The sequence below is a fragment of the Lagopus muta genome, chromosome 1 (genome assembly GCF_023343835.1).
Source record: "Lagopus muta isolate bLagMut1 chromosome 1, bLagMut1 primary, whole genome shotgun sequence".
Classification (NCBI taxonomy): domain Eukaryota; kingdom Metazoa; phylum Chordata; class Aves; order Galliformes; family Phasianidae; genus Lagopus; species Lagopus muta.
In genome coordinates this window covers 141,417,084-141,561,262 of record NC_064433.1, presented here as the reverse complement: position 1 = coordinate 141,561,262, position 144,179 = coordinate 141,417,084, and the positions used below count along the sequence as shown (strand labels likewise).

The window sequence follows — 144,179 nt, the reverse complement described above, 5'->3', positions numbered from 1 at the left end:
TCGACCCGGAGCATCGCCCCTCAGCTCCGCTCCGCGCTGCGCTCACGGCCCTGCAGGAGCCGCTTCTCCCCCCCCCCCCCGGCTGCCCTGCCCCGGCCGCCCCAGGGGGAAGCTGCCTCCCCCCACCCCCCTAGGCTCGCTGCAGCGCCAAAGGGAAGAGGAGCCCGCGGGAGCTGAGCGCTGCGGCCGATCCCCAGCACCCAGCGGGGCATTTCGGCCTCTTTGGTATTCTGAGAGGTGGCCGCTCGCTGCTGCAGAGCCGGGAGAGAACAGGAGAACTTGGGGAGGTGGGGGGGCCAATAAATCCGCCGAGACGCCCACCACAGCTCCGCAGCGGCACCGAGCTGGGCAAAGCGAGAGCCGGGGGCGGAGAGGGGTGCGGGCTACCAGGGCTGCCGCTTGTTGGTGTTGGGGTGTCAGAGAGCCAACGAAAGCCTATGATCTACTACACTGCAGTGCCGGCGTCAGGAGCCTCCTGCTCGGGAGCTGCCGCTGCAGGGCAGCCGGCACACACCCGCACCACGCACACACACGCAGCATCCCTCACCTCCCCCCGCCCGCAGGTGCTTGCGGACATCCCGCTGGCCTGGGGGAGCAGGCAGGCGCCAGGGGGACCGGGGCCCGGGGGAGGCGGGTGGGAGGGCCGTATTTCCCTGAAAAGCCGCCGGCTCCCCCGCCCGCCGCATCCCGGCCGCCCCGAGCGGGAGGGAAAGATGCAACAGCAGCAGCGTGACCCACCGGGCCAAGCGGCCCGGGGCAGCCGCATTTGCATTTCTTATGTAATGCACCGCAAGTTTCCCCAGTCGGAGCCAGCCCGGAGCGAAGCTCATGATGCCGGTTGCAGGCGGCCATGGGGCCGGGAGCAGAGCGGAGGGGTCAGCCCGGCAGCGGGTGACGGAGGGGGGGGGCACAGCGCCTCAGTCTCTGTCCAGGCAGCGGCCCAAGGAAAGTGACCCTTTCCTCAACGCCCCACTCTGGCCCGAGGTCCCAGGGGGGATTGCTAAGTTGGGGGGGCCTGACTTCAGAGAGCTGTGGGAGGTGGGTGAGTGCGGAGTGGGGAACGCGCTGTAAATCGAGCACAAAGTGAGGTACATGGCCGGCTGGCAGCAGCATGCACGAGGCCGGGCCCCCTCCCAGACGGCAGCCCCGGGGATGGGCTCTGGGGACAGTGGGCAAAATGCACCGGCTGCCCCTCTGATATAAAAGTTTCGTCCTCAGAAATAGACCACTAAACTAGGAGATGCAGCCCGGCCTGGGGTCGCCTTTGGTCATAGATATCAATACATTTTCTCCGTGGTGACAGTGGCTGAAGCTAATCTGTACCACTTCTTGCTTATTCATACACATACATGCATGTCCGTGCCGGCCTCACTCTATCCCCCCTTCTCGGTAGGATTGCAGATCTAGCTCGGCGAGCAACAGACAGGGCAGCATAAAGGAAAACAACGCGGTGCAATGCATTGCTTACCAGTTTGGTTCTTGTTTTTCTTAAGACTCTTGCCACAAAGACACTGCAGCATATGCGATCCTTTGCTGAAAATGTTCCAAAGAAACCACATTGATTTGGGCGAAAAGCAATCCAGCAGCTTATACACCCTGAGAAAGAAGAGATCCTTGCGGTTGCATAATAATAAATTGAGACCAGTTCTCCTGAAGAGGGGCACCAGTTTTATCATAGAAAAGGCGGTTATATTCCGATCTTCTCACAGTTTTTGTTGGTTTTTATTTTGTTGGTTTTTGTTGGTTTTTTTTTTTTTGTTGTTGTTGTTGTTGGTTGTTCTTTTTTTTTTTTTTCTTCACGTGGTATATTTCTTTCAGACTTTTCAATGGATGCTTTTTTTTTTTTTTCAGCCGGGCTCAATGGTTATTCCCCTTAGATCAACATTGGATTATAACCAAAAGCGTGAAGAGACACACGCACAAAAAAAAAAAAAAAAAAAAAAAAAAGAAAAAAAAAAAAAAGAGAGAGAGAGGGAGAGAAGAACAAAAAGAAAAAAACAAAAATCCCTCTTTCAGCGCGAAGCCAAACGAAAAGTAAGGTAGCGAAATCCCGGCCGAGGCCAAAACCTCATCGGAGACACCGGCAGAACGCGGCAGAAGGATCCCCAAAGAGACAACCATAGCCTGGCACTTGACTGCTAGGAGGATGGGTGGATCTGCAGAACAAAAGCCACGGCAGGATCCATCCTACTGAACGACTGCCATTGTGCAGCCCCGCGGCGGGAGAGCGCACCACCGCACCCGGCGAAGCCCGGCTCGAGGCGGAGAGACCGGCTGCCGGCCGCGGGGCGGACCCCGCCCGCAGCCCCCGCCGCTGCCCTGCAGTCCCCGCCGCCCCGCGACGCCTCCCGCCCTCGCCCGTGCGGGCCGCTCGCCTCCGGCCCCGGCTGCCGCTGCGCCCCGCTCCGCCGCGCAGGAGGCAACAATCCCCCGCTCCGCGTCGCCCGCCCGCCCGCCCGCCGCAGCCTCGGCGCCCAGTCGCCGGCGGGCGCCGGGGGAGGAGGAGCCGCGCTGCCCCGCCGGCCCGGCTCGCCGTCACGTACCCACGTGCGGCAATGCTCGGAGCGGATCGGCACCGCTCGGCTCGGCCGGCCCCGCAGGGAGAGCGGGCGGCTGCGGATCGCCACCCCCCCCTCCTGCAGCTCCCCCCTTTCCCCTCCCCCCCCCCACCCCCGAGGATCCCGACCCTTGGAGTCTCACCCTCCCCCAAAACAGACTTCTGTCCGTAAAGTGGTCTCAGTGGTAGAAACGGCCAACGCAGCCGTGGGCCACATAAATCAATCCCCAAACGGTGTTTCTGGATGCTGTCCCTGCTGGTGTCATGCTTGTACAGAGTTCTGGTCAGGCTTGAGTTTGCTCCAGTGGGGGCAAAAGCTGAAGAGCAGCCCTGCAGAAGGGGATCTGGGCATTCCAGCTGATGGCAGGATGAATCCCAGCCAGCAAGTATGCACTGGCAACCAAAAGGGCCAACCCTGCCCTGGGGTACATCAAGCCCAGCACTGCTACCGAGAAGGGAAGAGGTTGTCCTGGTCTGCTTTGTGCTGTGTGACCTCACCTCCTGCATTGGGCACAGATTTGGAGCCACGGTATGAGAGGGACCTATAGCATCCAAAGGAGGGTTGTGATGATGGTGGAGGATCTGGAGAGCACAGTGTGTTGGGAGCAGATGAAGTCCCTTGATCTGCTCAGCGCAGAGCAGAGGAGCTGAGGGGAGGCCTGATGGCGGCTCCAGCTCCTCACAGGAAGCGGAGGGGCAGCTCTGAGCTCTGCTCCCTGAGACAGACAGGGCCTGAGGGAACAGCATGGAGCTGTCAGGGGAGGGGAGCTGGGGGTTAGGGAAAGGGTCTGCATCACAGAGCGGTGGCTGTGAAACCCTCCCCAGAGCTGTGGTCACAGCCTCATGTGCCAGAGTTCATGGAGTGTTTAGACACTGCTCTCAGACCTTGGGTTTGGATTTCAAGTGGTGGTGTGTGAAGCCAGCAGTAGGACGCAATGATCCTTGTGGGTTCCTTCCAACTCCGGATATTCTATGACTCTATGACCCTATGATTCTGTGGTATTTGCATGGTGGAATCCTGGGCCACGACTGGGATTCCCAAGCACTGCAGCGCAAAAATAACCCCACAGAGTCCCCATTCCTGTGCAGGGCCACTTGCTGCAGTCCTAAACTTGGAGCTCCACCCTTGCACCAGGGCAGCACCTTCTGGGCTCACTGCACAGGCTCAGCCCTGCAGCAAGGCGATGGTACCCACGCATGGCAGCTGTGGCACGGGAAAAGATGGAAGCTGATGCACATGTTCTCCCTCTCTGTGTGCTCTGCTGGACTGTGTGAGTACTGGAAGGTGCTGGAAGTGATGGGGCATAGATCATAAAGAAATGAGGGAAAAGATGATGAAGTAGAAGTAGAAAGGTGCTGCTGGGGAAAAAAATAAAAATAAAATAAAAAAAAGAAGGTGCAAGGAAAAATGGGTGAAAGAAATGGGACAGTGAACAGTTCTCTCTCCTTTCCTGCCCTTCTCCTATTGCTGAAGTTGCCCTTATCCACCATGGATAGAAGATGATTCACATCTGGATCATCTTTACCTCTCTAGGCAAAGGTCCAGTTGTTGACAATTTTTTCCCAAATTCAAAAATAGAAGTATTAGGAGACTATTTCCACCTATGACATTTTTAACTACATTTGTTTTCATTCAGCTATTATCAAAGTTTGGTGTTTTCTCCTGAAGCACCTGCATGATAGGATAGAGCCCACCCTCACCAGGTTTGCTCATGATACAAAGCTGTGAGGAGTGGCTGACACTGCAGAAGGCTGTGCTGCCATTCAACAGGACCTGGGAAGATTGGAGAGTTGGGCAGAGATGAAGTTCAACAAGGGCAAGTGTAGAGTTCCTACACCTGGGACTACACCTGGGGAGGAATAACTGCACACATCAGTACAGGTTAGGGGCTGACCTGCTGAAGAGGAGCTTTGCATAGAAGGGCTTGATTGCCCTGATGAGCAACAGGTTGGCCATTATAGCCAGCATTGTGCCCTGGTGTCCAAGAAGGCCAATGGGATCCTGAGGTACATTAAAAAGGGAGTGGTCAGGAGCAGGTCAAGGGAGTTGATCCTCCCCCTCTTCTCTGCTCTGGTGAGGCCACATTTGTAGTACTGAGTCCAGTTCTGGGCTTCTCTGTTCAAAAAAAGTCAGAGATCTCCTGTAAAGAGTCCAGCAAAGGACGACAAAGATGATTACAGGCCTGAAGCATCTTCCTTATGAGAAAAGGCAGAGAGACCCAGGGCAGTTCAGCTTTGAGAAGACTGAGAGGGGATGTGATCAATGTTTATAAATATCCAAAGTGCAAGAGGCAATTGGATGAGGCCATATTCTTTTCAGTGGGGTGTAGTTACAGGACAAGGAGCAATTTTCATAATCCCTCTGGATACCTACGTGTGCAACCTGCTGTAGGGTACCTGCTTTAGCAGAGGTGTTGAGCTCAATGATCTCTTGAAGTCTCTTCCAACCCCTGTAATTCTGTGATTTTGTGAAACTGTCATTTCTCCAGGAAGCATAAGACTTAAGTATGTAAAGATACAGGGGCTTCTGTATGTGTTTTTCCTCCCCCATGAAGGTATCTGGTCACCAATGTTTGGAAATTCTGATTGTTGACATCAACGAAAGTGATGGGAGATGAAATTTTCCAGTAGTTATAATTTTAGTGAGATTCTGGATTCATGCATACTGCTTGATTGCCAAATCTCTATCTATGTAATACTTAAACATCATTATGCTGTTTTATGGAGATGAAGAATAGTGAACAGAAATAGAGATTTATATTGCAAGAAGTGGCCCATGGAGTTTGCAAACACCATAAACCAAGCGTCCCTCCCTGTGTGCCAGTGTTGCACAGGCTGCTGGGAAGTCGAGCTGGCTTGGCCACCTTGCAGCCAGCTGGCTGGGAGTGTGCAGCAGCCCTGGTGCTTTTCATGGGAGCTCATATGTCACTGCCCCCCTACAAACATAAAATTGATCTAGAGCCTTCTCAAAATATCAGAGATCCCCGTCTATCTTTCAATGACCACAAGAGCCAGTGTTATGTAGCTGGGAACAGTCTGTGATCTGCAGAAAACAATAAGTCATTGACAAGCCTTCCACCCCAGTAATTGCTTTATAACCCTCCTTCAGGCCAGAATGTAACTCCTATTTCTAAATGAAAGTAGAACTTCTCCTTAGCATCTCACTATCATTCAGATGTCAGCAGCTGTGACTCCAGAGCCGAAGGGGTCTGGTTCTAGAGATGATATGTTATTTAAGGTTTACTGTAGTTATAGCAGAAGCAGAAACTCTGTGTCTCTCCCGAGGAAAACATCCTTCATCTTGTGTGCCTGGTAATTTAGTACCTGCAGGGAGGACCCTAAAACACAACAAGCCTGAAGTGGAATGCCTGAGCAGGACAGAAAATTTGTTCTGATTTCCTCTTTATGCAAAGTGAAAGTCACAGAAAGATCAGCCTCTTGAAAGAACAGTTGACCTAATATGAGAAAAAAAAAGAGGGAGTCTTTTGTTCTCAGGTGAAATATGTGAAATATTCTTAAAAACTCTAAAACATGCTCAGACCTATTTCACCTAAGCATAAATTATCCTTTTCAACACTTTAATTAATTTATAAATGGCCTATCATTAACTGACACTGAACCGGGTGTAAGCATTTCATCACAGCAGGGAGATTCATGAGCAAAAATAAATTTAATACTTTACTGTGTACTATGCACAAGTGATCCAATAATAATGATAATGATGATTATGATGTTAAAATAATAATAATAATAATAATAATAATAATAATAATAATAATAATAATAATAATAATAAAGGAGCAAGAAAAGAGATGGAAACATCGAAGTATTCCCTCTGGGATTCTTATCTGCCTTAAGGACCATAAAATAACAGACTTTGCACGAAAAGAGATCTATGCATAAAAGATGGTTGGACCTGAGGAAGAAAATATAATTTATGTAGTCCTTTCAAATCAAAAGAAGAGAAAATTAACTTGGGATATGTGCTCAGATCTTTTTCCAAAGATTTCACATTTCCTCCTAGGGGAAAGGGAGAAAGCAGGAATGAAGTATTCTGGTCACTCAGGCTATAATAGGGTAACATCTAACTGATATAAATTGTTGCAGATTGAAGAGAGACAAAAAACGTGACAAAATGAAAGACATCCTGCTTTTACACATACAATCAAGAGTCTCCATCTTCTGGATAAGAGAAAAGTTCTTACCTAGGGATTCCACAGTAACAGCGATGGAGGAACTAAATGCCAGGTAACCCATCTTCACGGTGTGGTGGCTTTGGAGAGCTCAGTTTTATGCAAGGGAAATTAAGTGAAGTCTTGTTTCTGAAGCCTTTTTGAGAAGAGAGACAGTTTTTCCAAGGTGCCAAAGCACACCTACCATATATGATGTGCTTATATATTAGTAAGACTTGAAAATGGAATAATCGCCTCAATCCAAAGTCAGTGTGTGTGTATGTTAATTCCAACAATGTTAGTCAAAATTAGCTTTTTGCACATCGGCTGTAAACTTTCTTCAGAACTGCAGATCCTGCATCATTTTCACATAGTTTAGAAAATACTGTGACAGAAGTGATCATTTAGGGAATTTGAGCCTGTAGAATAAAGTATCTAGGTATTTGCCTGTGAGCTAGATATCTGTAGACTGTTGGAGTCCATGGACATCTAGAACTTGATTTGGCTGCTGAAACTTAGACATCTAGAGCCATCTGAGACTTCCTAGAATATCTAGCAACACTGGGTATGGTAGTTATGATGCTGGATCTATTGCAGGTTGGTGTCCTTTGGGAGTTGCAGGTTGAGGCCACACAGTATAACTTAAAGCACCTCAAATGCATGGTGATGGTTATCCATGCTTAGCCAACTGCACAGAATTCCTAAATCTCTGTTGATCATAACGGAGCTTAGATACTCAACTCACAGATTCATACATATACAAGTACTTCATTTGAGGTGTCTTACCCACAAACTGTCTCCCAAACTAAGTGTTTAGAACTCTGGGCTGTTATCATCCTTGAAAACAGCTGATTCTTAAAATCTTATCCATATTTGCCATTCCTATGCTGGCAGTAGTGTCTAGAGGAGTAAATGAGGCTGAACTCTTCATCATACTTCCTGGTAGGTTTTCACCCTATTCGATGAAAAAATAATAGAAAGAAGTGTTCAAGTATTAAGAGCAACAGCACCTTATTTTGAAATTGTCACTTTGCTCCTAGTAGTAAAGGGAAGAGGGAGGGATTGTCATTCTCTGACAATTCAGCATATGGACACATACACTGAGAGAACAAGGAAATAAGCTTGAACATCTGATGATCTTACAAATTAGTACATATTCATTCACCATTTATAGTCCAGTGCCAAATTCTACGAGATTATAAGGGTGATAAAGGAGGGGAGGCAATGGAGATCATATTGACGTAATTAGATTTTAGTCAAATCGATTGTTGCTTATGTACAAAATGAGGTTAGCAAATATCACAATTTACCTTTCTCTGTTCCAAGGTGCTGAAAGAATAGCAGAGTGTTCCTGAGCCAGCTCATGTGATTAGTGTCCTCAACTAGTGCTGTGCTGGTGTCTTGTAGTGGTGGTGCCTGGTTGAGTTGCGTGAGTAAGGGTGAACATATGTTGAGTTCCTGGGATTGTTTTAGGTTGCTTAGTTAAGAGGATATTTTCATGTACATGAGTGATGTCCTTCATCATCTGTTTCAGTCCTACCAGCCTGGTGCCTCACAATACAATTTAATGTGTGGGAAGGAAGGAACTGACTGAATGTGAGAAAAAGAACCTTTGTATCTACTGCTCAGGAGGGGCCAAACAAGTCCTGATGTTCAGAAGGAGTAATAGTGGGAGAAATCATGCTGACTTCATACAGCATAGTAAGATTTCATGAGAGAGTAGCTGGGTTGTGAGCACAGTCCAGACTGTGTGCTACATAAAATGGTCTGATGCTCAGAAAACAGAAAAACAGATCGGAAACCCTGATCTGTTACCTTGTTTTGGACTGGAATTACAATTAACTGCTTTACAGGTAGGTGCCATGATTGCTTTACTGACCAATTTGTTGTTATTACTCTACTAATGCCAAAGAGTTTTAGTCATAGATCAAGACCTTGGCATACTGGGTCCTGTAAAACTCAATCAAAGACCATGCCTGAACTAAATCTGGATTTTCAAGAAGCAGTAAAAGATCTAGCTTGGAAAAAACTGCCTGGTTGGTGTGATTCAGCTGTTTTCACACATTGTACACCATTTAATTCATTCTTCCACCTGCAAAAGATGTGAGAAATGTTCATGAAAGAACAGAAAGGCTTCTACATGCCTTAACTGTGAACAGTTTCCCAATCAAAAGTGAGGTCCAGTGAACATAAACATGCACTTGTCCATCAGGACGTGAATCACCTCAGCCTCCTCCAAGAGAGAAGCTAAATTTCGATGCCTGGCAGTGCACAGAGCCCAGCAAATGGAAAGACATACATACAATGCAGAAGGATCTTGTGTAGGTTTGCATGCAGGATTTGTCTTCAGAAAGCCTATTAAATCTCCCTCCATCAGGCTCATAGCAGGAGTGCCCAAGCAGGCTATTCTGGCTGTACTTTCCTCTGTCTAACCTGCAGCAATCAGATGTCAGCCACTGCCTTACAGGCAATTGGCAGGGGTTAGAGAGTAGTGACAGGTGAGAGATTACAGATGGAGCTTTTGTGCCTGCAGCCGCCACCAGTGCTGGCTTCAGCCACCTTCAGCACAAACCACTGCTCTGCTCAGCTGAACTTTGGAGAGTTGCTCTGTGTTGAATGAGCAGCTGTCAAGCACTCCAGCTATGACCGGTCACTGGGCAACATCCCTTACTGAACTGCAAAGATAAAACTGTAGTGCTTTGCTCTGTGGATGTACAAGTCAGTTATTGCAGAGACCATAATCCATAGCAAATCTGAGATCATTGACATGCAAACAAAATACAACCATGGATACTTGAGCAGAAGGCTCTTGTATTCATTTTTAAACAGACATGGTCCCAGCACTGCTTTCAAATACAGACTGTACCTCTTTTATTTCCCCTCAGTAACAGAAGTTTCATGAACTGTGGTAGCATGTACCATAGGACAAAGGGTAGTAATTTCAGAAATACAAAACCATTGAAGAAGCAAGGCCATTACAGCTAAGATAAAACAAAAACACTTGAGAAGTATCTTAAGGACTTGAGGACAACAGCACTGATGGAGCAATTAACTCTGAATCTAAGTAAATATGGAAGGTTTTAGGACAGAGGAAACATTTTAAAAAGCTTAGTTTAAGTTGTTTAGGTGATGTAATGGTTTGATGGCTGTAGTTGCTTGATTTAATTTCAGATATATGTAACAGCTATGAAGACAGACTAGTGAAACTTTTATAGTTCTAAAAGGGCAAAACATTTGTGTTACAGCTCTGTGGCTAAATTAAAAATGGTGTCAGTGAAGGACAGGAAAACGCTCCAGTGTTTCAATGGAACGAAATAATTCAGCTTTGGTGAAGATTCTGAAAAGCTTTTTTGCTTATGTCTCTGCTTACATCTATTGTACTTGAAAATGTGGAGATATCAAACTATTAGCTAAAGAAGATACTATAGTGCTTTGTCACTGGTCTGAGTAATAGGAATAATGAAGTATCTGAAAGATCTTTGGAATAGAAAACCAGCAAACACTGATGAAAGCATAAATAAAACATGATACCTTATACTTCGTGCTACGATCCTACAAGGAAGGAAGCATAAAATATATGTTGATCTAAATGAGAGTGTAATTGATACAGAAAGCAGAGACTCCATTCCTGACAAGATAAAGAGAAGTACGGTGGTGACAAGACTGAACACATGTTTGCAGATTGTTTATATTTGTCTTGGTGCCATTTAGCAGAGTACCCAAAGGCAGCAGCTGCACCAATTAAAGCGGTGGGCATGAAAGATGGTGCAGTGGGCTGCCAAGCTACTTAAACAGCAGTGAAATGTGCAGCACAGAGAGCACTAGGACAGATCACCAAAGAGCAGCAGAAATCTGCTTGCCATCAAAACAGAGCAGGGGAATTTGCAGACTAGTATCTACTGGACACAGTGGACTGAAGTGTTCTGATCTGGAGAATTTTCATATTAATACACATTCTCTGAAACAAAGTCGCCAACCACAGGAGGAAATCAGAGTCTTCTAAGGAAGAGAATCCAAATCATTGAAAATATGAATCAATTATGTCTTTTTTTCCCTTAGAATAAATTATTTTTCAGACTTATTTTCACAGTAAGTTCATTCAACTCAGCAAGCTATCATAAGACAAACAGTATACTCTTCAAATAGGTACCTAAGAAATAGGTGATAGACATAAAAATTATCTCACGTATTTGGTTACTTGACAAAGGAATTGGTCTCACTAAATCGTTCTGCCACAATCAGTGACGGGAAATCCAGTTTGTCCTACCTGAGTATCCTCTTTATCTCTTCACTGACTATGCAGAGGACAGAATCCAGTCTACAAAACTAGCCAGTGGCTGAAGATGTTAATGCAGAGAAGAGACTCTTAAGCCTAAAGAGAGTGGCTTATCTAACCACTAGATCCTATCACTTGATCATTGGATGTTGTCATTGTATTTAGGTCTAGTATAACAACACATACATGGGTAGAGCCATGTCCACCTATTTGAAGGTCCTTGAGCCCTTCGTTAAGTTCAAACTTTCTATTTTCTTACATACTAAGTAAGCTTTCTTACATACTAAGTCTTTTCTTACTTACTAAGTTCACAAATATGTCAAGCTCAGAATAGAGTTGGGGCAGATTTCCAGTTCTTCCTTTTCTTTTCTGGTGCACTGCAGAGATATGTAGAGCTTCCCAAGATAGGTACAAATGAGAAGCATGTTTAAGTAGCCTGATGGAGAACCATGCTAGTGTGAGAGTATTTCTCACTGTGAACCTGAAAGGGTCATGGTCACCACAGCACTGTCATAGTTATCGTCATAGTCATAGAATGGCTGAGTTGAAAAGGACCACAGCCAGAAAGCAAAAATGTCTATGTGCAAAATAAAACATGGGGCTAAGCATAAATGGAAAAGGAACTAAGGAGTCTTCTCCCTTGTTTCTCAGGTCATAAAAAAGACTGATCCTTTCAGCAGCAGAGCACATGTAGAATGGAAGACCTGGTGAAGATCCCTCTTTCGGGAAAGGGAGAAGTACGAACTGTGAATGCTGTGTAAAAATTGTCACTGTAAAGAAAAAAAGGATTTCTTTTTGTCCTTCTTCCAGTACAGTCTCTAACATTGTCCTTCCTGGAAACAGCATAATGAATAATAAGAAATTTCAATGAATGTCTTTTCACGAGCTTTAGAACAAAAGTCAAAAGAACTAACCACTGGACTGCTTGCTGGAAGAAGTTACTGACACTGTTCATTGCCATTCTTTTCGTGTCAGAAGTTCATGAGTCAAGCATTAAAAATATTTAAGCATTTCCAACTGGAAGTAATACTTTGAGGACTTGACCCAATATCTTTATGATAAGATCAATGACTGAAGCTTTACTCTGCTGAATACTATATACTGCGTGCAAGTCAGATGCTATAGGAGAACAGCCTGTGAGTAGCCCAGGTAAATAAGACAAAATGCAGTTAAAGGAATTAAAGAGCTTAGTAAGCAGAGATAGTGCCAAGAGCTGTTTGGTTTTGTATGCGTATGTGGTTTTTTTTTCATTGAGAGCTCTCTGCGTGCCAGATTTCATTATCCTTAATCATTTTCACAGTAGCAGTGATCAAGAAGAACAAATATATTTCTCTTCTTTTCTTATTTTCCTTTTTTTTTTTTTTTTTTAACCCAGAGTATAAATGTTGCCTTACCCAAGAAAGACCCCTTTCCAATCTATCCTGGAAACCTTGGTGTGCAACAATGTTGCACCACTGAGTCACAAGTGAGGTTTGGAAATCAGTCCTTCCAGGTGACCCATTTTTGCTTTTTGCTCTTTTCTAAATAAAGAAAAATCTTTTCTTGGTAGATTCTGCACCAGGAAAACTGTCCACTCTTTAGCTCTAAAGCAGTTCTTTCTACGTCAGTTATAATAAATAAGTTTTCTGTATGTTCTGGTCCTGAGATCTTATTAGTAGGTGAGTGTTGCAGAAGACATCTGTAACAAGACTTTAATACCTTACATTTAGGAGTGTAGTTCATTTACAAGAGATGTATAAAGTGACTACTTAAGACTGAATGCAAATTTTCATGCTTGATGATAATCCTAGTGAGGGGATTTCAGCTTCCATTTTAAAAGACTAGATGTAAGATGTCTGTATGTATCTATACATAGTCTATATGTGAGACAGGTTTTTCTGTCCCCACTAGTCAATGGAGATTTCCTCAGCATGGTCAAAGGACTCTACAGAAGAGTAGACTCTAGTCTTTCTGCTCACCTTAAAACATGCAATTTTCCATCAAGTGAGATGAAAACTGCTCTTGGCTCCAGTAGCTCTACTGCACTGTTCCCCATGATAGAGATTACATCTAAGATCTGCAAGCTCTGAATCTAATATTTTACTACATATGTGTGATATGCCAGTAAACAGAATGTGAGAACTAGCTCACTTACTGTCAAAAATTACCATACTGGCATTAAAGTGAATAAAATAGTAGGCAGGTCAAACATCTATTGATGAAAAATGCCCAATGTGTAGACACACTGCTTTCTGCACACGCAAGCTACATTGGTTAACTTTCTGCTATGAAAAATAACGACATAAACAGCTTAATCTTCTGCAGTGCTGAGAATTCATACATTCTGGAGACAAGAAAAGCTGGAACAGTACATCACATGTGAAAACTAGGACATTTATTCAGCTTGTTGTGCAACAAATTTCATTTAAATACCCAGCTTGAGAATTTTGGCCAGAGTTTCTTCAGTAAGAAAAGAAATCAATACCTTAGCTAGAATCATAGAATCATAGCTAGTGAAAAGCTCTACTATTATTAACCTATGTCCCTCCAGCTAAAATCTTTGCTTTTATTTATTTTTTTTGTTTGTTTGTTTGTTTGTTTGTTTTTCTCTTCTAGGTTCTGATGGGGTTCTGCTGATTGATATCACTGGTGGCCTCTGGTATATCTGGTATTGCCAGATCTTTTCTCAATACTGTCATTTCTGAATCTAGATATTTGTACAACACATAAGTTATGTCCTTCTTTGCCTTTTCTTTATGCTCTCATTTACAAAAAGAGTTGAAAATTATTGAATAAGTCAAGACCTCTGATTTATCAGTATGTATCTTTACTCATGTGTAGAGTACATGGCTACAGAGCAATGGTAAGTGTGGCTTTTCCAAAGGTGTTTGTTGCCCTCACTTACACTAAAGCCCTATTACTTGTCATGGTGGAAGGTTTTAATCTGGAAGAGATCTATAGTTTCACTCACTCTAGTATCTTGTACATAACGAGAAGGAAGTAGCAAGACATCTACTAATAAGAATTATGCCTCAAATCCTTTTTTGGAAATGCTTTCAGAAAAACAAAGATTCAAAGTGGATGTTTATTGTTATACCACTAAAATATTAGTAACTCCAGTGAAGGCAGCAAAGATAGAACAATTGAATTCTTGCCTTGGGATTAAAGTTGCTAAATTCTACACATAACTTCTTTCTTTGGGTCTTTTGCTTCATGTCAGTGTCTAGGTGATGATTGTGCTGAAACAACTGTAGAATACCTCTCTTAATTGTTTGGGTTCTTTTCTATTTTATTTTTTTCTTGTTCATTTCCAAAATGAAAAATATTCATTGTAAGCTTTTCACAATTTTCTCATACTTGTTCTCCACCCGAAGAGTAATTTCAGATCTGATCTGGGTTAACACTCCAGCTCTACAGCTGGATGAGAATGTTGAATTACGAGTAGCCACTTGTACTGCCCAGAGTCTGTGCAGAGATCAACAAGCATATTTTGGTTAAAAGCTTTACTTTGTACTTGGAGTATGGGCCTTACAAGTAACAATTTTGTATTTAATAAATTAAAATGCATAGTGATGTACTTTTATGCTACAGATGAACGAGAGCATGTTGTAAATAATAAATTACAAGAGAGGCTGACAATATATCCACTGCACATCTTAGATCTTTCATTTATATTACAGTAAATGACTACTCTGTGGCTGGTGTTACAGAAGTGTAGAACAAAATACAGAGAGGTGTATTACAATAAGAAAGCCTTTGGAAAACAAAGCCCAGGTTTGTTTCCCATTTGCACCCCTAATGATCTGGAGTAATTGTCAGATTACTGGAGTTGTTAACCATTGTTAGAAATACAAATAAGAGCAATATATAGTTTAGAATAACAGCATAGTCATCCTGTTCAGAGACATTTGAGCCATTCTCATGGTATTTTTTAAATAAATAAGTAAATAAGAATTCTCAAGGGCGGTGATCAGTTTGCTTTCATTAAAGGGAGAAAGTAATAAAGCATTAAAAAAAATCAGATGTTACATGAGATGCAGAAATTCTGCCAACAGTTCTTCAGCTAAGGCTCATTTTTACACAAATGATGGGAAGTCAAGGTTTGCAGAAGTCATTAAAGAGTGAACAGATTAGTGACTATATTAATTAATCCTGCTTCCAATATGTATTAGGTTTCAGTACAGTTCTAATGAGTGTCCAACTCAAGTGGCAGCTGGCAAGGAAGAAATTAGTGGAAAACAAGGCTAAGAAGAAAACAGTTACATCCCTCAAGAAATAACATAGAGTCCAGTATATTTTGAATATATTATGAATTCTATCCTAGGGCTGCCTGAAGGAAAGGAGGGAAGGGAACACTTTTTTATCTTCAGCCTTCTGCAGTAACAGTAGGGAAGCATTTGCTTAGAAAGTGCCCATAGGAAGTAAGAGACTTGTAGATATCTAGATTGTCTGAGGCTTGTCTGTCTAATGTTTTGGACTTACCTAGAGAAAGGTAAGTAGACAGCACAGGCTGATTCAATAGTTTTTGATTCTGGTATATGCTTTCCTCTTTTCAATTCGTTCAGACTCTCATGGGATTTCAAGAGCAATGCAGAGAGCTCTGCTTATATAGGAAAATAGTATTAGAACTGATAGAACTGAGGAGGAAAAACACACAAGCCCCTGCTGCAGCATGCCATGCCAGCAAGGAGTCCCTGGAGCTGGCACAGACATGTTGCTGTCTCTGAATGTACCTGCTTCTGAATGTCCAGGTTTTGGAATATGGGTCTACTGCCTGTTCCTTGTTAAAACGTATTTTCCAAACAATGTGAAGCAAGAACAAGAAATATGGTTTGATAACTTGAATGCTTAGTTTATCTCTGGTCTGAATACAGAAAAATACTCTCTTATGTCTCAGTTTCAGCTGGAAGAGACAGAAAGCTAAAAGACATAAGCCAACAGGAAGCATCTGTGAACCTCCAACTAAAGCAGGTAGCAAAAAGTGATTTCTTAATAACTTTTGTGACTATTTAGGCACCAAATCTAAGTCTTTGTTGTGTTATTGAGGTTATTTCACAGTTAGCTGCTACAAGGTACTGTAAAACTGTAAGGCTTTTGGGCTTTTCTGTAGTAAGCCCATTTAGCAGGCATCAGCTGCCAACTAGGGCTGAAATACAGAAAGATGAAAACCAGAACAGAACTTGAAGTTCCTCCCTCACACCACCACATCACACTCAGACCTGAATGCACTGCTTTTTGTCATTGTCCATCAATAGGAATAGAAGATAATGTTCCACACATTATTAAAAAAGGACACTGTCAAGCCAGCTTTAATAAATTAAATCAAAATCTAATAAAGCTACTTTCCCAAAAGGGCACCTGCCTCTGAGATCATCTCCTCTATATTCTTATTATTTAAACTAATTTCATCTAATTTAATTTTTTTATTACTTCTCCATTGTCTGCTGCTATGTGAGACCATTTCTTCCCCCTATACACATGTGGAAGTTCCCCTTCGGAAGGAAGAATGAGATCTCAGGGACACTTAATGCACAGCATGACTCTGCTTTAGGTACCCATGTGCATCTGCCTATGTCTGTTCTCTGTTTCTCCTTGTCCTTAGTTTCAAGCAGAGTGAAGCAAATTGGGAAAAACTATTAAATATGATGCTGCAATTCTTAACTGTCCTATCTTAGTTGCTGCATGAAATTAGGGTGCTTAGATACCTTATGAAGAGGGTTTGAAACCCATGAGGCAGAGAGAAGACTGTAGTATTTGTACAGAAGTTTCGCTCAGCCTGGAGAAGAGAAGGCTTCAGGGAGATATCAGGGCAGCCTTTCAGTACTTATCGAGGCCTAAAGAAAAGATAGGGAGGGACTCTTCATAAGGGAGTGCAGTGACAGAACAAAGGGTAATTATTAAAATTGAAAGAGGGTAGACTTAGATTAGATACTGTAAATAAATTCTTTATTATGGAGGTAACCAAGCTCTGGAACAGGCTGCCCAGAATACCAGTGGATGCACAACACCTGGAAGCGTTCAAAGCCAGATTGGATGGGGCCATGGTCAACATGATCTAGTGGAAGCTGCCTCTGCCCACAGTCATTAAGGTGTCTTCCAACCATACCATTCTATGTTTCTGTGTTTCAGTGTATTTAAGTATAGGGTATTTCCGTTTGACGCTCATCTCACAATGCTGGATTTGGTTGTTTGACTTCAGGCAACTTTCTGCTCAACATGCTAATTATTTGGATCCTGTTCAGAGATATGCCTCATTTACCTTCATCTTTACATCTAAGGTCATTTCTGGATGTGTACTTAGGATCCTCCTCCTCTATTCCCATTGATGTTGTTAAGTCCCTGAGTGCCCAGGGCAGTCACACCTACCTGAAGAATTCAATGTTTTTATTATATTGTTTTCTTGTTTTTTGTTTGCTTGTTTGTTTGTTTGTTTGTTTTAATCAGAGCTGCCCTAAGTAAACATTAAAAAGCCTCTTCTCAAATGAAGTAAGTGGTTTATTTTGCTCATTTTCCATGGCAGCTCAGCAGTTATTATCTGTTCCCTATAAATATTTTGGATAGGTAGAAAAAGAAAACTCCTAACATCCATTAGAGAAATGACTTCTCCACATTGACATCAGACCTTCTGCTCCTGCTTCTTTCTCAGACTTTCACAATGCTTCTGAGACAAGATGCAGCTTCTTGGATGAATAGTCGTTCCTCTAGCATCTGCAGAGATTCAAATCAGAAAGACAGTACAGCTCATCAACTGCTGTGTGTGTGGACTTACACATTTTCTGAACACTTTGAGAGCATTTACAGATTAACTACTCTTAGTAAATACCATTTTCCTACTGTCATCTAGCTGAGCTCTGCAACTTTCTTCACAGTCCAGATGCTTTAAATTTAAGCAGCCATATTTGCAAGGGCTAGGCTTTCGTCCCAGAAGAAACATGAGTATTGAATTCTCATTTCTCACCTCTTAGACTAGAGCATGACTCCAACCAAAGGGATACTCATTTCACATGCAAAGAAATTCATTGGAAATCATTTCCCTTCAGCTGAACAGTTCTGGGAACTGTCATATTTTCCAAATGTGGAATTTCAGAGAATACAGGCGGTACTGTGCAGAAAGCTGGCCAGTGCCACATGTGTGATAGAAGTACTTGCTTCCAGATGTAACCTGCATCAAAGATAGTTGACTGCACTGCAGTTTGTATGAGCTTTGACTATTTCCAGATTGACAACACTAGGACCTTCATCAGCCACCATGTTAATTCAGAGTAGTGTAGAGCCATCTAATTATATATGACTGCTTACACACTTTGTGCTATTTGTTAGCAGGGGGTGCAGATATAACCACACAGGAATAAGGTGTGCTCTGCATTTTGGGCTACTGATAGTTTACAAGATAGTTAAACATCCAGAAACATCTACAGAGGTCAATAAAACCAAAAGACAATTTGTTGCTGATGGTGCTTAGCCTGTCCTCCAGCCAATCACAGCATGGTTATAAAGCGACAGATGTGAAATAAAACCACTGAGGAAAAATAAAAATTAGAATCCCATGAAACCAGTTGTACATGATGATCACTTATCTGAACATGGCTGTATTTTAACATATGGCCCATAAAAACGTTACTCAGTCTATTTTAAAAGATAAAAGAATGACCTTTTTAATTGCTGATAAAATTGGCTTGCTCCCCAGGCAATCCAATTTGGAGGAAGCTACATAGAAATTCACTATTCTGTGACAAAATTAAATAATACATAGATTATATTTTCAGGAAATACCACAGATTAAAAATGAAACTTTGAAATATGGCGTGATTTCCAATTATAATTTTTTTATTAATGGTGAGAACTAAAAATCAAAGTTATCACCACTGTAAACATTAATCCAACCGATTTAAATTATATAAAAATTTATCCAATTTTAATAATAGAGTGACAGTCTGGGTTTGATGAACTAATAATACAAAGATTTATCTACGGACAGAAACACATTATGCACAGGGTACATAATTTTTCATATTCATAAAAGATCCATTTCTCTTCCTATGAAAAGACTGTAAGATTTGATATATAGAAGTATCATAACATGCCCCAGTGTGGCTGGTGTAAACCCATCATGGTAACTATATCAGACATGCTGATTCATATCTTTATCTTATTTTAACCCTATTAGTTTTCAAATAGTCATTTGTAGAGCATGACACAGGGTCCAGTGCTGCCTTTTTAAAGCATTTTTTTCCTTATATTAAGTGCTATGAAAGCATTTTCTTGTGAAGAAGTCATAGCTCATTTTACATTTCTCTTAACAGCATTTACTTAACAACTTCACCACTTTGGAGTTACAGTTGGGACTGACTCATAAGATATTTATATAAAAGACTATTTTATCTTGTAGTTAAATTCCCATATACAGACAAACTCTAACCGTAGATAGAAGAAGACAAGATCAGCACTAAGCAATGTGGATTTATACTTCAGATTGCTGAAGTAAGCCTCAATTTTATAAAAAGCCTCTAAGGTGATCTTACTATTTACTTGCTTCCTAATAGACTAACCTGAGCTTATTTCTGGGCAGAAAGTGCCTGCAAACCTGTAGAAATGAAGACTGTTGCTTTTACAGTCCATTTGCTACCCTACTCTATGCCAAACATGCAGTAGTTACACAGTTGTATTGATTTGTTCTTGCCATGGTGTGCTCAAGATGGTACCGCATTTATTTCTTAACCAAGATGACTGAAAAGTGATGGTTCTTCTTCAGATTATGTTCTCTGTTGAATTTTAATTCATTTTTTTTTTTCCTGATTATCAAAATAAGAGCACTCTCCTCCCCATATCTACAATACAGTACTACTAGGGGGGTAAAAAAAATAATAATAAAAGAGATAAGAATAATTAAGGACTCATACCACAAACTACCAGTAAAGAAATTCCAACAAATAAAAGGTTGAGAACAAAATGTTATGGTTTTGAAAAAGGAGAAGATGCTTTATACAGAAATAACATGCTGAAAAGTGTGAAAACTTCCTTAGCCTTGTCAAATTGACTGTCAGATTGGGGGAGACCCAGACTACAGCCAATATTTAGTAGAATGCATTTTATTGCCGAAATTGTTATGGTTAATGGAGAGAGACTGTTATAATTAGTTGCAGGTAATTATCCATCAAATACCATGGTTACACACTTACACACAGCCACTGGTAGTTTACAGTAACTCCTCCATGTATGTGCATGTCCATAAGTTCCTATGGAGCCTGTTCGCACAAACCCAACAAACTCACACCGAGCAGCTTTTGTGAACTACTTATTTATTTGGTTATTTATTTATTAATAAATACAAAAGGAGAAGGAAGACAAGAAAGAGCCTTCTAAAGTCTTAAAATGATAGTTGTATGCTTCTTTCTTATAGAAAGGTTTTTGTTCTGGGTCTTTGCTTCATCATCTTATTTCTAGAGTTACTGTGGTAAATGTTGCTTATAAAAGCTGTAAACCAATATGGTAGATAAGGGCTTACATTCCAAATCAGTTAGCAAGACCTGGAGAAAGCCAACTGATAAACGTGAAGATAGCAAATCACTACAAAGTGGTGTTCAGAAGTTCCCTGAGGGACTCTAGGGAGTTACATTAAAGCTTTCAATATATGACATGTATTACACTCTCCTCCACCCTGGTGTCATAACCAATTCATATATATTGACAGCTTTTTGACATGGCTGAGTGGAGAATTGCAGCTTTTCAGCTGTCTCTTGCAACTTAAAAAGGAAGCAGTCTCGATAGAATTTGAATTATTTCCAGGGGGGAAAAAAAAAAGAAGAGGGAAAGTATATCAAAATGACAGAATTCACATTAAAAAAAAAAAAAAAAAAAACCAACAAACAAGACCTTGATTACAGTTCTAATGCAGGAATCCCCTTGTCCTTTTTTCATCTGATGGTCAAGCCTCTTCATCTCAGAAAAAATGTTGGGAATTTTCTCCCTTAGTACACCAGAACCAGTTTGCCAGGAGATTTTCCTGGAAAAGATGGAGACAAGCTTCCCCATGCTTATGAGGACTCACAACCAAGGCAGTTCCAATCTGTAGCAAGCATTCTCATCACTATGTTAATATCTACATGATGGGAAATTGGGACAGCACGGTTATCATTTTGTTTTTTAAAAAGAGCTGGTCATGCTTTATTAGGTCTGTATCTTCAAAGCAGACTACATGGAATGGGTTCTGAATACATGAAATCATCTAGTATTTCATAAAGTCTCTATGCAGTTAATGAAGAAAGATAAGCTTTAGTGAAGCTGCATCTTTCTTTCAGTATCTTCACTTACCTCTCTCCATTAACTTTAAAGGAAATATAGGTACTTTCTTTTCCCTGCCATGTCCAAATGTTTAAAATTTCAGCTGATTCTGGCACTTTAGTTATACACTCTGGATTCCACTTGCACAGACTCCTCTTCCACTGGATGTATTATAAAATTAACCTTGTAACTTAAAACTCCCAGTGTACAACAATTTAACGTCACATCACATGTGTTATTATATGTTTGACAGTACGTGTTTGGTTCTTCAGGATACAAGGAAATGATGAACAGACTTACAAAGAATCAGGGGAGCAATTTAATTTGATTGACTATTCCTCACATTTCCTTTGGTCTGTCTGTTAAGAACAAAGTGAATGTAAAACACCCTCTGCCAGACTTTGGGTCTTTTTTAAAACTCGTTCTCAAAGAATTGTAAGTCTCTGTGATGTGGCAATATTTCATTCTGTGTTTATAGCCTGCCTAGCTCATAGGAGTCTGAGAAAAAGTGGAGTTTTGAGATTTCGATGTGATTGTATATGGACCTTTTTATCTCAAAATATCTTTTTCTCACTGATGACAAAGTCTATTCCAAGATTATTTTAATGAGAGCTTGGAACCAGATTTTGAAGGTGTCACCAAATCCAAGTGGTGGAAAAAGGGATAAGAAGGAATGCCCCAAGGACAAGGTGTGGATCATTCAGGTACAGCAGGTACTGAGAGAGGGGAATCTAAGGTCTGGGGAGGAGTGGTAAAGCAGATCCTTTTACAGATTATTTTTTGGTACAGATGTATTAAAGGCTGTCATTTCTCTTCCTTGTGTGAGACTGTCCCACTGTTTGCTTTCACCTTCTATATTTATCTTTACTTCATTAATGTATTTCTGGCTTCTGGAAGCAACTTATCTTGGAGCTATGAGCTCGGACTCCATTAGCTGCTGGGCTCTTCTTGCTTTTGCCCAATAAGTTGTGGCACCCTTCTGCTGGAGCCTTACCCTTCATCCCATGGGTAGAGGCATCAGGTCCCAGCTCTGGAGGATGATATAGGTCATGTCCCATGTATTGCCTTCCAGTTGTTGCAGAGGTTGCATATGGCTTGGTGCACCATCTCCCTGCTACTGGCTGAGAGATCCAAAGGCTGCCCTATGGGGACAAAGGGAGGCAACAGTGCAGGCAAAGGTGAGCTGCCCATCCTCACAGGGAGAGCACACACATCCCAGCAGATAATGTGTCGGGCTGGAGCTAAGAAGGTTCCAAAAGACTCTCAGTAAGCCAACAGCTTTGTGGTAACAAATGACACCTGACAGATGGATTTGATACTATATTCATGAGAAAGATCATTAAGAGAAGTGGTGATTTCATCTTTTTGTGGAGTATGTCATCATCAGAGGTCAAAGCTGACTTTTAAATTACTTAGACTGACTTCTCATGTACTGAAGGCATGTAAGTGTCACCCACACATTCCTGTACTGAACACAATGACTTTAATTAGACTTAAATCCTTAGGCAGCTAAACCCTTTTGTAACACAGAGAGAACATAGAAGGGTGAGGCATCAGTCAACAGTGAAGGAAATCTACTACAACAGAAATGATCTATTCCTCTTTTATTAAACTGTGAAAAAATCATCATGAGTCCTTCCAGAAGAAGGAGTTATTTTCCATCCCAGAACTATTTTGTTAATCATCACAGATTTATTATTCAATTGAACTTCGAATAATTGTCAGTCTTCAGCCAACAGGCACGATTCAACCGGTGGACCTCAGAGTAACAGTTTATCTGTTGTCCAGAACCCAGATCCATTTAAAGTCTAAAGCTTTTGATTAAGATAGGAAAAAAAAAACAGTTTACTCTGATTATTTAGATAAGCAGTTGGTAGCAGCCTTGAAGGAGCTGAGAGATTTGGGAATAGATTACAATCATTTACTGCAGAGCTGCTGGCTCTGTAGAACTGTTCAGGAAAGATTATCGATCCTTCCTTTCCCTAGGAATGTATGGTTGAAAGTAAAAAGAAGAGCATTGTTTGGAGTCGCAAGATCTGAAGCAAGAAGGAGCACAACCATCTAGGCTTACTTATGCACCTGCCTATGCAACCTTCAAGCTTTCAGAAGGTGGATAAATCCTATCTTTAGGAAAGCAACTAACGTCACCTTCCAATTATAGTGACTGCACCTCCCTCCAAAATCAGTACTAATTTATCATCCTCCCTGCTCAAAAACTGCATCTGATGTCAAGGTGATTTTGTCTGACTTCTCCTCATTGGATCTGGTTATCTTATGTTATATAAGACCGAACTAGAAAACACTTGCATTGTTACTTTCTTCCCTAGAAGCCGGAACTACACATTTAAGATCTTTTTTCCTCCATATGTATGAGTAGCTATGCAAGATTTTATCTCAGCCTCCTCTTCATAAGCTGAATAGGGACAGATTCTCATTTTGAAGAGCTATTTTTAGGTATTTGATTTTATGTCACTTCCTCTTGAACTGATGATAACAGAACAGCTATGGTATCCCAGCATATCAGAGTAGTACAGCATATTACTGTAAAACAGTAGCACAGCTATTGCAAAAGTAGAGTTCTTGCACTGATGAGTTGCTCCTAAGTGAAAAAGTAATGTGTTCTTCTTCCATTTTGATATTCCCTCTTTATTCCTTGATCAAGGGTGATGCTGATACCTCTGAGGACAGTAAAACATTGAAAGCTGACAGCAAGATGCTAAAGATGGTTGTTCAGTATAAAAAAAAGAAAAAACTTGGTTCTGGTTTCTGGAAAACCAGAATTCTGGTTAATTAATTCTGGAAAGACATTTCTGGTGGAAAAAAAAAAAAAAAAGAAAAATAAAAGAAGAAAAAGGAGAGTACTCCTCTTTTTCCTTTTTTTTTTTTTCTTTCTTTTTTTTTTATGTAAGTAGAAATGGCAAGGAGAAAAACAGAAAAGAAGTATTCTGACCTCAGTGAGGATCAAATCCAAAAGGGATAATGACGTTTAATATGTGCCACATTTCATAGCAAACACTTGTTCAAGAGTAGTTCAAAAAACTCATTTTAAAGCTATACAGATGCACCTACATACAGAATCACAGAATCAGAGAATCACAGAATCATAGATGTTAGAAGGGACCTCTGCAGATCATTGAGTCCAACCTCCCTGTTATAGCAGATTCCCTATAGTAGGTTACACAGGTAAGTGTTCAAGTGTGTTTTTAATATCTCCAGAGAAGAAAGCTCCATACTCTCTGGACAACCTGTTCCAGTGCTCTGTTACCATCACAGTAACAAACAGAATCATAGAATCATAGAATCATAGAATCACAGGATCATAGAATCATAGAATCATAGAATGGTTTGGGTTGGAAGGGATCTTTAAGATCGTCTAGTTCCAACTCCTCTGCTGTAGGCAGGGACACCTCCCACTAGATCAGGTTGCTTCAAGTCCCATCCACACTGGCCTCATGGAACTTTCTGCATTCAATTTTGTGCCTTTTGACCCTTGTCCAGTTGCTGGGCAAAATCAAAAATAGCTGGCTCCACCCACAGGACTTCTGGGCACTAGACATTTATAAGCACTGATAAGATCCCCACTCTCAGCCTTCTCTTCTCTAGGCTGAACAGTCCCAAAAGAACATGTTTAATTCACTGATTAAGGAGACAAATTGAAATTTAGATGCAAGAGTCAAAAAACTTCCTGTACATCCAAAATATATTGTTTCAAAATGGTTTGAAAGCCATTCAAAGAAAAAGATTTATATTTCTAGAAATATTTCTTAGAAGAATTTTTGAATGTATAGTCTTATAATATCACATTATATCAGAATGGAAAAGAGCAAAAGATTTTGAAATGTAAGCCATGAGCAAAGCAAACCTATTCTGATCAATCAATGTAAAATTGATTTATCTTTGGTGAAAACACAGAAAACAACTGGACATTAATAGAGAAAAGAAAAAACATACATTGTCAAAGAGAACTGTTTATGATATTTATTTCAGATCATACTTAACCTAATTTCTCATGACCTAATGGATGTCTCGATCAGGTGTGAAGAATATGTCTCTTTCAATCAGGTAAGAGAAATAATTATTTCAAGGTTTAGAACTTGTATTATACCATTAGTAAAACAGACACACAAATAGTTTACAGCCATTTCATAGTGTTGTACAATAAGTTGGCCTAAGTAGATTATGAAAATTGTGCATTTATGCTTCCAAATTGAATAATTGATTATTCACTGAAGAGAAAGTTTTCATAAGATAGAAATGCTAGTTAAATACACACTTTTCCACCATCTCCCTATGGAAGTTAGGTCCAAAACAGATTTTTCCACACTTAAGTGTTCTCCTTGAAGACACATAAGCTCCTCAGGATTTTTTATTTCCACTAATGTATTTAGTCTTGAAGGATGGATCCCTACCTCCCTACCATGAAGCTCTCAGGATACGAACAAAGCATTTTGATTGAATTTGATCTCTAAAACAAATAGAAGCAGGTTGTTGCTACTGCCTACTTTTGGACATATTTTAAGTGTATTCTGGCTTTCTTCGAAGAGGTATAGGCAGAAATCCAGGGAACAGAGTAACCCAAGTAATGTACAATGTGGAGAAGACATCCAGCTATGGATGCTGAGGGACTAAACAGCATTCAGAGCTGGTTATACCTAAGCTGGACTTACAGGACACTTGAGATTGCACAGGAATACAGTTCTTTGACTTTGATGTTCTGAGCTTGTTGAGCTGCTACCTTTTGACATTTTTCAGTCCATTCAGAAAATTATTCTTCATTCTTTTTGATTTGCCTGTCATGGAAACACTTGATACTGTGAACTTCCTGATGTTATAGCCACTCACACAAATTTAGTTTCTCATTATTTTCTAAAAAGCTAAAGACTGAGGGAGGTTAGGGCCATATCATTAAATAAATTTATTCTTACAAGTGCTTGTTGCACTATTCAGCCCCACATTTTTCCATATACAAGTTTTGTGCCTTTCTGCTTCAGAGAATCTGAGTCTGTTTTTCTTCATGGTCAGTTAGATGCATCGGGAAAAGAGATATCACAGCAGACTTCATTTCAGCCATGGAGACAATCTGCTGTGATATCAGCAAATCTGACGAGCCCGACCCTGAAGGTTACCTCTCTCCCAGCAGACCCTGGAGAAGGTCAGTGTGCTATCTTTGGTCTTCAGCTAGTGCCAGGGAGACAAGCAGCACTTGCAGTTTACTGATCTGGTATTCTGCACAGGAAAAGATAGGTCAGAAATTCCACATTTTTGCCTGTGCTCTATTCTAATCTCGCAGGAGAATGCCATTCTCTTCCTTTTTGTCCTTTCCCCACTTTTATGCAGGGGCTTCTCTGTCACTCTGCAGGTTTTAACACGACAGGAACTTTTATAAAACTGACTGAAAATAAGCATTTCCAGTCTTTTCTGAGCAGCAAATATTATATTTTTCACCTTTTTTGGAAATTGCAAGGTCATGTAGGATCACCTTTCATGTTTAATTGCCTTAAAGGAGTATTTCAGTGCAACAGCTCCTTTAAAATACATTGAACTCATTCTGTATACACAGAAAGTTAATAATTCCTTCAGTTTAAACCTGCCTTCTTTATGGTCTTCCCCAGGTCTTCTTTCTTTTGAAGAAATGTGCATGCCTGTGGAGGAATCTGTCCTGACTGCTCCAGCCTCTTGCTCTTCCTTTCAGAGCAGGCTCTCAACCCATCACTTTATGTCTCTATTCAAATTTTTTTTTGTTTGAAGCAGCTTTCTAGATTCTTTCTGAAATCTGAGCTTCTGGTACACATTGCTGTGCCATATAGATATCAGGAAACATGCAGAGTAATGATCCTAAGGTGCTCTGGTTTGGCCCATGATGATTGATCATCTCTTAGGTAATGCATTTCCCTGAAGAACTTTGTATTTACAGTCCCTGAAGGTGAAATTCATGAGCCATTTGTTCGTTTGCTGCCAGTCCAGAAGAATGTTTTAAGAATCAACAAGCTTCGGAAAATAGGAGTTCATTTGGGGAGGTTTTAGGTCTGTCTAGCCTTTCACCCTTTTCCAAGGAGTGAGTGACAACTCATGTTGATCAAATGAGGTAATGGTTCTGTTATAAAAGCTCTCATGTGATTAAGGGGATTTCTTTTGCAGGATGCTGGGTTTGAGCTGACAAACACTGGTAGGTGCAGAGAATCGTCAGGTACTTCAGCATCAGGGTTGTGCTTGAGCCCTTCCATTCTTAACTTCTCAGACAGCCAGTTCAACAAGCAACAGCAGGATGTAAAACAAGTTGCACCAAAATTGTGAATATTTTTATAGTATTTATTATGTATTCTGTATTTAAACTGTTTGAATTGGAAAAAAAAAAAAAACCCAAACCAAACTGAATAAGACAAGCTTAAACAAAACACAATGAACAAGTTATAAATGGCTTAAATGAAACCACACTGATGTGAGACTAATAGCATTTATGAACAACAGGAAATCACATTTTCTAATGAAAGAATTGCTTCTTACTGCTTCACAGTTTTTACCTTTTCACTGTGTGTGTGCATATTTGGGAGTAAGATCATCTCTGTTACTCACAGGAGGCTCAAATCATGCTCTTCCATTAATTTAACAGGAATCACCAGCTTCAGAAGATGGATGATGGAGAGGACAAGGCAAACCAGAAAGACACAATTTAGATTTTTGTTTTATTTTACTTAATAAAACTACATTTTCTGCTTCACAGAGCCTCTTTCTCCAGGGAAGGAGGGGGAAAAAGTAACTGATTCACAATTTTCAAGTGTGATTACATTCTGTCTCTAGTGGAATTAACACAGTGAGTTGGATCTTCTAGTCACCATGACTAATAATTCTTTTCTATAGCATTCTTATATTCAGTATTCATTCTCTTGCCTTTTGTTTATTCTTTGAAAAATAAACTAAGTTCAAAAACGTTTGAGCTGCTTGATATTGATGCTGGGTCTGACTTTAGGTTTTGATATTTATCATTTTGTTCAGTGAGATGGATCATTTTAAAGACAGCTAATAAATCACTTTGTCAGTTAAAAAGTGAACCACTAGGGTAAGACTGGAAATGGTAAAACTAGTTTAAAAAATATCTTAACCATATTCTGTGACTTTCTGCAGAGAGGAGTTTCAGTCAGTCTCCTTCAATTCATTCCAGCTTGTCCTCTGAAACTTTTCATGCAGCTTCAGGGTGTAGCATGAAATATATGTGCACGTGCCAAGCTGGAAGATAGATGTGGCTCTTTGTTCTCCCTGGCTCCTCGGGATAAATGCAGTACAGTGTAATGAAACAGCCTTCAGGACTTACCATTCACCTCTACAGGCTTATGTAAAAAGACATATATATCTGGAAATACCAGAACCAATGTGGCATTCCTAACAATAGACCAACACCAACAATTAATGAATGAAACTTCTAGTGAGGTAATTAAATGTCCACTCCACTTGAACGTTTATCTAAATGACAGAAAGCTTGAGGCATTGTGTTAAAGGATTTGTGCAGAACAAGGAGTCAGAGTGTCACTAGGATGGACACATGGAGCTCACATGGGCATGAGGGATGGCACCAGGGAGTAGGCATGCACCAAATCCAAGCACAGCCACATTCTTGTAGGGTCAGCTCTGAGAATTTCTGTATTAGCAAAGCCAAGTCTGAACTGAATCTTTGCTTAGCATTTAAATACAGACTCCAGTCCCCAGCCCAGATGTGAATTTGAATGCTATTGTTTGATTTCTGCTGACAATATAATTACAGTGATATGACTCTATAGCATGAAAGCATTCAAAGCTTCCTGTAAAAGACCCCTTCTGAGGGGAAAAGATTCAGTATGAATTCAGTATTATTAGTTAAATTTCCTTATATGACCCTCAGAACTGCAAATATAACAGATGCAAATATTTCAGGAGTCGAGAAGGTGTTTTGTGACTGCTGTTAACATTGGTAACTACATTTTGCAGTGGTGCCAGTTTATTCAACAACTATGGTATTGGACAGTAGCTGTCTTTTGTATATGATGGCAGATAGGAAGGTGCAGCAAATTCAGAATTTTTTTTTTTGTACATTAGTGACTTTTTTGTACCATGTGATTGCAGTATATTTATGTTGTCATCTTCAATAATTTTACCCGAAGCCGGATGACCAACATTTTGTAACTGCTGAAAAAGCAACTCCACGTTACTGGAATTTGTCATTGGGCTGCTTTGACAATTGCAGGATGTCCAACACATGCAGGACAAAGATAGGCCAAAATTAGAACTGGAGTTCTTCTTAGGCATAGCGTTCTTTCAGTTGTGCTGTCATCGCTATTCAGCACTTGCCTGTTGTATTTTGCTGCCTTCTTAAAGAAAAAATATGTGTTTAAAACTTAATGGTCTGATGGATTGCAGAGACAAGATGAGGAACCTGCATTTTACCAATGCACTGATGATCCATGCATTGGAGCAGAGTAAAACTTTCTTATTTCTGCTATTTCGAGCAGCTGTTTCTGTCATTGAACAGAAGTGGGCCAGACAGACTTCTTGAAGTGTGGGGCCTAAAGATACCCTGGCAGAGCCATCTGTGTGCTTCATATCTTTAGGAAAGTACTGGAGAAGCCTGCAGACACTCATAGCCCAATTCTCATTTACGGCAAGACCTTCTCACACTGACCTACCTGCCAATACTGGGGCTTCAGAGCACAACAAAGGTACAGGGGCACTTATTATTATTTATACTCTGTCAAATATCTCAAAAATTGAATTTCCAGATCTTTGCCCTGATGGGCCAATGAGGCCAAAAGTATTCACCTCGCTTGCCTGACTAACCTCATCATCTCTACAGTTTCATCCCATAAGTAAATGGGAAAAGATTGATTTTAAATTTCATTGAACTCAGTTTAAAGGACTCTGTAGAGGATGAAAAGTTTAGGACTCTGATACTACAAATATTCTCTTGCTTTGGATATTTTATTTAATTTCTTGCCCTGCATTCCTTATCCTCCATACCAGCTTCTTAGAGTTTTGCCACACTGATCTCTCACAGAAAGCATGGCATCTGTGCCAGAAGATTATTTTTGAAGATACTGAGAGCAAGCGTAGCTCTCACGTCCTCACGCAATGAACCTTGAAGCCTTAAGTATAGGTCGTTTGGTCCTTTGGAAATGAAAGCAATGAGCATTCTTGTTCTGTTACATAAGTGAATGTACTTATTCTCTGGAGTTTATTCTCCAGTTTGGTCCCAGTGTGTTTCATTGATTTCTTATGTCATTACAACACAAGCTCTTCTAAGCACAAACCACTATTCTTTTGTGCTTACGTAAACAGATGTTGCAAGTAACAACTTGCTACAGGGTTCCCAGTGCAATGGGTCCCAGATCCATACTAGGGCTACTTACATGTGCTGCTGCTGCACAACAGATAATAACAGTATTAAAATCAGTTACAAGAACATATGATTAGTGATGCATTTTACTTTGTTTAAGTAGCAGTGGGCTGCATAACCTTTTTTTCTATTGAAAACAATCATGACTTCAGCATAAATGTAGGCTGATTTCATGTGCAGGTAATACAAGAAGAAATTCACTCCTGGGTCCTGATCATCCAGCAAACCCTTTGAATTTTTTTTCCCCATGACTTGGCTTGTTTGTGAGGATGTGAATGATCTGAATACTTATTTTCAAGGAATAGTTCCTTTCAATGTTTACAGGTGATGTGGAAATATACTAATACATTATGCAAGCACAAAGGTATGTTTTCAAGAGCATTATATAGCCTTGATTCAATTGCTTCAGTTCATTCCATTTTGCTTGAAAGGTATATTCTCCAGAATGCTTCCCCCAACCAAAGAAATAAGTATAAAAACACTTCAATTTAACAATAGTTATTCCATTTACTTCCAGAAAAGAGCAGTGGCGTTTGTAGTGTTTATGCTCTGCTGTTAAGAGCCAAGAAACCTTTTTCTTAATTACATTTTTTTTTTCAGACAATGCCTTCATGTCACATTTCCTAAGGCAGATAATGCCATGTTGCAACATGTCAGTCCCTGGCACACCAGCCACACTCCTCATTATCCCCGGTTGTGGGATGGAATACAACAAGGCTGGTGTAAGTGGATGTCAAGAAGCACAATGTAGGTTTTTACAGATGAGTCTTTGACATGAAGTGCTTTTCTGCAAAATGTAGTAAGCTGAAGGAGTACCTTCTTTTAATTCTCCAGTGTCTAAAGGCAACAAACTGAAAGTATGTACAAAAGCATTAGGAAATCCAGACCTTGCCAACTTGATCCTTTTAAAAATCTTTTAAATATAGATAATTGCCTAGTTAAAATTGCAAGCAGAAATGTTTCATTATAATGGTTCTTAGATGATGAGAGTCTCTTTCTGTTCCTCACCACTCAGAATCCAGGACATTCATCTGTGAGAGTCAAGATCTCTCTTTTTCTCTGTAAGCCATCAAAGTCACCAACACATCTTAATTGTTGATATCGGGAAGTTCAACCCTTAATTCAGAAGGCTGGCTTTGTTAGGCCTCTGAAACAAACATGCTGTTAAAATGTTAAATTGGACAGACTTGCATCCAGTTCTCCCTGTTATTGCTTGAGTTGGTAGCATACTGAGCTTATTAATGATCAGTTTATTTTAAGTGTGGAAATAGCAGGTGAGAAAAATAAATTTAAACCCTAAACGTGATTTTTACGATATAAGAATAGAATCTAATGATTTCAGAAACTAATCAAGATACCTGCGTCAGTCATTTACAAAAGAACTTCCTGCAATCTGAATAAAAGCAGGAATTAATTTTGTAACCAGAACTCTTTTTAAACACTCAGACATCATGTAGCCATGAGGGGCAGCGGACAGTGTGGCAGGGGGACTGAACTGTAATAAATGAAAATAGTTTATTCATTGAAAAAAAAAGAAAAGCGATCAACTTTCCTAGGAAATAAATAAATAAGTAAATCAGGCCACCTCCATTTCATGTTCTATTCATCAGCCCTTCATCACCTCTGGCATTCTCGTGCATATTTCTATGGCGTTGTCTCCAAACTTGAGATGCATTGTAATATCTTGATGACATGTATGGTGTTCCCAATCCTGTAAGTAGCACTCGTTCACTCAAGGTGATAAAGCTTGGAGGGAGACGGGTTTTCTATTTGTGACAACAAACCCGAGAAGAAGGATCACTCAGAGCAGAGGGACTGTGAAAGTATTTTGTGTGCGAGCCTCGAGAAAATCAAGCAGTTTCAGCTTGAATGGGCCTAAACTTTTAAAGCTGTTTCACTGAAGCCTGAAGTACACAAATGGAAGCAAAATTTAAAACGCTTTCGCTTTCTGGTATTTTTCATAGCTATTACATGAATTATTTAAATCTGCTAGATAAAATGGAGGAGAGTGCAGAGGGTTCACTTGCTCTTTGGTGCTCTCCATTGAAGGAAGCTGTCCTAAAGCACAAGTGCAGACTTCCCGCAGACGCATGACAGACAGACGAGAGCAAAGCTCAGTAAATGCTACAGTTACGTGCCTATTTGCACGCTGTTTTCTCCTGCAACCAACATTTTCTCTGCTTGAAGCCTGCTGCTTCTTGTAAAGCCAGTATCTGTGAAGCCATCGGCACTAAGCACAGGGATGCTCTTGCAAAACACTGTGATGGCTGCAGTGACACCTTCCCCTTTCCTGGCATGGGAGAGGGAGATTTGCTCTGTGCTCTGCTTCTCCCAGACACTGCTGTAGGCTCTTTCCCTATGCATGCAGTGTGGCGTCAGGCCCTTGGGGATTGCAAAGCATTGTATCAGTAAAAGAGCATTGTGGGCACACAGTATGAATCTGTTTGTCTTCCCTAACATTTACTGGCATGACTCATGACTGGATTTCTCCGTGCCATTAATGGGATAATTGAAATACTTTTCCTGTGGTCAATTTAACATGCTTCATAACCAACACTAAGGTGACAGGAATAGCAATTACGCTCCCACATACTTTCTGTGATTTTTAATCTCCAAAGGCGGGATGGAATGAATGCTTGTTTTCTAAAGGCATGGCAGTGCACAGGTGTGCACCATCATGCTGCACTCTCTAAAGGGCATAGTGAGTTGGGAGGGAGTACACGTACGTTTGTTGCTGGAGATAAGATGGAAGATGTTGTGGTGGTTTCATACTGATGGGGGGTTGGGGGGATGGTCTTAAACTCAGACAGGAAATTTAGGTTAGATATTAGGAGGAAGTTTTTCACACAGAGGGTGGTGACACACTGAAACAGGTTGCCCAAGGAGGCTGTGGGTGCTCCATCCCTGAAGGCATTCAAGGCCAGGCTGGATGTGGCTATGGGCAGCCTGGTCTGGTGGTTGGCAAACATGCACATAACAGGGAGGTTAAAACTAGATGATCTTTGAGGTCCTTTTCAACCCAGGCCATTCTGTGATTCTATACCACTCTCTGACTCCCTCTCCTCCACACAAGGGGACAAAACACAATGAAATCGGGATCATGAGTTGAAATAAGAACAGGGAGGTCACTCTCCAATTGCCATCATGAACAAAACAGACTTAATATTAAGGAGATGAAACTAATTTATTGCCTATTGATAATGGACTACAGCAGTGAGAAACTAAAAGAAAACCACAAACATCTCTCCTCCACCAACCCCGTTCTACCTCCCCAGCCCCTCAAGAAACACAGGGGAATAGAGAACGGGCTGCTGTGATCCGTCCATAATACCTTCTGGTGTTCCTCCATGATTACTCTCGCGTTGGCTTTCCACAGGCTGCAGCTCTCCAAGCACTGCTCCAACATGGCTCTGTACAACGGGGCCACTCTTCAGAAATGCACTGCTCTGCACGGGTCCCCATGCGCAGCAAAGCCGCCACCTCCTGGCCCTCCTGCTCCACCGAGGGCTGCTCCAGCCCAGACTGCTCCTGCAGGGTATCCATGGGCTGTGTCTTCTGTCCAGCCCGATCCACTGCTGCCCCATGGGCTCCTCCATGGCTACATGGGGAGATCTGCTCCATGTGGTAACTGTGGGCTGCAGGGGGACAGTCTGCTCTTCTGTGGGCCTCTCCTGAACTGCAGGGAGCTGCTGCTCTGTGTCTGGAGCATCTCCTGCCCTCCTTCTGCACTGACCTGGATGGTTGCAAAGCTGTTCTCTCATATTTTTCACTCCTCTCTCCCAGCTGCTGTTGAGCAGCAATTTTTCGCTTCCTTTAGTCGGCTCTCCATGCACACTCAGCTCTGGCAGCAGTGTGTCCCTTTGGAGCAGTTGGAGCTGGCTTTGCTCTGACCCGGGGCAGTGCTGGGCTTTGATCACAGAGGCCAGCCCCACTGTCAAAAACCTGCCATGTAAATCCGATACATTGAGCTGATAGATAAATGAGGAGTATAGTCAGGTTAAGTGATAGATAGTCAAGGAAATCACTTAGTTTGGTGCAGAAAAGAGATGAGGAAGTGTTTTGAAACATATCCTGTAAAGAAATGAGAGGCCAAAGCTATCCTGCTTTCTTCTTTTTCATTCCATGGAAGCACTTGCTGGCTGCAGAGGAGCATCTCACATGAGGGCAAGCAGCAGCCCCCACTCCAGAAATGACCAGATCTCCAGTGCTTCACAAGGCACAGAAGTGTTCATTGCCTTTGTCAGAGGTCTCAGATGCCAAATCTGTGGTGGTTGTCACGCTCTTTGAGGTCATTCAGCCTCCTAACACAGGCAGTGCTTCTGATAATTGAGCTGTTGCTTTATATCTCTGTTAAGAGAGAAGCAAAGGGCAAAGAGCAGGAGTGCTTGTGCTAAGGGCAAAACTTACAATTACAATGGAATGTGAGGAACAAGGTATAAGATCTAGCTTTTGGGCATGCAGGACCATCAGCTCATCAGGAAAACAAAAAGGATAAGAGGAGTGAAAAGAGAAAGTGCAAGCAACAGCAGCCATGGTTTACACTGCTACTTTAAACAGGAATTGCATGTTTCTAACTTATTTAAAGGACTGCTCAAAAATTGGGCTTTCAGGGCTTTGAAAATGCCCACCAAAAACAGTGTACACAGGGGTTTTCTAGGTAAAGGGGGTCACTCTCAGGGATATTATGGTGGCTTCCTGGTTAAATATTAAAATAAGGACAGAGGATTTTTTTATTTTATTTTGTAAAGTGAATATTAAAACCCTTTGAAATAGCTCACTGGGAAGTATCTTTTTACAGTTAGATGGAGTGATTACATCACTTAAAAAATCAAACACTGTTCCCTTTTAAAAGGTTCTTTGCATTTACCAAGCTGATGAATAGCCTAATTAAATTCAAAGGAGTTAAAAAAAAACAAGTTCAGAAACTGAAGCATGTTGAAGTGCTATTTTGGGGAACACAAAATATGACTATGTCAAAACCCTGTTTGGTGAAGCAGCATGTGATGAAAACTGTCTTACTCAATCGAGGCTGCTCCCTTTCTCTTTCTCATTAAGCTTTTGAATGAAGAGAAGCAGAGCTGTTTTTTTTCAGAACCAGAACTCCTATTTCACTCCCCCCCTTTTCCATTTCCAGTAGTGATGTAAAACAGGAGGAAATTATAAATGCAGTAGAATAAATTACTGTTCTTTATTTTGGTTCTCTGTGCTGTTATGGATGCAAAATCATTTTAATGGCTGATTTTGCTGTCCATGCAGAGCAGAATTCTGTTTGCAAGTCACTGTACAGTGCATAAAGATGGTTGTTACTTCAGTATAAATTGGGTATGAGAAAAAGAAAAAAAAACTTCTCTCTTGAAATGACAGATTTAAGTAATATTACTGCATTGTTACTTTTAAAATATTTTCATTTTTGTATCTGTAAGTATATAGCAAATTTTGATGTACTTACCTATTTATATTTATTTATTGCTTATAACAATGCATGATTTATATCTCTTTAATATCATCTTTCTTTTTAAACTGTAAGAGAGTAGATTTAGACTAGATATTAGGAAGAAATTATTTACCGTGAGGGTGGTGAGACACTGGAACCTGTTGCCCAGAGTGGCATGCCCCCTCCCTGGATGCATTCAAGGCCAGGCTGGATGGGGCTGTGAGCAACCTGGTCCAGAGGGAGGTGTCCCTGCCTATAGCAGGGGATTGGAACTAGATGATCTTAAAGGTTCCTTCAAATCCAAACCATTCTATGATTCTGTGATTCTATGATTCTTCATTATACTTGAGTCCAGCGAAACAGTTGATGGGTGTTTCAGACACATTCAATCATTCTAAACTTCTAGCGAAAACTTCTCAATCTTTTTTAGGTTTCAATTACAGCAGCAGGGATTAGTATTGTCTTAAAGACAGTCCTTGTATCCCTTGTATAAGAAGTTACCTCATCTGGCATTTGGATGCTGAAGAAACAAACACAAATGGATCAACTGTTTGTCTGTCCTCCAAGTGATTGCTGTAGGGACCAGATGTAGTCAAAATGTTAAACAGAAGGAGCAAGTTTTGTCTAATGGAAGGAAAGAGATAAAAGAACATAGGAGGACATCAACTTACTGAGATTTTTAAATACTTTGCACAGAGAAATGCAGGCCAACATTTTTTCAGACTGTCAGATTTTGGGGGATATCGAGGATTACCCTTTGCCTTCCTGTGAACCTACAGGAATCTGATTCAAAATTTAAGCACTGCAGACTGCTGCAATCACTAGCTATTCTACAGGTAATGAAAGCAAAGTCATAACAAATGGAAGAGTGTGTATGAGATATTGCCCTGGTTTTCTAGTTGTAGATCAATGAAATTTAGAAGAATAAATGGAAAAATTATAAGTAATAATGCAACTGCCATCAGCTCTTTCTGTTGTTTGGATTTCTTTTTGCTAGCACATGCTGGAGTTTGACATGACTTTCTCTTGCTTCCAATGCATTAATGCATCTTTTCTGTAAGAATAGTATCAGTGGTGGGTTTACACTGGCTTCTACTGACTACGGACAATGAAGCCTTCTGCAGGAGATAAGCTTTTAAGTAGCTTCATAAAATTTCTACTTGCCTCTTTTTTTTACATTATGCAGAGGTTATCAGACAGCCAGAGTTCAGTCACTCTGAGGTGCAGTTCGTTGTTCAGGAGTACACAGGTGCCAGAAGAATTTCTTGTAAAATGACAGAGCCTGATTTTAGTATGAGAATGGTCCACCATGTACAGAGTTCGTAACAACCAAATGCTGTAGTTTCTGCAAAATGTTTCACAGTGAAAAGACAAAGCCTATAGAAAACATAATAGATGGCATCCTCAACTTCTTTTTTTTCTTAATTCATGTTTCTGTAAAAATATTAGTCTCTTGATCATTTTATTAAGAGAACAGCTGGGACAGCCAGGAGCCATTGGTGAGAGAGGAGAAGTACCACGACCTATGTGGTACACCAATCGAACATCAGTGTGCTATTCACACTATCTGGACTGTATCCCTGTATCCACAGGGCACAGTGCAATGCTAGCTCAAGCTATGGAAAAGAATGTTATGCGTTTTGATGCATTGGCATCACACAGTCCTGTGAACAGTAAAAAAATGTGCAGCTGTGCTTTCTATTGTGGTAAAGGAATTTTAAAACAGGTTTCAAGATTGCAATAAAAAAAATCTTCAATTTTGTTTTTTTTTTTTTTTATATATTTGCAAGTCAATTCTCAGTCAACATAAATGTATTAGCCACAAATTTTCAAATGGAATGTATAGAGCTGTAATCAGATATTCAATTCACAAATGTTATCATGTTTCTCTACTGGACTTTTATAAGCCCTAACTTAGCTGATAGGAATACCCCTTGCTTTACAATCACACTTTATTCATGTCATCACTCCTAGTCAATTGAGAACAACTGTTTTCAAGGATGAAGCATAGAAAAAACAAAATTTTATCAAAAAATCTCTGATGAATGCTTGAGAACGCACTAAGAACTGAATCATCACCAGTGAACAAGATGCAGGCATTAGTTTCACAAAATAAATGTCTATATATAAATACTAATAAAACTTTCCCACTAGGTTTATGGTTTTGTTGCTTGCATTTTTTATGGTTTAATAAAGAATATTAAAAATTAAAATGTCTTGTTATTCATATAAATTAACTATATTGTATATGAGGGCTGCTCCAAAAGAAAGAAAATAATATTTTATTATGTTGACCCATGAAATCAGAAGTGGATGTTGGTATTATGGCAGTAGAGGTTGAGCCTTCCCACCAATATTCAGCTTTGCTGGCAGCAAGAGACGGCAGCAGAAGCTCATTCTGACAAAGTGATGTCTGACATGGAAGTGCATATGAAGCAAAGGTGTGTCACTGAATTTCTCTACGTGGAAAACATTGCATCAGCTGACATTCACTGATCCTTGCTGAACATTTATGGAGACCGAATAGTGGATGTGATCACAGTGAGGTGGTGGGTGGTGCACTTCAGCAGTGGCAACAGTGCCAGTGGTTCCATCACTGTCCAACTGTGTGAAATGTCAGTCTCCATCTTGTTTGTCAGCTTGAACAAGCCTAGCTCCCTCAGCCTGTCTTCATAACAGAGGTGCTCCAGCCCTCTGATTGTCTCTATGCTCCTCCTCTGGGCACACTCTAACAGCTCCACCTCTTTCTGCCGGAGGCCCCAAGGGAACAATCATCTCCTTTGCTCTACTGGATCAAACTTTATTGTCTCTATTTCAATCTGAGCATATATGGTCATTTTCCACATCATTGTTCAAATCTGTGCAGCTCCTTATGGCATCTGGACCCCACCTGTAAACTCCAAGCTTCTGCTTTAAAGCATGGGAGCAATTAGTGCTCTTCACAAAAAAAAAAAAAAAAAAAGAAAGAAGAAAGAAAAAAGAAAAGAAAAAGTTTCTTTCACAGCAGAAAGGTTTTCATTTTTACCTGAAATCTTGAAAGAAATTACAAATTCTCAGCCTAGGAAAAATGTAGCCCAGAACTTTGGTTTATCTATGGCAACATTTTAAATAGCTGAAAACAGAGACTTCTAATGGAATGTGTCAGGCAAATTGAGCTGTAGGAGGGACTGTAAGCTGTGCCTACAACGTTTTATACTCATCTCCTATTGGAGATAGCACTGTATAAAAATCTTAAAACATGATTAGTATGAGCACTGCACCCTTCCTAATAGTTTTCCTTATTTGAGCCTGATAATTGTCCATTACATCACCACTACTGAAATGAATTATATCCCTTCTTCACAGGTTTGCTGTATTTGCAGGTAAGTTTTACATCAAGTAGCAGTTCTTTTTAGTGATGGTCTAGGAGCATAGAATGATAGAATCACTGAATCACAGTATGGTTTGAGTTGGAAGGGACGTCAAAGATCACTTAGTTCTAAACTCCTTGCTATGTGCATGATGGCCACCCACTAAATGAGATTGCTCAGGATCCCATCCAATCTGGCCTTGAGCAATTCCAGGTATGGGACACCCACCAATTCTCTGAGCAACATATTCCAGCACCTCATCACCCTCTGAGTGAAATAATTTCATTATAATATCTAATATAAATCTTCCCTCTTTTAGTTTTAAACCATTCCCCTTGTCCTTTCATTATCTACCTGTATTAAAAGTTGATATCCTGCCTGTTAATAAGCTCCCTTCAAGTACTGGGAGGCCACAAAGTGGTCTTCCCAGAGCCTTCTCTTCTCCAGGCTGAACAAACCCAACTCCCTCAGCCTTTCTTCATAGGAGAGTTGCTCCAGCCCTCTGATCATCTTCATGGCCTTCCTCTGGGCCATGCTCTGCTCCAACAGCTCAGTGGGTCACCTTCACTGGTGCAGGTTTTGGTGAGTATGAAAAGCCAAAAGTTTGGACACACATTTTCTAAAGTAAAAAACTTGATACCCTATACTACTTCTTGAGTGATAACTTCTGCTACTTGTTTTTCAGTAATGTTTTAGAAAATTTGATATCTACAACATCTAGGTTTTAAGCATCTGAAGTTGCATGAAATAAATCCCACGTAATTTGAGCTGTTCACTATTACCCCACTATTAGATAAATGAGAGAGAAGCACGAGCAACTCACAAAGTTTTCTTCGCTTTCTTATGTAGTTAGTATTTAAATTTTTATTGTCATTCCAAGAACAGTGAGGATAGTATCCCAAGGCCAAATACAAAATAGGCAAAATCAAACCTAAACAAACAAAGAAACAGAAGTGTAATTGTTCAGTCACATCTCTCAACTCTGTGTACTGAGTCCGAAAGCTACACTGTCATCCCGTGCCAAAACCATTAGGAGGAAGAAGGATCTCTGAGCCATCTTTAATCATAATCTGGTCAACTTTTAATTTAAAACAGTCATTAAGAATTAAAATTTGAATTTGCAATTTCCCTCTAATTCACTCCAAGAATCTCTCATTTTTATCTCTCTCTGGAAGACTGATCAAAATTAGAACCTTCAATGCTCTGAAGTATCTGGAGTATCACATCTCACCATCTCAACATGGTGTACACGGATTCTTTTGAAGCCATTGGCTTCTGCTTCTGCTGGAGAAACCCTTCACTTGCATTCTTCAAGAAGTAACAGTCTGATAAATGAAAAAAAGTCCTTCTTTCCTGTCATCTCTTCCAATTTCTTCAAGCCAGATGGAGTGTTCTCTTTCTGCTTCTCCCACCTTTGATTTTCTTCCACCTTAAATACTGAGCTATTTACTGTGTAGCCAGAAGTCATTGCATGTCTTTCTCTTCTCATCCTATTTTGTATCTCACGCTGCTGTAAATAGTTCCTGGCTGTCACCAAAACTCTTCTTCAGAGCTTTTCCAAGCTTATGGTGGGTGACTGACTCAAGTTATGTCAGTTGCTTGACTGTCCCCAGAGATACCAGCAATACCATGTTCACAGGAAACCCAGAGGTACCAATTCATTCTTTTCCAAAATAGACATAAAGGACAAATAAAAATGCCAAGGACTTCATCCAGCCAATGCTTGGGAAAGCTGGAAGCAGCAGCAAAAACACTGGCAACTTTGTGCTCATACCCTTAAGTAAGACAGCATTTTATTGATAATTCTTGCTTAGCGTTCAGAGGGTTTTCATTTGAAGCACACAGGCTCAAGTCTGTTTATTTCTGAATTGATATGTAGATAAAGCTAAAATTCTACAGAATTTGGTAGCACTTGTTTGGAAGAATTGATGTTAGAGATGAGCTGTTTCATCAAGTCTTCCATATTTAGTAACTGACATCTTCTACTATATTTATCTCATGTTCTGAAGAGCAGATAGCTAATTATGCAACAAATTGAGCTTTTTCCGGTTTCACTGCAATGAGCAGGGCCTTCAGCAACTTGATTACAACTGTAAACTGTTAATAATTATTGTAATAAGGGCTGTTATTATTAATCTAATCTTAAACTTCTAGATTTTTAAAGCTTTTTACGAAATAATGAGGACTGTAACACCACTGTGAGTTAATTAAGACCTGCCATCAGTTGTTTAAGAGTAGGTGTTTTGTTGCTTTTTTTTTAAACCAAGGACGAAAGACCTGATCTGAAAAAGAATGTAGATGATATCGAGTCAGGTTTCAGTTTGAGCATTAGGACTATTGATTACATTTAATTCTTTAAGCTCATAGGACTTCTGTATTTTGATACTGTGACTGCAAGCTTATGTTAAGGTACTGTTGGCCACACTTTTCCAGATTTTCTTGCTATTTTTAATGAAGTCACAATTCAACTGAATGTTAATGAACTTATACATCTTTATTGCACAACATTTGTTAAGCATGTGATGAAAAAGAGGAAGGATGGAAGAAATTTCATGCAACAGAAAACTATTTAGTTTTTTTTTAATTTTTTTTTTTAAATGGTTGCAGGTGAACCAATCAAATATCAGACAAAACGAATTTTTTTAAAAAATGATATTTTTTCCCATTACTTATTTTCACATCTGAGGAAATTTCCCCAAACATCTAAACTTTTCTCTCCCCGTGTTTACCTTAAAAATTAAATCCTCACTCTCCAGTCAGAGTCATTTCTGAAGAGTCATCGCTGTGCTTTATGTAAATCAGGAAAGATACTGTACAAGAAGCAGTCATCTTAGACTGATTTCTCCCGGAGTGCTAATTAGCAGTGCTATGCTTAAAAAATTCTGCTTGTTCTTCTATTTGTAACCAGTTTTCCAATAATTTAATACATTGGTTAACTGGCTACTAGTAGCCAGCAATTTGGTTAATACTACTGTTTGTATATATAGCTGTAGTTAAATTGACAAAGTAATATGATAAGTCAATAGTGAAATGTGCAGGTCTTTCTAATTTCATGAAGGAATGAGGGAAGTAGTTGAACTTCAATTATTACTCCTTTAAGCACCATTATTCCATTATTTTGTTTCAAGCTACCCCTCCAAAAAAATATCAATTATTTCCAAACTAAGGATTGGTAAAAAGAATTCTCCATTTTCCATATGATCCTGTCCTACCTTAGCTTAACAACTTAGGGTCGCCTGTTAGACAATAAGGAAGCAAAAGCATTGTCCATCACATGAATGATACAGCACTGCATAACACCCACTGCTTTAGCCTTCCAGTCTCAACTCAGGATCAAAGGAAAAGAAGTTTCATTCTCTTTTCTTTCACTCTGGTTCTACCTTTTTGTAGATGGAGATGGGTTTTGTTGTGGTTTGGTTTGGTTTCATTTATTCTTTTTTTTTTTTTTTTTTTTCCTAATAGCAACTCTTGGGATTTGGAGAGCACTGGAATAGTTTGATTAGATGATCTTTGAGGTCCTTTTCAATCCAGGCCATAATTTAATATGATTGAATTACTGACTACTGAGTGTTACGAATTTTGTGTGTACACTACTTGTGGTGGACTGCTCAGTTACCAGTTAGTGATAACATTACATATATATGATGGCTCTATATAAATTAGTGAGAAAACCATAGAGTATCATATGGATCTCTGTGGTGAATCATTGTCTCAAAGGCTTGCTGAAATTAAAATTCAGCTTTGCATAATCATGTGATATATAAGCACCAGCTTATGCTTTACTTATTTCTGGATTACTATTATTAGTCAATTTATAGTTTGTTAGGAATATCCCTAAAACAAATGTTAATCAACACAGATTTCCATGGTTTAGTATCTTGTCTCTCATCCTTACATTTTTCAGGCTGCAAGCCTGTTATGAAAAGCACTATATTGCTTTTAATCTTTTATTCTATTTTAACCTAGAGCAACCCACTGCCTTTTGTTCACGTATGTGGCAAAATATCACTATGGTAATAATTCTGCTATTCTTTTTCTCAGTTGTCTTAATGGTATGCTAACAATTGTTGGAAGTTATAGACTGTGTCAGTGTACTGTGTCAGTATTTCCCACAACTGGAGCATACTGCCCACAGTGATTTTCATCATTAATTCAATTTCTTATATGAATTTACACATAAATTTTATTTGTTCTCTTCAGCTTTCATAAAATGAAGTAGATTTGTGGTTTTGCATTCTTTACATGTAATTTTCCTTAAGACACTCTGTGAAAATCACTATGTAAGCACAATTTGTGCTGCATGGTGTTATTAAGCATTCTCTTTTATGCTGTACAGAGAAAGAACAGTATAATTCATTTTGTTGTAGCTTCCCAAACAAATACATTTTTTGCTAAAATATTTTTGATTAAAAATTGATGTATCACATAGATACTTCCAAGTGATGTTATAGCAAGCACAAGTAGAATAGGCAGGAGAATTTTTAAGACATGTTCATCTCATATACTTTCTTCAAGTTAGAAACTAAGAGGTTTCTACTAGTAAAACACAATTTCAAAGATAGTATGTGTAATTTTCTATGCTGGCATCCCAATGGAGGTCAAGATTTTAGACTCAGATAATCAATAGCAAGACACATCCTCTATAGCTGAGATATGTGAAAAAATCTCCTTTCTTTCACTTTGAATTTTAATATGGATCACATTATAGAACATCATGGTAAGTAAGCAGTCGTGCCTGAAATACTCTCCTGGTGAGAAGGCAATGTGAGAACTGCTATTTAAAATAAAAAATCCCATTTTTACATCAGACCAGGAGGTAATTATGCACTGCTAATTTGCAGCTCATCATAACAGTGGTGAATAGTGAATGACTGTGCCTTGAAAACATGTTCCACTGAGTTTCTAAACTTATTTTAACCAAACTGTACATTCACAGTAATCACCTCTGGTGCATTACAAATCCAACAGGGTGTTTTTTATTATGTCACTGTGCTTTATGATGTACAAAATTTTGATTTGTCTGGGCAGTGATTTTTACAGAAGTTCATAGAATCATAGAAACCTTAGAGTTGGAAGGGACCTTTAAAGATCAGCTAGTGCAACTCCCCTGCAATGAACAGGGACATCCATGGGTAGATAAGGTTGTTCATAGCCTGGTCCATCTTGGCCTTGTATGTCTCCAGGGACAGGACTTCTACCATGTCTCTGAGCAACCTGTTCCAGTGCTTCATCACCCTCACTGTAAAAGACTTTTTCCTTATATCCAACCTAAATATACCCTCTTTAAGTTTGAAACCATTTCCCCCTGTGCTATCACAGCAGATCCTGCTAAAAAGCCATCTGCATAGCTTGGTGTCATCTGCAAACTTCCTGAGGGTGCACTGTCAGTGTAATTGATGAAGGGTATTAAAGAGTATTGGTGCCAGCACTGATCACTGCAGGACACCACACATCAGTGATCTCCATCCAGACATGGAGCCACTGACCATCATTCTGTGGACTTGATCCTGCAGCCAGTTATTTGTCCATAGAGCAGTTTGTCCATCAGATCCATATCTTTCCAATTTGGAGAGAAGAATGTGTGGGGTATTTTGTCACAGGCCTTAATGAAGTCCAGATAAATTGCATCAGTGGCTCTTCCCTTGTCATTTCTCTTGTCTATTGGTGCAGTAGATAAAATTGGTTTAAAAAAAGAAAAAAAGAAAAAAGAAAAAAGCAATTCAAATAAATACTGTGTATTGCCTTCTTTAATAAACATTAAATTTGAGGCCAAATACTACTGAAACTGAAATATTTCCAGATACCAATATACATCTGAGTTTCATTGGAAGTAGTAAGGATCAAGGCAAACGCAAATGACCAAAAAGTAGGCAAGAGCAATTTAGAACCAGATTTAAGTTTATATTACCTGAAATTGTCTTTAACACAACTGAAATACCAAGTTAAAGCTGTTTCTTGATTTACTATCATAGCCAGAGCATTACAAAAATTTGAGATTCTCTCCTAAATTCTGCTATAGTCAAATTTTGATTTGATTCTGAAGGAATCATCACCCTTCTCAGTCACTGGGGTACAATATAATCTCTTCTGCACGTGTCTCTGTCTCTTTCCATCAGGTTCTCCCTGGCTCACTGTTCCTTTCAATGTCCTGTCTCCTGCTCTTCAGTCTTTCCATTCCTCAGTCAACATATTGCTGGCATATATTTTTATTTTTCCTATTTTTATGGAATTCAACTTACTGAGTAATCTCTTTCATTTCATATTCTCTGTAAATACTTGCTTCATATTCTCTGTAAATACTATGATAACTTGTGTAAATACACTTTTAGCTTCCTAAACCTCTGCCTAAATATCTTTTTTTTTTTTGTTCCTGGATGGGATCCAGGCTAACTAACTTAGAAAACAGACTTGTACCTCAATTTTCTGTTCTTAGTTCATCAGTCCTTGCAAATTGAATGACTCTCCTGTATAGCTAATGGAGTGAAGATTGTGCTTTTGAGTACCTTCAGAAAGAGGTATTATCAGCCTAAATTTTAAGTGCAAGTTAAAAGGCTAAATTAGGCACGCTGTGTCCTGTGACACTCTGGAAGCAGAGATGGAACCACTCTTAAGGCCTGTACTTACTCAGCTTTAGACTACTAAAATTGAATTTTCTTTCCTTCTATCCTTCTTTTATGTTATTGTCATTGACATTTCAGATGTACTTTCAGTAATTCAAATTTCCAGCTGCATAATTCTCTGACTCTTCTTAAACTTCTCTTGGGAAGCTTTACTTTTCTAATACATCCTTCTAAAGTCAACTTTTCCTTTACATCTACAGTGGCAAAGTATATCTTTTTTTTTTTTTTAACAAAGTTACAGAATCCTACTTTTCTTCCAGCTGCTCTTATGGAACATTTCTTTCCTACATTTCTTCAGCTTGTAACATTCATTCATTTCTGCTGTAAATTACAAGGGACATGATTTTCAAGATCTTCAGTTTGTTCTCTATTCCTTGCAATATCACAGAACCACACAATCATAGGTGTTGGAAAGACGTCTAGAGATCATCTACTCCAACCCAGTGCTAAAACATGTTTCCTAGAGTAGGATGCAAAGGATAGCATCCAGTTTGATTCTGAGTATCTCCAGAGAAGGAGACTCCACCACCCCTCTGGGTAGCCTGATCCAGTGCTGTCACCTTAAAGTTTTTCTTTACGTTCATATGGAACTTCCTACATTCCAGGTTGTGCCTATTGCTTTGTGTTCTGTCATTGGGTATCCCTGAAAAGAGCTTGGCCTCACCCACTTAATTCCTACCCATTACATATTTATAAGCATTGACAAGATACCCTCTAGTCTTCTCCAAGCTGAACAGCTCCAGGTCTCTCAGCCTTTTCTCATATGGGAGATGCTTCAGGCCCTTCATCATCTGTGTGCCTCTTCACTGGAGTCTTTCCAGTAGTTCCCTGTCTTTTTCAAACTGGGGAGCCCAAAGCTGGACACAGTTGATGCAGCCTCACCAGAACAGAGTAGAAGGGAACGAGAATTTTCCTTTATCTGCAGGCCACCCTCTTTTTAATACATCTCGGGATGCCATTGGCCTTCTTGGCCACATGGGTGCACTGCTGACTCATGCTCAACCTGTTGTCCACCAGGACATCCTGGTCTTCTCTGTAGAGCTCCTCCTTAGGGAGCAGATCAGTCCCTAACCTGTTCTGATGCATTTGGTTATTCCTCCCCAGGTGTAGAACTCTACAATTGCTTTTGTTGAACTTCATCACTACCTGTCCAAGTCTCACTGAATGGCAGCACAGCCCTCTTGCGTGTCAGCCATTCCTGATAGTTTAGTATCATCAGCAAAATTCTTAATATAAAGGATTAAATCTGGTCTCTTCTGTTGAGAGAACACATGCTAAGTTGTTGCATAACTGTGGTACTTCTCATATGAGTGCCCATTTGCCCTCACACTCTGTTTCTGTTATTCTCTGTCCATTTTTCTACTTTTCTCTCTTTCATTTTTATCTGTATTTTGAGGATTTCACATATCTTAGCTTAAAATGCCAGAGGTGAAGGCAATGCATGATGGCAGGTTCCTTCTCTCAGCTGGCATGGCAGGACCGTTTTTCTCTCTGAGTTGACTACAGAAGGATACAAAGAGCAAGCCTCCATTAAGCAAATCATCCAATATGTTTTTTTCCAAAATTTCCTCCCTGCTCTGTGATTTTCCTGTGGGCCATTAAGGAGCATTTCTCGTACAATTCTCTCCTATCCTAACCTATAACTCTGCTTTTAGCCTTCCAAGATGTTCTCAGTCACTGCCCAGTAGATAGAAGCAACGTCTTCATATTGGATTGCTTTTGAGAGCAGAAGAATTTATCCTTTTTAAATTTGAAGTCTGTTAGTAATAAGGCAGTTGTACAAGATGTTCTTATGTGCAGAGAGTGCTATTTGAGATTGTATTTTTTGTTGTAGATTTAATGTTGTAGCTTAAGCAAGCAAGTAAGATTTATTTTTGAAATCAAGCAATTAATGTCAGGAGAAGGTTATTAAACTTCCTTGGTTTTATGTTTAAGTTACATTGAGATAATATTTTAGTTAAAATATTTGCCTTAAACTTGAATGACAGAGAAAGTATTACTGAGAGCTTCTGCACCACAAGAGCTGCAGAGAATGAAACAATTTTTACAAAATATGTTTTTTGTCTCGCTCACTTGAAAAGTGAATTAGTAACATACCTGTCCATGACCTTCTCTTGTTGTCCTAACTGTATATCAAGTTCCCTGGGGAGAGTCTCACAGGACAGAAGAGACATATTAATTCTAGAATGTTTCAGTTCTAGTGGACTTCCACTGCACATGAAGTAGTGTAAGATCATCAGGAATTTTCCCCCATAAATCCATTGCACTTGTGTGCATCTGCTCCCATGTCTCACTGACTAAAAATTCTCACTTCGCAGAATCTAGTATAATATTGACACAAAAAAGCAATAAAATACTTTACCTGTGTCTTCAAAGCAATCATCACTCTTTCTTCACAGACAGGTATTATTAGCTCAATATGGAGCAAATGGTCAATCCTGTGTTTTTCTTCAGGGTTACAGATGTCAAAAAAGGACAAGAAGTCTTTCTTGTATGATCCTTGTGGTTTGTTCCATGCCCATGACAGACCTTTCGTCATCCCCCCCCCCCAAAAAAAAAAGACCCATAAAGTTTTCATTGTCTGACTTCATATGATGGATTACTTAAAGTGAAAAATTATTCAGAGATAACACCTCACATCAATCTGGTGCAATCTCACATGAAGATAAATGCTTGAAAGGCTCTCAGCTCAGACTTGTAGCAAGGACTGAGGAATTAAAAAAAAAAAAAAAAAAAAAAAAAAAAAAAAAAAGCAGACATGGATGAACGTGGAAAGATTAGAATGGAAGTGTAAAATAAGAATTACCACATTCTGATAGAGAAAACAATGCCTCACTTGAGTCATATCAGTGGTTCTTACAGCCTGGGAATGAATGGAAAATAGTCATGACTATCTGACTATCTGAGGACTGATTTAGAGTAAACCTAAGAGCTAGACAGTCAGATCTCTGGCAAAGAGACTAACAGGACTGACATAAAACAGCTATCTTAAGATCTCCTCAGCACTGGAAGTTTCCTTTACAAGGATAGCTTCAGATAGAAACTTCCACTGGGTTTACTGCATCCCCAGCCAAACCTAGTGTCAAAGGTTTTGGCCCACAAAACAGAGCCTATAGTTTATAGTGTCTCACATTGTTTCTTCTGCTGCTTCTGCTCACGTGAGACATTTTAGTGGTAGAAACTGCACAGCTAGTAAATTTGGCTCTGTTTTCAGCAGTATTTCCACACTGACTTTGGGTGATGCTTAGAATATCTTTCCGAGACAATGTAAATAAAGGTGAGAATACAGTATGTGTTAGGAGCCAGGCAAGTGTGCCCCAGTAAGATGTCTGGCACTCAACAGTCATAGGTAGTCCCCTCTCCAAACACCTCCCTGCGCACAAAAATCTCTAAGGGACAACTACTCTGTTTGTGCCTAAAAGGAAAAGGAATTTGGCATAGGCTCTCAGAGATGGCTCCAACATGACTCTACAGTTCCTGTAAAGGTTTCGCTTAACTGTGAGCAACAGGTCTTTGAAGACATCCTAGAAGAGGAGAGGGAAAACCTTTGGTACTCAATAAATAGGTGCCCTGTTTTGTTGTGTCACTCTGCCATGGGATTCCTCTGATCCCACATGAAGCACCTGAATTCCACAGAATATTCTTTACATGAAGAGACTGTCAGTCTGACGCTCTCCTAAGGACTTTGAGTATGCAGGGCTTAAGATGTGGGGAAGCTGGGCTGTTGTATTAGAGGAGTCTCTGCTCTCTGGCAGAGATCTGGATGCAACGGGGACTGCCAAGTATTTAGAGGTTAGGAGGAGGGAGTCTTGTAATATCAAATGGCGACTGTCCAAGCACAGAGGTGCGGGGACAACCTGTGGACTTTGTAAGCATCATGATATGAAGTTGTTCAGAATGCCTGAGCACGTCCCAGAGACCAGATACACAAATGTACAAAAGCAGACACTCCCCACAAAATATCCTCAAGGCCAAAACAGGCTGCACATGTTTTCATGTGCTGAGGTTGCTCTTGGAAATTCTCTTGCAAGACATCGTGTATGTAGCCCTTACAGTAAAAGTAATACTTATATACTTACACATATATACTTATATATACTTACACATCCATACACAGTTGGTATTTCACCTTTAAATAAAAGTCTTTCTTCCCTGAAGTTAAATCTGGTAGCTTCAAAGTTATTTTAAATTTTGATGCAATAGGTATCTGAATTTTTTTTCCGTACTTACAGATCAGTTCCTCTGAAAAGATGCTCCATATTCTCTCCAAGGGATGTGTCTTTGTCTAGAGTCAAGCAACAAAATTACACTAAGCAATTTTGATTCCTGTCATGCAAGGTTGTTTTTGAAGTCAACGTGCAATCAGTTACTCCTCTCCATTTGCAGTACTTAGAGTTGAAGGAGCTTCAACCTTGTATTTTACAATTAAAAAAAGTGAAAACCCAACATTTCTACCCAAATTTTGTTTCAAAACAAGGAAATTTTATGCTATCTAAACTGATAGGAGATTCAGCTGTAGTCAAAACCTGAAACCAACAGAAAAGTTTGTTATATTTGGATTTTATGATACAGTAGAGTGCACAGGATTTTGATGGACAGTTTTTCAGGGAGACAGTCTTGCCATCCCTGTATCATGAAAAGTATGTTAGCAGTAGAGTACAATAAGTGGTATATGTTCAGAATTTTTGATGACACCTAAAAACAGATGCTATAAAGACAGTTTCAGTTTTTCTCAGTATTCTGGGTTTATCAGGTAAACTTGTTCAAAGTATCTAAATGATTTTATCTAAAAAACTTATTCTTTTTTCCTTAAATGATATATTTTCTTAGTTTTTCTAATTTTTAGGTCAATCACTCTTTGACTTTGCAGTGTTCTGTGTGGTATAAGTCTCTTTGTTACTCCTTTCTGGACTGCTTATATTTCAGTCACAACTAATAATATAGCTGAGCTATAATGAGCTTAGAATACAGCACAGTATTCACTTCAGGGACCTACTACTATTCATACAAAGTTGTTTGGGGTTTTTTTTTAGTACATATTTTCGAGTCTTCTCTTATAGACTAGCCCTTGTAGCTTTGTACAGCCAAGCTAAGCTCTTCCCACCAGATGACAAATTGGCAGACCTCTCTATTCATCACCAAAGCAGCAGCACCATTCTAATACATAGGTTCTGTAGTTGAATGTAATTAAGATATGCATTATTGATGTGCCTCTGCAAGAAAAAGGTAGCAAAAATGTATCTTTGTCATCAGGATCAATGAGAGTATGATGGCCCCCGTGGATATTGGTTTTACGCAACAACTTACAAGAGGATTTTTGTTTTACATAACTATCTTAGGTAGATATTTCCTCCACTCCTTCATCATGTTTCCGTACCAAGATTTTTGCATCCACTTTTTTCATTAGTTTCCCTCCATGTAATATGATAGTAACTCCATTTTCCTTTCATGCATCACCTGAGTCTGTTCTTTGTTTCTTTAAACTTAGCTCTTCTCATTGTTTTTTTCCTTTTCCTTCTGTCCATCTTTCCCCCATGAGCCCTCAATCTCTATTTCCCTGAATTCCTCTTTTCCCATCTGCTACAACTTGGTCACTTCCAAAATTTCTTCACTAGGAAATTTCTGGAAATTTAGGTCATTCTGTGTCTTATGACTCCTCTTCACTGAACACTGAGCACTGTCTTTCCTTTCTTGAGCTCTTCAGGACTTCCAGGAAGAGTCTGCTAGGCTCAAGGCTCATTGCAATGAATGATCCATTCTGTGAGAAATAAATGTTATGGTGCCAATGAAGAACTGAGGTGTAGAAACTACATTCTGTCCATGCAAGTTCATGGCAGAACATGGAGATAGCTGGCAATTTAACATCTTTATCACCAAACCACCTGACCCCTGTAGCTGATAACACTGAGTCATGGTATCAGTCACAGAGGAGTACAGATGATTCAGAGGTTTGTTAATGTACTTCACATTACATTAATATATTACGCAGCTATACTAATTAGGCTCTGAGATAGAGCCAGAAGATTCAGGAATCTTCTTGTTCCCTTTTGTTTACTTGTAATTGCAGTTCTACATTACAGCCGTTTTCAGTGCAATGGGATTTACTTCTAGTTACTATAGTGTGCTACATTACCTTTTGGTGTTACTCTCTGGTGACATTTTTAAGTGATTCATGCACATTTCTACATATCAGCTTATTTGTAAATGGAAGATCTAAAGGAAACATACGTCTATAATGGGAACCTTGTGGAAGACATATGGAGAGTCAGTGACTTGGATCAGGCCAGGTCTGCTACATTGGATCTGGTACTTAGATCTAAAGAAGCTCGTATAGTACTAATATAATCTTGAGGCCCATGTAGTTCTTCCTACACCTCTTGGTTGCAGAAGAAGCTCAGGCAGCTCTCTGTCAAAGAAGAGCATACAGACAGCTCCCATCTCTGTTGGTGACCAGGATGCCTCCGTGGCCATGCTTTCCTCTCAAAGTGCAGCTAGAAGTTCTCATATCAACACCCTTGAGGAGCAGAGTTCTTTTCTTGTAAGCACACTGTGCAAGAGTTCAAATGACCAATAAGTTATTTTAAAAGGTATCCGAAGAGTGAAAAACAAATGGAAAAAAGATGAGAATGAAGCAGCTTGTAGAAACTGAATTCAGAAGTTCATTCTGAACTATGGATTTTTTTGCCTGTGGTCACTGAATAGAACTGTTTATAAAAACAGACTGTTTTCATTCATATAGCTTTGTAATAGTACACATTAGCACAAGGGGGGAAATAAAGTTCATGGTGTACTTAGTATTATCATAATATTCAGAGTTTGGAAATCCAGCATACGAGGACTTTTGATTCCTACGTAAAAAGAAATTGTGGGGCATATATACTTAGAATAATGCTTAGATTTCCCAGTCAGATGATGATATGATTAAATCATGGGAGTATAAATTAGGAAACTCATCCAGGTGACTTTCATGAGAAAATTTAAAATTCAATTTAAAAATTTCCCTTCCCTTCCCTTCCCTTCCCTTCCCTTCCCTTCCCTTCCCTTCCCTTCCCTTCCCTTCCCTTCCCTTATCATTCCATAAAATCAGTTAGGCCATATCCTATCTGTAGCAACAAATGGAAAAAAGAAAGCATTTATGCAGCACAGAATGGCGTGTCCACAACAAGATGCCATGCCATCTCAGTTAATATCTGTAGATTCACCTGAAACACGATATTTTGTATCCCTTCTCTTTTCTGTGTCGGCTTTCTGAGGGTAAAAAGGAATTTATGTGATTGCTCTGCCTACCTGCCCACACATCTAGGTATCTGTCCTGCCCATCAGCAAACATTGAACCCACTGGCTATTTTCCTCAAAATCTGAAAAAATAAAAGAAGTCTATGAAAGACAATTATGTGATAAATCATATGAAAATTGGCGGTTCAAGAATGGGACTTTAATGTTTCCACCAAGAAAAGGGCTAGTAGAATTCAGCTGTAATATGTTCAGATCTGTAACAGCCTGGGAGCCAGGCAGCACGTATGTAGGAAATAAATACTGCCTCTTGTGAATAAATATCATGGGCTCAAGCATACTAGGGAAAAACAAAAGAGAGGAGAAAGGATATAGCAAATCAGTTGTATTATTGCTTACAGACAACATGTTTCAGAACATGTTGCCTCCATACTAAAGAAAAGTAGTACAAAAGGCCTACAATTTTCATGTCAGTCTCCTCACATTACTTATTCTGGAGGAAAGGAAGAACGCTCTCTCCAGTATCACAAAAAACTTTGTACATAAGATTTCCTTGGAGTGCCTCCATTGTACCAGCAGAAGACTTAACCAAAAGAACTGAAGTGTTTATGAATTTTTTAATCTAGCTAAACCACAGTAGTTTAATTACATATAAAAAAGGCTTGCATAACCTCTGTAAGGCGTTGAATATTTCATCACAGCCTACAGATGCTAGAGTGCTCCATTAGTTAAAAAAGCCCAAGAGGATGTGTGGAAGTGCTGTGTGAGACTGTTTCTCTCTATGATCAGGAATTCATATGCACATATGCATGTATATGTGTATACATAAGGGAAGAGAGAAAAAAGCTACAGGGAGAAGTAGGTTGTATCTTACTAGAAGGAAGCTGGTACTTCGAGAAAGATACAGTCATCTTTCATTATAAAATCCTATTTTAATAATACAATAATTTTGACTTGAAGCATTGTTTTGGCCTGAATCTTGCCTTTAATTTCCTTTACAGAGAAAAAAAATGCTTATATAAAGTCTGAATAGTATTCACAAATTCCTATCTGAGTATCAGGATGTTAAACAATACTCTGCTTGTTATAACTGGCATTTGCCTAAGATGTCTTTGTTTCTATGCAATTAGCTTGCTGCTCTGTGTTCTAACTCCTTGTGGCTATTTGAAGAAAACAAGATTTAATTTAGCAAGGTATTTGTTGTTAATTTGTGAGATAATTTGGTCTCCACTGATGTAAAGAGAATTTATTCATTCAGTCATTTATTTTGCTACTGGCTTCAGCAGAAGCACGCTGTATAACGTATGAATTCTCTTAAATGTGGCTCAGAGATGATATATGCTATGTTCCCTGTAGTTCAGCCTATACATGCTGAAAAGCAGGGACTGGGCATGAGTTCAGAGCTCATATTTGGTTTATTTTGAAGAGGACAAGCTTTCTCAAGTCTTGAGAGAAATGCCAGTAAAATCTAAAGCATTTGTTGGCATTACTCTAAGACATTCTTAAGATAAAATAGATTTTGGAATGTGTTGTGAGCCACTAAATCATAATGCTAGCTACCCAGGCTCTTGTGCTATGTGCTCTAACAGCCCTTAATCAAAGTGTGAGTGGCAATGAGCTGTCCAGCTAAGCTCAGGTAGGAAAAACATTTGTTTTTAGAAAACACTGAAAACTACAGCTAATATGTTTGATTCAGAATCATAGAATCACCGAGGTTGGAAAAGACCTCCAAGATGATCTAGTCCGATCATCCACCTATCACCAATATTTCCCTCTAAACCATGTCCCTCAGAACAACATGTAAATATCTCTTGAACACTCACAGAGACAGTGACTCCACTACCTCTTTTGGCAGGCCTTTACAGTGCCTAACTACTCTTTCAGAGAGGAAATTTTTCCTAATATTCAGCCTGAATCTTCCTTAGCACAACTTGAGGCCATTTCCTCTAGTTCTATCAATAATTATGTGAAAGAAGAGGCTGACCCCCACCCCACCTTTCAGGTCATTGTAGATAGAAATAAGGTCTCCTCTGAGCCTCCTCTTCTCCAGAATAAATGATCCCAGTTCCCTCAGCCATTCCTGAAAAGACTTGTGCTTCAGACCCCTCACCAGCTTTGTTGCCCTTTTCTGAATCCACTCCAGAGCCTCGATGTCTTTCTCGTAGTGAGGGGCCCAAGACTGAACAAAGTACTCAAGGTGCAGCATCACCACTGCTGAGTGCAGACGAATGATCACTTCCCTACTCCTGCTGGTAATAACAGCATTTCTGATACAAGTCAGAATGACATTGTTCTTGGCCACCTGGGCACACTGCTGGCTCATGTTCAGCCAAGCTCTGACCAACACCCCCAGGTCTGTTTCTTCAACACAGTCTCCCAGGCACTCTGCCCCAGTCCTGCAGGATTGCCTGAGGTTGTTATGGTCAAAGTGCAGGACCCAGCACCCATTCTTGTTGAATTTCATCCCATTGGCCTCAGCCCAGCTATCCAGCCTGTCCAGATCACTATAAGGCCTCCTACCTCCAGGCAGATTGACATTTCCTCCCAACTTGGTGTCATCTGCAAACTTACTGTGAGTTCACTCAGTGCTCTCATCCAGGTCATCGATAAAGATACTGAGGAGGACAGGTCCCACCAACGACCCCTGGAGGACACCACTTGTTATCCATCTGTTCTTGCCCATAACAATAACATTTTCTAGATGGATCCATTAATAGTATGTAAGTGCTTAATCATTTAAAGCTGTTCCAAGTGTAAGATTTGGCTTTCCTCATGTCGCATACCTGGAGTGACAGTTTGCTGACATAGACTACAACTGTTTTACTGATGTCCAGGAGCATAGGAATAATGCTAAGGCCTGCTCTTTTAGCTTGCCCCAAACATCCTCAAAACCTCATGTCTAGAATCTTGGTCATGTACTGGGTCAAATTTAGACACCAGACATACTCACAACCAAAAGGACATGAGATTGTGCTTAAGCATAGCATAGACTTCATGTTGTCATTTAGTATGAACTCAGGTTTATACTTCATTTGGCAATTTTAAACAACTTTTTAATGAACAATAGCTTGAGACTCAATCACAGACAAGCTTTGGAGGGAACCACGGGAAATGCCACCTATGCAACAAAAATTCTCTTTTTCCTGCTGCTGACAGGGGTCAGGAGTTTTAGGTCCCAGGGCTTCTGATCAGCACCTGCCATATTATCCCACTGAACATCTCAGCAACCACCATATCCCAATTGGCTTCAAGAGTTCATCTCTTATGCTAATCTGTAGTTTCACAGGCAGTTGCTCTAGCTAAACTATGTAGCTGAATAGTTTAAACTATCTAGCTCTAGCTAACTTATCACTGCCAGAAAGGAGAGAGTTCACTTCTATGTTCTGCTCTCTTCCCATATTATTAATATTATTATTAATAATAATAATGAAATATGTATATATTTATATATATTTTAAAAAAAAACCAACCATATAATTCAGTAATATGGCTAACTTTGTGCTGGATTAGCAAGCTGAATTTGTTTCCAAAAGCTCAGTAGGAGGAGCATACAGGAGTAGGGAGAAGGGAGTAAGGCAGACAGAAAAGGGAGAAAGACCTCACAGGGCAGTGGAGGATTTTAAAAACATCCACCCCATCCTGTGAAAACTAAGTTGCGAATGTAAAGAGATGAGTTACTTCTATCTTAGCAGTTTTAAAAAGGATCTCACTAACTTCAATCCAAGCAAATTTAACTAACAACTCAGTGTATTCATTTAAAAAACTAAGTGCAAGGAGATAATAAATTTATTGAGATTGCCCAAGGCAAAGCGCATCAGAGATTTAGGATTGCTTTGTCAGTGCTGCATCCTATCCATCCACACCCTAAAATCCATTTTTCAGAAAAGGATGTTTTTAAATTTCCTTATCCTTTTTGCCTTTGAAAAAAAAGAAAAAAGGAAAAAAAAAAAAAGAAAAAAGAGGAGAGGAGAGGAGAGGAGAGGAGAGGAGAGGAGAGGAGAGGAGAGGGGAAGGGGAAGGGGAAGGGGAAGGGGAAGGGGAAGGGGAAGGGGAAGGGGAAGGGGAAGGGAAGGGGAAGGGGAAGGGGAAGGGGAAGGGGAAGGGGAAGGGGAAGGGGAAGGGGAAGGGGAAGGGGAAGGGGAAGGGAAGGGAAGGGAAGGGAAGGGAAGGGAAGGGAAGGGAAGGGAAGGGAAGGGAAGGGAAGGGAAGGGAAGGGAAGGGAAGGGAAGGGAAGGGAAGGGAAGGGAAGGGAAGGGAAGGGAAGGGAAGGGAAGGGAAGCTTTATTTTTTCTGGTTATCATCAGCAATGTATAATTTCACTTAATGAATCGTTCCCATGGCTTCTTTAAGCAGCTTTTCTAAAGATATCTTATCTGCTTTGCTCACTGTCTTCTTCCCCCCAATCGTTTTCTTTAACGCTGTATAATCAGACAAAATACTATCAGTCAAATTACAGCACAGATGACACTCCATCAGCCAGAAGGAGGAAGAGGAATTACAGAGGCTGGTCTAGATATATGCTGATCTCTAATTAGCTGACATTTTGTGAAATCCTGAGGAGAATTTTGGAAGGTGGGGTTAGAGAGTGAAAGAAGGTAGGGTGCTAATAGATATTGGTAATTTTTTTTTCCAAAAGTCTCTGGGGAAAGCAGCTGATGCCCCTATCTTTGAGTATTTTGGAAACTGTGATGAGTAGAGCACTTTTCTATCTCTATGTATTTCTCATCTCTACTTTCTATGATGCTGCCAGGAAATACTTCAAAGTTAATTAGAGAATATTTGTAAAGTGCGTTGAATATACAAGCGCTGTGTAAGTACCAAGGTATTATTAACTGTGATTCAGCTGAATTTGGGAACAGCTAATGGATCCAGCAGCACTGAGCAGGCAGTGGTGCTAGGCTGGCTTAGACGAGATGAGAGTTGTGAAGGAAGAAAAGGACTTCAAAGATTAATTGCAAATTCACCTAGACATGTGCAGCATCATGAGAAGTTGACCACACTAGATGGGCTCAATCAGCAGTCACTGGGATGGCTCAGAGGTATAATTCTCTGCTATTTACACATTCTTTAACATTAATCTCTACAGCACATTTGTAGCTACTAGCTCCTAGCTGGTACTATTCCAGTCGCTGTATTTCCTACAGTGGCCGAATAAGCTGGGCTTCCTCATATATGATCATTTTTGTGTTGACTCCGATACGATGCACAGAGCATCTCATGAATTCCAAACCCAGAGGGAACCTCTCTGCCCCTGCTTAGATATGCCGAGCTTTTCAGTTGGATCTAATCTCTCATCTACCTAAGCACGCGAGACTGGCAGTGGTGAGAACTCCATGAAACTTTTGGTGGATTTTTTTTTAAGTTTCCATCACTCTACAGACTTATGCAAATAAAGCTCAGCAGTGGGCCACAGCTCACCGAAGGAAAGAATCCAGAAGACTTGTAAGTATGTATATTGCCAGAATTAGTGTTCCACAGTTGTTCTGCTAAACTAGGTTAGGTAATTTTGAAGAAGCAGAACTTGAGGCCAGGGAAGAAGTACTTTCTTACAGCAGTCTGCTTAGCTGTAAATGTTTGGAAATTTCTCTCTTTCCAATGAACTTGCTTCCTTTGAAATCCTTCCAGCCTAGCTGATTTTGATTGGAGGCCTGGTGATCTGCAAGTTCTGAAAAACAGTTGATTTCTGTCATTTCTTGGAGTCATGGAGACACAGGTAAGCCCTATAAGTTACCCTTATTCTTAAGAGAGCCATGAAGATTCTCATGGGATGGATTCTTTGCTCACTTAGACTCTATTATGGAAATTGTGGTTGTTAGCAACTCCAGCATGTGTAACTGCATACTGTGAGCACAAAGGTTTTATGATCTGACTGGCTAAATACACTCAAAAACAGGCTGTTTATGCTTAATGAACATAAAACAACTAACTTTATGTACCTAGTATGAGTACCTACAAATCTCTTTTAGCGCTCATCTTGTTGCTATTTTCCAGCCTTTTTTTTTTTTTTTTTTTTTTTTTTTTTTTTTTTTTTTTGTCCTCTGCTATCACTCTGTAACTTTGAGTAAAATCAAGGAAGAAGGGATAATAGGGCTGATCAAACAAGAAAAGAAACTTCCCTTGAATTCATTAGACACGGTTTTATTTTAAATAAACTATGAGATAAGGTAAAGGTGATGGGCAGGTCTCTGAGTACTTTTAACATCAGGACAACAGTTACTGATTTGTATGTGAAGATACCTAGGCTCTTGTGAGTGATGAGTACTGCCAACATTTTCAAAATGTAAATCTTAATATTTAAAAAAATAATAATTTTAATATTTAAAGCCAAGAAACTGAATTTTACACAGGCTAGATGGAATGGAAAGGAATCGTATGTGACATGTCAGGGTTAAGAAATGTGCACTTGTAACTACTAATTCATTTTACATCTTTTCTCAGAGAAAAGACAAGCAGTATGCACTTACAGGTTGCTGGCAGACTACACTTGATGAAGCAGTGCCCTTCCTGCATGGAGCAAGCTGGACAGGTGCCATGTGCCTGTGCATCATCCTCAAGCCATGAGGCAGTGGGCTGCCATCTGAGCGTAGTTCTAGCAGAAGGTGATGGTACCCGATCTCTGTAACGCAGCTGGCTGGTGCCTTACACTTCAACTGACAGCCTGGGTTTCAGTACTCCACATGATGATCTCTGGATATTTTAAACACCCAGTAGTGCTTAAAAAATTCAATCAAGCCTTTAAATATTGTTCACAGATGGAAACTTGCCCTGGGTGGAGAATCACTTCATTTCTGGTAGGGCTTCAATGGGCCTGGTCTGAAGGACTGAGAAATACTACGGGAAGTGCTGAGATTATAGATATTTCTCCTGCTAGAAGAAAAGGAGAAAGTCTTGACCTGGTAACAGAGCAGACTTCGCTGCACACAATGCTGGGAGATCAATCCTCAGTGTGACTCTTGAAAAAGCAGTATTAAGTGAGCTCATAAAATAAAGAAATTACTGATGTTACCACTGCAAAGATAACAATGGGTTTTCTTTTTGCCCACATTTCTGAACAGCAGAGGACACTGGAACTGTATGATGTGGAAAGGAGTGACCACTGCCTCCTCTGGATGGGGCTGTTCTGATGTAACAACCTCCTGCTCCTACCAATAGGTTATTTAACCCCATGATAGTCAGGGTTTCATTTTCAGGCGTCTTATAAAAGCACCAGCATAACAGCAGCTGAAGCTGTTGGCTGGAACCCTGGCAGATCAAAATGCACCACCTGGGCATATGGAATGAGGGGTATCTCATTCATAGGCAATGAACCTATACAATCTGCATTAGTTCTTTAGGAGTTATTTAAAAATAGCATTTTTTAATAAATTAGTAATTATTTCTGCTATATTATATCTCACTTCCCAAATAAATTCATATTTTACAATTTTGATGTGTTTATGATTTTTTTCTTGGGAGCTCTCGGTACTCATATAAATAATAAGCTCTCCAACTATCCAACTATCTCCAACTAACATCTCCAACCTGCAGACTTTGTACATTTAATACATATATTAACATACGTACATAACAGCACATATTTAATTAATAGCATTATGCAGCAAAAGAAGGTGATGACAGTGCCTTCTACTGAGATACAAGCACTATGGAGCAAGAGAAGATGATAAAGAAGAAAAATTAGCTCCCCACTTACAACAAGCTACAGCTCAAGAGGAGTGCAATCTCTACCCAGAGAGATGATGTTCCCACAGCTGATAATCCTTAAATGAGAATGAGGAGAGGCTGGTGCTCAACACTGGTTCAGGTGACCTGGCAATTCCACTGCAAGTATATTTAATAATTATCACTTGACCGAGAACTGTAAGGTCTCTGTGAACCTATACATTTTCAGTAGTCATAAAATCTCATGAAAAGGGTCCTGCAGCTTAATTATACTGTACAGTAGGCTTTATACTGAAAGATAGAGAGGGGAACTGAATCCCATTCACCTTCAGCACACACCCACTTATAGACTTCTTCATTATCCCCCTCATTTCTCTCTTTTCTAGCCTACTTCACTTCCAGGTCCCATTTTACTGAGAAATCCATGAACTTGCTAATGCTCCAGGCCCTTCACCATTTTTGTGGCCCTCCGCTGGACTCTTTCCAAAGAACTCACTTGCAACTTCTTCCATTAAAAAAAAAAAAAAAAAAAAAAGCTGAAAACTTGTTTCTGTGCTGTGTTTCCTATTTCAAACCATTACATGAGCACAAAACACCAGCATCCCCCGGCAGCAGAAGTGGCCAACAACACCCGGGGGTGCATCGACAGGAGCACAGCCAGGACATCAGGGGCAGTGGTTATCCTCTTCTCAGTGCTCACTAGACCACATGTAGGTACTGTGGCCAGTGTTGCCCCCCCTCCAATACAGGAAAGACATTGATAAATTGAAACAGGTTCAGGGCTGGAGCAGTTGCCCTAGAGAAGAGGCCAGAGCAGTGTGTTTTGATCAGTGTGGAGTGAGACAGATAAGGGGGCACCTCACAGATGCTTTGCTGTCAGTGGGGATGTCATCAAGGAGATAGGAGTCTGGCTGTCCAAAGTGGTGTATGGTGGGAGGATAGGACAGTAGGCATGCGTTTATTCTTGTCTGAACTTTTGTCTTTCCTGTCATCCAAACCAGTTTAAAACCTGCAGATTGTCTATGTATGGCTATGCTCATGCTTCATGGCCTCTTTGTGCTCACAGATAAGAACTTTGTTTTTGAGGATTCAGAAGTCTTAGAGTACCATTCTGGACTCATTTTTTCACTTCAAAATGACTTGTGATTCTACTCTGTGATTCTACTTTCTTCATATTCCTCATGAATTCAAGAACAAGGATAAGTACTGGGCTTTGAACCCAGGGGACATTTAGAGTCACTTTACTAAAGAGAACATACAAGTGTTAGGTATTCCATTTATATTATACTGAAAAAAAAAATCAACATAGTTATTGAATAATGTAATAGCAATTCTGGAATTTTTGGTAATGTTGAGGGTTGGAGTACCTTCCCTACAGGAATGGGCTGAGAAACTTGGAACTTTTCAGCCTTTTCAGGAAAAGAGAAGGCTACAGGCGGAACTTACAGCAGCCTTCCAGTACCTGAAGAGGCCTAGAGAAAGGATGGGGAAGGATTTTTTATAAGGGCATGTAGTGACAGGATGAGGGGAAATTTAAACTGGAAGAGGGTAGATTTAGACTAGATATTAGGGATAAATTCTTTACTGTGAGGGTGGTGAGACACTGGAATGTGTTGCTCAGAGACAGTGTGTATGCTCCCATGCTGGAGGCGTTCAAGGCTAGGCTGGATGAAGCTTTAAGCAACCTGGTCTAGTGGCAGGTGTCCCTGCCTATAGCAGGGGGGTTGGAGATAGTTGACCTTGGTGGTCCCATCCAACCCAAACCACTCTATGATTCTATGAAGTCAGTGAATGAAAAGGCTAATATCCCACTGTAAAATATTTTGAGTGTTAAAGAGCATCTAGCAGAACTTCAGTCCAAAGATCTACTAATCTATTTCTACTACCGATTTATTTTTGTATAGAAAAAATATTTTTTCACTCTAATACAGTGTTCTAATTGTTAAACTTCAGAATGATTAAATAATGTATTTTCATTGCTCAGAAACTTATAAGGTGTAATTTTTAAAGTAAATAGTGAACATTTGATTTTTAAAATTATAGACAATGTTAGAAAGCTATAGTTACAACACATAATGTTTCCGAAGAACTAGAATTCACAGCAATAAATTCAGCTGTGTTTACATAGAGCAACAGTCACATCTAGTGGCCAGAAAGTTAATCATTTATATATATTTTGCATGGCTAATCTGAAAGATTTTGAATATTGAGGTTTAGCTATTTTTTCCTATTTGAGTCCTATGACCCTTGATAAGATTGGAAATGCATGTCAGATATGTCAAATATGCATATATTTCTGTGTGAAAATATATACTTCAAAATTCCAAGTTATATTACAACTACAAAAAACTACAATAGCAAGAGAGAGAATAAGCATTCAGAAAAGATTTAAAGAAGTTCATACGGGCCAAGAAAACTTCTGGTGTTTTCTTGGGAACAATGGGTGATGACATTTATGAACCCTGCCAAATGTGACATGTAAGAAGATAACATATGCAGAAATATAAAAGTTTTGTGTGTTTTATGCCCTTGAAAGCAGAAGCACGGTCCTGAGGCTTGCTGTGTATGATTGACACATGATACATTTCCTCTTGTCTAGCCAGGAAAAGTCACCCTTCAAACTCTTCAAGCCAAATAGAAATCTGTCTGGGAAAAGAAGAAACTTTTCCCTAGATCAGACAGGCTGCTAGGCTACCAATCCAAAGGACTTTTTCAAGAGGTGACTTAAGCAGAAGAGGACAAACAACAGAGTCTTACAGACAGGCAAGGAACACGTTGACGTGACTGCTAATAGGAGTCTCCCATCCCAGAAAGTAAGTCCAGCCATGCAGAGGATGGAGTGTCGCATCACACGCTCTTTCACCAACCTGAATGCAGCTCACTTGGTACACAATACAGAAAAATCCTGCATGGTCAAGTCTCCTTAACAAGTAAGTCCCTGGACAGTTTTGCCAGGAAGGTCATTCAACCTTCACAGCAGCATGAACTTCATTCCTTTGGAACACATCATACTCCTTGGGGATCATTTATCCAGATTCCTTTTCCCTTAAGAAGAACTGATCGTTATCACCAAGAGTGAAGTACATGTATATTACTTAAGTACTTGAGAGAGGATTTAGATAATTGATCTGGACTACATTTTGCTACCCAAATTTTGTTACTAGTCCTGTAGTGTGTAGTTGAGTACAAAACAGCTATACCACACTGGAAATAAGCTTCTCCAGCATCTGGAAATAAAACAAAATGAACAAAGGGCAATCAAACTCTTTCCACTGTTCCTATGAGCTCTGTCTCTCTCTCCAAGTTTCAGGATATTATGTTTTCTAGCACATGAAATAAATCTTCAGAGAAGCAGGTCATTCCTGGGCTAGGCTTACTTTCCAGGTCAAAAGCATGGATTGAAGTTCTGAGTTGCAGTTCCTATTAATAAGATCAGTGTAATAGTAAAATTAGATATGCCAATGCATATTCTTAGCATTCAAGCCACATTTTGAAAGCTTGTGTTAAACTTCACCACACTTTATTGACATTAGTTGCAGCAATGCACAGAAAATGAAAACAGTGTAATTTTTAGAGGATGCCCACATTTTTTTCACCTTGCCGTACAACCATGGGTACTTTTCTACTTCTTAGTTATTCTGTTGGTTTATAACATTAAGCCTTGGTTTCAGACGCTGTATTTTTCAGTTAAACTTTCAGGTTTTGTCCTTTAAGGCAAGAGCTATAAAGCAGTGGGTAAAGCTGTTTTGCTGGTTTTGGCTAGGATAGATTTAATTTTCTTTCAAGAGGACCTGTATGGTGCTATGTTTTGGGTTTTTGATGTTAACAGTGGTGACAGCCCACGGATGTTTTCAGTTGTGTAAGAGCAGTGCTTGTACTGGACCAAAGACTTTCCTATTTCTCATGCTGCCCTGTGAGTGAGGAGCTGGAGGTCCACAAGAATCTAGGAGGGGATGCAGCCAGGACAGCTGGTCCAGATGACCAAGGGATATTCCATAACATACAGCATCATACTGAGTAAGAAAACTGGAAAGATGTTCCAAGTGATGGTATTTGTCTTCCCAAGAAACCATTACACATGGTGAGCCCTCCTTTCCTGGAAGAGACTGCCTGATGATTGGAAGTACCAAGTGAATTGTTTGTCCTGCTTTGCTTGAGCACACAGCCTTTGCCTTACCTATTAACCTGTCTTTATCTTAGCCCACAAGTTCTCTCATCTTTATCTTTCCAATTCCCTTGCCCATCACCTGGAGGGAGTGAGCAAGCAGCTGTGTGTAGTAAAGCTGCCTACTGAGGTTAAACCACAACAGCTTTCCTTTCAACCACTGGGGCCAATAGACAAGCAAACACTGAACTGTTTCAATTTCCAGATATTCTCTATTACATCATTAACATGAATATTTAGTTCTGAATGTTTGCTGCCCTCAAGAGGAGAATTTTAACATACATTTAATTTGTGACATTACACCCATTAGAAGTAATGACTTAGGGGTGTGGTTTTTATATTCTGCAAAACACAACCACATCCCACCACTGCATCTCTGGCAGAATATGTCTTTTTTTTAGAATCTGAAACATAGAGCTTTGAAGTTATTCATATTTAAATCAGATAAAAAGAAAATCCTTGGGTAGGTAGCTGAAATGCCACCATCACCACTGTAAACTTTCAAGTGGGGCCTAAACAAATATTTGGAAGATAGGTCTATGCAGGCTTACCTCATACACAAGCCTCATCAGTTTCAGGAAATAGCCTGATCTGAAAATAGTGAAAGGATAGGAGGCTATTCACAAATAATGCTAACATTTGCCCAGGTCTTCCCTAGGTGTAACCTGCCTTCCATGGGAGATAGGATACAGAATCAGATAGACCCATTGGCCCTCTGTTCTAAAATAAATTTTTCAGGCATTAAGTTACCCAGGGAACACCTCCAAGAAACCCATCATTCTCACTATCTTCTGGAAGTAGTTTTGCAGCTCTTCCAAAAGATATTTCCTGGAAGCAGTCAAAACACCTTCCTGGAGATTCTTGCTAGCTTGTTCTTCTAACAGTATTCTACTACCGGTTTCTAGATTTCTTTGAAATTGATATTTCAAAGGCATCTTTGCCCTTCTGAGAAAGTAGAAGAGTAATAAAAAACGAAATTAGAGAGCAATTTAAGGAAAAAAAAAAAAAAAAAAAAAAAAGCACTAACAAATAAAAGTTAATTTAAAGATGAGCTCATCTGTAGATGTATTTTAGGCACATCAAACACAGGGCCCACATGTACCTGACCCAGCTCATCCTCAGGCTGAACCCTGTCTCACATCATCGTGGCAGCAGCTCTGCTCAACTGAGTGGCCTGGGCCAGCCATGAGTACCCACTGATCGCTCACAACAGTCAAACCATCAATGTGCTGTTAGCATTGCCTGAGCTGAAACCATGACACAGAAAGTGTGCAGTGCAATGCCAGTTCAAGTTATGGCAAATAATTGTATGCATTTTGATACATTGGCTGAACACCGTCCTATGAACAGTGAAAAAACCACAGTCTTGCTCTCTGTTTTGATAAAGATCTTTCAAGATTTCTGCAAAATTCATCAATTTTAAAATATATTTGAGAACCAATACATTTGAGAACTGTTTGTTCCTACTGTTTCCAAAGATGAAGTACAGAAAGAGTAAAATTTCATCAAAAATCTCTGACAAACACCTTGAGAACTCACTAATAATTACAATCTCTTCAATCAACCCAGACTGATGCATTCATCAGTTTCACAAGAATGTAATGTATCCCACTCATATCCCACAGTGCACAAGAATGTCATGTATCCCACATGAAAAAAAACCTCTTTTTTTCATGTTTTTTCATGTTTACAAGAAAATTAAAAGAAATAAGTTTTGTTATTTGTATTCACTAACAATACTATATATTTTATGAGGGCTGCTCCGAAAGTAATGCCTCCTGTTTTATTATGTTGGCCCTTTACATGATGGCAAACATGGTGGTATGGCAGTAGAGATTGAACCTTTTCACCAATATCCTGTTTTTGCTGTCATGACACATATGGCAGCAGAGAGACAGTCTGACAGAATGGTGTGTGACATTGAAATGCATATGAAGAAAAGATGTGTCATCGAATTTCTCTATGTGGAAATACCGGCACCCGTTGATATTCATTGACATTTGCATAACATTTATGGACACCAAACAGTGGATGTGAGCACACTGACGTGGTACATGGTGTGTTTTAGCAGTGGCAACAGTGGGCCACCTCCACTGGTGCAGATTTTGATGAGGATGGCATGCAGGCTCTTGTTTATTATTGGTGAAAATGCATAGCTAAAGGTGGTGACAATGTTGAAAAAGAGTATTTTGTAGCTAGGTTTTGCTCTATGAAGCAGTGTGGTTGTGCTCTTTGTATCTGTTTTCAGGGAGATAAATAGGAGGCATTACTTTCCGAGTGACATTTGTGTATGTGGCCTAAGACAATTCCTGTTCAGTTAATGTGGCCCAGGCAGAGCAAAAGTTGGACATTTATGAGCTGTCTTTAAGTATAACTTGTAAAACCATAAGCGAGCTTTCTATATCACCAGCAAGGTCTTGTAATATATCCAAAATTGTCAAAAATGCAATTTTAGTTACTCCAGCAAGTATCCTGATATGTTTTCTTCCTATTTGTAGTGAAGTATGGATTTTTAATTTGGATATCAAATGATCACGTAACATGACCTAGACAAATCCTTCTTGGGGAATAATTCTTTCAGTTGCAGTGCCACTGCAGCCTGGAGAGGAGAAGGGTCCAGCATACTTCATTGTGGCCTTTCAAGGGAGACTTACAGGAAGGATGGGGAGGGACCTCCTTATCTGGGATTGTGAAAACAGAACAAAGAGTCCAGTTTTAAACAAAAAAAGAGTAGGTTTAGATTAGATGTTAAGATAATTTTTTATTATTCAGGAAGTAATGAGGAGCTGGAACAGGCTGCCCAGAGAAGCTGTGGATTCCCCACCCCGGTGTGCTCTGAGGCTGGGTTGGACGGGGGTCCTGGGCAGCCTGATCTAGTGGGTGACAACCCTGCCTTTGGCAGAGGGTTGGAACTGGGTGGTCTTTAAGGTTCCTTCCAACCCATTCTATGATTCAGACAACGTGGATGTTGCAAAATTTAGCTAGCTCAGTAAGGTGGTTTCTTTCCATCCGGTTAGTCCTGGAGTTGTAATGAGAATAGACTATATAATTTACAATACATATGCTGCAAGGATGCTTCGTTGATGCCACATTGCAAAAACTCAACTTCACCTCCACTGAAAATGTACCAGCTGTGTGCATTTGTGTATAAAGCACTGAAGATTAAACAAACAATAGCATAGAAGTCACAGGTTATGTTGTTAATTTGTTACTTATTGGAAAACAGAAAAGAGTACATTACATCATACAGGACCCTGTAGTTTTCTCCTATGCTTCCTTTTCTCCATAATGTGCCATGACTATCCTCCTTGAAGACAGTGAAATCCCCACTCAGGGCTACTAATATGCTCAGTTAATTTCCCTATATTTTTTATGAATGCAAGATGTAAAGTGTTTCTACATGCTGCCACTAGTTTGTGTTAGGTTTGTAGTTTCTTCCATTTCAAAATTAAGGTAAACTTCCACAAAATATTTCTGCCACCACACATGACAAAACAAAAACCAAAGGTTTAATTGGGAGATACGGACACTAGTGTCTAAAAGGTAAGAGCTGCTCCTGTTTGAAGAAATTTATCACAAAAGACCCTGAATTTCCTTATAGCTCTTACCTTGATGCAGTATTTTTTCTCTTTCTTTCAGGACATCCTGTTACTGTATGCAAACTCCTCAGTCCAGCCTCCTGGAACCCAATAGCTGCTCCCCAATTCCTATTTGTGAAAGCGAAAGAAAGATAAGTTGGTGACCAGATTTGTCACTTATAGAGAAGAAAGCTAGAACTTTAGAGTTCAGACCATATATCTATTTAAGTTCAAGATCATCTATGATAAGAAGCATTGTCTACAGGAAAGTTTGCATATATTCTTTGTTGGCTTACTGCATACTTTCTGACTAAGAAAACACAGTCTCAAATACTTTGTATATTTACTTCTAAACAAATGAATCATTTCTAAAATAGAAGCTCCTGTGTTTCACCGTAAGGAATTCAAATATATCTCTTATATGCATACAGATACGTGATACATTTTTGAGCTTCAAAAGCTTTAGTGTTTAAGCAGCTTGTAAGGATGTATGCTTTACATTCCAGCACAAATAAGCTTGAATCGCTGTACTTAAGTCCATAATATTGCAACTTGCACAAGAGTATTTACCTTCATAAATTTGAAATGAAACAAAGCTGTAATGTCTTACAAAATCCAACCAATTAAAAGCATAAGAGCACCCAAATGGCTTTCATATAAAACAATAAGCTCTGCTGCAGCGCTGAACTCCTTTGGCAATCACCCTGTTAATACAGTATTCCTGTGATTGCATAAATGTAATGTAACAAAAATTAGTGTGAAATCACATGGATGAAAGGGGTACTTACATTAAACAAAACTAATTTTGATCATTACATTAATTACCTCAGAGGTTACACCCACACATTCACTTGCAGCAACATGTGTGCCATAGTGGTCTTGCCAAGTTCATGTACAAATGACACAGGGAACAAGGGACATCAGCTGTCAACTCTTAGCAAAACCTCTTGGATTCTTCTTGCTGACAGTGGGTTTTGGATGTCATTTTATACACTTCATGAGAGTTACAGTGGTATCAAATTTTGCCTGAGAATCTTGCTTACTTCCTTCTCCATAAATTTTAGGAAATGTTGCTACCTATGGTTGGTTTCCTCGTGTGACTATCTTTGTGACTACCTACAACTTTGCTGTAACCTTGCTGTCATCCTCATCTTACAAGTTTGAGTTTTCTTCTGAAGAGTCATCATGCTGTGGCCACATCAGAACTTTGGCTGTCTGGTCCTAGACCATTCCTTGCTATTTACACCTTTGCCTGCTGTTAGTCATGGGCTTCGTTATCAATATATACAGTTCTTCATCTTTTGGTTAGCTTTGCTGTTTCTGTTTGCTTTTTGGTTGGTTGGTTGGTTGATTTTTTTACATACATAAATTTCCATTTAAATATGTTCTACTATTTTTTATATTTCTGCAAGAAATTTCTGCATCCTATGCAAGATGAAGTATGATAAAAAGTTCTGTTTCAAGGTTCAGAGAAACATGAAAAATGAATCTGAGCACTTAGCTCTAGAAATAGCAAGTACATATTTTTTATCCAACAATTTCTTTGTTCAACTGCACAGCAAACTTAAAGAAAACCCTAAAGCTCTCAGTCACATCTGACTTACACTGATGAAGGCATGGTTGTCTCTGCTTCATTTATGTTCTTAAACAGAATGTGTTACCTTGGCTTTGGATGCTTTCCAGCTAGAAAACTGATCATGGAGGCCACATTTGCCAGATACTCATTATTCTGTTTAACACCATTGCAAACTTCAGCCATAAGTTAAACTAATAGTTCTCTCTGATTACTTGTAATGCTTGCATTGTTTCTCACTAAATGCATTTCTAATTTTCTTAGGGAACATACATTTCAAGAAATTGCTTTGTGATTGGAATACAATCTCCAATGACTTGAATAATTCCTAGGAAGGAATGCTACCAATAGTGTCAACTGCCAGCTGTGCTTGGCAGTGGCCCTCAAGGCTCTTATGGCTGGAGGTGTGCCAAAGCCCAATACTCTCTGAATAATTCTTCAAGATGTTCCACATGAGGAGGTCTTCATTTTTAACAGCACATTTCCTTATTTGTAGATATTTGATGTTACAGAGGATTTGAATTTAGCATGGTGGCACAGCACTTTACTGAAATCACAAGTGCAACATAGCTTTTACAATATGCTGTTGAATCACAACACAAACATAATTCCCATTTCTGGTCTCTATATGGTCATCATTACAACACTGGGTGTCCCTACTATGGGGGAGGAATATGGGGGTTGAAACGAGATCAAGCCTGTTGCTCTCTTCAATTTTTATTTATTGGTTGTCCACCTTTTTATATCTTAGATTTTTCTGAGCTGACAACACCCTTCTCCACCCATGCTGCTTCTCTCCACTAATTATCTCAAGGAAGGCTATTTACACAATCCCAAAACCCACTGGTACACTTGGATATCTGAAATAAAGGTCTTTCTCAACACTCTTTGAGCTGAGACAAGTTAAGCTTGTTAAGCTTTCTTTACGACAACAGGTGGTTGTTTCTTATATTTGTCTTTGAGCTCATCACCCATGCACATCTCCTCTGAGCTTTCTTCCTACTCTGCACTGGTGAAACCTCCCTTGCAGTACTGCATCCAGACCTGGTGTCCTCAGTACAGAAGTGTAATAAACCTGTTAAAGCGCATCCAGAGTAGGGTCACAAAAATGATAAAGGATGGAACACCTCTCCTGTGAGAACAGGCTGAAAGAGTTGAATTCTTTGAGTAGCCAGAGAATGCTGAAATGTGTCAGATGCACCATCACTGGAGACATTCAAGGTCAGTCTGGATCAGGTTCTGAGCAACCTGATTCCTGTTCATCACAGGGGAGTTGGACTAGGTGACCTTTAAAGGTCCCTTCCAACTCAAATGATTCTATGATTCTACGACAGAAGGTCAGCATACCATTAAGTTTCTGTCTCTATTCTCAAGGAAATAAAATCAACTATGACTTTAATTTTGCACCAGAAGGCACTTCAGGTTACTGCTAGATGTTTGAGGTTGAAAAGGTACTGAACACCAGACTCAGCTTTTTGATCAGGTCAGTGTCTTGCCAGATGAACTTTATCTTCTTATCAGTTCTTTGAATATGCAGGTGGGAAACTGCTCCTTGTGGAGGACCTTCATTGATTTGCACTCACATGAGAGTAACAAGAGCCAGTGCCAACTGAAGACAATAAAAAGGAAAATGACCAGACTCAGGTACATCTTGCTGTCCACCTCTTACCATCTATCCCCACTATAACTTAAAGAACTAAATACCAAAGCTAACCCACCCTCATTAAGTTGAAATGAGAAGGGACATTTACTCAACACTTTGGTAATTAATAGATTCACTCGAAATACCAAAGTCCTTCCACTGCCTAATATGATTTGATCAAAACGTTTGCCCTCAGTCTAACTAGTATACTCACTCCTCCTTTAAACATGTTGTAACTGAGGCAAGGTTGAAAGTAGATGAGTGGGTGAAATCTGCAATTAGAGAACAAGGTAATTGCTTGCAAGAGGCCTTGTACTAACTCCAATTGATACTTTGCATAGAATAATTCATCATTAATTAGAGAAAGAATGAAAATCCCAGTACTCTATCCATGTCAATGCTTGCACTAGTAAGATACTAGGTCATGTTGTCTCTTGTTCACTTTGGGATGCTTCCATACAAAATAGAAAAGCCTCCTGCCGCAGCTGGAGTTTTCTAGTTTGCAGAAAGATTCAAGCTTAGACAGAAATGAAACTTGAATCCAAGCATCCAACTTTTGGGTTAAATTTTAGGAAGAGGTGGTGAGTATCCTCAACATCCTTGTCTGAAGAATGTTAGGGTTGCATGTGAAATCAAAGGGGATTTGTTGTTTGTCCTGGCAGGCCTACACAAGCAAGGTAGAGAATGGCTCTGTACTGCTGAGATTGAAGCAGCTTCGCTAATTCTCAGACCTAGAATACCATCAGCACTGTTTGGGGTACCTTTAATGTTAATCTCAGAATCCCAGTGTCCCACCACAGCAGTGAATCTATAAAGAGTGACATTGGTGGCACGTTTTGGCTGAAGCACATGGCACACTGTACTCAGTCATGTTCTGAGATATATCTATCACACATATCATCATCATGTCCTGGAAGCCACTCTGCAGCTGGAAAACACGCACGAAGAAGTTTGCCATTCTCAGAACTGAAGCTGGATGGAGCACCACCTGCCTACGGAAATCTAGTTACCTGTAAAAGTTTAGATATTGCAAGATCTAGAATTTATTTCACAATAGAAGAGTAATACTTAGGGAAAATTAGAAGCTACAGATTCACTGATTTCAAAGGCCAAGTTGCAAATCATGTGCAACTTTGAAAACCAGGGTCCCAGGATGTGACAGCTGTTGCATCCTCCTTCCTTCTGGCTCAGTCCCCAGATTCCCATACAAACAGCTGAAATGGCTCCTAATATGGAGATGAGAGCCTACTTAATACAGCAAATCCAGATGAACTGCTGCATAAACTTAGATCCCAAGGGAAGTTAAATTATTATTTTAATGACCAAACCATACCATATCAAGAAGTTTTGTGAAAAACTCTTCTTTTGTATTTTTAATATGGCAGTCTTTACTTTTGTGAAATAGCAACATTATTACTCATAACAAAACAAAGCTCTATTTATTACATAGAATTCAGAAACTTAGACACAATAATGTGAATCAGTGCTGAGAGTGGATATTACCATTAAAAAACAAATATATTCCAGAATTAGTGGAACAAGCTGCATAACCAAAGTAAACATAAGAAACTTGAGAAGCTTAGGATTAAACATAAAATTAAAAAAAAAAAAATCTCAGATGTTCAGATCTGCAAAGATTCAGTAAGAAGCACAGACTTAACCTTAACTCTATGTCATCACACACAGTAATTATATTAAAATAGTGTTATGAGTTTTAAAGACCGTAAATTAAATTAAATTCTCTTTCTTCTCTTTGTTATTGTTTTAATCTGTTAAAAGATGTTTGGCACACCTTCCTCAGAGCCTGATTTTTCCTGCAGAACCCGTTCTGCTGTTTGGCAGTATGCATCACTGAGCTATAGGGTACAGCTAAGGGATCTGCTCATTAGACTGTTTGCCTCTGGAACCCAGGAAACAGAACAGCTAGCAGCAAGTGTGCCTCCAACCTGCAACATACAGCTTGTGTGTTGAATGGGATATAAAACATTCAGAGAATTTGACGCTGTTCATTGTCTCAAAATATACTGGGAATAGGATGCACTAGGCTTCTGTCAATTTCAAGGTGCTGCCAGAAATACAAGCATCTTCTATTGAGATGTACTGGCAACAGTATACAGAAGAAAACTAACCTCACACGGGCAGCGAGTTGGATATTACTTATAAATAATACATCAGTGAATAAAGACATTGTCATTCTCCCTCCTGAAGTAAGATCAGGCCATTTTCTATGTAATCCTAAAAGGCACCAAACATGTCTATCAGATACCAGCAGTATTCTAAGGAAATCAAGCACAGGATACCAAAATGTGAAATTTTAATTGATGAGAAAAACCCAAACAGGGAAGAGAGCAGACTGAGTCACACAGTGAGCACCACATATGGCACAGCTTTGGCTCTTTCCTTTCCTTCCCTTTCCCTTCCTTTCTTTAAACACACAATACGCATTTGTAAAGCAGCGCTTTTCAGGTTCATTTTGGCATTTTATACGCATAAGAATCCTGCAGTACTCTGCAGGTGTCTAAGAGCGCAAATGTAGTCAGTGGTACAAAACGAGCGGCACAAACAACAAGAAGGCCATTTCTGCTAGGGCTCTTCAAGCAGGATGGCTTTTCTCTGTTACATACGTGTGGTTTCTGACACACTGGTAAACATCCACTTTGTTTACAACCGGCATAACCGGGCACAGCTCCACGCTGCATTACAGCCACGTCCCTCGGGAGGCGCTGAGGGGCAGAGTGGCCCCAGCCTCCATTAAGGTTCCGATCCAGCAGCGTTACGCCGTGTTTACACTGCGCGCCCACCCCACCCCACGTCTTCCCTCTTCCACGGCCTATGGCCCCGAAGTATTTCTGCCTGTCACTTTAAGACCGCGGCCCCGACACGTGGGAAAGGCCGACTTTCCGATTGGCTATGTCTCCCTGAGCCCTCCAGCTCTCGCTCTCCGATTGGCTGCTTCAGCCCGGTCCCGCCCCCGCCGTGTGCCTCCAGGGGATGCTTCCCCTCACCGGCCAGTGCGCAAGCGCATGCGCCGTGCCCCATCCCTGGCGCCCGTTGACTCGCGGCCCCGTCTGCCCTCCCGCCATGGCGGCCTCCGCTGAGGAGCCCTTCCCTTTCCACGGTCTCCTGCCCAAGAAGGAGACCGGAGCCGCTGCCTTTCTCTCCCGCTTCCCCGATTTCGACGGGCGGGGGGTACTGTTGGCCGTGTTGGACACCGGCGTGGACCCGGGCGCACCGGGCATGCAGGTAACGGCCAGAGGCCCTGAGTCACCGCACTTGGGCGCCGGGGAGCTGCGCGGCCAGAGGGTGGGCACCGGACCGGGCAGCAATCCGACAGGCCGGGGGCGCTGAGGGGACATCTGAGGTTGGCTGCTGCCGGCCCGGTCCCGACGTTCCCTGCAGGACTACAGCCCGCGTGGCTTTGTCTGCACCTCCTGTTACACAATGGCTGCTTCTGCGAGATCTACGCTTATTAAATCTGTGCGGGTGATTTAAATGTCGGCCTATCTCAGCGGTTCCTTGTTGGTTTTCAATTCGTCTGTTAGCACTTCTTTATCGTGTGGCTCGTGTATTACTTGTATCACTTGCAGTTTCCTGTCAGCATGTTTACCATCAGATGTAGCAGCCTTGAGTAGGGATTTAGGGGAAGATGCACTCAGCTTGTTGGGGTACTGTGTCCTGTATGTTAAATAAGCACTGTGCATTTCTACCCTTTGCATGGCACAGGTTTTACTCTTGGATAACCCAGTTCAGGGAGCTCACCTTGGGGAACGTCGGGCTAACAACTTGCCAGTGATTCCTTACACTGTTCAAGCAAGTAAAGGGATAATTGAAGAGCACAAATAGGCTGGGAGGTGGCACTGGCAGCTGTCACTTCACTTGAGTTAAGCTGGAATGAACCTAGCCAAAAAGCAAAATAATACCATCCCAGTACTTAAAAGGGACTTATAAATAAGATGAAGACTGACTTTTTACGTGGTCTGATCGTGATTGGACAAGGGGGAATGGTTTTAAGTTAAAAGAGGGGAGATTTGAGTTAGATGTTGGAAGGGAATTTTTCACTTAGAGAGTGATGAGGTGCTGGCACAGCTGCCCAGAGAGGCTTTGGTGCCCCATCCCTGGAGGCACACATGACAGGTTGGATGGGCTGTGGGCAGCCCGAGCTGATGGGTGGCAGCCCTGCCCATGGCACAGGTTGGGACTGAATGAGGTTTAAGGTTCCTTCCAGCCCAAGCCATTCTATAAAAAGGCAGTTATGTAGACAAGAATATAAAGGGGACGTGCATAGTTCTGAAGTTTTCCATGTGGAAGCAAAAAACTTAAATTTCTAGATGCTGTAAACAGGAAGTGGTGAACCAAAAAGATGGGCAGTAGGGTGGGCTTTGCTTTGGTGTAAATTTCAAGCAAATTGATATGCTTGGGACTAAGACAAAGAGAATTCAAAATCCAGATGAGCCTGAGATGCTCTGTTTTCATTGTATTGAAGATGAAATTTCAAGTGCAGGAAATTATAAAAGATGCGTGGGCCGCACACAAAATGAAGCATAGCTTTGTAAATACTGCTTCAGAAAGAGGATGTCCTCACTCTTCAGTGAAGTGGGCAATTTATGTTTTGCCTCTCCAGATTAAGACTGTCTTGCAGATAAACAGCATAGTGCACAGGAAGAGTAGCTGTACTGTGACAGGCAATTTCCAGTCTTGAGATTCCAGCCTCCCTGCTACTTTCTTTACTCCTGCTTTTTCTTGCTGTCAGACTTACTTTCAGTTCTCAGCTGGCACAAATTGAATCTCTTGTTTAAAGTGAAGAGAGCAGTCTATGCTGGAAGGCTGATAAACATTACAGCTTTTAGTTGAAGTTAGTGTCAGTACTGTTTGAAGGCCAAAGTGAGCCTGCCCTGTTTTGAGTGTAGTGGGGATCTTGGTCAAATCAAAGAAGTTTGTGTTTTGTTGCTCCCCGGTGTCTCATTTTTTGGGGGGTGGATTTACTTTGTTATTTTATGCCTTGATTTTTGAACACTGATACCATAAATGTATGACATGCAATCATTTGCTGGGGGGCAGATAACAATGAAGTACCTTCGTGTTTATATTCTTACGTGAACATTTGTTGCTATAAAGACAGTAGTTACTGGGCTTAAGAGAACTTAAGCCAGTAACTTTTTTCTGTCAGTTTGCTTTCTTTTCTGGATAAAGCATTTGTCTTGTACAAATTTTCCTTTCTTTTCTGAACCTTTTACAGCCAGTGCTCTCTGGGGAACTCTTTTTGCCTAGCCTTCCATTGCTTTATGCTCCACCTGGTGCTCCCAACTCAGTTCAGTTTGTCTGCTTCTTTCATGCTGGGTTCTTCCCTTCTCAGCCCTCTTGGTATAGTCTGTCAAGCTTTCTAGCTGTCATTTGCAAAATCCTGATGAACTTTTGAGAGGGCCCATAAATTTAATGGGGTGTTGTGGCTGTGTATTATATATTGTCTTTTTTCATCCCTACACTGTCATTTCTGCGTTGCTGCGAAGTAAAGTTGTATGATCTCACAAAAATACACTCAAATACACCTGTCTTTGCCCTTTAATTAGCATTGTCACAGACAGCGGTGCTTCTCCGCTACTACTGTATGTATCAACTGCCATGGTTATGCAGATACATTCAGCATTTCAAAAATAACCTACTTTGTGTTTTGCAAAGTCAGAGTTAGCATGAAAGCACGCTTTTGAAACTTCAGTGGATATGTATAAACAATAATATAATTCTTCTGTAAACTAGTTTTTCAAGCAACTATAAGAAAAAAAAAAAAGAATTATGTTTTTTTGTAAATCATATCATCACAACATTTAGGTGTTGTACTAAGGGACATGGTTTAGTGGGGAAATACTGATGGTAGGTGTATGGTTGGACTGTGTGATCTTGGAGGTCTTTTGCAACCTCAGTGATTCTGTAATAAGGAAAAACTTCTCCAAAAGAGTGTTGAGGCCCTGGCACAGGCTGCTCAGGAAGATGGTGGAGTCACCATCCCTGGAGGTGTTCACAGAATGTGTAGATGTACAAAGGGGCATGGGCATGGTGGGCAGTACTGGTAGGACTAGATGATCTTGAAAGTCCTTTCCAACCTTAATAATTCTGTAAGATACTTTTCATTGCATAGAAATTCTCTACTTTTGAATTTTAATGCAGATGCCCTCCTGTCTGTAATAAATGAATTAGTTTGGGACCTTCTGATCAAACAAGGAAATTAACCAAGGTCACTTGGTTTTGTTTTTCTCAGAATTGCAGGACTTGAGAAGGGAAAGACAAGCTGAAATCTGAGTTTGACTGTAGCATTACTACTGGTGGGCAGTAGTCCAAACAGTCAGCAGCAGAAGCCATATCAGTTACTTGCACTGAATGGCGGACTCTGACTGGATCTCTGCCACTAAGAATTGAACCTTGGACCTTTGCAAGTGAAATGCTGAGTTTCTTTTGTCTGACCGTGGGACTCTGAATTGTTGGTTCTAATTGTACATACAAACTCACGTGTGAGTGTAGACCTACTATTCAGCTGAAAGGCAAAGAGCTGTGTAGTGCAGGAGTTGCACGCAGCCTTTCTGGACTGGCTGGGGAACAACTTTCAAAACTACGCAAGCTCACCATAGCATAAATTGGTGTTTGGGCCACCTGTTGCTGTGCAATTTGCTTCCAACAGGTCACCTTGGATTATTTTTTCCTTCTTGTTTCTCGTGCTTTGATCAGTGAATAACTTAGATTACCACGTGCTTCCAACTGAAGTGTCTGACTTGGATAGTCCCAGTTTTGGCTTTCACTTGCTTTATGATTGGTGCAACTATTAATTTCTTTGTCAGTGGATAATGGCATCAGAAAGAACTATGAGCACAAGAAAATTGTATAGTGTGAATGCTTTGGCGCTCTGTTTCTCAAGTAAGTTTTTACTGCTGCCGAAATGTTTCAGCAGGTGTATTACCAGGTTAAAATCATAGACTCATTTGAGTTCAAAGAGACCTTTAAAGGTCATCCCATCTAATTCCATTGCAGTGAACAGGGACATCCAGCCTGAACTTGAATGTCTCTAGGGGCAGGATATTCACCACCTCTCTGGATAACCTGTACCAGTGTCTCACCACCCTTATTGTAAACAGGCTTGTTCCTTATATACAATCTAAATCTGTCATCTTTTGTTTGAAGCCATTTCTCCTTGTCCTGTCACAACAGACACTGCTAAAGGGTCTGTCTCCTTCTTTCTTATATAGCCCTCATTTAGATATTGGAAGGTTATTCTCAGGTCTCCTACAGCAGCCTTCTTTTGTCCAGACTGAACAGCCCCCAAGTCTTTCAGCCCATTCTCATAGGGCAGATGTTCCATCCCTTAGGTCAGTTTTGTTGCCCTCTTCTGGACGTGCTCTAACAGGTCCATGACTCTCCTGTACTGAGGACTACACATCTGTACACAGTACTCCAGATGAGGTCTCAGCAGCACAGAGTAGAGGGGCAGGATCACCTCCCTCGACCTACTGATCACACCACAACACTGTTGACTTTCTGGGCTGTGAGTGTGCATTGCTTGCTCATGTCTGGCTTACTGTTCCCCATTACCTCCAAGCCCTTTTCAGCAGGGCTGTGCTCTGTTCTTTCATTCCTCAACTTGTGTTGATAGCGGGAGTTTCCCTAACACAGGTGCAAGACCTTCTACCTGGGTTTGTTGAACCTCGTGAGGTTCTCTGGGGCCCACTGCTCAAGCCTGTCTAGGTCCTTCTGGATGGCATTCCATCTCTTAAGAATGTCAGCTGAACCCTACAGTGTGTGGTATCATCTGCAGACTTACCAAGGGTGCACTCACCCCACTGTTGATGTCATTGATGAAGATATCAAAGAGTATCAGTCCCAGTACTGACCACTGGAGGACTGTTGCACCAGTTTTCGTAACACTTTTCCATAGACAGATTAACAGTGTTGGTTTATGGAATGGGTTCTCTTACTTAGTTAGCCTCTTCAAAAGCAGTGTTTATTACATTCTGGAATATAGGAATCAATGTCCTGCTTATACTTACTATTTTTTTTTTTTTTTAAACTTAACTGTTTAAATGTGTTTTTACCAGGGGACTGGAGGATGGCTCCTAGCACTTAAGGTTTATTAAAACATGACACAGAATCCCTGTAACAGAAAAATAATTCGTGATGGTAATTTGTGTTCCTGTTAGATTTGTGCTTACTTAAGACTCAAGCTTGTAACTGCATGTAGTTCAGCACCTTTCATCTTTCTAGGTTTGTGTTATCGTTACTGCAAAATGAGGCTGGAACAGTGGGAGGGAAAAAAGAAAAAAAAGAGTGAAGGCAATGTTGCCAGTCATTGAAATAGAAACGTTTGATTTTGCAAATAGTAGTTCTGTGAAACTGGGAAAGACTTATGAGCCAGGAAGATAGTTGTGTTGTTCTTGGTTCACTGAAAGCTAAACTGATTTCAAGGTATTTTTCTGTCATCCTGTTAAAGCTTAACAAAGTTACTAGATTCTTTTTTTTCTTTTTCTTTTTTTTTTTTTTTTTTTTTTTAATTAACGAAAATGAAAAATGGCTAAAGGCTATTCAACTGCACTTTAATTTTCTTCTCTGCTGATGTTTTCAGATTACAACTGATGGGAAGCCCAAGATAATTGATATAATTGATACAACTGGCAGTGGTGATGTAACTACATGTACTGTTGTGGAAGCTAAAGACGGAGAAATCATCGGTCTCTCTGGAAGAACTTTAAAGGTAAGAATTTGTGTGGTACTACAGGAAGAACCTTCAGCAGCTACCAGCTCTCTTTTCCTGTTGTTATTAAGAGTAATGAATTTACTGTACTGAGGGTTTAAATTACGGTAAGATAAGCGGCTAAACATTCAGATACTTGTCCTTATCATCCTATTAACTCTTCATAGTAGGACGTTTTGTCCTCACTGATAGTACTGTTATTTCCTTAGACCTCTCCCAAAAACCACAGCTTACTGGGGCTGTGTTTTAAAGATAAAGATACTGAAAAGTGTTCATCTACAGTGTCACATGAATTCCTACTGATTTCTAGTATTTTCAAGACTGCTAACTTCCTTGCTCAGTGTTGAATTTTTTGTTTGTTTGTTACCATTAACTAACCTATTCTTGAATATACTTTTCTGTAGATTCCAGCAAACTGGGTAAATCCTACTGGCAAGTATCATATTGGGATAAAAAATGGCTATGACATATATCCTAAAGCTCTCAAGGAGAGGATTCAGGTGAGAAATCACATTTTTGCTTCTGGTGTGTGTTGATATTTCACTATTTTAATGAAGAGGTTTTTCTAGAAAACTATGGTATGTGCTTTAGTAACACATGTAGGCTGCTAGCCGTAGGCTGATTTTTTGCTTAATTTTGACACAATCCATTTCTTCTATGAATTTTCAGAGTCACAGCAGATCATAGAATGGCCTGGGTTGAAAAGGATCACAGTGATCATGTAGTTTCAACCCCCCTGCCATGTGCCAAACCAGGCTGCCCAGAGCCACATCCAGCCTGGCCTTGAATGCCTCCAGGGATGGGGCATTCACAGCCTCCTTGGGCAGCCTGTTCCAGTGCGTCACCACCCTCTGTTGAAAAAATTCCTCCTAATATCTAGCCTAACTATTCCCTGTCTCAGTTTAAGACCATTCCCTCTTGTCCTATCACTATCCACCCTGTTAAACAGCCATTACAATGGTCAAATGGTCCTCCTTACACAGGTTCCTTGAGTCAAAAAGTCTAATATTACTAGTATCTGTTTACTTTTCCAGTGTGCCATTTGTTTATTTGTAGTATTGTATTTAGTTTCTTAGCCATTGTGTCTGAAACCATAACTTGCAAATGAATGTATTGAAGAAATGAGTTTTATGTTACAGAAAGAACGCAAGGAGAAGCTCTGGGATCCTCTTCACAGACTAGCTCTAGCAGAGGCCTGTAGGAAACAAGAGGAGTTTGATGCTGCTCATAGCTCTCCCTCCCAAGTTAGTATACTTCTTTGTGAGCTTGTAACAATTTGATGCTGATCGAGAGGATTAAAATATTTTTATTACATGAGTGAATGAAGGTTGTTTGTGATAATTTATCACTGCGTCTTCTGAGTCATTAAAAAAAAGAAACAAAACAAAAAACCACAGTATGCGGGTGATATCTTAATTTGCCAAATGTTGTTAACTTTCTAAACTTGTTTCTGATTATGAAAAGGGTATTAGTGCAAATACTTCATACCATGTTTTTAGTAAGTTTTATTTTTAACTTTTGAGGCAATCATCTTTATTGTGCTCAAGGTTGGAATCTTTTAAACATATCCTTTCTTTTGTAAACTAGATACTATTTCACTGAAATACCAGAAATTTCTTGGGATGCTTCTGTGTCATTTAACTGTCTGTAGAAAAAACAAAGACATGAAATATAATAATTACAGAAGTCAGAATTATACATAACAGGCCAAGAATAGATAGAATGCTGCTGAAGACTGTTGATGTCTGTGACTTCTGTGATAGTCTTTGATTCCAATGAAGTAATGGAGGAAATATTTAACATCAGAAAGGAACAGGGCTTAAGATTGTATTCATAACTACTTAGTAATAGTTTTAGTAATACTCTAACTGTACTTTTATTGCTGTGTCAGGTAAATAAGCTACTAAAGGAGGAACTTCAAAATCAAGTGGAACTGCTAAATTCTTTTGAGAAAAAATACAGTGATCCTGGTCCAGTATATGATTGTCTAGTATGGTATGATGGTGAGACCTGGAGGTAAGTATCCAAACTTGTGAAACAAAATATTTTAAGCATATAAAACAGTAGTTTGCATTAAGTACTTATGTTAATTTTTACATCTGCTTTTCTATGGAGTTCTGAAATATTACTTGCTTTGAAATGATCCTATATCATGACAAAGTTCTGCTCCTGAATGAAGATAGCATAGAATGAAGTCTTACACTTTGTATCACTCTGATTTTATTAAGCTTGTAGATTTTTCCTCTAAGGCAAGGAATAAAATTGCTCTGAGTACACATTGATAATAGGAAACTGAAGACGGGAGGAAAAAGAAATTGCGCACTTCAGAATGTAGTGTGTCACTTTTCCTGACTATTAATGTGCATTGTACAAACCAGTAGCTGAGACTTCACATGTTTGTGCACAAGTACTGAGCAGCTAGCTTAAGTGCAATTCCTTCTCTGAAGGAATTGCCTGAACTTACAAAATCTCTTTTATCAAGCATTACTTAAATTTAGTAGCACTTGAGAATCAATTAACTTAGAGATCTTTGTAGTTTCTGAATCTAATTATAAAAGGCCAAGTTTTAAAGTATTAATGTGATGAATTAAGATACTGTCAACCCAGGACCAGACGTGTTGGGGTCTTTGTGGTACTCCTCTGTTGCAGGGGGAGGAACGATAACTGGAAGTGCATGGCAGTTGAAAAATTATCTTTTTTTTAAATTGTTGTCATCAACAGAGCCTGCATAGATACAAGTGAGAGTGGTGACTTAACTGGCTGTACAGTGTTGAGGACCTACAAAGAGGCTCAGGAATACGGATCTTTTGGAACATCTGAAATGTTGAATTATTCCGTTAATATATATGATGATGGAAACCTTCTTTCAATTGTGACAAGTGGAGGTAAGTGAAAGGAATGTTAAGAAAAGTTTTGTTGCTGAGTTGGTATCATGAGAAGCAGCAGTTTGTATTGGTTCCTAATTTTGGTACTTGGGATTAAAGGCATTAAAAAATCGTTATTCGTGTTTCATGTAGTAAACCCATAACAACGTCTTGTTACTGAACTTGCTTACATTTTTGTGTCTGAAATTCAGTCAACTTTGTATCCATATGCAGGTGTATATATAGTACATTTAAGTTTAGTTACTCTTTAAGATGTGTGATCTTACTGGCATTAGCCAGTGAACCTTCTTTCAGCTTTTTTGTTTTCCTTTTGAATATAGGTCGCTTATTGAATTTTGTCACTGTTCTTTGTGCTTTCATAATTTAAGAATCTTTTTTTTAAAACATCCGTCAACAAAAGTGTCTGTATTTTGATTTATCCCAACTCTTTAATGACGATAGGTCTCATCATAGCTGTAGCACTGACTGCTCTGATCCCATTTTTGTGGGTTCTCAGTATAAAGATGTTCTGTTTTGAAAACGTACTGAGTGGTTAAGGTGGTGCGAATGTATTTGATTTTTTTTAATATTTTTTTAAAATGCTCTTGATTTCTCATGAAGCTGCCCTATCTCAGAAGAACTACAGGAACAGTTTTGGCTTCTAAATCAGTAATAACTTTGGGATTCCTTTTATGGCTATATGGAGGTTTTTTTTTTTCTTCCCCCTGATCTCCACAGTCAGGATATTTTTGGTATAATTTTTGTTACTCTGAGTGTGAAGTGTTAAGCCTTTTTGATAATGTCTGTTAGTGGAGTTTATTAGTTCATACTTCCTTTCTCCTCTTCTGCCTCCTGCTTCCTGCCCTCAAAAGCTGTTTTGTTTTGCAAATTGCTCCTAATGCTACTAATTACTGGCTTTTCATCTCTTAGTATAATATAACATTTATTTAAATAAGTAGTTAAATTCTGGGGTTGCTAATTTAGCTCTATTACTTTTCATTTAATGAACTATGGTGTATTAAATCAGTATAAAAGAAGTTCACTAACCATACAGTGGTTTGAATTTTAATTTGCTTAGGAGCACATGGAACACACGTGGCTAGTATTGCAGCAGGATACTTTCCTGATGAGCCGGAGCGAAATGGTGTGGCTCCAGGAGCTCAGATTCTTGCAATCAAGATTGGTGATACAAGACTAAGTACAATGGAAACTGGCACTGGTTTAATAAGAGCTGTAGGTATTTCAATGGATAAGTGTTAATCTCGGCAGTTTGAATTTATTATGCAGTAATTGAGGAGTGCTTTGGTAACTGCTACAAAACCACAGTGTATTCCTGTAATACCCTCAGTGTTAAAATGAATAAAATGAAACGATAGTTTCAAGCTTATTGTACGACTTCTATTTTATAAGAATAAACATTTATATTTATATTTTTTTTCAGTTGATAGTATTGCAGTGTTTGTCTAACTTAGCCCATAAGAGAAGTGACTTGTAAGCTTATTTAAAGTTATTTGTTCTTGTTATGAGTATATTTATATACAGTTGCTTTTATGCTTAGCTACGTAACTATAATACATAGCAACTGACATCTAACTTTGTAGCTCAACATATTTTGACTGTTTCTTAAGAGTGATGGAAAAAAATATTACTTTCTCATGATCCAAGGCCCAATGCCTCTGCTGTACAGCAAGTGGTTGAGGAAAATGTATGCAAGAGAAGGAATGAAAATAGAAAATGATTATTTGTAGATCATAGAATATATTACTAATGTGAAGATTTGTGTTAATGCTACTGTGGCTCTTCGAAATTTAACCAAACCACACAGGAAAGGAGAAATTTGTCTTATTAAGAACGTATATTTAAGACTAATGAGATCGATGGTTTTATATTATGTTAATGTCTTAATTTATAGCTTGGTATATGGAATGTTAATGGCTTGTTTTTTGTTGCTTTTTGTTTGTTTGTTTTTTTAATTGGGCTACTAGGAAAATACCACTTTAATGTTGCTTACTTCATCCATTTTCCTCCGTAGGGTTGGGGAAAAAAAAAAATTCCTCTTTCCGTAAATGTGTAGCAAAACATTTTAAGCAGATTTTTTTTCCCATTCCATAATTACTTATGTTGGCTTTTATTTTTGCTTTCTCAGATGATAGAAGCAATAAAATATAAATGTGATCTTGTCAACTATAGCTATGGAGAAGCAACACATTGGCCAAATTCTGGGTGAGTGCTACTGCATTTAGCATAAAGTTTTTCAACGTTACACAAGTATAATTTCAGGCGTTGGTTTTCTGTGAATGTACTGTCAGTAAGAATTAATTGTCCAGGCCCAAACGATGGCACTAAAATATTGCAGTTTATTTTTTTAAATATCTACAAAAACTATGTAAACATATTGAAAATGCTATTAATTGTGATACTAGGAATATTTTAGAGCAGTGAAGTATTCTCGTAGTTGAAACACCATGTAGTCTGGGTGCTTTTTTGTTTTCTGAGTTTTTATTTTGTTTTAAGACTTAACATTGATGTGTGTGGCTGTTACTCCCTTTCAAAATACGTAACATCAGTTCTGAGACCTTCTCTGGCCTGATGTGGAAAGCTGGCTGCATAATATTCCTTTGTGACTGGTCCTGCTATGAATGGGAGTTTTCCCATGCAGAGAGAAAATCACACATCGATTAAATAACTCCATCTTTTCCTTATTTCAGGAGAATTTGTGAAGTAATTAATGAGGCAGTATGGAAGCACAATGTAATTTATGTTTCGAGTGCAGGAAATAACGGCCCTTGCCTTTCTACAGTAGGATGTCCTGGTGGCACTACATCTAGTGTAATAGGTATGAATGTTTTTGGTATTTGTTTTTTTTTTTTTTTCACCCCTAAAACATAAAGTTGGTATTCATCTTCTGTTTTTTTTTTTTTTTTCAGGCTTTGTAGTTTTGTTTTATATTTGGGTTCACAAGTTGTTTGCTATACTAAATTCAAAGTATTTCCAAAGATTACTGGCCTATGAGATTAATCTTATGGGAGGAAGTTACTGTACATTTACTTATGAAAATGTAGTTTATCTTCTTACCATTCAAAAACAATGTAGAAAACTGGTGTTGGAGATGACTGATGTAGGTTTGTGCGTTTGCATGAAATTTACTGAAGAAATCTATGTAAAGAGTAGGAGGTGGTTCTTTTCAAATCTAACCATCTAAGCACGCCTCTCAGACTATTAGCTATTGCAGGCATGTCCAACTTGCTGCCTCAGGACCACATGCAACTCAGCACAGCTGGAAGGTATGCTCCAAGGATGCTTCCTTGATACCAGATTCCAAAAATGAACCTTTAGCAGGCTTTGGCATAGTAATTTATATGGTCTGTACCAACTGGGCTGAGTAGCAGGAAAATACTGACTTTCATGGATGTGGTGGTTGAGCAGTATGGTTTTTCCTATCTGTTTAAGATAGTGTAGCTCTGAGTCACGGGAACATGAAGCAATTCATATGGGTTCCTTTGCGGCAGCTTTAGTGTAGTTTGTGTCCACGTAAACACAGACAAAATTCTGCAGAAAGGGGTAGGTGCATTTGAAAGTGATGTGTTGTGAAATAAATGCAGATAGTAAATATAAATTGTTCCAGTTGAACTCAAATGACACTTCAAAGTTATCCATTTTATGGAAGATTTACATATTACATAGTATCACTATCAGCACTGTAACTGTGTAGCATGCTCTTTACACTTGTTTTCTAACAATACTTGAACTGAGATGGAAAAAAATGTCCATTTAAAACGTTTTTTAAATATTCTGTAGTGTATTTTTAACTGTTTATTTTTTGTTTTATTACAAATTCATTGTGCATCTAAGATGCTTGTTTCCGATTAGGTGTTGGTGCCTATGTGTCACCTGATATGATGGTTGCTGAATATTCTTTGAGAGAAAAACTGCCAGCAAATCAATACACTTGGTCATCTAGGGGGCCAAGGTAAGTTATGATAAAAAGGAGGGAATTCCTTACTTTGCAGTTCTGATTTAAGTAATTGCAGGTGTAAAAATCGGTCACTAATATCAGAATGAAAGTATTTCTTTTTCCAGGAAGAACTTAAGTAGTCTGCTGCTCTTGGAAGGTCTACGTCTGTAGAATTCTTAGTGGGAGGGAGGATGACTGAACTGTCTGTCACAGTCTGTACATTTCAGTAAAGTCTGTTTAGGAAATGAAAATATGATTAAAGTAGTTTGGAGATGTGTACTATTTCTGACTTTTTTTTTTCTGAGGCTCTTTTCAGTAGCATTTGTTTCATTCAGTAGTGTGGTATTGCTAGCTAATCTGTTGGTGCTGAAGACTAGAAGAAATACTGTTGTGGTATTGTTACTTCTGGCTTCAATGACATTATAATGGCACAACTTAATTATTGGTTTTGCTTGAATCTAGTGGAAGTGTGAGAGGACAGAAAAATGTTTTTCTGACTCGTTATAGAAAACTATCTCAAAGCAAATGTAAGGGCTTAGAGATATTTTTATTATTATTTTATGTCTGAGAAGAATTTGGTAGTAATGTGGTAGACAAAAGAAGTCTGAGTAAGGACTAGAGCCTTTCAGGCAGATATGCTTGTCTGGAAGTATGATAAAAACACTAATTTATATAGGACTGTCATAAAATGTCTTAAATTCATTGACTTAGTAATGTAGAGTACTTTGATTTTGAAACTTATCTTAGATGAAGCTGTTAGTGTAGGATACAAATCCACCTGGCCTCTCCATGAAATTTAATAGTTCAAGCACAGTTTGGTCCTTATTAGTGATACATTTTTCATCTATACAGAGTGAAGAATATTTAGTATATTTGCCTCACACTGTTGAAAACTAGATGCTTCGTTACTCACTGAGTTTATAAAAATGCCCAGCTGACTCTGAACCACTTCTTGAGACGAGAACATTAAGGGAGGAGGATTAAATGTATCAACTTCTGTATTGTAATTCAAAATTTGACCTCTTGTGCAATGGCTGTGCAAGATCCAGATCTCTAGATTCTACACTTTTTTTCTAGCCTCTTTTTTTTTTTTTTTACTGATTTTGCTTTAAAATATAGTATATTTTCTTAAAAAATAATAATGGTTAAATAAGCCCAGTGAAATATTTATTTACGTAGTGAAGTTTTTAGTACACTTGTTTGTTTTCTAATTCAGATTTGGTTAGATAAGTCAGCTGACTAAACTGTAATCTTTAAATACTGTAGTATTTAAGGAATGAAAGTTCGGATAACTTTCACTGTGGAGAACAGGCATAGCTGATGATTAATTTGACATTAAACTGCTACTTAATGTACTGCTTTATCTTGTATTTAATGGGTTAATGATTTAGTGAAGTATTATTTGAGAATGTGCCAAAGCTAAAACTATCTTTTTAAGTGTAGGGGTAACTTCAAGGTAAAGTGTGCAGAAAATAAAAGCTTGTTTTTCAACAATTCTGTGTTTTCACTAGCACTGATGGAGCCCTTGGAGTAAGTATCAGTGCCCCAGGAGGTGCTATTGCTTCTGTTCCAAACTGGACTCTGCGAGGAACACAACTCATGAATGGCACATCCATGTCTTCTCCCAATGCATGTGGAGGCATTGCATTAGTACTGTCAGGTAATATCAGTACATAGTATAAAAGATGAAGTCTTTTTCTATAGCTTTCCAACTTTGTTAACTTTTTTTACAATGATATCCTTACTTTAATTTCAGGGCTCAAAGCTAACGATATTCATTACACTGTTCATTCTGTCAGAAGAGCCTTAGAAAATACAGCAGTGAAAGCTGAAAATATAGAAGTGTTTGCACAAGGACATGGTGTTATTCAGGTAATTGTCAGTGAAACAAGCAAACAAACAAAAGCCTTAAATAACTGCCAGTAGAAAATTACCTAAAAATGTTTTCTGGGTGAGCTCACTCAGCTCCCAAGCTACTTAATTAGCAGATCTGATTCAGGATAAAGAAGGGAATGTAGTGGGAGGGGAGGAGGAATGAAATATTTCTCTCTGTTTCAGCATGCAGTTGGTTTCTCTTGAATATGTGTTAACTAGACACATTCCTTGTGTGATGAAAAGGGTGTGTGGACGTAAAAGTAAGATGTGGGATTTTGTCACCCACATATGGATTTGTATGCATAAATTCTGTCTTAATGTCAGAAAATGTTTTTATACTGTTGTCAGAGAGCTAAACTTGTTCTTTGCAGACAAAAGCTGGAACAGTACATTCTGAGCCATGAAAATGCAGAGGTACCCACGCTAAAGCAAAGGACACCTTTGCTTCACAAAACAGTGTATCTGCAGTAGTAGGGTGATTTTTGCTGTGGGTGGGCCTGCACTGAAAAGTCTAAGCATTCATTGTGTTGTCTTTTAAGTAACTTGTAAACCTCCAGTGTGAATTTTTTTATGGTAAAGGCAGTATGAATGACAGTATCCCTTTGCATAATGTTAAGCTGTTAAAGACTTAACTGATGCTTTTGCCTGTGGTCGCTCCCATCCTAGCCAAAAAGAGGTACTGAGATTTTGCTCTCATGCTTAAAGACGTTTCATATTAAATGCTTAGCTCTAAAACTTTGTTCTTGAGATTCTGGAACCCGGTAGCAGATGTCTTTTGAACACATCTGTAATGCTGAGTTTGATACAGAAGGCAACAGAGTAGTGACCATATCAAATAAAAACATTTCCAAAACAGAAATGAAATATACCAGTTGTATCTTAGGATTTAGTATTCTGTGGTTAAAGAGTGTTTAAAAAAATATGAGTGTTAAAAGAGTGTTAAAAAAATATATGGTTAAAATTCTGACCTGGGAGACTGACACTATACTGTATCTGCATGTTTCGGGGAGTGGTGTCTTAATGTTTATAGATGAAGGTAGCTTGCTGAAATAAAAGGGAATGTAAGATTTTGAGGGCTGGTAGAATAAAAAGCGAGATAGTAGGATGCCGTTTTGAAACAAAAGGTTGGACTTGTCATCAGAGTTTAAGGGAACAAAAAAAGGAAGCAAGCTCTTCTTTTATTTCTATATATATTGAACTTGCATTGGCATTCCATCTTGCTTATATGTTTTAAAGTGCTTAACTTCTGCTGTATAAAAGGTTTAAATATGTGACTAGTTTAGCTCCGTATATGGGAAAGGAATCTAAAGTAATATTGTAGACCTGGGGTTTTTACTTCCAAGTCATCTGTGGAAACCTTTGGTTTTTGTCTTCTGATAAATTTATTGCAAAGGGAATTTGTCGTATTATTTTTTTTGAAATGTCCTTTACTATTTTATTGCTCTATATGGCAGTTGCATGAAGTGTTGCCTCAAAATCAGTATGAGTCCAATGGTTAGGATGTTGGTAACTTCAGTGCTTGTTGCTGTATTTGCTGAATGCCTCATGCAAAGGATAATGTACATAAATGTTGAAGTTGAATTGTGTTAATTTAGAATGTGTTCTAACAGGTTGATAAAGCCTATGACTACCTCGTTCAGAATTCATCATTCACAAGTAACATAGGCTTTACTATTACTGTTGGAAGCAATCGTGGCATCTACCTCAGAGACCCTGCCCAGATATCTGCACCTTCTGATCATGGGGTTGGCATAGAGCCTGTCTTTCCTGAGAATACAGGTAGGAAATCTTCTTTTGTATCATTTAAAAATGAAGAGTAAACTTCAAATAGAAAAGCTGTGATAATGCGGAGCAGTACAAGTCTTGTACCACAGAAGGAATAAATGCAACTCCAAAACTGTTGGTAAATGAAGGCAAGAATCTAAACAGCTTTTCATTCTAATCTCAGATTTATAATTACGCAATGTCTTTTCTGATTTTTTTTTTTTTTTTTTTCTGTTGCTTCAGGCTTCCTTTTGCTCTAAACAACTTTAAAGTGAAGTTGTGGCTCCCAGGAAAAAAATAGAAAAAAATCATCAAACATTTTTAATATCTCAAGAAACTGTAGATCTTCTAGGGATTTGTGGTAGATAACTTTTGATGAAGAATGTAGGCTATTCTAAACAGAGCAGAACTTTACTAAGAAGCTAATCTCCGGATATTTGGAGAGCACAAATTCTAGGTTTGGATTTTATCTAAGCTGGGAAAAAAGATTTCAACAAACAAGTTCTATTGAGTAGCTGAGTATAAATATACCTAAAGGTAACATAGGAATTGATACAGGTTGTAGATGCTTATGGACTACTGTGAGTAACTAGTGCCAATGAAGGTATGTTTCGCAACTTCTCTTCATAGGCTGGTTTACTCTGCTGTATTTTATTAATAAAATATTATTTTATTATTTAAGTTTAGTATTTCATTATTTAACATTTTATTAATAAAATTTGGCATATTCTCTTCACTAAGAAATGGGTTACATTGTATTTAGAAAAAAGACTGCTTTGAAAATAATGCCTCCTATTTTATTATGTTGACCAACAAAGTCAGAGGCAGATGTTTAGATTCTGATAGTAATTTTTTCAATAAACATAAGCCTTCACTTAGGTTACTCTATAATGTGATCTGGTGATTAGCAAAACTTTCAGTCTGTGAGGTTGGCTTTTACTTTATGTATGTGTGTTAGACAAGACTTTGCATCTATATGAAAATATTTTTACCTGCTTCCAGGCTTATGTAATGGGCAACTGAAGGATTGATAGCTACAGTTCCTTTGCCTTTTTTATGTTTGCCTGTTTTATGTGCTTAAAAAAAAATGAAGTCCATATAGGCTTTCTTATATTATATGTTGTTGTTTTGCTGATTTCTCAAGTTAAAAGAGGTCATATAGAACAGTGTCCTTTTGTGGAGAATCTGACTTCAGGGGACTCTAAGGAATTGGTTCCTACAACATTTTATTGAGATGGCAAATTCTGCGTTACAGAGGCATGTGAGTTCATAATCTGGTATTGATTTTGTTGTTGACAGAAAACACTGAAAGGATATCTCTTCAGCTTCATTTAGCTTTAACTTCAAATGCACCATGGGTCCAGTGTCCTAGTCATTTAGAGCTTATGAACCAGTGTCGACACATTAATGTTCGTGTGGATCCACGTGGCCTGAGAGAAGGAGTACATTATACAGAGGTACTAAAGGATCAGTATTCTGTGCGAGACTGTATGCCCTTCCTTTTTCATGCTGCTTCTGTCAAATTTCTTTTAGAATTAATTTTTAAGGTGATGAAAGCTGTGTGGTGTACAAATGAGAAAATACTGCCACCCTCAGTACTACACAGGCTGAGTCCAGAGCTCAGCAGCAGATATACTGTACAATTTTGTATGGTAGATTCCAAGGGATTTTTGAGTATCTTTATTGGAAAAATGAAAGCATATGAAAATATAAGTGAAATAACTGTACTTTTTCTTTTTTTTCTCTGTATATATTCATTTACAACAATTGAAAGCACTCTGCAACTAGTTCAACATTGTCTTCTATAATTTCATTTTGATCAAAGGTCATAAGCAGCTATATTTTATTTTGTCAGGTTTGCGGATATGATACAGCAATGCCTAATGCAGGCCCACTCTTCAGAGTTCCAATAACTGTTGTTATACCAACAAGGTCAGTAAACTCAAACTGTATTAGCTTTTATTTTTTTAACGTTTGGTTTCATATACTCGGTTTACTTGTGTTGTCATACTTATTTCACCTTCTTTCTCTGGGAGTTCTTGAACTAGCACTGACAGGGGAGCAGAGCTCTGAAAAGATTCTTGCAGCAGACTTATACTGCAGTAGCTTTTATTTTTCATCTTCGTGCTGGAAGCCAAAAGGAATAAAAGCCAAAAAAGAATATTCTTGACCACAATGACAGAGCTTTTCTCTTCCATCAGAATACAGATGACTTCAGACTTCTTGAAGAACATATCAGTGTATTTTTAAGTGTAGATGAGCTGAAGTTTGGTGGTTTTTTTTTTTTTTTTCCCCCCCACACTTCTAGCTGATGTACCAGTGTTCTTAAGGGCAGTGGGTGTTATTTGGCAGATAGAATTTGGAATAGAGTTCCTTCTCAACTTCAGTATGGAGAATTTACAGAGTTAGTGTTAGCTTCCTTATACAGGGAGCAGAGGGCAGCTACTGACCTCTTTCTCTGGTGACAGTGACAGGACTCAAAGGAATTGCATGAAGCTGTGTGAGGGGAGGATCAGTCTAGGTGTTTGGGGAAGTTTCTTCACCACAGGGTGATCAGGAGCTGGAACAGGCTTACCAGAGTAGTGGTCAAGGCCTCATGCTGGCAGAGTTCAAGGAGTGTTTGGATAACACTTTCAGACATACGGTTTGAATTTTGGATGGTCCTGTGGGGCACCAGGAGTTAGACTCAGTGGTCACTGTGGGTCCATTCTAATTCTGGAGATCTGTAAGTGTCAGTAACAATTTCAGAGTCTCATCTGACATTGAACTCAGGTTCCATTTTTCACCTTCATAAATCCATTTTGGTTAAAGTCTGCTTATTTTTGTGACTATTTCGGTCGTATCAAGTAGCGTGATTAAGTAGCAGCAAATCTGCGGATCAAAATACTTCTGCTGCTGAGGACTGAACATCTTCATTATATTCTTTTTGGAGATCATTTCTGTATTTTAAAATGTCTTTAAAAAAAATTCACAGCTTGTTCCATTACTACTTGTATTTGCTTTTTGGTGTACAGAGTAGATGAGTCATCAAGCTATGACCTTGCATATACAGATGTTCACTTTAAACCTGGCCAAATCCGAAGGCACTTCATTGATGTTCCCCAGGGAGCTACGTGGGCTGGTAAGGAAAATGAGCATATTTGCTAAATAACAAATCACATCTATCAAACTTGACAAAGTTGTTCTGAAATCATTCCTTTTTTTTCTGCCTGAGTAAGAATTTAAGCACTTGATCCATGAATATGTAAAATGTTCATTTGATTCTAGACTCTTACAAGAGTGATTTATTTTATTTTATTTTATTTTATTTTATTTTTGAGGGTCTATCTTGCAATCTGAAATGATGGCCCATTACTGGAGGCATATCTTGTATTTACAGAAAAATATTATTGTCTGAATTGTGCATAATTTTTAACATTCGTAGGCATATCTTTAAATTATGATTTAAACATGATGGGCAAGAAGCTTCTAATCCTAAAGGGAGAATTCCTCTTCTACATATGTGATATTAATAAATAAAAATCTTTCATATGTACTGAAGTTTATTGATAAAACTCTTGATTTGAAATTCAGCAGTAATCTATGCTGTACAGATATATAATGTGTACTGTCCTATTAGTTTTTACCATAAATTTGAGTAACCTTTCTTATTTGATCTCTGAACCTGCTTAGTTTTTCTTAATCTGACATGGTCTTAATAAATAACTGATACGTAGGCATTGTTCACATATGGGGCTGATCTTCTATAGATTGTGATTGTCTTGTGAAAATGGCTTTCTTCTGTTGAATCTCCATTTCCTGTCTAAAATTCTTCATTGTTGTGACTAAACTTTGTTTCTTCTTTTGTCTAGAAGTGACAATATGTTCATGTTCCTCTGATGTGACAGCCAAGTTTGTGCTTCATGCTGTTCAGCTAGTGAAACAGAAAGCATATAGAAGTCATGAATTCTACAAATTTCTGTCCTTACCAGAAAAAGGATCAGTGACTGAAGCGTTTCCTGTCTTAGTAAGTTATGGTGGGGGGGTAGAAGAAAGAACATTTAGGTTTTTGCTGTTGTTGATCTTGGGGTTTTGTGTTTTGTTTTCCTTTTTTAGGGAGAAAAAGAAAATAAAAAAAAAACCCAACCCAAATAAATCATTTCTTATAGTAGTGAATGAAACCTTTTTCTTCCTTTGGAAAGGTTTCAGATAGCTTCATCAATTTATTAGTGCTTGTTTATACAGACTGATTTGTTTCCCTTTCAAACAGGGACTAAGTCTTGTTGAATAGATTTAGTTCAGCACATTTTGCTTTTAATGCTTAATGTGATAATCTTAGAAATCTCTTTGATATTGAAGCCAAGTAATACTGACTGGCTTACAATTGTACTTACTTTGGTTAATTCTAGTTCAACAGTCTAAAACAGATCCAGGATATTCAGGTGTGCGAATGAGTCCACTGAGTCCACTAATCAAGTTTTCCCTGCCTAAGAGAGGTCGTGATTTCTGTGCTGCTCAGTCCTGCACTGTGTGAAAATGTCAAGTGGGGGCAGTAGGATACATGGCTTGATTTGTAAGTTTTATCATGTTAGTTTAAAAAAGGCAAGCAAAAAAAAGCAGTACCAACAGAAAACCTCCCAAGCTTCATGTCTTCTTGAGGTAGAGAGCACTATCTTGTTTTCTGATACACATTAATGTCTTCTATAAACTACCCTGTCTATTTAATTTGAAAGAATGGGAAAGGAATATGTAGTGTTTAAAAGCTGTAGCTTTTTTTTTCTAGTGTATACCCATGGCACGCTTTGTTTTGATGGGAATCAAGTGTAATGTCTTATTTTGTATGGTAGCAAATAATATAATTGGAGTAAACTAGACACTATAAGGGTATACTTTTAGCTATATTCCCCCTTTTTCTTGGCTTTGGGGTGAGAAAGGCAGGGCTGAATAGAAAGAAGAGATGAGAGTTTGTGTCTAACTTTGCATTTTTATTATTCAGGCTGGAAAAACAATTGAATTTTGTGTTGCTCGTTGGTGGGCAAGCCTTAGCGACGTTAGCATTAATTACACAGTTTCTTTTCATGGTGTACTTTGTGCTACTCCTCAGCTAAACATGGTAAGTCTTTCAGTCTGTTTATCTAGAATCATTCTGAAGTTCTCTGACATCTCAGATTAAAAAAAAAAAAAAGTGTTCTCTGTTCTTTTCTGTACTTGAGTAGACGAAAAGCATGGTTATACCTGAGATGTTTGTGTTTTCCGTTAAAAATAGGTAAATAGAAACTTAGTCCTGCACAAATCCCATTAGTTTTGAATTTTCTATGCCTTTCATTATGAATCAGCAAGGGAAAAATGAGCAGAAAAAAAAAATACCCATGACACCAGTAGAAAGGGCATATTGAAAGATCCACATTGTAACTGTTGTGAGTTTTTGTGTGAAGAAACTTTGCTGAAACACAATACTCCAAATAGCATTTTCAGAATAAAATGTTACTAAAATTTACTTCATTCTGTTCAGTTTTTTGTTGAGATGTGCTGATTTTGGTTTGAGATTCATTGTTTAGGTCAGTTGAACGCATGATGGATGGCCAGCATCATGACTGCTGAGGCTCTGTGATACCAAAGGACTGGGAAGTTACTAAAAACATTAGTATCTTTATTTACAGTACTGTGCTTTGCTGCAGTGTTCTTTGCTGTCCTGTGCAACCTGCCTTGGATTGATTTTTATTTTTATTTATTTATTTATTTATTTATTTTTTTTGCCAGCTCTTTTTCAAGGGCTGAGATGGTTCTGCAGGATGCAGTACTATACTGATTTCTCCTTGCTCCTCCTTTTTTTTTGTTTTTCAGCTAAGGGCCAGAACAAATTGCAGTTGAATGCATTCAGGCTCTAAGAGCTGAGTAATCTGGGGGAAAAAGGAAAGGGTATGTTGTGCTAAGGAACCAGCTCTTGAATCAGTAAGGCAGGGGGAAGAAGCGTTGGTGTTGTGCATGGCAGCCTCTACTGAAGTGGGTTCAAGCCACACCACAGGTGTCAGATGAACTGAAAAGTGAGGAGTTAAAAATGAGAGAATGCATTTTTACCCTTTCTTAAACATTTTAAAATTTAATAAATTTTATTTTAATAAAGCTGATATACTCATGGCTTTGTCATGAAATACTGCTAGAAAAAGCAGACTTCCAAAATCACTTTAACCATTGCTAAATTTTGTGTGTAGTGTTTCTTTCGTTAATATAAACTATTCTGTAATAACAATCCTATGCAGAAACACTATAAAATACTTGATTTAAGATTCTAAATGAAAAATGCTTGCATTTATTGAATTACATATTCATAGGAAACATATGCCCTGTGTGTGATTTATACAGTTCTGTACAAATTCCTTAAATTATTAATACTGGATAGTCTTGGAAAAATAAATACAAGTGAGACTTCTGGCCGTATCAGTAACTTTTGTTGCTTTTATTGTAGTTTTCTTCTTGTTGTTTCAAGTCCCAGTATGTCTGCCTTCTTCAAGTAGAGATAAACTTGTGATGCTTTGAAACTCAGAGTATTACTTCTAGTATGGATATAGTTGCAGCTGTTATATTTATGAGGGATAAATCAGATGGTCCATGTCTGATGTTACAAATGCATAAAAACATAAGTATTATGTGTTCTCTCTTCAGCATGCTTCAGAAGGAATTGTACGGTTTGATGTTCAGTCCATGTTGAAGTACGAGGATATTGCTCCATGCATAAACCTGAAAAGCTGGATTCAAACTCTCAGGTACTGTTTCTGAGGAGCTGTATGGCAAAAGTGAGAGAACTATTAGTGTGTGTCTAAAATGGCCACAAATGAACAGTGAAATCTAGGGTAACAAAAGTATTTTCTTGTAAAACTTTATATGGGTTTGGAGGCATGAATTTAGAAACCCTGTTAAATTTGTTAGCATTTTATTTTTTAGTTCTGTTTAGCTTTGACAGAATTGGACAATTATTGTGACTTCTTCCATATAAACTTTTCTTAATCTAAATTTGAAAGGAAAAAAAAAAATACAAAAACTTCTCAGTGCTTCCAAAGGAGGCAGCTGTAAAAAGGCAATTTAATATCTAAAGAAATAAATTCTACAGAGTTATTTGGTGTCATCTTTTTTTTTTTTTTTTTTCTTTTTTTCCTTTGAACCAGCTGCCTCAGATCCTGCCTAATTTTCACCTGGAAACATTATTTTCTCTCTTTTGCTTGGTTGGAAATGTTTTACTGTAGAGTCTGATACTGTGTTTTGTGTGGAAAGTCGTATTTCTTCTGTTGTTGGTTGTGTCTGTTTGACACGTGCTGGCATGGAGGAAAAATTACTTATCACTTAGTCACTAATGTTGGTAGTTCCAGCAGGGGAAAGAGATGCCATACACTTTAAGCAGTACTTCCAAGGTTTTGGCCAGACAATTTCTCAATGGTCAGTAATCTGATATTTTCCATATCCTGGACCCTGCAGTGGTAATCTTGGACTCTGAGAGTTCATGTTTCTGAGTTTTACATAGGCAGTATGCATTAAAATTGTTCCTTTGTGGTATTACTCCAATGTCTCTTACAAATTCTCTTCTAACATAAATTTCTATAGCAAACAGTTATCAACTGTGTAGTCTGCCCTCTAGTTACTATGTCAGTAACCAGTCTGTGACTGAAAGTGCTGATTGAAGCACAGATGAGAAGGCAACTTAATTTATTATTAGGAAAAAAATTACTTTGTTTTTCCCTTTTTTTTTTTTTGAATGGCTTTTAGTTTTGAGCTTAGATGTGCTTACTGAGTTCTTGTTTTGCCAGTGTCCGTAACATTGCTAAACGTTTTTTGAACCATCATTCATTTTAACCGAAAATTTTAGTGTTGTATTCAGATGTGCTTCAGAATCTTTCTGCTTAAAGAATACAAGTTTTGGCAGCAGATACGTGTTTCTTAGCAGTGCCTTCTTCGTTTGTTTTTATTTTAACTGCAGACCAGTGAGTGCTAAAATAAAACCTTTGGGATCCAGAGATATTTTACCAAATAACCGTCAACTGTATGAGATGATTTTGACCTACAACTTCCATCAGGTAGAGTTTATGCTTGTTGTTTTTTGTAAGTCATTGATAAATATAGCCTGTTTTTTAAAAAACCAAGTTTTAACTTTACCTTTCTGTCAGAAACAAGTGTTTTAGATTCTCAACTTTCAGAATTCTAATCTGGTTCTCTTTAGGAGCTACTGTGATTTCAATGGCTTCAGGTCAAATTTTTTCTTGAATGTGTGTAAGACTTATACTTGTTTCATTCAACAGTGGCTGAAATGTTTTGGACTTTCTTTTCATAGCCTAAGAGTGGAGAAGTAACTCCAAGCTGCCCACTTCTCTGTGAATTATTGTATGAATCTGAATTTGATAGCCAACTGTGGATTATTTTTGACCAAAACAAAAGACAAATGGGGTCAGGAGATGCCTATCCACATCAGGTACAGAGTACTGTATTTATTATATCTTCTGATTTCTGCACATTGTGAAACTTGGAGTTTTTCCCCTTCCATGCATGCTGTCACCTCCTAACAAACCCTGATGCATAGGCACAATGCCATCTTGTGAAGAGATGAGGAAGAAGTACAGTCATACCTTTCAGTGAGGATACATGTGAATGAAAAAAATAATAATTGACTGATTTGTTTCTGTGAACTTTCTGAGTTTGATTTACTTTTCCAAGAAAAGACTAAGAGCTCTGGTATGTTTTATTTCTACAAAAAGCAGTTAACTCATGATCTCTTGCATTTTTGATGGGGCTTCTCAAGAAATGAACTGAAGCTCAGTTGCCTTTAGTGACTTCTTGTTTGTTTTATGAAGATGATACCATAAACTTTTCTGTTTATGTAAAAGCATATATTGTTTTTTTTCTGTAGTCTGATAGCTCAATTGCTGTTTCATTCACAAAGGCTGTCATCTATGCAGTTTGTCTTTAAGCAGCCTTCTAAATGCTAGAACTCAGTTACTTCCTGTTGCTGTCTTTCAAAGTGAGTTTCAAAGAAAGGATTGACCATTGTGGAAGCATATGAAAGATAACTTCTGAAGCGTGTCTTGAAAAGTACCAAAGTAGTCTGTGACTTGCACCTGGTGCACCACTGCACTGCATTTCTGATGTTCTGCATCATAGAACAATTCCAAAGCAATTTTCTAATCCAGGAAGTTGTATCAACAGGAAGCATGATTCTAATACAGAAGAAGGAGATTCTGGGAGAAGGGTAGTCCTTAATTAACCCCTCTCAGAACTACCTTTTTGGATTATAGCAACAGCACCAGGAACATCCTAAAGTGAACCTAGCATACTGCTACTCAAAATACCTTTGTGGTGCCTTTTTAAGTTGGTAAAAATTAAAGAACGTTTTCATAACTAAAAATCCATGTGTTTTTTTTTTTTCTTTGCTTTGTAAATAAATGTCATCCATCTATTCCTAATGGCAGGTACAGAAAGCTTTGTGCAATCATGTCAAAGAGTTGCCAGTTCTTTAAAGCACGACCTTCAACTCTGCAATGTGAAACTGATAGAACAATAGAAAATGTACTGTCATCTTAACCACTGAACACCTGAAGTTCACAGTAAACAGAATACTTGTTAAGACAGACCTGCCAGAAGTTTTGCACTGAACATTTAACAAGAACTCTGATTTCTGTTTGAGCAGTTAATACAGTGTTAGAATGTCAGCCTATTTTGTGGTCTTAAAATGATGAATTATTTTCAGTTGATCAAAAATGTGTTTAGCTGTTAAATACTGTGAAGTATTTAATCTTGACATTTACAAGTGCTTCTTTCTTTCAGTATTCTGTGAAACTGGAAAAAGGAGATTACACTATTCGGTTACAAATTCGTCATGAACAGAACAGTGAGCTGGATCGCATCAAAGACCTTCCATTTATTGTTTCACACAGGTTGTCTAGTACCTTGAGCTTAGATATTTATGAAAACCATAGTCTTGCTCTCTTAGGAAAGAAGAAATCCAACAGTTTGACATTACCACCAAAACACAGTCAGCCATTCTTCGTTACATCTCTGCCTGATGACAAGTAAGTTTCTGAAGTCCTCTTTTCTCAACTACATCTAACCACCACTTCTGCACCTAAATAAAATCATGCTTTGTTTGATAGTGTCTACCTGTTTATGCTTGCTATTCTTATATTTTTCTCACACTGTTCAAATTACTGTAGTCCAAACAGAACATTACTGAACCTAGTTCTAACGCAGAGTCTTCTTTCACTGAATAGAATACCAAAAGGAGCAGGACCAGGATGTTATCTTGCAGGAGCTCTTACACTGTCTAAAACAGAACTTGGAAAGAAAGCTGTGAGTATCTTTAATGGATGGGTGATAGCTTCTTTTTTGGAAATTTCTGAAGCGGGTAAATAGCATGCCAAGGAAGCACACTGTATGTTATGGTTTTAGTACTGTGAAGACCACCACCTCTAGTGACATAACGCATTTTTGAAGCAGTTGTTTCATTATAAAGTCAAAGTAACTTCTTAATTCTATTATCATCTTAAAATTTCAAATGTAATGGCATCTTCTGAATTTTGAATTCTAATTCCTTGTTTCTGAATCCTTATTTCTAGAAGAAACTGCTTTTTTTTTTTTTTTGGCATGGCAGCCTATGAAAGCGACTTTGTTAAAATGCCTTATGTGGTGTCATTTTTTTGAATGAAAACTATATGCATATGTGTTTTGTGCACGTTGGTTCTCTAGTAAGCAACTATACTCTTCCCTGCATGCATACAGTTTGCAGAAAAAAAAATCTAAGTCCTTCTTTAACACCTACATGTTATTTTTACAGAGAAGTTGTTTTGTTGTCTCAAATACTTAAGCAGATATTTTTACCTACTGCAGACTGATGTTGTCAGCCACTAATATGACTGTATGCTCCAACAGAATGCCATAAGATCTCTATGTTGTGGTGGGGAAAAAAGGCTATGTGGTATTTTTGCTCATGGTGTAGTATCCTATAAAAGCTACTTGCTAACTTGAATGAATCTGTTGTGTAGCAGTGCTTACAAGTAACCAGTTTACTCATCTGTGTATCTTGTGATTCCTTTAGCTATTCAAATATTTTTAAATAGTTGGCAAAGAAAAGAATGCACTTAGAGCAGTGCTGGTGATTGATGGTTAGTATTTAGAAGTAATCCCTGTTCATATATCACTAAATGTGACTGATTAACTTAGAACTACAGTGTGTTGTTTTTGTTTGTTTTTTTTTTTTAAAGGAAGTCTCTGTGAGGAGGTTGACGCATACCTTTGGATCTTGTTGAGTAGACAGGAGTAGTTCATTCAGTCTAATGTGTTGCTGGTAGAACTTCTGAAGAAAATTGCACATATTAATCTCATGTGTAACTACAAGTTAGATAATATCTACCAAGAGTATTAATGAATGAATGAGGGGTAGAAAAATAAAAAAGGTAGCTAAGCTCTTTAAACTATGAGGGTTTAGATATATTTATGGTTCCTGTGAATTTGCAAACATACTTCCTTGAAATCCATGATAAATCCATTGTAACAATGTAGTATACTTGACTCAACCTGAATTCTGCGTTTTCTTGAACTGTTGGTTCTAGTTCTTATTTTATAACTAGAATAAGTGATTATATACAAGGATTTCTGGGCTGGCAAGTAGGAGGTAATAAGTGTTGCCTGTTAAATTTCATTTCTTGATGGTGAAGAATACATAAGAACTTACATTCAGAGAATTCTAGCTGAGGCCTGTTGTATATCATATTCTAAGACTTAAATGTTCGTATTTCACTGAAGAAATGATGATATCAAATAATATCAACTTATTTCCATTGCCTTTAGTGGATCTCAGTATGTAATAGCAAACAAAAGAATGAGTAGTCAGGGGAGTTATCTCTAGTTCAGCAAGTGGGTGCAATTTCAGGGAAATGTCTTCTGTACGTTTCCTAGGAAATGGAACAATGCCACTAAAGAGTTAACACCTCAAATCTGTGCTTTGGAAAATGAATTTCTGTAATGTCATTAATGTAAGCTAAGTGGTTAACAACACTTGCTTGTCTTACAGGAATAAAGAACTACATACAATAATGTACTGTTTTATTAATTTTAAAGTGAAAGAGCATGCTTTAAGAGCATGTTTGGTCATAGATGTGACTCTCTAACAGTTTAAAAATAAGTAGGTTAAAAACGTAACCATAATTGTACAGAGAAGGTGTCTCCATCCTGTGTGGTGTGTGCATGTTTTCTTACGGTATGTTATTCTAACTCCCAGGGGCAGTCTGCAGCAAAGCGACAAGGAAAATTTAAAAAGGTACTGAATGTTAGTTTTTGACAAAGATATCTATATATCTATATAAGTCTTTTTGCGTATGACTTACAGAATTTGTCTGCCAGTATTGATTTTTAATTTGTCTCCCTCATTACCTCCTTAGTCCTGGGTTATTTGCTTTAGCACTGTAAATGCATCTCACTGTAACTGAGAGGCACGTCAGCATCTGAATATTTCTGCAATAAGTGCCATAAAAATGCATGTGATTAGTGGTCTGTAACTTTCTGTCAGATACACAGGCACCTTCAGTGTTTCTAGTGAAGATTTTCTGTGGCAAGTGTTTCTATCCATTGTGTTCTGCCTGCAGATTAGGAATTGAATACAGACCTACACTTTACATACTATTGGATACCAGACTGCATACCAGAACAACTGTCTGCTTATGAGGGCTTTGTTACAGTTGTGTAAAAAAATAAAAGTAAAAATCCTAAAAAGCAGCTTTTGTAGTGAGGATGACCTTGATTGAGAAGTATCTCAATTCACCTATATTTATTCAGTTATTCAAATATAACTTGCTATAGGCTAGAGTATATACAGTGGTGTAGGAGGTAGTAGAACTGGGGGGGGGAAGAGAAGGGGGAGAAGAACGTGTGGCATATATAAGATGCATTTTGGGGAGTGGGACAAAGCAAGTGACTAAGTGATGTTCAGTCTTGCACTTTCTCATACTTTCGATGGTGGTCTCTCAGCAGACAGAGACTTGTCTTTTTTTTTTTTTTTTAATAAGGTTTGTTTTAACAGGCTACCTCTATAGGGTTGCTGTTTGTGGGGAGAGGTTTGTGATTATCTTTATTTCTTGTTTTGCTCTTCTGAAGCTATAAGGCTATTTTAATTCCCTTGTTTTCAAGGTACTGTTTTCTGGAACAGCATCCAAATTAGTTAGGATTCTTATTAGAAATAGGGCATGAGAGCTGTAAATGCCATAGCTGATGGCAGTAATCTGCTTGGTTTGGGTGTTTTTTTTTTTGTTGTTGGTTTCTTTAAATGAGCTGGTAACTAGGCCTGCTAATCTAACTTGGTATTGGTGTAATAACTGTGTGTGATTAGACTTCAGAAAGATTTTAATTTAATTAACTTGCTGCAGTTTTATTTTCATAATTTGACTGAAAATTATGCAGATCACTTTTTAGAAAGGTGTTTTAAAAATCCTTCTGAATGTATGATTTTTAGTGGATAGGATATAAAGTCCTTATTAAGTAGATCTGTAATAAGGGAGTTAATCTCCAATCATAATGTAATTTAACAAAACAAATTAAAGGTTGCACGTTATGCTATTTTTTTTTTCCTTTTAGAACAGATTTGTGTTCATACCTGAGCAGTATATAAGCCAAAATGAAAGCTGTTCCTTTTCTGGGTACTTCCTATTATTTACAAGATGTATCTGCACACTAATAGTGGATACATGAAATTCACTGTATTTCACTGCATTGATCCACAATAGCTTCATTAATGAACAGCTTTTTCCAAGAGTACGGGTCTGTGGGCATCCTTCTGGGCAAGTTTCATATGTTTACCCTGCCCTGTCACTCTGAGTCTCCTGTAGTGCAGATACATATTTTTTTCCATGCTCAAAAACTTGTTACTGTATTTCTTCTGTAGCCTGGTCAGTCAAAAGGGCATACGTAGATTTTTATTTTATTTTTTGCAGAGGTAAGTCCAGGACCAACTTATAGGATTAGCAGTGTTTGTTTTAGTTTTATGGATAAGTTTGTTTTGATACTAGTGACTAGTCTACAGACTAGTGTTTTGCGTGTTTTGTGTATTGTTTCTTGGTGTTTTTTTTGGGGGGGGGAGTGGTAGGGTAGGGAAGAGGTATGGAGAAGGGCAATGTTAGCTTGCCCCTGTGTGCTCAACATTGCCAATAATCCAGGATGACTGTTTCTTGCAGAAACAGTCTTTATTCTATTTTGTATGAAAGCAACTTCAGGCTGTGTCAGGAAATGGCACCCTGCTTTTTCCAAAGAAGGCAGTTAATTCTTCTGTAACTAGACAAAAAGACAGTAGGTTCTTTCCACAGTATAAGCAAGAGTCTTTGTCTTACTGGAAGTGTAGCCCAGAAGCATTCACCTAATCCTCAATTTTCTGTTTCAAAAGTGGTGCCATGGGACTTAATTTTATCTGAACACAAAAATAAAAACCCTTAGGCATGGGTTTTTATGAAATGTCTTCCTGTCTTCAGTATGTCTAGACCTTAAAAACAAAAAAACCCTTTCTCTTTGACTACTGATCACTTGATAAGCATAAAGTTCAGAATTCAGTGATGTTTTTCTTGGAACTCTCGATTTCCAGTGAAGTAGGAAGAGCCGTGTTGTATTGGCACTGAAGCTGACTTATCCTTGGTTTGCAGTCTGTAAGCACATACTAAACAGCCGTGTTTAAAAAATAATAATAATGAAAAATTTGGTTCTTTATACATCTTTTCTTTCACAAACTACCTTTTGTTATATGGTTACAATCTGACTTTCAACTTGTCTCCAGCTTTTGTTTTTAATATAGGGTGGAAATGGTACTAGTGTCTGGTCTGTAAGAAACAATTCTGTTACTTTACATAATGCAGATTTTAAACAGCAGTGTACAGAGTGATTTGGGTTGGAGGGAAGCATAATGTCATCTGATTCTAAGTGAAGTGCCAGGGACACTTTCCACTGGATCAGGCTGGCCAGGACCTCATCCAGCATGACCTTGAACATTTCCATGGATGGAGCATTTGCAACTTCTCTGGACAACTTGTTCCAGTTCATCACTACTCTCTGAGGAAAATTTTTTTCCCCCTTAGATCTGATCTAAATCTCCTTTTGTTTATATATTTACTTGACTATAAAACTGGATGCCTTGTCCTGCCATTTCAGTCCCAAATTAAGAGTCTTTCCTGATCTCTTCTGCAGGCCTCAGTGAGGTCTTCCTGGAGCTTTCTCTTCTCCAGGCTGGACAAGCTCAGCTCCCTTGGCCTTTATTCATAGGAGAGGTGTTCCAGCCCTCTGATCACCTTTGTGGTCCTCTTTTGGACCTACTCAAAAACACCTGTGCATCCTTCTTATGCTGTAGATCCCCAGGCATGGATGCAGTACTCCAGACAGGGCCTTACAAGGGCAGAGTAGGGGGGACAACCATCTCCCTCTCCTTGCCTGCCTGAGAGGTAGAGAATTCATGCGTTTCTCCCTAGCTTGCCATTATTTCCTATGCAGATATTAACAAAGAATAGTAGAAGTGTTACAAATACAATCCTGAAGTGAATCGTAAATGTGTCAGATTACTTCCTTTCAGCTTTAAACATTATCCTTGTCTATCCAGCTTTCAATAATACAATGAAGTGTGCCTGCCCAATTTGTTTAAGTCTCGCTTGTGAGTTTCATTTTCAGTTAAATAAAATGATTGCCATAAAAACAATGGTATACAAATTATCTGAATCTTAAAGTAGATACAAATTCCTTAGACACATTCAGCTGTGTGTATGTAGACATGCATGTGCATGGCATTTATTAAATGGAAAATAAGACAAAAGATGGTTTTCTTCAAGGAGGTTTTAGTTATGATGTGGAAAGCCTTGAAGTGAAAATATTTTTTAAATGGAATTTCCATATAAAGTTTCAGATGTTGAAACATCAGACATAAGTATAAATGAAAATACTTAAATGAAATTGGTAACTATTAATATAGGTCCTGTGAGGGCATTGTACATATTGTATATGTACAAGTTATAGTTCAAGTTAAAAGTAAACCATCTGAGGCTTACCAAATTGTACAGAGAGTATACTGACCAAAGTGTATACCATGTATACTTCCAAAGTTTTTAATACTGCTTAAGTTTTTTTAGAGGATAAACAAAGGGCAGCTTTCTCATTAATTTGTACGTTGCCTTGAAGTAATCCTTTCAAGGCATAATATTCTTGTTTGCTGCCATTCAGTTTGTAGCTCTTGTGTGACATATTGTAGTGAAGCTGCTTTAGCAGGGGGGGTTGAAGTCTTGATGATCTCTTGAGGTCTCTTCTAGTGCCTGTGGTTCTGTGATTCATAAAGAGCTACCTTCTTTCACCTTTAATCTCCAGTAAGAGTTTCTCTGAAGGCAACAACGTTGTCATTCTGGGATGTTCTGGTAACTGGAGGGGGATGCAAAGCTTTGAGTAATGCTAGTGTTTGCTCATAGAATAGAGATAAGAGAATGCAGATGCTTTCAGTCTATCTTATGCCTATCATGTTTTATTAGACAATATTTACCCTTTGAAATGCATTTGATTTCTGCAGAGAAGCATGCGTATTTTTCTGTAAACTCTTGAAAAAGGTACCAAGAGATGAGACCTACTGTTTTCCTTTCAGTGGTCATAGCTTGTAGTGTTTGTAGAATCTCATGAGACCAAAAACAGCTGGCTGAGAGCAGTGATTTTACTGCCTTTTTGATGGCTCAGCGATGCACAAGGGCTGCTCTGAAAGTAGTGCCTCCTATTTTATTATGTTGGCCCATGAAGTCAGAGGAAAATGGTTGGTGATATGGCAATAGAGGCTGAACCTTCCACCACTATTCCATTCCGTTTTGTTGCCGTGCAGCCATTGGTAGCAGAAGGACATTCTGACAAAGTGGTGTCTGACATTGAAGTGCATGTGAAGAAAAGGGATGTCATTGTATTCCTTCAGATTGGAAAAAATGTGCCCACTGACATTCATCAACGCTTGCAGGATGTTTATGGAGACTGAACAGTGAATGTGAGCACAGTGAGGTGGTGGCTGCTGCTTTTCAGCAGTGGCGGCAGTGGGTTATTTCTTATGGTACAGATTGTTATGGATCTTATTTATTGCTGGCAAAAATGCTGAACTAATGGTGATGAATACATTGAAAAATAATGTTCTGTAGCTGAGAATTTGTTCTATCAAATAGTGCTATGGTGTTCTTTGTATCAGATATAGTTTCCATGGAAATAAATAGGAGGGATTACTTTCAGAGTGACCTACATTGAATTAGTTGCTTAAATGAAAATGTTCATTCTTATAACTAGGATTTTGCTAATGTAATTACACTTGATTTAAAACCTTAAACCAGCCTTTTGATATAGACAAGGCTTGAGAATGCCCCGAGCATTTGAATAGATAACCTCAAACTTTTTTAGCTAAGCAGAGTAGAGGAGGCCCCTAAGTAAGGAAATCCTGAAATATTAGAATACTTCCAGGCAAGCAGATTTCTTTCTCAGGCTAGTGTTAGTAGAACGTGTTTCATTAAACACTGCAAACTAGTGATTCAGATTTTCTTACTGGACTAACTTCTTAGGCATCTTAAAATGTTTGGTTTGCTTTAAGGTACTAGGTTATTAGTTTCTACCTTTCTTATTACTGTAGTCAGCCCCAGCACCTTGTTCCTGACTTCTGTATCCTCCTCTGCATGAGTTTGCCTTTGTGAATTGTTTTGTCATGCTTTGGTCTAGGTATTGCTGAAGTCTTGTTTAGGTGTGTGTACATAGGTCATGCACTTCATACTGGTGTAGGGTAATTCCTATGAAAACTATAATGTATAGTAGTGCTCCAAACAACCTTTAAAAATATATCTGTAAATGTCACTTCTGTAGTTCAACCTTTAACTGCATGATAAGTAGCAGGAATAATTGTTGGAAGGGAATATTTAATGTCATTTTGTCTTAGGCATACTGAAAACTATGCTGGTTACTTAGCAAGCTGCTGATTTGATAAACTGTCATTTGAAATAAAATTGTTCTGCCCCACCATTCTTGAATAGATTCAGAAGTGTAATGTTAAAGTCCATTGTTCCAAAGTTATGAGTAGTCATTTCTTGTGGTCACCTTTATAATTTGTTTAAATGATTGAAATATATTGTGCACAAGATTGCATTTCATTATGCAGTGCTAATTTGATTCATGTATTCACACAAGTCTGTTTCAGGGTAATTGGTCTGAATAACTAAATAGCCAGAGCAGTTGATCAGACAGCACAACAGTTTACATGATATTTCCACAGGATAACTGTCTTTGAAATATTTAAATTGAAGTAATCTTCTTTGTGAAGTATTTTAAATAGAGAATAGCTGTGTATGTGCCTTCGGTGTTCAGTTTGTAGTGTTGGTTTTGTGGGTTTTTTTTATTTTAAGGCATCAATAAAAACAACAAAATAACCTCCCCCAGCAGCTGTAATGTCTTAGAGAGAAAGACAAGTCTAATATTGGCTTATTTGAAAACTTACACATAAGTTATCTCAGGATTGGCTTTCAGAGCATAGTGTTAGGTTAGCTTTTTAACATGAAGATCTTGTAGCTGATTCTCTTGTGCTGATTGTTGAGTAGCATGAACTCAAGCTGTAGTATTTCAGTGCCAGCATTTAGAGTTTTCATAGTAGTAAATAAGTTGTTATCTTCCAGCTATTTTGAACACAAATACAGGTGAAACTGGGACTTCTGTAGCAGCAAGCTAGGACATAAGTGACCATCAGTGCAGTAGCTAATTAAGGAACGCTCATTCAGGAGAAATAAACTTGTTTATTGGATGATGCAATTCATGTGTATATCACTGTAGTATTTCTAGAGTTCAGTCATCTTCATTTGCTTGTTTATTGTCAGATTTGTAGGATAAGGTCTCTGACTTCTTTACCTTTCAACCAAGCTGTTTGCTCTCCTTAAAAACAAAAACAAAAAAGCCACTGCTGTTTCCCTAATTAATATTATATAAAATTATCTGAGTACACAAAAGTCAACTTGTTCAGTTTTAAGCTTAGTCTTGTACCAAGTGTGCTGTTTTATTTGCACCTTTATATCGCTTGGAAAAAAAAGTAGTTCTTAGAGAGTAATAATACTTTTTTTGTTCTTACAGTTCCTATTCAGTGTATGTGTAGCTCAGAGTAGTTGCTTGCTGTGATTTAGCTTTTGTATCCCCCTCAGTATGTGCCTCTTCTCCCACTTCCAGGATGTCCTTACAGTTCACTATCATCTGATACCATCACCATCCAAGAGTAAAAATGGCAGCAAAGAAAAAGAAAGAGAACAGGAAAAAGAAAAAGATGTAAAAGAAGAATTTGCTGAAGCTTTACGAGATCTAAAAATACAATGGATGACCAAGTATGTCTGCTGTCGTTACTACAGAACCTTGAAGCAGCTATACAAAAGAAACTAGGAAAAACATTGCTTTGAACTTCAGAATCTGTATTTTCATGTTCTCCTCTCTTCTAGGCTGGATACCCCTGATGTGTACAACGAGTTGAAAGAAGCCTTTCCTAATCATCTTCCACTATATGTTGCGAGACTTCATCAACTGGATTCTGAAAAGGTTATTTAATGTTTTAAAACTTTGTCTCACTGCGTTTATTTAACCTAAACAACTGAATCCTTATACATGTTTGGCCTTGAATTGATTACCATGGCTGTACTCAGTGCAATAAAGCAGGAATTCCTGATTAGATTAGATTGACAGTGATATAAGCTAATGGAACATGAATTACCTTATCCTGCAATAGAATGAAAGAAGGTGTGCCTTCATATAGGATGTTGGCTTCTCATCTGTTTCTTGTTCAGCTAAACCTAGGCTACAAAGTGTTATTCTGATGGTATCTGAGCAGAGCACGTTTAACATTTTGCTCCTCTTATGAACTGATGTCATAGCAGAATTGCCCAGACAAGCGAGGACAGTAACCCTTTGAAATAATACAGCTTTATTTACCATCTGTTGTTGTCCTCAAAAATGAGAACTGCAAACTATTACACAGAAGTGTCTGTGTGCCTGGGTTATTTCTGTTCATCTTAATGATGGACACCTTCATGTGTATGTCAGTAGTTTTAATTTTTTTTTCTTGTTTGATTCTGATTTTGCATTTCAGTCAGAAGTGAATAACTGCTACCATTATTCCTTGAGAAATCATCAGTTTGTTCTGGAAGGTGTTTTATTCCTGTAAAATCTGCATCTGTGTGTGTGTGTGTGTGTGTGTGTGTGTTCACTTTTTTTTTTTATTGCAGTCTGAGTGAAATGTACTATGTACGTGGGGTATCTTGATAATGCAGGCTTACCATCAGGTTTTTCCATGCGAGAAGTTGGAGAAGGTGTAGAAAAGGCATATTGAATCACTTAACCTTATTTCTGCATGCCTTTGCAAATATCCTAGTGGTAATAAAATCAGCAATCAAGTAGCATGATTTCATATCACTAAATACATTTCTTCCCCTTCTTTTAGGAACGTATGAAAAGACTTGATGAAATTGTTGAAGCCGCGAATACCGTAATCTCTCATATTGATCAAACAGCATTAGCAGTTTATTTTGCTATGAAGACTGATCCCAGACCTGATGCAACTACTATAAAAAAGTACCTAACCAGTAAATAATTTTCTTGCATCCTATTTTTGTAATCTCTGTACTTTCTCTGCATATAAGAATTGGAATGACTGTAATTGTTTTGAATGGCTTGTCTTATTGTTTTAAGCACAGACGATTTCAAGCTTGTTTGCAGGATTTTGTTCCTTACTATGTTTCAAGAATACAGGAACACTGAAGTCTGCAGTGGGTTGCCTAGAAATGATAAATAAAGTAAGGGTTCTTTCAGGATGTAAATGAATCTGAAAAAATGGGATACTAAGGTTGTATCAAGCTTAATGTCACCTCAGAGGAACCATTACAACCTTGATGTAGAGGCTTGTGTTTGGAATGCTAACTTCCTTTTCATAATACTTTGCAACCTTTTGTAACTGGGTTAGAAGCTAAAATTGATAGCAGTCTTAGAAGTAAATTCTTGCCAAAAATCTCATTTGTTTAAGATACAATGACCATAATTCTGCTTCTGAGTATTTTTGAGAATTTTTTTTTTTCCTATGTTACTTCTTTTAGATATGTTTCCCTGAATTATCAGTATTCATCCCTAGGAAGAAAGTATGTTCAAATTGATACCCTAGTCCAGAGAATTATTGTGGTATGGTTTTAGTCACAAATATAAGAGCTACAGATTTGAAGATTAGGGCCTTAGAAGGGGAGATTGAACGCTTATTTGTTATGTTAGATAATATACCAGATTTCAGTTGTAAAAGTAGTCTAGCTTTCCTGAATCCGTGTGTGTAATTCTAGAGTCACTGACATAAAAACAAAGTTATGCTATAATAAATTTCATTCAAAACATTTCTTGGTAAGTTGAACCATTAGATCATGTGATTGAATCTAACATCTGAAACTAAACACCAGATGTAACGGTGCTTTAAATGGGTGCAATTCCCTTGAAGTCAGCAGAATTGTATCTGCTCATGTTAGTGCTGGATTTGACTCCGCTTGTAATGCCAAGAGCTGTAAAGCTTTATTTCTAGATGCTGGCTTACCCAGTTTTAAAATCCTGAGCTGCCCTTGCCGTAAGACACCAAAGATGTTTCAAACTGAGGAGAACAATCGAGTTTTTGTAATGTATAGTATGTCTCAGAAATATATTTTTTTTTCTCAGTTAGTTTTATTTGTAGTAAATAGCCCTGTTTTTAAGATGATGTTTGTGCTTATTTTCAATCTGCGTGCTAACTGCTGATTGTCAGTACTGACTCTGTTCTTAATGATGTGTCTATGAAAAGTCCTTAATCTTTTTCTTGCTGTTTTTTTTCTAGTGAAATGGAAAAACAGAAGACTACTTTAGTGGATGCACTTTGTCGAAAAGGAAGCGCACTGGCTGACCAGCTTCTTCATCTGCAGACCCAAGATGGGGCTGCTTCCAGTGATGCTGAAGGCAAAGATGAGGATCATGAGAGTTGCTCAGAAGCCTTGACAGAGACGTTCTGGGAAACAACAAAATGGACTGATCTGTTTGACAGCAAGGTAAGAGTGCAGAGCAGACTTCCTTTTGCATATTGTATCTTTTTATGCTCCTCTTGGAATTATGCACCACCTCTGTGTGCACATGTATGTTCCTCCCTTCTGCATGTTCATGCTGTCCCCATAAGTTGTGCTTCCTTAGTGACCTTTTTCCATAGAGATTTTGCAAATCTGTGGTAAGCTCATCTCTCTGTATATTAACATAGGGTTAGAAGGAGGGGTATAGTGTACCAGATTTCCTTTAAAAAGGTGCTTGCTTCATTGAATTGCCTCTCTCTGTACCTTTCAGGCAGTGTTTTTGGTTAACTTGCTAGCTGCTGTAGCTGTATGCAGAAGTACAAACAGCTACTCTGTTTAGTCCTCCACTCTGTTGCTTATTCCACAAAATAGACAGCAGAAGTTTTGTGTTTTGCTGTCAGTAATGTCTATAGAAGTAAAATAAATTCTTGGAAACGTTTACACTGAAAAATTTATTAGCAGAAAACTTCCTGTTATTTTAAGTTTACTAAGACTGGAACTAAGTTTGTCTCTCTGTTTGAAACAGCTATTCCAGAAGAAGAAATATTACTTGAGACATTGTACTTGTGTATACTAATTCACTGATTTTTGACTTTTTAATGGTTGAGTTACTGTGTATTATTTAATTAGCTGCTGTGTGTAACTCTACATATGGCTTTGGAAGACAAAAGAGGCGTTTATTTCAGTTAAGCTGCCAAAGCTGCGCTTCAGATAGTTACAAAAGAAAATAATAAAATTTTATTAATTTCTTGACAGTAAATAGTCTTCCTGGTAAGAGCTTGTGCTTTTGCTGGAGGTTTGAACAAGAAGGTTGAAAGGTCGATGGTAGCTGCTCTCACTTCTTGTAGTGCATGTATTCACATACATCTTTTAAGCATTTTTCTTCTGTTCTTAGTCTGATTGTAGTATCCCATGGTAGCAGATTGTGCTTTAATCATACTATGTAGGACAGGATGTTCTTGCTGCTTATCTGTAACTACAATACTAGTAATAATGAACCCTGTTCTACTTTAATCTTTTGATTATAAACATGATGTTCATGTTTTCAGTGGGAAAAACTATCAGCACAGCTGTCCTACTGGAAGTGTATCAAGAAGAGAGCTCTGGGTCTGGAATGAGCAACTGTGGTTTGATTTGGGCAGATTAGGGATCTAAACTGCTCTTGGATCTAAGCATGGGACCTATCTGTGTGCAATTCAGGTTTTCTTCTGAAAATAGATGCCTCTGTATTGTTAAATCAGTAACTAAAAGGCCAACATTGTTGTGGCATTTCATGTGGAAGTGAGTTCCATTGTGGTTATTCAGCGTGTTGTTTGCTTTCCTTCTTGGAGTTACTAGTAAAGCATATCTAAAGTGATTAGGAATACTGCTTTTAGTGTGGAACTGTTGTGGAATGCTCTGGGTATTTTAGACCAATGGCTTCTGAAAATTCTGAGTCATCCTAAAAATTCCTGAGATATGTCATTGTCTCATGCTTTTTCTGTCCTGTACCCATATCTATCCTCACTTATTCAGCCCCACCTGGCCCACTTGCAGTTTGTCATTTTTGGTCTCTTGCTGCTGAACAAGTTGCTCTGTATCAGTATAGCAGTGATGAGTAATGTGAATAATATTACAAGGGCCACAAAAATTGTTGTTGTATCTGTCATATGAGGAAATGTTGAGACTATTTAGCCAGTAGAGAGAAAGCTTAGGTAGATGTTGTGAATACTGTGTGATGGAGGCAGGGGGTAAAAAGAAGATGCATCCAGGCTCTTCACAGTGATCCCAGAGGCAGGGCAGGAGGCAGCAGAGACAAACCATAGGAGTGAGTATGTAAGCAAAAGGAAAGTCTTTCTGCTGTAGAAGTGATCCAGCACTAGAATGAGTTACCCAGATAGGTGTTGAAATCTCAATCTTTGAATTGTTTCAGTCATAGTTTGGCAAGTAGCCTAGATAGCCTGCTAGTTCCTGCAGTGCTTTTCTTTCTGCTTTCTGCATTCTGCGTACTTGTTGGCTGGTCAGCAATTATGCGGTGATAATTTTGCTATCAATTTAATCTTTCAAAAGACCATGTCATGGATATATATTCTCATCTTCCCAATGGTACTGTTCAGCAGTTATAACCCCTACAGATTAAATACAAAAAACTTGAAGGGAAAGAAATAAGAATACTTCAAGCAGTATCATCACGTATGTATAATTATTGGAACAGACTTAGCTTTTCACATTTTTACTTCTGTTTTCTCTTTCTGGAAACTCTGCAAGGAATGAGGAGTGAAAATAGTGTGACTTCAGGTCTTTGTGTGCTTTGAAAGGAGACAGTAATGCACTCTAATGGTTTTCCTTGCTAACAGATTTGAAGAAAAGAACTAAGGTCAGACCCAGGGAGTTATTCTCAAAAGAGAAAACAGTACTGTTTCTCTTCATTGCTATGTAGAAGTTCTATGTTTGCTGTGGTTTGTATTTTCTTATTTCCACTGCTAACAGGTGTCATGCCCACCTGGTAGTTTCCAGGAGAACTAACTAGTAAGCAATTTGACAGCTCATACCTGCTGTTTGAGCTCTTAGCACTATGCTTTCCATCCAGCAAAGGAGTGCTCTTTGTGTAGTGTATGACAAAAGAAGGCGATGACAGTGCCCTCAAATGCACTACAGACCGATAGCAGACAATAAAGAAGGAAAATTGGCTCATCCCTTCTCATAAACAGTAACAGTTCAACAGGAGAGTGATATCTATCTGGAGAGATGTTGCTCCCTTGGCTGCTAATCCTTAAATGGAGGCAGGGAGGTGTGGACCCCAGCTCCACTACTTCTGGTCACTCATGTGCACTGCTTGCACCTGAGCTCCTTGGCTTTGCTAGGCCTTCTCACCTGGTGCTCAGCCATTGGTTGAGGCCATGACTTGACAGTTCCACTGCATGTGGTCATTCAGAACCATAAAGCATAATTGGATCATCATTATATGTTTATTTAGCTCTATTAATGTCCTAGTATAGTCTGACATGAAAATAAATAGGAAAAATGTAGTTATGTTCTTCTATCTATTGCTGTATACTGTGAGAATAGCAATACATGTGTTACTTTTCTACAAAAAAAAAAAAGAATTTAACAATTTGCAGTTCCTTCCTTCCGCTGACTTCTACCAAACTGCTTCTGATGTTCAAGCTGACTGGTCAATATTAATCTGTTTTTATCATGGCAAGTTTTGTAGGTGGGATTGTGTTTTAAAACTTTCTCGACCTTCTGCTTGAATAAACACAAATGTCGTCGTCTTTTAAATATCACCACTAGCATTTAGTTTTCTTCCTTTCTAACCTTTTATCCATGTAGAATAATTGTTCCTATAAGTCTCTGGTTCACTGTTGCATACAGTTTTACTGTTTTATTACTGGATTATATTTTACTACTTTAGAAACAGTGTGCCTAGTGCATGTAATTTTGTTTTGAAGACTGGTAGGGGAAAATCTGAAGTTTTGAGCATCTTAGAGGAATGTGTATTTCACATCCACATCCTTTTAGGAGTCATAGAATCACCAAGGTTGGAAAAGACTTCCAAGATCACCTAGTCCAAGTGTCCATCTTCCATCAAGATTTCTGGAGGGAAGTTTGCGAATAGCATTGAGGACATAGTAGTATTTAAAGCTTCAAAACAAATTCTAAGAAACAGACAAGTATTGTTGCAACAAAGGGCAAAAATGTCTTTTCTGCTGATGATAATCTTCAGTACAGCTGACTTGGGCTTGACAAAATTCCCATTGGTAGTAAACAAACAAACCAAAAAAAACGACCAAAATGCATTTCTGTGACTGTGTTCTGGAAAGACTTAAATGGGACTGACAAAATGAAGTGTTATGGCTTGATTGTATTGCCTAACCTTGGGTGACTCATTTCTTTTGGGGGGGAATATAAACGTGGAAAGAGGACAGGTAAAGTTTGGAATAGTAATGTAGGAGCAGGAGTAGGCCTTGTGTTGAACATCCTCATAATCCTCAAGAGGCAGCGAAGTTATTCTAACACGAGGTTAGAACTGAAAATGTGGAGCTCTTACTGTACGTGAACATGACTTTGTGTCATTGATGCTCTAAAGATAGAGCAACAGGGTGAGAACAAGTGGATGTTAGTAATTGGTACAGTACTCTAGTGCTTCAAGTATGTTAACAGCTTTAGGTAGAAGCATTGTATTGATAGAAACTGTTTTTACCTCAAAGCTTCACTTGGGTCAAAGTTCTTCCAGATGATGACAATGTTTAAAAGCTAAGTAGAGTTCTGAAAACCAAAAGAGAGCATGCTTTCTTCTGTGTGTATAAGATGTATTGAGAATATCATCACTTCTGTGTGTTTTTGCTCACCCTCTAGTAAATCAAGTGCTATTTGTATGCAACCTTTCTTCTGCTGTTGACGTATGTGCACACATAGGTACACACAAGGTGTTAAGTTCCCTTACTTGCCTATTTTCCATTGAAGTGTCATGCTTGTCATGTTATAGCAAGTGTGTAGGAAGACTGGTGCTTGCTGTTGATAGTAAGTACGTTGTTCCTGCTTCCTCTGTTCTAGTTAGATCACTTCTCTCTGAAGTTTTACTTCAAATGATGCATGAAAGAAAATGTGTATTCTATATAGAAAAGCAATTTGAATATACCACAGTTGAGATAGCTCTGTTCAGCAAGTATTTGTTTGATTATGCAGGCACATTTGTGATGGTGCTTTAGTACTTTTTTATGTTGAAGTATAAATTTTGTTGGCTTTTTTTTTTTTTTTTTTTTTTTTTTCATTTACCTGAGCATAACTGTACACTTTGCAGGCCAAAATGACCAGTTTCAAACAAAACTTCTACAGGAGAGTAGTAGGATTTACCTATTTCTTGCTGACATTGACTCATCTATAGAATTTAACTCCCCTTATCCCCAACAGCTAATCCAAAGGTTAAGCAAAAGTCATGTTTAAAAATAAGTAAACAGATAAAATACCCAGACCTTTCCATCCTGCCTTTTAAGCATCTTTGGCCTGGAGTGTTTTTCATATTACTGTCAGATGCAGCTGTCTGTTCCAGCAGATCATACTCAGTCACTGCCAAAAGGTTGTTGCTGTGCACTTGATTCCATGAACTCCCTTCCCTCTCTGAAAATAAGATAAGTCAATTTTTGTATGAATATTGCTTTTATTTGTAATATTTGATTGAGCAGAGTCAACATAAGAAGCTGAGAAACCTTAGTTTACTCCCGTAGCTATATTTGAGCCTGAAGAAGCTCACTCCCTGATAATACTGAAGCTGTCATGCTTATAATTCTTACAGTGAGTTGTGTTGTCTATAGGTGTTGTGTAATGTAGCATTTTAATTATTTGTTAATGTAGATACATTTTAATCAACAGTTGAAATAATGAAGTAACTAATTATACAAATCTCTTTTCCTTTTGCTAAGTATAGGTATTAAAATCCCAGAAAGGTTTTCATTAGGTAATCGTTGAGTATTGGTGGACCTTAAGTGTGCTGGTTTTTTAAGGAGCATTTTCAGATACGAAAATACTGCAGCCATGCAAATATCCTGAGAAATCATTTCAGAACTTTATCCTCCAAAGTATATGCATCTTTTTGTAGCTGTCAGCGAGTTGGCAGGTGATTACCAACTATTTCTGTGGGTCTGGCTTTTAGTACACTTATTATTACAGGCCATTAGCTTGGGAACCTAGGAGCTAACATTTATTTCCCAACCCCAAAGCATCCTAAAAGTGCATATTGCTTTTTGTTTCCGTTGATACAGTTCTTCGGTCAACTTTTCATCTGTATCATTTGTTCTGTAAAAGCTGGCCTTGTATTTATTGAAGTTATGAAATAATACCAAGCATTTAGAATTCATTTCTATTCTTACATCTAGCAGCTGTTTTTGTACACTATAGATTTGTTTACTTGCTGTTGTATACAATCTGATAGCAGCTGTTGGTTATATCTTAATAGCATCCCCGTTTTTATTGTTTACACACATCGAGGAATAAGCTCCAGTTCTGTGATACTGTAAAGCTTGCACTATTGTAATTTGTAAGCCTTAATTTGATCAATATATGCACAAGTAATGAGGTATTATTTCTTAAATCTTGTTAATCTATACCGATTTTAAAGCATTCCATGCATTATTCTTAACTTCTGAAGTGCTAACAAACTTTTAGTATTTTTACTTGTTTACAGCTGACTGTGGGTTGGTTTTTTTTTGTTTATTTGTTTTTTCAAGCGCTTAGAAATGATCTTTTTATCAAAAGGTCTTGGAGCATTGTTTCAACCTTTTGGTCCTTGGGAGATTTTTTTTTTTTTCCTCATTTAGGAATACCCAAACTTTTATTTAGCCAGAGTAAGGGTATTTCGTAAAATACTTTGTTTTCTTGCTACAAAAACTCTAGGAAGCCCTGTTACGAAAGAAATGCTGTCAAGTGGCTTTCATCCTGCCTTTGTCACTGATGTTCAGTAACCATTCAAAACTTACAGGGTCAGGTAAGAGCTTTCTTAATAGAGCAGTGACATTATTTTTGGTTAGCCTTTAATATGTTTGCTGAAAGCTCCAATGCATCTCTCACCTGATTTTCGTTTGTTTTCTTTTGGTTTGGTTTGTGGTTCTATCATACTTTCAGAAAGGATTTTTTTTTTTCTTCATTTTACTTCTTTAAGTTTAGTTTAATCAACTGAGTCTGCTGATGGATCCACTGAGCAGTTGTTCAGAAGTGTTTGGATTGAGAATGCAGCATGCAAAGTACTTTTCCAATAGCAATATTTGGAAAGATTTGTATGTGAATGGTGCTCTATGCTCATTGTTGCATATGTGTGTGTGCTTTAACTAGTACAAATTGTATTCAAAAGCTATTGCAGCTTAAGTGAATACTTCAACATAACCAAATAATACTGGAAGACAGAAGAAGAATGGGCAGTGCTTGAGTGCTTGGCATATGAAGTACTTGGCTCTTCAGACCTAGAAAACTGTACCTTCACTTCCATGATAATTAGGTGTGCCATTTCCTTTTCTAGCTCAGTCTTTCAGGTACAGATACTGCAAAATATTGCATGTCAGTTAACATTCAGAAGGAGTGTTCAGTTAGCTAAAATTAGGCAGGTTCTTCAGTCCTTGCAGGATAGGAATATTGGATTCCTTAATATTTTATTAGTAGAAAATATTTTAAATCTTTATAATGCAAAATATTTATATCTGAACATCCTTGAGGTTTTTGTTTGGTTTGTTTTTTTTTTTTTGGCTTCTCAATGGTGTATTTTAAGTACACATTGTTGGAAAACTGACTTTCATTTGAGGAATCAGAGAAAAGGAAAATCATTGTGCTGACTGAGGGGAAAACGAATTGCAAACTCTAATACCAGATTGCATTAAAACTGTACTAAAAATAATAGTAATGTCATGTTCTCCATTTTTGGTGTTGTCACTCTTTTTTTTTTTTTTTTTTTTTTTTTTTTTTTTTTAAACTTACTGTAAGCATTCCAAAGGAAATAGATGAAAATGTCCTGATTCATCACTAGTTCTTAATGATGGGTGAAATACTATGAACCACCTTGCAACACTGAACGCTGTTAATAGTGTTCAGAAGCTGATTTATTTCACATTATCTCTGAAGTAAACACATTCATTCACACGTTCATTTACAAATGCTAGTTGCAGCATTGTCAGGTATTGTGAACTCTACCTTTGGAGTTTGTAGTATCAAGAGGAAGTTTTCTTATCTATTCTTAATAGTGTTGAGGAGTTGACCAAAACCTGAGGTTTGTCTTCATGCTTACCTGTCTCCATTGCCTGTTTATAACTATGTGCATACCTCTGTATGTATATATATATTATATACACACATACATCATTCAGTATATATGTTCATATTTGTTTCTGCAATAAGTTTATTTCCTGCAAACCAATGCTGTTAATGGAGTCTTTGTTTCTGTGGATCAAAGATACGTCTGCCTGGTTCTTGAAGATTTTATTTTGTTTAAACTCCTTTTTACTATGCAGTTGCCTCTAGCAAATGAAAATCCAAACAACCTAGAAATGTGATGACTAAAGAATTTGAATAATGATGTCTGTATTGCATAAAATGTTCTAAAGTCAGATATGTCCACAAAGTCATTAGTAGTTTCTAGGATGTTCTTGTTTATAACTGCTACTAGGAATCATCTGTTTTCCTGCAAAAAAAATGCAATCTGTTTCATGTAATTGTTTTGCTTTAAGTCACTTCTACGTCCTGAAGAGAATCTGCTATTATTTGTTAAGCCTTGTAAGAGCCAAGTATTTTAATATCTAAACTGTTTTATTTTCATATTGTAGGTTTTGACTTTTGCCTATAAGCATGCGCTGGCGAACAAAATGTATGGGAGAGGGCTCAAGTTCGCAACAAAACTTGCAGAAGAAAAGCCAACAAAAGACAACCTGAAAAACTGCATTCAGGTAAAGTGTGTTCATTAAAATGATGGTTTGTATTAATTCTGAGTAAATGTGTAAACACAGGAGGCGTAATCTTTGTTACATTTTATATTTTATATTGTAGAACTCAAAATGTTAACCTTATCCAAGCTTTTGATGTTTGGTCCCATTTTTTTGGTCCTAGTTTGCTCTTCCATTTTTTCTAGAGTATTTACCAAAACTCTTTTGCATATTTAAATCATTATGTGAGTGTTTATCGTGTTATCGTTACTGTTAGTAATCACAGATAGTACTAGTATAACATAGGCAAAGAATTAATGGGAATTACTGTACCTCCTATGAAATTTAATTACATCAAATATTTGTATGTTTAATTGAAAGGCTGTAGATCACCTAGCCTTTCAGATCTAAATAAGCTCAAGTTCTCCAGACTTATCTTTCTGATTACAGATATCCTTAATGAGTAGTTAATGTCAATGCAATATGTGTTGGAAGGACTTAAATTGAAGAATATGACCCATGAGCATCTCACTTTTTTTTTGTTGTTTGCTTTCTTCCTTCAGCTAATGAAGTTATTGGGATGGACTCACTGTGCAACTTTCTCTGAAAACTGGCTTCCTGTTATGTATCCCCCTGATTATTGTGTATTCTAGAAATCTGGAAATTGTAAACCTAACGTAATTCTATAAGGGCAGGATATGAAAAGATAAGTTTGATTTTTTTTTTTTTTTATAGGAACGCATGTTTTCATTACTGAATGTCGATCATTAAATTGTGTGTATTTATCAGTAAAGGCACCTGGGTACAGCTTAATACCTGTTAACCTGACTCCAGTCATCAGGGAGTTACCTTATTGTGCATCCCATTGCTGGCAATGGACGTGCCAGAACTGCTAACAGAAAAGAGTTGGAATTAGGCTGATATAGCTTACTGCATGCATGTTAGTTTCTTAACTGTTAATTTTAACTGCAAACCTGTAAAAGCTCTGTATTTTTTACAGTAAAGTGACTTTTAACACGTTTGATCTTAATTTCATTTTCAATTGTATGAAGGCCTTAAAGCTACTTCAGGAGTAGCTAAAATCTTATTTATTAGACAAAAGTAATGGGACATAATTATCCATATTGTTTGCAAGAGTTTACATTTGTGGTTTTGTTCTTTGTTTTTGTTTTTTTTTTGTTTTTTTTTTAAAGAAAAATTCAACCTCTGAAACTGTTAATACATGCAGCTCGTAATTGCTGATGCATAGGTGCTCCTGTAAATCTTCATTTTGGAGTGATTTCAGGCAAACTCAAAAATCCATGTGAACCTGAGTATCAGGACAGGCTGATACATGTATAAAGTGCCAGACAGTTAAATCTTGACCAGGTATTGTAAAGCTATACATATATGTTTAATAATGTTAAAAATGTAAAACACAACAGAATAAATGTGCAAAACTGACGATCAAAAAAACACCATGTGCACTCTGATACTTTAAAAGATTATTTTATAGGTAATAAAAACAAATAAAGCTAAAAATATTGGTTCATCCAGGAGTATGTAAATGAAATTTGCTGAAAGAGAACACCTTCCAAACAGCAGAAGTTCAGTGCAGCCTAGAAGATCAATGCTTTCTGTTAATGTCTCCCTGCTATCTGACTACTTAGTGACATTGTTCCTCCAGTGGAGTGAAATTGGTCTGTTTGAATAGGTTGTAAGTATGAACCCAAGACAAATGAGCTCTATTGCTTGTCTTGCCAGATTTCTTGTAACAGAACATGCAGAGTTCAGCTACAGCTACAACTTCACAGACGTAAACGTACAGAGGGCGTACCGTAATTGCACATCACATTCCAAACTGCAAGGTGCAGGTGTGAAATCAAAATTAGTAGTTGTTTTTTTTTTTCTTCAGTTCTCTCTTACTGTGGCTTTAAGCAACTTGACGTTTGATTCTGGAAATTCTGCTAGGATGGATGTATCGAATATATTGCAAAGTTGTTCCAAAAATTCATAGTCTGTACTGAATCTGAATTTATTCGCCCATAATAATACTGTCCCTGGCTGGCAGAAGTGTACCATTGTTGCTAGCAGGGCATCCAGAGCAGTATGATGGTATACAACATCACTTGCCAGTATAAAATCGTAATGGTAAGTTGATAAAGGGAAGTCTTCATTGAGGTCTTCTCCCCACACCAGTTTTCTCACTTCAGGTTTGTGTGTATTCATGTTGTGTGTATTTCTTGAAATATTAAATGAGAGATTTTCAAGAACCTCAGGCAAATCAGTAGCTGTAACATAAGCTCCTAAAGAATACATAGATTTGTTTTAATTCAGAGGTATGTAGTTAAACCTAAAGATGCAAACTTTTTGATATTACTTCCCCTGCTTCCCCCTCAGCAATAACTAGAATCTTTATTAACATCAGTGTTCAACTTGCTTTCATTTTTTTAAAAAAGCAGTGACGAATGTATTAATTTCAGCTGTTGCTTCATTGCTTTCAAGTGGCAGTCACAGATCTAGATTGTGTTTCATAAGAAATCTGAAAGGAAATAGTTTACTGACCTAAGATGGAAGCCACGATGGAAACCAAGCCTGTTCCAGCACCAATTTCCAAAACTTTCTTGTCTTTGAGGTTGAATCGTTCTTGATTTGATTCCAGATACTGAGACAAAGCCAGTGCCTGAAATAATTACCACGTATTCATAAGATGGTATCAATTAAGTTGCACAAAAATTAATTTGATGTTTTTATACTGTATTTTTTTATACAGTGGAAAACACTGATGGCTGTAACATAAACATAATATGGAAAGAAACATTGTGTCCTGTTCTTTATGTCAAACAATCCGATTAAGCTAGTTTATTGTTAATTTTAGGTCTTGTGAGATGATGAATTTGCAGCAGACATGTATACCTTTTGTGATTCCTCTCACAGCTCAAGATAGGTAGCGTCCAAATGGGAACCATTCTGTTGATGAATAACATAAACGGATGCCAAAGAAATTAACTGCCCTTTTGTTTGTCTTCTTAAGACTGGTGTGTTAGGGTTTTAACTCCTGTGCTTCCTCATAATGCAACGCTGTCTACCTGCTCTGGGCAGGCTGACAACTCATGAATCACCAGCCCAATTTGCACAACCTCGCGCTTTTCTTGGAAAGTTTTACCATCTGCATTCTGACACCTGATTAATTTGAGAACTGATGTTCTGGCGTTCCAGATTCAGATATCGTTTCATTTATCCATACACTTTATTTTTATTTTTATTTTATTTTCTTTTCTTTTTTTGGTCAGACGTTGTTGGTGAGCTTTTCCAATAAAAGTAGATCTGAAAAATTCTGAAGCACCCTTTCTTCCTCCAGAGCCATATTTCTGAGTCTACAAGAAGTTCTTTTTTTTGCAGCAGAAGGAATGAAGATGGGAAAAGACCTGTTTGCACTGTGCTGGAATAGCTCCAGGCTGTTCTTTCAAAGAAACACTTTCATTATTTTAAAGTACCTTCTTTAATCTTTCACAATTTTCTTCTTTAGTCTCCTTTTTGTAATGCTGCTTGATTGCTTCAATTTTCTAAATGAGCAGCTGGCCATGTGGAGGAAGCAACAATTTTTCCAATTTTTTCCAAACAATTTTAACTTTTTTTCCTCCCTATCTTCATCCAATTGACCAACTGGAAGGTATTTTTTTTTTTTCTTACCTCTGTAAGTGGAAATAATTTACTATCTACATGCTACTTACATGCCCCATTTCTTTTGGTGCAAACTACCAAATCAGTGTAAGGCAGAGCTTTCTGCTCTAGTATTTCACAGCATAGTTCCTCACCAGAAATAGGAATTAACTGAAAAAGTACTACCTTGAGGTTTGTCTGCCATTGCCATTTCTGATTTATCAGTCACATCAACTCCCTGGATGCCATATTGAGTACTTACCCCAGGCCACACCACTGCTCCAAAGTGTTCTATAGATTCCTGGATGACAATGTGCTGGCCTGCGTAAGTGTAATGCTCTTTGTCAAAGTAGTGGGAAACTGTGGGAGCCCAGTTCTGCAATATTTTAAGAATTACCGGTGAATCTGTGAGAGAGAGAAGATGAAAGGGGTATTACATATGCGTGGATTAACACACAGCTTTTTAAAGTATGAGAAGGACTTTGTGATTATTGTACACGAGCACATGCACTGGAAAAGCTGTCAGGTGATGGGGTTTAAGACCATCTGCTCTCCAGCTGTGGGCAGTCTGGCTGCTAGAGGAGCAGAAGCAGTGTTTTTAACAGGCTGCCCAGTAGAACCTATGGATCCCCATCTCTGGAGACATTCAGGCCAGGTTGGGTGAGGCCCTGGGCAGCCTGAGCTGGTGGGAGCAGTCCTGGCAGGAGGCTGGAACTGAACAAGCTTTTAAGACCTTTCTGTGATTGAGTGTTAAATGGCACTTTACAGATACCAAAACATAAAATACACAGAAGTTGCCTTCTGCAGCTCATGTTATGCTTGAGATTTAAGTGCTTTTCCTTGTTGTTGTTGTTGTTTTTTCCTACTGACTCTTGAAATCAGATAGCAAATAGTTTCTTTTTAGCATCTTTTTAGATAGTAATATACTTAATGAACTTAACATGCCTGCTAGAAGATGGCCAGCAGATACAGAATGCTAAGCTTTGTGTTTCGAAAAGAAGAGTACCTGCCATTTCTGTTTTACCTGTTACACTGCCACTCACTAAAAGAGCTGGGTTTCTTGAATTCTTAACCCTTCTACAAAAAGAGGGTTCTGAAACACTTTTTCAGTGTATGTTGAAACGCTGCTGTTGAGCAAGTGCCACTGTAGTGTAGTACTAGCATGTCTCATCATAGCATGTAGGCTGGTAGGGTGGATGTTCAGGAAAGCTCAGCTTAACTGCTCCAACCAAACTCACTGAAATCAGGGCGCTTAATGACTGTGCAGCCATTGGAAGCCTAGTGGCAGGATATGCATAGATGATACAACATTCAACTGCAAAGGACAATTTTGTTCTGGATTGCATGGATTTTGATCAATGCCTGCCTGCAGTTCTTAATAGATGCTCAAGCAAAGCGGTTTAGCTTGTGTTAAAATTTGTAATATCACAGCTTCAGCAGTGCCAGCCCAACCAGTACATGTTATAATCAGCTCTCTGGCAGTGCTTGAAAATTATTTCTCTGATGTCTAAATAAAATCCAGAGGCTTTTTACAATATGCACGTCAATTATGGAGTTAGAATAATTTTCCTAGATTTGGTCCAAAAATAAACTACAACAGAGGGAAAAAAAAAATGGGGAGAGTAGAGCTCAAGAAGAGAAGTGACAGATTGACATTCACTATCCAAAGACAGAAAAATGAAGCGATGGAATACCAGCAGGACACAGCAATTACAGTATTATAAAGGATTATACCGGGGTTGGATTCTGCTGTTGATGAGCAGTTGGAGCTGCAAGTGCAGTTCTCAGAGTCACACGGCTCTTCACAGGCTTCTCCTTCCGCTGTTTGGCAGTCTGTTGCTCTTTGCATTGTGTTGGGAAATGGCAGCTGCTGTGCCAAGATTGTGGAACTGAAATAGAAATATAGATATAGAAAGTTGAGGGCAATTCCTTTGTACAAGATGATTGGAGAGCTGGCTGTGGGATCTCCCCATCCTGCTCTGGCTCTGCCCAGGCTCATATGACTGGGTTGGGTGGCCTCACGCTGCTGGAGGTTCCTTTAAGCACCTCCTTTGATCCGTGAGGGAGAAGCTTGGCAGTGCCTGCAGGTAGTTTTTAAGGGCAGAATGACTGCTGACGTGTGGAGGTGGTTTATTTGCACCCACGACGCTGACACCACTGCAGTTCTGCTGCTTGATATATTCCTTATTACTCCCTTTATTCACAGGCACAAGACTCGTGTGCTGACTCCTGTAGCATGGTGTTTGTTCACAGCTATGGCAAGTGATTCTATTTTATTTTTTACCTATTCAAAAGGGAGAATGCTAAGTAATTGGAATTCTGCACATTTTGTTTTGTATTTTTCCTCCTCAGAGGGCCTCTATCTGGCAGGTAACGAGTTCTGGCCGCACACCTTTCGTATATATTTCAAAATACAATGGAGGCATAGGAGATTGAATATGGAAGGTAATGCTGGAGCTACAGCAGCCAGTTCAGTTTCAATAGTACACTGCCTGTTCTCAGCAATGGCTCTCATTCCAGCTCCAGATATGAAAAAAAAGTCAAGTTCTTACTGTGGCAGTTCAGGCTTACAGTTGGCCACGTGGGTACCACAGATCAGATTTGACACAGCTTAGTAAATGTGTATTTGCTGCTCCACTGTTAAGCACTTGTAATAAATAACTTCTCTGATATCATTCAGTACAGACACGTTGAATTCTAAACTAAAGGAGGGATGTTCTGTTGCACTTAAAAATCGTTATGCTTTCTTCTCTTTTGTTCTTTGAGATCCTCTGTGTAATGCTATAACGAGATGATAATGGCAGAGTAGTAAAGTCTTTGGCTACAACAAACGGGAGCAAAGCCAAACACAGCAGCCACAGATACATAAAGAAGAAAAAGAGCTGCTTACCTTTGGAAGATCTCAGATAGGCAGAGATCTCCAGCAAGTAATGCCCTCTCTTCCCCTGCCAACCCTTAAATGAGGTCTGGGAAGAGGTGGATCCTGGCTCCACCCCATCCAGTCACTCAGGTGCACGGCATGCAGCTGAGCAGTTTGTCCCTGCCTTCCTGCCAGGTGCTCAGTCGCTCGTTCAGGCCATCACTTACCATTTCCACTATGCTCTGGAATAGGAGTCGACTTAAATATTCATAAAGGCGCTTTGCTGTTTTTATTAAAGCCCTTCTTAAAAGGATCAAGAGATCTGAAAAATAACCGTGGGTTACACTGATGGGCCTGGTCTGGCCCTGAAGTCCCTCAGGTGCCCAAGTTCTCAGATGTCAGTCTGGGAGAAGAGGTTATGCACTCTGCATTTATTCATAGTGATAGATACATCATGCTGGGCTTCTGGATGCCACAGTAACATCATATCTTTTTGTAGGTGTCGCTTTTGCATAATAGGAAGTTATTGTTTCATGCATCCTAATGCCACAGCTATTAGTCATTCATAAAGTGAAGGGGGGTTTTTTTGTTGTTTTTTTGTTGTTTTGCTTTTGCTACAAGCTACATTTAGTCTGGATTCAAATATATTAATGTATGAACAGCTTTCATTTATTACTGTAAATGACCGACTCTACTTGAGGGCTGTGGGCACAAGTCACTACTGGGTGCTCTTGTTGCACATGGGCAGTATCTGCATCATCACGTGCAAGATGCTCGAGTTGCTGCTGTCTTACTAGAATGGACACTTCATACAGTTTTCTGATCCACATTTCCCTGAAAGTGATACATCCCTTATAAACATTTAATTTGGGGAAGACAGTATGGCAAGCAAAATCTGTTCCCTTAGAAACTGCTGGCTCTTTGTGGTGGTTAGCAGCTCATGTATTGGCAAAGTGATTCTGAAGGGAATCATCACCTAAATTCTGTGGTTTCCAAAGAGTTTAAACTCATGGGGGCTACACTAACAGTCTTTGACTTTGTTGCCAAAAAAATAAGTTGCAACACCACGTTTGATTTCTTCGGAACTTTAAGAAGATGGAATAAGTCACAAAATTGTATCTATCTGACAGGGTAATAAAATGCTTAAGACTAAATTGTAAGATGGTAATAAACCTTATGGTAATGCTTTAAAAAGCCATAGAATCACTCAGGTTGGAAAAGACCTTAAAGATCATTGAGTCCAACCACAACCTAACCATACTACACTAACTCTAACAAGCCACCGCTAAATCATGTCCCTGAGCACCACATCCAAACATCCAGGGATGGTGACTCAACCACCTCCCTGGGGAGCCTATTCCAGTGCTTAACAACCCTTTCTGTAAAGAAGTTTTTCCTGAACCTAAACTTACCCTGGTGCAACTTGAGGCCATTCCCCCTTGTCCTACCACCAGTGAGAAGAGACCAACCCTGCTCTCGCTGTCAGCACCTTTCAGATACTGGAAGAGAGCAAAAAGGTCTCTCCTCAGCCTCCTTGTAGCTTTATAAGCTTTAGCTTTATTCAGCTTTTAGCTTTATTCAGTTTTATCCCCTCTAATAAATTTTCTGCCTCAACTTCTGAAATTCATTGCTTGGCTTTTGGATCTGACCGCATGGCCCAAAATAAAAAAAAGTAGGTTACTGAGCAGTAGTACTGTGTCATTCGGTCCTCAGCAGTGAGCACAGCTCTGCTGAGAGACTTCTCTGTTTTCTTGGCACAAGATCACACTGCGTTGCTGGTTGTAGTCAGAATTAACAGGCGAAAGCCACTTCCATCTGCTCAAAGGAGAAGCGCAGTTGCACTGCAGTGTGAGTTAGGACCGGCCGTGCACTCAGTGTTTCTGAGCACTCGTGCAAAGTTCAATGCACTGCCTAATATGCACGTGTGTCTGTATGCATATATATGCCTAGAGCATTGCTGTACACCCTTATGATATTTGAGCCCACAAGGTGCATGCATCCAAATGCAAAAAACCAACGTGTTAGGTGTGCGTGGGCAGAGCAGGCAAGGAGTGCAGAGCTGAGTTCCTTTGTTAGTCAGCAGGAAGCATCCACGTCAGGGTTAGGGTCAGGGCAGTGGAGCAGTGCCGTTACCTGTTGTGGTGCAAGGCGCTGGAAGGCTCCCGCAGGCTGATGCCCCCTCCAGAGGTTTTTATACCGCCGCGCACCTGGAAGCAGCCGCGCTGCCCGCCAGGGCTGGTGGGCTATTTACAGCAACATGACCAGGCAGCGTGCGAAGGGCTCGCTGCCCCATGCTCAGATCTTTTCCACTTGCGGCATGAAACAAAAATGCTCCTGAACCTCATGGTCCCGAGTGCTGCTGCCTCACAAGCAGAACTCTGGGGCTTTTCCAGCCTCTCACTTGCCAGGCTGGCTGCGCCCCGTTAGGATCTGCAGTCCTGACCCAAGGGAGCAGCTGCGTGCGAGAGGCACAGCCCGAGTGTGGAGGAAAATGAGGGGTCGGAAGCGGCTCCGAGGGAAGGTCAGGGCCCGGCAGACTCCCTGCAGCCGGGATCAGCAGCGATTTGCACGGGCAGTGCCTGCTAGCAGCGATGGGAACTTCACTCCCTCAGGGAGCTCTTGTTGCTCTGCAGCACTAACAGGAATTATAGATGTCAGACATACACCAGATGTGCGTTGCTTGCACACATCAAGAATCAAGCAGTTGTGTGCATTTTCCGTGGCTGCCTTTCTGCCCCCCGTCCCCGTCCACCACCCACCCAGAAAGGATTTTTAAGGAAAAAAAATCGGAGTAAAAGAAGTTTGAAAGGAGCTGTGAAAGCCAAAGGGCTGGCAGGCAGCTGCAGGATAAAGTGACAGAGGAGGGCAGCAGTGCATATTCTAGTCAGCATGTAAGGATGTGCACCTTGTGGGGGAACAGACTGTGAATTCAGGTCTCATTCTCCAGAGCAGAGACATGAGATGAGCCTTTCGGGGCTGTGCATTTCCCACCTCGGCCACGGGAAGGCTCCAGCAGTTGCATCGAGTGTAGGAGATGCCTGGATGCTTGCACCAAGTCACCCTGATCTCCTTTCTCTGGAATATTGAAAAGAACATATCTATTTGTTTATTTATGGATCCAAGGGACAGATCATTAACTTAACTATGTCTTAAAAACTGTGCCTCGTCCTTGTGCACTACACAGCCCCCCTCCATTTCCCCTCACTGTGGAAATAGGTGGCCCTGAGCTAGGTCGGGAGCTGACAGCAGAAAAAAGAAGGCAGGGATGTCCAACTCGCTGCTGAAGTGACTGTTGTCTCTGTTGAGCTGGGTTTTGTTGTTTTTTTGCGATATGATCTTTCAAGCAGGCATGTTCCTGGCTCTCATATCAATGTTTTGCCTCTGCAGATGGACGTAGCTCAGACCAGTCCTGCTGCCAGTGCTCTGCCTTCAGCTTTGGTGCTGGGATTAGTGCTGAGCACAGGCAGTGCACTTTTCAAATCAAATCGAAGGAAAAGGCTCGCTCCTTGTTCTGTCTTGTGAGGGCAGTTGAAAAGCAGCTTCAGGATCAGTGGTACAGCATGGTTAGAAATAATTTAGGTGTGGCTTCACTTCTTGCTTGTAAGTTTTGCAGGTAGCAACACTGGATGCTTGAAAAGTGCTGTTCAAATATACTTTACAGATAATTTCTACAAATGCTTTATGTGCCACAGTCTCTCTCCAAGCACTTTTTGTTTAATGCTGCAGATGAACTTCATCTGGGGGTGCAGCACCATGGCACTAAAATTTCTGCAGGCTTGAGTGGGCAGAGGGCAGTCCACCACTTCAGGCCTTGTGATATAGAATCAGGCTTTCTATGATATAGAATCACAGAATGGTTTGGGTTGCAAGGGGCCTTAGGCCACCCAGCCCCAACCCTGTGCCATGAGCAGGGCTGCCCCCCACCAGCTTAGTTGCCCAGGGCCCTATCCAACCTGGCCTTGAGTGCCTTCAGGGATTGGGCACCAAAGCTTCTCTGGGCAGCTGTGCCAGCGCCTTACTGCCGTCACAGAGAGAAGTTTCTTCCTAACATCTAGCCTAAATCTCCCTTCTCTGAATTTAAAACCATTCCTCCTTGTCCTATCACTATCAGGTTGTGTAAAAACTTGGTCCTCCTCCTGCACATGAGCTCTTTTTAAGTACTGGAATGCCACAATGGGATCTCCCTGGAGCCTTCTCCAGTCTGAACAAGCCCAGCCCTCATTCTGTCTCTGTAGGACAGGAGCTGCAGCCTACTGGTCATCTTCATGGCCCTCCTCTGGACTCAGTCCAATAGCTCTGCATCCCTCCTGTGCTGAGATCCCCATGCCTGGCTGCAGTACTTCAGATGGATCTTAAATGGGCAGAGTGGAGGGGGAGAAGTGTGGCTTAAGGTTTGTTTGCTTGTTTTAGTTCTGTTTATGTGAATCCCTGCTGGTTGTGTGGGTCTCTTCCCTTTGCTGTGCTCTCAGACCTCCAGCAATGTAGGCAGAGTTTCCTTCTACTTATCAATGAGATTGGTCACAAACTGCCAGGACATTGCAGGGATGTTACCAGCTGCCACCTGGAGCAGGGCTTGGCACTGAGGAGCAGCAGTGCTAGTGGGAGCTGATGAATGATAAGGCTTCTTGTGGAAAGGGAAAAGGGTATAAAATGTCATAGAATCATAGAATGGTTTGGGTTGGAAGGGAAATTTAAGACCCCTTAGTTCCAATCCCCTGCTATAGGCAGGGACACCTCCCACTAGACCAGGTTGCTCAAAGCTCCATCCAGCCTGGCCTTGAATGCTTCCAGGGAGGGGGCATGCCTCTCTGGGCAACAGGTTCCAGTGTCTCACCATTCTCCAAGTAAAGAATTTCTTCCTAATAATATCCTCTGAAAGGGCCATCAACCTTGTAGTTTAGCGTCCTGTATTTAATATCACGCCTGTGAATTTTCACAAGCTTTTGCAAAGGTACATGCTAAAGATCCTGAAAGAAATCGAGCTTTGATAGGATGAGAAGACAGTTATCTCCTGGTTTGATAATTTGTTAACAATGAGGAAGCAGTAAGTTGGCAGATATGCAGAACATCACGGGGAGCAGTGCTGCTGAGAGTACCCAAGAGATGTGTGAAGGAGATGGCATGGTGATGATGTAATGTAATTATTTAGGACAGTGAAATCAAAAGTAAGCTGAAGAATTGCAAAGGGATCTCTGATACATTGTGAGAGGTGCAAAAATGATAAATCAGGCTCTGTGCTGACAGGTACAGCATAATGCATACAGATGGGCTCAAGCTTGGTGTCACTTAGGAAAGTGGCACTGGCAACTGCCATGCTGCTTTCCAAAGTGTATCAGTAGTCAGAAAGATAAGGGAGCTGTTGGGTTCTTATAAGGAGGGAAAAAAAAAGATAAAGAAAAGAATATTGGGGGTAAAAAAAAAAAAAAAAAAAAAAAAAAAAACACCATCATTGCAATGCCACTGTAGGAATCCAGAGTTTTGCTCCCTTTGAGGGTTTGCTGGAGGTCCTTCATAGAATTATAGAATGGCCTGGGTTGAAAAGAGATACAAATGATCATCTCGTTTTGACTCCCTGCTATGTGCAGGGTCGCCAACCAGCAGACCAGGCTGCCCAGAGCCACATCCAGCCTGGCCTTGAATGCCTCCAGGGATGGGGCATCCACAGCCTCCTTGGGCAACCTGTTCCACTGCGTCACCACCCTCTGTGTGAAGCTTCCTCCTAATATCTAACCTAAACCTCCCCTGTCTCAGTTTAAGACCATTCCCCCTTGTCCTATCACTATCCACCCTCATAAACAGCCATTCCCCCTCCTGATCATACGCTCCCTTCAAGAACTGGAAGACCACAATGCGGTCTCTCCAGAGCCTTCTCTTCTCCCAGCTATGCTGGGCAATGGCTGAACTATTGAAGAACAGCAGACACCATCCCAAAAACAGATTCTCATCTTTATACTGTAGGCACCTGCTGAATTCTTCTGGACCTGGGAAGCATGTCTTCATTCTCCAAATTGCAGGGACTCCTTAGCTGCTGACAAGCAGCCAACTGCCAGGCGAAGCTCGCTCCAGGTTAACATCCTCAGAAGGCTGCTCTGCCCATTCCCATGGTGGTGGGATGAGCCCCCAGCACCCAGCTGTACCAGCGGCCTTCCACATCAGCGACAGCCAAAGGAGCAGCATGGAGGGAATCCGTAAAGTAACCCCAGTATTTTTATTATGTTTTTAAAATGGAAAAAACCCTTATCCTTGACACAGGCCTTCCATTAAGCACCTAATTGAGGAGGGTGCCTTCCTTAGTGACAAGGGTGTGACTTCTTCAAAGGCTGTTGATATTTTGACACCAGCTTCTGTAAGTCTCTTTTATCATGGCAAAGGCCCATTAAATGCGTCACAGCAGTTTAATTTGGTAGAACAATCAGGTTAAGGAGTTGGCTGGAGAGGGAAGGTGGTCGTGAGTATGTGGGGAGGGAGGTCAAACACCTGGTACAGCTGAGAGTGAAGATTGCAGTCGGCTGTATGAAGTTTCTGGTGAACCAGATCATGCACGTTTGTATTAGCACTATTGACAGCAGAGAAAAGAAAGATGCCTTTGGGGCTTGTTGCAGCTGATGATGTCCTATTTACTATGTAAAGCCACATACTCGTGCTTCTCTCAGCAATGAGTTGTGGTATTTCTCCAGTTCTTGCCTAGGCAATTTTACAAGACTTGAAGCTGTGTGTCCCTGGGGGGATGTTTCAGTTTGCACTTCCTCATTGATCTCAGTCCTCCACCACTCTCCCTCTGTATTGGGGTGGCCCTGTCCCTCACAGGTCATCTTTCTCCCCTAGGGCCACCTTCTTCTTGTTGTTTGTTCATCTCTTTGTCTGAAGATACACCGCTCCCTGGGCAGGAAGTCACTGGAGCTGAACTGTCGCAGTTTTTAAATGAAGAGTTCTACCCCTGTCATGGTTCTATGTTTTTTGTTTCTGTTTTTGTTTTTTTTTTTGTTTTTGGGTTTCAGTATTCCACATCAAAACATCATGTAGTGTACGGGGCATTAAAGTGTCACTGCCCCAATCCCAGGTACCTATCCCTGTACATTACAGAAGTCACGGGATCTGGCCCTTCCGGGTGGGGGGGGCGCTCTCTTGCTGCCTTGCAGTGGGTGCTGGAGGGTGCTTTCCTAGCCGTTCCAAGCTTTTCAGGTTTGAATCGGTCCCGGGAACTCTCTCTCTCTCATCTTGTCTGATTTATTAATCTCAATTGCAATTAAATTGTATCTATTGTGTTATCTTGTATTCCAATATTATAGTAAAATAAGTTTTCCTCCATAGATTGTTGCCGCTGTTCTTTTCCTCCCTTCCTTCCTTCCCATTTTTGTGGGACTGGGGTGGGGGGGGTGGGGGGGGGGGGCAGAGGCCTGTCGCCCCTGTCACGGACATAGATTGATCTGGTCAAATCCGTGACAGATTTTTGGCGCCCAACGTGGGGCTCGACTGCTTTTTAGCTTTTTGAACGAATCTCTTTTTCTCTCTGCTCTTAGAGAGCTTCGTTAGGGAGCATTATCAGTAGTTCAGGTTCCTGTGCTGGAAAACCTGACCTTGAAAGATTAGGCGTACTGCCAGTGTTCTGGGATATTTGTAAACTTTGAGCACTACTTAGTCTGAGTAGTGCCTTTTTTCCTTTTTTTTTCCCTCCTCTTGTTAGCTTCAATTCATTAACCCTTTTTTTAGCAAGCACCAGCGATGAACCCACTCGTTATCGTGGAGGTGCTGGGTAAAGGATTTAAAGCAATGGTGTTAGTCACAACCTACTGGCCAATAATCCAGCTCATAATTATGTGTTGTGGAATTGCAACCATATATAGGTACCTAATGACACTGATGGAGACACCTATGTTTTACCTATTTGCAATGTGGTATGATTTGAACTTTGACATCTACATCCCAGAAGGAATGGCTAATTTCACAAACAACTACATCCCAGAAGGACTGGCAAAAACATCCTATTGTGACGGGCCCAGGGGCTCCATGTATACTAGGGATTGATTATCTCAGAAGGGGGCATTTCAAGGATCCTAAGGGGTATCGATGGGCCTTTGGAATAGCTGCTGTGGACACAGACAACATTAAGCAGCTGTCTGTTTTGCCTGGCCTGTCAGAAGATCCATCTGTTGTGGGGCTGCTGCGAGTAAAAGAGCAACAGGTACCGATTGCTACAAAAGTGGTGCACAGGCGTCAGTACCGCACCAACAGGGATTCTTTGCTCCCCATTCATAAGTTAATTCGTCAACTAGAGAGCCAGGGAGTGATCAGCAAAACTCACTCGCCTTTTAACAGCCCCATATGGCCAGTGCGTAAAACCAGTGGAGAATGGAGGCTGACGGTGGACTACCGTGGCCTGAATGAAGTCACACCCCCACTGAGTGCTGCTGTGCCGGACATGTTAGAACTCCAGTATGAACTGGAGTCAAAAGCGGCCAAATGGTATGCCACCATTGACATTGCTAATGCCTTCTTTTCCATCCCTTTGGCCAAAGAATGTAAGCCACAGTTTGCTTTCACATGGAGGGGCATTCAGTATACCTGGAACCGTTTGCCCCAGGGGTGGAAACACAGCCCGACCATTTGCCATGGGTTGATTCAAACTGTATTGGAACAGGGCAGCGCTCCCGAGCACCTGCAGTACATTGATGACATCATTGTGTGGGGCGATACAGCACAAAAAGTCTTCACAAAAGGAGAGAGGATGATCCATATTCTTCTGAGTGCTGGTTTTGCTATTAAGCGAAGCAAAGTGAAAGGACCTGCCCAGGAGATTCAGTTCCTAGGTATAAAGTGGCAAGATGGCCGTCGTCACATCCCGACAGACGTGATCGACAAAATCACTGCTATGTCTCCACCCACTAGCAAAAGAGAGACACAATCTTTTCTGGGTGCAGTGGGCTTTTGGAGAATGCATGTTCCAAACTACAGCCTCATTGTAAGCCCCCTTTATTATGTGACGCGAATGAGAAATGAGTTTACATGGGGCCCTGAGCAGCAGCAGGCTTTTGAACAGATTAAACAGGAGATAGCCCGTGCCGTGGCCCTAGGGCCAGTACGGACTGGACAGGGTATAAAGAACATCCTCTACACTGCTGCTGGAGAGAACGGTCCCACTTGGAGTTTGTGGCAAAGAGCCTCAGGAGAGACCCGAGGCCGACCCCTGGGATTCTGGAGTCGGGCATACAGAGGGTCTGAAGAGCACTACACTCCAACTGAGAAGGAGATCTTAGCCGCTTATGAAGGGGTTCGGGCTGCTTCCGAAGTAGTCGGTACTGAAACACAGCTCCTTCTGGCACCTCGACTGCCAGTGCTGAACTGGATGTTTAAAGGAAAGGTTCCCTCCACCCATCATGCTACTGATGCCACTTGGAGTAAGTGGATTGCACTGATTACACAACGAGCACGGATGGGGAACCTCAGCCATCCAGGAATCCTAGAAGTCATCATGGACTGGCCTGAAGGTAAAAAGTTTGGAACACCACCAGCAGAAGAAGTATCACGTGCTAAAGAAGCCCCACCATACAATGAACTACCAGAGAATGAAAAGAAATATGCCCTGTTCACAGATGGATCGTGTCGTATTGTGGGAAAGCATCGCAGATGGAAATCTGCTGTGTGGAGCCCCACACGACGAGTTGCAGAGGCCACTGAAGGGAAAGGCGAATCAAGCCAATTTGCAGAGGTAAAGGCTGTCCAACTGGCCTTAGATGTCGCTGAACGGGAGAGGTGGCCAATGCTCTATCTTTACACTGACTCATGGATGGTAGCAAATGCCTTATGGGGGTGGTTACAGCAGTGGGAGCAAAATAACTGGCAAAGAAGGGGTAAACCTATTTGGGCTGCTGAACTGTGGAAAGACATTGCTGCCCGAACAAAGACTATGGTTGTAAAGGTGCGCCATGTAGATGCTCATGTGCCCAAGAGTCGGGCTACTGAAGAACAGCAAAATAACCATCAGGTAGACCGAGCTGCCAGAATTGAGGTGGCTCAAATAGACCTGGACTGGCAGAACAAGGGTGAATTATTTCTGGCTCGGTGGGCCCATGAGACCTCAGGTCATCAAGGGAGAGATGCAACATACAAATGGGCTAGAGACCGAGGGGTGGACTTAACTATGGATGCCATTGCACAGGTTATTCATAACTGTGAAACATGTGCCATCATCAAACAAGCCAAGAGGATGAAACCTCTGTGGGAGGAAGGGCGATGGCAAAAGTACAAATATGGGGAGGCCTGGCAGGTTGATTATATCACCTTGCCACGATCTCGCAATGGTAAGCATTATGTGCTTACTATGGTGGAGGCAACCACTGGGTGGCTTGAAACATATGCAGTACCCCATGCTACCGCCCGAAACACTATACTGGGTCTCGAGAAACAAGTCCTGTGGTGACATGGCACCCCAGAAAGGATTGAGTCAGATAATGGGACTCATTTCAAAAATTCTCTTGTAAATACTTGGGCCAAAGATCATGGCATCGAGTGGATTTACCATATTCCCTATCATGCACCAGCCTCTGGTAAAATTGAACGATACAATGGATTGTTAAAAACGATGCTAAAAGCACTGGGTGGCGGAACATTTAAGCACTGGGAGAAGCATTTGGCAGAAGCCACCTGGTTAGTCAATACCAGAGGATCTATTAATCGTGATGGTCCTAACCAATCCAGTTCCCTACATACCGTAGAGGGAGATAAAGTCCCTGTTGTACATGTAAAGAACATGTTAGGAAAGGCAGTTTGGGTTCTTCCACCTTCTGGAAAGGGCAAACCTCTCCGTGGTACAGTTTTTGCCCAGGGACCAGGATCCACTTGGTGGGTAATGCAGAAGAATGGGGATGTCCAGTGTGTACCACAAGGAAACTTGATGCCGGGGGAGTGCAGTTACTAATTCTATGTATATGTATATAGCCATGTGTGCATTTTAATCATTTTTTGTTTGTTTGTATATATGTATATATATTTTAAGCATGATGTAATGATGTAGAATAAGGGGTGGAATGTCATGGTTCTATGTTTTTTGTTTTTGTTTTTGGGTTTCAGTATTCCACATCAAAACATCATGTAGTGTACGGGGCATTAAAGTGTCACTGCCCCAATTCCAAGTACCTATCCCTGTACATTACAGCAGTCACGGGATCTGACCCTTCCGGGTGGGGGGGGCGCTCTCTTGCTGCCTTGCAGTGGGTGCTGGAGGGTGCTTTCCTAGCCGTTCCAAGCTTTTCAGGTTTGAATCGGTCCCGGGAACTCTCTCTCTCTCATCTTGTCTGATTTATTAATCTCAATTGCAATTAAATTGTATCTATTGTGTTATCTTGTATTCCAATATTATAGTAAAATAAGTTTTCCTCCATAGATTGTTGCCGCTGTTCTTTTCCTCCCTTCCTTCCTTCCCATTTTTGTGGGACTGGGGTGGGGGGGGGGGGGGGGGGGGGGCAGAGGCCTGTCGCCCCTGTCACGGACATAGATTGATCTGGTCAAATCCGTGACAACCCCTTCACCAAGGAGCTCTCAGCCCTGCTGCAGGCAGAGTACTGCCTTACTTTCTTGGTCCCCTCTGCCATTTCTCAGCTGGTATCTCAGAAGAAGACTCAATGCCATCTGCTATTTTTTCCTTATGGCAAGGGAAGAGATCATGAACTAATTCCATAGAGCTTTTTATAGAACGAAGATTGCGATGGTCTTAATTTACCGAACTGGAAGTTTTACAGCAGGGCTGATTTATTTGATCTGTTTGGGGCTGGTTACTATATACACAGATGAAGAACCAAATAGAGCTGGTTACGTTAAGGGTGAACACACCATTCACAGCACTATAGACTTTGGCCAACTGCAGCCAACGCCACATGGAGATGAAGCTGGCAGGGCATTTTAACAATCTTTGTTTGACATGGGGTGCACGGTTATATTCTGTTGTAATAGTATTTGCCTGGGATTAAATTAAACAAGTCCTTATTCAGGAGAAGCTACTGAAGTCAGGAAGTTTTACTGTGGTAAGAGCTGATGGAAATGCTTGTTAGTGGAACCCAACCAAAGATACTCCTTGCTTAACTGCCACTTGTGAAAAATGTGGGGTTTCCCTGGAAGAAAGGCAAGAATGGATTTGAAGTAGTGTCAGTACAACAACTAATGAGTAGCTCAAGCAACACTGTAATTAAGCAATTAGTTTTGCAACAAGAGTTAAGTTTAGAAGTTGTGTTCTCTGCATACTAGTGCACTTGGTGAGTAATTTGGCCTTATTAAAAAGCAAATCAGATGGAAGGAGCTCTATTGACTTGACAGCCACCTGAGTGTAGTGTTTTTTAACAACCCTGCCTTGGATGAGCTCAACTACAAATACAAAGGGCATAGGAGATGTCTTTCCATAAATACTGTGCACTGAAATAAAAAATCAACTGCAAGTCAGATCAGCTCTGTGCCTGAGTTAGTCCTCCAGCCTGATGATGGTATTGATACTGAAGTGATAATGTTGTATTGTGACTGTGAGGTAGAATACTGAGTCATTAGAGTCAGTGTGACTTTTGCTTTGAACTCAAGGACCTCAGACACAGCTGTAAGATGGTTCTTGTGTATCTTGGTATTTTGGTTCTCGGTATATTGTTTTTCTTGTTTTGCTTTGCTAGTTGTTTTTGTTGTTTTTCACTTATACATGTTCCAAAAGTCATAGAATCATAGAATGGCTTGGGTTGGAAGGGACCTCAAAGATCATCTATTTCCAACTCCTCTGCCACAGACAGTGTTGTCATCCACTAAATCAGGCACTAGATCAAGTTGCCCAGGCCCCATCTAAACTGGCCTTGAACACCTCCAGTGATGAGGCATCCACAATTTCTCTGGGCAACCTATGACAGTGCCCCATCAACATCTTAGTTAAAAATTTTCCAGTTTTCTAATCTAAATCTCCCCTGTTTTCATTTTAAGCTGTTCCCCCTTCTCCTGTCACTATTGGCCCATGTGAAAAGTGAATTTGCTTCGTGTTTACAAGCTTCCTTTAAGTACTGAAAGGCCTGAGCTGTCTCTTCTTGAGACTGAGCAAGCCCAGCTCCCACAGCTGTCTTCACTGGGGAGGTGCTCCAACCCTCTGATAATCCTCATGGCCTTCTCTGGACCCACTCCAACAACTCTGTCATTCTTGTGCTGGCAGCCCCAGGCCCTGATGCAGTTCTCCAGTTGGAGCCTCACAAAGGCAGAGTGAAGGGAAGCAGATCCCTCCCTCTCCCTGCTGACCACCCCTCTTTTGATTTAGCCCAATATATAGTTGGCCTTCTACCCTGCAAGCACACTTCTGTGGCTCATTTCCAACTTTTTGTCTGCCAGAACCCCCAAGTCCTTCTCCACAGGGCTGCTCTCAAGTTGTTTTTCTCTCTGTTTGTACGCATACCTGTGATTGCCTCAACCTAAGTGCAAGACCTTACACTTAGGTTCATGTGAGCTCACTTCTCAAACTTGTTCAGGCCCCTTTGGAAGGCATCCCCTCCTTGTATTGCATCAACTGCACCATTCAGCTTGGAGTCATCAGCAAATTTGCTTAGGATGCACTCAGTCCCATTGTCTAGATCACTGATAAAAATGTTGAAGAGCCCTGGTCACAAGGTGGATCTCTGGAGGACACCACTCATGACCAGTCTTCACCTGGATGTAGAGCCATTTACCACATCATCTGGCTATGGCCATCCAACCACCTCCTTTTGCACTGAATAGTCCATTCTTTGAACTCGTATCTCTCTGATTTGGATGCAAGGATGTGGTGTGGGACCACGTCAAAGGTCTTGCAGAAGTCCAGGTAGATGATATCGTTTGCCCTTCCTTTGTCCACCAGTGCTGCCACTCTATCATAGAAGGCCACCAGATTGGTCAGGCAATGAAACAGTGCTAGCTGTCTCAAGTAACCTGCTCATCCCTCATGTGCCTTAACAATTCTTCCAGGAGGATCCGTTCCATGATCTCCCCAGGCGCATACGTGAGACTCAACAGCCTGTAGTTTCCCAGGTCTTCCCTGCTCCCCTTTCTAACAATGGGAGTGATGTTTCCATTTTACCAGTCCCTGAGGACTACTCTGGGCAAATATGATGGAGAGTGTCTTGGCAGTCACATCAACCATCTCTCTCAGGACCCCGGGATGTTTTCTGTTTTATTGTATCGGCCCATGATGTCAGAAGTAGATGTTGGTATGGCAGTAAAAATTGAACCTTCCCACCAGTATTCCATTCAGTTTTGTTGCTGTGTGACAGACGGAGCAGAGGGGCAGTCTGACATTCCTCAGCCCAATTCCTCCTCATGGAAAAAAAATTGCACCCATTAACATTCACTGATGCTTTCTGAATGTTTATGGAGACCAAACAGTGGATGTGAGTACAGTGCAATGGTGGGTGGTGCATTTCAGCACTAGTGGCAGCAACAGCGGGTCACCTCTGCTAGTGCAGATTTTTAGGAGTGCAGCACACCAGCTTCTGTTCACCACTGGTGAAAATGCACAGCAATGGTGGTGACTGTGTTGAAAAAGAGTGTTTTGTAGCTGAGAATTTGATTTGTCAAACAGTGTTACTGTGCTCTTTGTATCTATTGAGATTTTCAGGGAAATAAATAGGAGGTGACTAAGACAGATGTTGTGAAGCATCAATTGCGCTACATTGCCTTTTGGGGACATACAGCAAGGTCTGAGTGTTTGAAGGGAAGGGAGAGTTTGACATGGTTTCTACCAGCAGGAACCCTTAATCTCGGTGAGTTTCCTTGGCTTGCCCTGTTGCAATGTGTGCAGGTGTGAGGTGAGAAGTCCCAGCAGCACAACTTCAGAACTGCATTGGGCTTGGCAAAGCTGTTGCTGTCCCACTGCCCCTGCAGTAATGCTGCTTTTTCTGGCCTGGAGAAAACAGAATTATGTTATCTGGAGGGTACCAGTAATACTTAAAGCTGTGAAAGATTTGCCTGGCAGCTTTTGTAAGGTTATTCAGAGACATTATTTTGACATGACTACTGCCACAGGGTTAAAGCTGCTTCCTACTGGCAGTGCCACAAAGAAGAGAGAATTACTTCCTTCATTTTAGACCCAGCAAATTTTTTGCCTGCTTAGCCCCAGAGAAGGCAGTCCCAGGTAGAGATGATGGTAATGGGTATTATCTTTTTCATCCACTCATCCTTCATATAACAATAATAATAAATTACTCAGCGGACGGACATTCAGACAAAAAGCAATGACATTTAACTACTCAACGTAAGCCATTGGTCAAATACTGAAATGTGCTATTAGAATGGCAAGCAACCCTCTTAAGCTATTTTATATGGAAACAGTCATTGCAGATGCTGTATTATAAATGCTTTCCCATGCAATAATCCACATACAAGTTATGAAAATTGTTTAGAATAATCTGGAAGACTTAATCAGGTTTGTTTCAGTTTTAATTGCTACCTGTTTTCCAATTCATCTCAACTAAAGTCTGAGCAGTGGTTGTACCACCTCAGCTGAGCAGTTTTTCTTCACAGCAACTATCAACTACAAAAAGTTTAAGGAGGAAGGGAGGAAGGGAAGGGAAGGGAAGGGAAGGGAAGGGAAGGGAAGGGAAGGGAAGGGAAGGGAAGGGAAGGGAAGGGAAGGGAAGGGAAGGGAAGGGAAGGGAAGGGAAGGGAAGGGAAGGGAAGGGAAGGGAAGGGAAGGGAAGGGAAGGGAAGGGAAGGGAAGGGAAGGGAAGGGAAGGGAAGGGAAGGGAAGGGAAGCCTTCAAACAATATCTATCCAGAATGTGTCCTGGCCGAAAGGGAAAGAACAGGCACAGAGATGACAAGCAAACAGGTTTCTTTTTGAGTAAAAGAAGTGCCAGCAGTTGTAATTTAATATAGCCCAACTTTTTACAAAATATGCAATTGTACCATGCAGAACCCTACTAACACTGGCTTTTAAACATTGGGTTTGTAACAGTTGTAACAGTGAAGCAGTGTTTATTTCAGGGGAATTTGACTAGATAACAACTAAGGGTCCCTTCCAACTCAAGTGATTCTGTGATTCATTAACTACTGAGGATTCATGCAGCACTGATGCAGGCTGAGGAGGCTCTGCCTTTTTCAGTGATCCTGCTATGGTCAGCAGTGAGCTGCCCACTGGCAGATGCTGAAGCTTCTCCAGCATCTTGTCTGGCCTCT

At 39.6% G+C, this 144,179-nt stretch overlaps 3 protein-coding genes across 7 annotated transcripts in view; 1 reads left to right on the top strand and 2 right to left on the bottom strand.

Moving 5' to 3' along the window:
* The window catches only part of FGF14 (fibroblast growth factor 14), a 390,756-nt gene extending 388,981 nt beyond the window's left edge, over nt 1–1,775 (bottom strand). Inside the window, exon 1 of one of the 3 annotated variants that reach the window (XM_048929398.1) lies at nt 1,469–1,775. In XM_048929398.1, coding sequence (XP_048785355.1) covers nt 1,469–1,676 — 208 coding nt within the window. In that variant the 5' untranslated portion in view covers nt 1,677–1,775. The remainder of the gene's footprint in view (nt 1–1,468) is intronic. The other 2 variants (XM_048929430.1, XM_048929407.1) reach the window with 2 other exon arrangements.
* A 73,127-nt stretch (nt 1,776–74,902) lies between these two features.
* On the top strand, nt 74,903–123,051 carry TPP2 (tripeptidyl peptidase 2). 2 transcript variants are annotated; one of them, XM_048929350.1, is made up of 30 exons: nt 74,903–75,123; nt 80,483–80,611; nt 81,016–81,111; nt 81,751–81,855; nt 82,503–82,627; nt 83,333–83,496; nt 84,554–84,708; nt 85,622–85,698; nt 86,184–86,311; nt 87,346–87,445; nt 88,942–89,090; nt 89,187–89,302; nt 90,916–91,084; nt 92,369–92,526; nt 92,925–93,001; nt 94,084–94,190; nt 94,921–95,075; nt 96,045–96,161; nt 97,712–97,812; nt 99,018–99,114; nt 99,369–99,506; nt 100,856–101,100; nt 101,299–101,377; nt 103,305–103,343; nt 110,258–110,409; nt 110,521–110,617; nt 111,516–111,646; nt 112,917–113,124; nt 121,425–121,544; nt 122,084–123,051. In XM_048929350.1, the coding sequence occupies exons 1-30, from the start codon at nt 74,962–74,964 to the stop codon at nt 122,171–122,173; spliced, it is 3,786 nt and encodes a 1,261-aa protein (XP_048785307.1). In that variant the 5' UTR covers nt 74,903–74,961; the 3' UTR covers nt 122,174–123,051. The 2 variants fall into 2 exon arrangements, with proteins under 2 accessions (XP_048785307.1, XP_048785316.1); XM_048929359.1 differs by lacking the exon at nt 103,305–103,343.
* On the bottom strand, nt 122,232–130,530 carry METTL21C (methyltransferase 21C, AARS1 lysine). Of its 2 annotated transcripts, none has more exons than XM_048929466.1 (5): nt 130,156–130,530; nt 126,897–127,051; nt 125,425–125,567; nt 124,065–124,182; nt 122,232–123,805 (listed from the first exon to the last, which is right to left on the bottom strand). In XM_048929466.1, exons 2-5 carry the CDS (start codon nt 127,009–127,011, stop codon nt 123,411–123,413), a joined length of 771 nt encoding a protein of 256 aa, XP_048785423.1. In that variant the 5' UTR covers nt 127,012–127,051; nt 130,156–130,530; the 3' UTR covers nt 122,232–123,410. The 2 variants fall into 2 exon arrangements, with proteins under 2 accessions (XP_048785423.1, XP_048785433.1); XM_048929476.1 differs by lacking the exon at nt 130,156–130,530 and adding an exon at nt 128,053–128,069.
* Nucleotides 130,531–144,179: the final 13,649 nt, after the last annotated feature.

Bases quoted from the DNA above. Each gene is read 5' to 3' on its own strand.
- TPP2 (XM_048929350.1), top strand. From the start codon at position 74,962: ATGGCGGCCTCCGCTGAGGAGCCCTTCCCTTTCCACGGTCTCCTGCCC. The intron at 81,112-81,750 runs GTGAGAAATCAC...TTTATGTTACAG, and splicing joins CTCTCAAGGAGAGGATTCAG to AAAGAACGCAAGGAGAAGCT. The intron at 86,312-87,345 runs GTATGAATGTTT...GTTTCCGATTAG, and splicing joins CACTACATCTAGTGTAATAG to GTGTTGGTGCCTATGTGTCA.
- METTL21C (XM_048929466.1), bottom strand. From the start codon at position 127,011: ATGCAAAGAGCAACAGACTGCCAAACAGCGGAAGGAGAAGCCTGTGAA. The intron at 125,568-126,896 runs GTATAATCCTTT...TCTCTCTCACAG, and splicing joins AACAGCAGAATCCAACCCCG to ATTCACCGGTAATTCTTAAA. The intron at 123,806-124,064 runs GTCAGTAAACTA...TGTATTCTTTAG, and splicing joins CATCGTGGCTTCCATCTTAG to GAGCTTATGTTACAGCTACT.